Source organism: Ambystoma mexicanum, chromosome 6q (assembly GCF_040938575.1).
Source record: "Ambystoma mexicanum isolate Mex_15411 chromosome 6q, UKY_AmexF1_1, whole genome shotgun sequence".
Lineage (NCBI taxonomy): Eukaryota > Metazoa > Chordata > Amphibia > Caudata > Ambystomatidae > Ambystoma > Ambystoma mexicanum.
Window position 1 is genome coordinate 343,273,647 of NC_090937.1, and position 144,179 is coordinate 343,417,825.

Consider the following 144,179-nt stretch of genomic DNA (forward strand, 5'->3'; position numbering starts at 1 on the left):
TTAAGAGGGTGCAACCACAGGTCTTGCCACTGCAAGAGCATGAGAAGGCTTCTATGGCAAGTGTAGCCATCCGATAGGTCATGTCCTGGTAGGAATGTTCCACATGGCTACAGAGACTTAGAGGATTGACCAGCTTCTGGACAATCTACCAAGGGCAAGTAAAGAGGTGCGCTGGGGGCACTTAAAACTGAGACTGTGAGAGTACTTAGTAATCAAACAAAGTTTAGGTCGGGTTAAGATTATGATCCTTTTAAGGGTTACAATGATTCGTTTTTGTGTAAAGGAATTGTTTACTCAGTTTATGGGGCCCACTAGAAATCATTAATGCAGGGGACCTCAGGTGTTACTCCTGCATCAACACTTATAACCAAATATACCTCTAATAGATATGACGCCTTGACCTCCTCAGAGGATGCTAAATGACATCCATTTCGGAGTGCTATCGTTATAGAACAGCTCATAGGACTTAACTATTGGACTGACCCCCGGCTAGCTTACGTGAGGTAGGTGATTCTAACATTGTTACTGCACATACTGAGTCATGTCTTGAAATACTATAGGTATGAGAAATAAACTAGAGAAAACAGATCTTGCTCTTTTCCTCCAAGGATTTAATATGATCTGACTTCCCATGCTGAATGGCTACTCAACCCACTTCAAACGGACCCCTTAAGAGCAAGAGAGGTAGGAACTGGTTAGGTTATATGTGTGAGTGCATATTAGATTTTAGGATTAATGTTGTTGAGACGGTTTCCCCATATGCTTAGGTGGTGAGATTATGCAGTTAAAAAAATGCTATTTCTTATCGTCAACTTTCATAAATTACCTTTGAAGCATACTGCGATCTTACCTATTCACAAATTATAACATGTCATTTCAATTGTTAAAGCACAAGTTCAACACAGACATAGATGAAAGGATGTCATTTGGAGGAGCCTTCAACTTTAAGCCGAGTAGTAGACCTCCAGAGAACCTTCACGATCTTAAACAGGATGACCTTTGGGGTCTTCCAATGTGAATATGCTAGACCCTTTTTGTGACACCAATAGTTTAAAATTGAATATATCCCTTTTGGAATGGTGTGCAAGAGCAATCAATGGTAGGACCCCACTGGATAATTCTTGTATTCTAACACTTTAACAAACCCTGCTTACCCCATCCATTGACTACTTCCTCATCAGCTTGAGGGATTGCCCATTGGCAGGGAATTTGTCTGTGAGAGGTAGGGCCGAAAGTATATATCTTTGTCTTTAACTATGGCCTACACTGTTAACCCATGTCCATTCTGAGATTTTTTATGGTGTGCCAGTCCAACATGGTAAACATTTGTAATGGGCCTCTTTGATTCCTGATGTATTTTTTAATGTTGTAAGGGACATTAAAGCAAAGACAGCTGTTTGTCTTAGTGACATGAGTTCCTTTCTTAATGCTGCAATGGCCATTTGTACTTTGACAGATACAATTAAGCCAATCCTTAATGATTACTGTAGAGAGGTCAAATGTAGTCCTCCCAGTGCTGCAGAAAATCAGATTGTATTGAGCCTACAAGAGATTGTCTGAACCTAAAGGCTGCTGTCCAAGCTAAAGACAGTGGAAACCTTTGGCCTCTGATCAGGAAAGAGTACAAGGCTCATTTGTCAGGAAGACAGGCGGACAACACCTAGAGGCCTTTTTTGTTTGGGAGTGGTATTTCAGTGTCTGCAATCAATGATCAATCAATCAGTCCTATTCCGTCTTCTGTATGAATGGACCATTTTGTGAAACTATAATAATGAATGTGTGCTGGAATATTTCTACCTCTGAATAGTTATTCATTTGCACTTGATGCACTAAACAATGAGACACTTTCACACAAAAAATCCCTGGTCTTGCCCTATGAAAACATAATGTTGGTTCTAAGGCACCTCTTATAGAAAACAATTTAATGAATCTGTGTGTTTGATTTCCTTCTCATTGACCTTTGGTCTGGCTAGTGGGACCATCAGACTCTTTCATCTGGCAGGGGTTCCATATGTTGTATTGTCTGCCACATGGCGTTGCACAATGGACAGTGGCCAGTTGACTGTCACATTACCCTCCCATGGCCCATCATCTGCTATCTTGAGGAAGTACCTGGATCCTCTGGTCACACCTTGGTCACTCCTTCTTGGGGTTTCCAATGTCCAGCAGGGGACCTCGTTATACCCTTTTAAATAAAGGTGTCAGGAATTCTCTAAGGTCGATCAGCGATTTCAGTATTGGCTGCCCACTCCAAATTGTTTGACAATCTTAGATATTGAAGGTGAACCCTAGGGGCCCTTTTACTCAAGGTAACATGTCGTACTATGGATGGGAAAGAGAATAACTTCTCAAACTATGCAAAAAGACATACTCAGGAAGTTAGCAAATAACTCTGTTTTATTAAAAATGATCTAAAACAGGGGGTAAAACCGGCATCAACTGACATTGCAAAACATAGTCTCAACAAATCTCATTAAAAATCACACTTTTATATCAAAACTCATCATTCGTGATGTCATACTATGTGGAAACTAAGAAAACCTACTGGAGATTGTGGTTGGTTCAAGGGGAACATCTATCTATATTTTCTATAAGGGCAGGGATTGTGATTGGATCTCTATAGTCAGGTGGGCCACTCATGCCCTCCCTTCATGCAGGTCATCTTCGACAGTATTTAGAAACACAACACTTTATTGGCTCTCAAACTATAAGGCCCTTTGCTATACGACCCTCTACAATTGGTTGGCACACTAATGCCCTTCTGGAACATTGGATGCTCTAGCAGCATGTAAACTGGTACCCCAGGTGCTGCTGGGTGGATTTGACCTTATCTTCTCACCCAATTATCCCACCATCTCTCATCAGTCATGTTGTCTGCCATTCACATTGTCTTTGAACTCAGCCTTGTAGTAGCTTCTCACCTCTGGGAACATAAAGGAGTGTGAGCACTCGCTATCTTCATTCTGGTGCACCATGCTCTTCATCTATTTTCATCCTCAGCCCATGTGATCAGAAACTTTGAATTTGCTTGTATTATAGCATTTATTCATCTTTAGTAAAGAAACTTGGCGATCATGGTGTTCTCCCTGTACAACTTTAACAAGAGATGCCTTGGCTTCTCGCGTGTACTGTTCTTCGCACGCTCATAACCAATTTTTGGCTGCTTCCAGTCTTTGGCATCAAGGCAGATAGTCTTTTCGGTCCTGTTGCGAGCTCAAGCCTATTCTTCCCTGCAACACAGACACAGCTATCAATCCTCCTTTCTCCATGGGTCGAGCTTACTAAAATCGTGCCATCGAATGTCCAGAACTCTACATACATATATGTTGGTGGCACCGCCTACAGTCTATATACTACGTATAGCCAGCCTCACGAATATTTAGTCTACTTGCGTTACAGCATCTGTACAGTTATTGAATGACTTGCATTTTCTTCAGTGCCCGTAACACATGCAATCTTCATTCCACACATAAAAATCTTTTCAATTCTTTACTTCGCAATCAGATTCTATATCACCTATGCATTTTCTTCTCTGATCATCCTTCGCAGTGCATCATTCTCATCTTTCATGAGGTCACCAGCTGCTCCTTTTCACATCTTTATGCTTCTTCAGGCATTTTTCTCAGGAAATCATCAGCCTTTCAAGGATAGTTCACATAGGGCTTTCTTAATGGATACCTCATCTCAAATGCTCTTCGCGGCATAGGTACCGTTACTGGTGTTGCACATGTTGCAATTTCCGGTTTCCAACATACAGACAGAATAGGGGCAGGACTTCCTTTAGAGGCATTCAGCTGCTCCTCTACACTCCCCCCTCTGGTCGAGTCATCGACCACTCCTTCATCAACTTCCATATTTCAACATCCTTTCTTGAAAAAATGCTTCTTTGGAGTCCAAATTTTCATTATTCCTTTCAGTGATCCTGCTAATTTTACACGTTCATTGACACTCCACGTTATATGGCTACATCGGCCATTTGGGTTGCAGTAAATCCATCGTGTCACATGCTTCCTCTGGTTTCTTGGATGCAGGAACTTCGTTCCCTCTGGTGCTAAGTACTGGCTTTTATGTAGTTTCTGATTTCTTCTTCAATTAATTCCTTGGATTTGAGCCCTGATTCAACATCAATCATGATCTTGATTCCTACTGCTTTCATTTTCTCTCTCCTTGCACTGTGTAAATATGATCCTGATTACGCAGAATCCTAACATCATCATCACAAGTATAGTTCCCAGGAGCTTGAAAATATTCGCCATCCATTGTGGAACCCATCAGAAGAAAGTCACGAACCAGCTGTCATCTGCAATATATTCTGTCTCGTCTTCCAATGTGTTATGCAGGTTTGTCAGCAGCGTTATGGCCTCCGTCAAAGTCCCATTCTCGTCATCATGAGAAGATATGAATGTGCAAGATGATGGCCCGATTGTGGTGCAAACATTGCCATCCATCGCTGTAATCATATCAAGGACATCTCTGTTCTTGAGAGTCATCTTATGGATCTCATTCGTCCTTGATCGCATTGAATCCCTTTATAGTGGTGTTGATCATCTTCAGAAGTTTCCATCTGGTAATTTGTAGTCATTTAGCATTGGCCATCATCTGGTTCCCAGGCATAAAGATAGTCATGAATATCGAGGCAGTCTTGCTGAACAACCTGTGCTCATACGGAATAGCATCGAAAGCTTCTATTTATTTTGCTGAAAATAATTCTCTCTCCTTGCTCGATTGAGGAACTCAAGTGATCTTCTTTTGCTCAAATGGGCATCTGCCTTTGGAAATTCTCCAAGGTTCAATTTGCTTTTCGGAATCATCAATGCTGGAACATGTATGAGTACAAGGGAACACGTCCCTCCCCCAAACCTTGGGCAGCTTCATGTAAGCTCTGGATCCACAAGCCCAATATCGTTCCATAAGGACGGCTGTTCCTGCTCCCATTCTTATGACGTGGATTGTAGTCTTACAGCCTTTATTTCTTACACATAATTCTTCCGCTTTCTTTGGAAACACAATGTTGCATTTATCAATGGAACCACTGTCATTGGGAGTGATTCATCTTCTACCCATGTCAACAGTCTGGTGTGATTGCCCCAAGACTTTAAACAAGCATCATTCACTCTCTGTACTTCTGGAAAATATTCAGACTTCCTTCCCATCCTTTTGTGGATTTCACTTGTCCATAAACTAAAACTTGTGTTCGTTCCCAACATCCAGGCCATCCTGCTACCTCTGCTTTATCAGGGCACTTTCGGCTTTTCATCTCCGCAACTACCACCTCTTCATGTTCTTTCTCAGGATATGTAAGCATCTTGCTTTTCCACGCAGGTTCCTTTCCCATCTGTGTAGTCTTGATATAATCATCCTGGAACGGAAATTACCATTTCGACCTCCATCGTAAGGAGGATCAGCTTCCTTGAAATTGCCTTCTTGTCATGCATGCTGCAAGCTGAACGAAACATCTTGCATTGTATTCCGGAATTTCTACAGAAATTAAAGTTTGTGTTTCATCCATGGCATAGGGTATGAGTGCGCAAACATAGCAACTCTCCTTAGAAGCTTTTTCACCCATCTTTTTCATGTACTGATACCATATGTTATTACCCAATTGTGCTGTACTGTCTAGATGTGTGTTAATGCCATCATTATCTTCCTCTGCATTCCTCTTCTCACTAACATCAAACCAGTGCTTAAATAATAGTCATAAAGTATACCATAAAGAGTTTTCTCTCTGGGACGTACCATAGGAGTCTCTACCTTAATGGAAGTGAATACATCAAGAGCAGTACTTGTAGATGGAGAAATCACAGTAGTCCCTATCTCAATGGGAGCGTTAGTAAAATAGGGAATATTAAACAGAAGAAGCAGAAAGACAATGGGTATGGTGGCACATACGTATATCATAAACCAACATATCAATCTCCACCATTTCCAACATTCTGGATTTAGTTGAGCTTGCTCATTCTCTGAAATTGTACAATTTTCAAGATTCCTAATTATGCCTGTATACTTCCTTAAGGTAGGAAAAATCCTTTTTAATCAGTCAGTTCGGGTAAATCAGGTAACTGCTGGATCTGTTCAATTATTGCCGTAAGCAGCCTCCTTATCACAGGACCATATTTAGGATCATGCAGAAAAGTAGGTACGTTGACACTATGCCCAACAAGAGCAGGATAAGCTGGAAGAATATATATGAAAACAGCAGGACGATCCTATGGGCATTGTTGTTTGTCAGAACCATGGATTCAACCAAAAACTTGCGTTATACGCAAAGAATCAGTGTACTGCACATGCTTCCAATTTTTTATGAAATGTTGCTGCTCAATCATATCCACAATATGTCAACAATTTTCTAAAGTTTATTTTCACAAGAACTCTGTGGCTCAAGAAATAGATTTTTCAGGCAATCCGTTGGTTTATCGTCCTTCTTCCTCCTCATCAATCGAGTCTGCACATGCTGAAATTCTTCTTCTTGTCTGGCTTCAGAATTGATCATTGGGGGTGCAACAGCCTCTCCAATGTAAATTTTAACGTCGTTGAGATAAGTCCAGGCTCTTCTGCCTTGAACTTTTACTGCAGAGGGAGTAACGTCTTCTACTATAAATGGTCCACAAAACCTAGGCTTGTGCCACTTTCTAGTAAAGTTCTGAATCAGTATTTTATCACCAATAAACAATCTAGGCACTGATAATAGTTTTGAAATTCTGGCTGCTGAGTGGTCTTCATCTGTGTTCTGAGACCGACCACCCTGACACTTGAGTTGATCTGAAATTACAGAGATACTAGCGATCATACATGTCAAATATTCATTAATTTCATTTCCTAACAGTTTTGCAGAACTCTGGGCATCACTTCTACTCCTTGATGGAGGAGTCAAAGGCATTCTCATTCATCTTCCTGTTACTAGTTAGTGGGGTGAGAGGTAATGGTCCGAACCAGGCTGATTCCTTAGGGCATATAAAGCTAAGGGCAGGCAATATAGCCATTCCTTTTTCAGTGTCAATTTAAGCTTGACGACTCTCTCCTTTAGAAGGCTGTTGAGTCCCTCACATATTCCGTTCACTTGCAGGTGATAAGCAGAAGAAAACGTGTGTTTAATATTCAATAAAACCCTATTTGTTCAAATACTTCATTAACAAAATGTGGCCCTTTATTGGATCTCAGCAATATACACACTCCCCATCTTGGAAAGACGTCACGTACTAAATACTTCACTGTGCAAGTGGCGTTAAAGTGTGTACAAGGACCTGCTTTGATCGACCTGGAGAAGGTACACACCACCACTACATACTTGCAGCATGTCAACATAATCAATATGTAAATGCTGAAACGGACCACTCGGTCGAGGAATCACTCCTCTAATTGTTCACAGTGTATGCCCAGCAGTGAGCTTTTGAAGAAAGTTTGCAATTTACTACATAAAATGCAACGTGTTCTAACAGGTTTGGTACAAACCAGTCTTCTGCAATAGCTGCAATGAGACTCTCCTTAGTTACATGTGCTGGGTAGTGCAGCTGTTCAAGCGCTATCTTTAATAATGCTACTGGCATCACCAGCTTTCCGGCACTGTCCTGTTGCCACAATGCTTCTGTGGGGGATAGAGAGCACCCCTTCGCTTCCATAGTTCTTACTCTTCCTGTGGTGCACTGCCTTGAATTTCCATCAACCGAGCTCTCGATAAATGATTAAACCCTTTGTTTACCACCATCATTTTAACCACTTTTTCCTTAACATTTGGAGCATCAAAACTTGAAATATCTGGTGCGTACGCAAGCTTTTTCGCTTCTGTGTCTTTGGGTTAGTTTCCGCAAGAAATAAAGTCAGTTTGCTTAGTATGTGCACGCATTTAACTATCGACATGGCAACTGGGAGTTGTGGTGCCTTAATAAGCATATCCAGTAACGATGTGTGCTACAGCGGAGTGCCATCGGCTCAGAGGTAGCCCCTCCTTTTCCAACGTGCTAACCCTGCGTGCACAGTCGATGTCTCATAGGCAGAGCCACTGTATTTTGTCACTTCCTATCCTTTGTGTTTTTCAAGTGCAGCAATGAGCGCTACCAATTCTGCCGCTTGTGCTGAAAAGCGAGACAGTAGTCTTGCACTTGCCACAACCTCAAACTCGCCATTTGCTCTATGCCTTACTACAGCAGCGCCAGAATGCCTTTCTCCATTTGCCTGATCAATTTTCCAAGAATCATCAATAAAGAGAATCTCCCCTCCTGACAGTGCGTTTTCTTTGACGCGTGGTATGTTACAATAAAATTCCTTATAGTTTGTGCAATCATGCACATGCTCGCCCTTTGCCACTGGCTCAGCTACAAATGTGGTAGGGTTCACTATTTTACATCTGACAATTTTAATCACCAGATTGGATATAATAACTTCATACACAGAAGCCCTCTGAGATATCAATGTACCCTTAGGTTTCTCCAAAATAGCAAATAAAGCATGCTCTACAAAAAGTGTCATAGGAAACCCCATTACAATGTTTGCAGACTTCTCAATTACGAACACGGCTGCTGCCAATGACTGTTTGCACGGAAAATGCCCCTTCATAACATGGTCTACAATCCCACTGTTTATATGCCAATGGTTTGTACCCTGACTTAGTTCTCTGTGTTAGCACTGCTGTCATAAATGTCCATTCAGTGTCTGAAAATAAGAAAAAATCTTCAGCATAATTGGGTTTCCTAAAGTGGGAGCAGTACAAATTGCTTTTTTAGCTCTTCAAATCCTTCCTCTCCTTCCTCAGTCCATTCTATTTCCTCCTAATTTACCTGTGCTTTCTTCAAAGCTTGCAAAAGGGATTGTGTAAATGAGCTATAGTCAAATACCCATTCTCTTACATAGTTACATATTCCCAAGAATTGTTGCATCTGCTTTATCGTTTGCAGTTTTGCAGTTTTGCAGTTTTCATGATCGCTTCAGCCCTTTCAGGTGTCACCTTTTTTCCCTCATGTGAGATCAACTGGCCTACGTACAACACTTATTCTTGACAATACTGAAACTTCTCTTTGTCTGCCTTGTATCCCTTGTCTGCGAGGATAGTCATTCAATGAATTGAGTCTTGTCTACACTCATCTTCTGCCATTCTTCAAATCAGAATGTCATCTACAGACTGTATCATGGTACTTTTCAAATCAATATTGCCGAGGTCCATCTGCAGGACTCTATAAAAGATTGACGGGGACTCACAGTACCCTATGATTCAGTCGAATTTGGCAAAATGTAAAGAAAGTTAAATCTTGTGAGTCCTTGTGCAACAGAATTGAGACACATGCATTTTTCAAATCAATCACCGTAAAATATTGCATTTTTACTGGGATACTACATAGTATCGTCACAGGATTTGAAACTAAAGGAAGCTCAGCCTCTGCGATCTGGTTAATCGGTCTCATGTCTTGTATAAATCTCCACAACCCTCTCTTTAATTTCTTCACAGGGTACACCGCAGTATTACACAATGACTCTGACGGTACCAAAATACCTTGCTTCATCAATGCTGAGATAGTCTCGAACATGCCCTCATCTGCCTCTCGAGAAATTGCCTCAGTCGAGGTGAGAGTCCTCGTCAAAAAATGCTGGATGCTGTTGCATTATTGCCATGCACTGTGGGATCTCCCTTTTATCTATTCAGATTCAATACGTAATGCTCATGAAGAACACCACTTCATCGTCTGATGGATCATCTCTAAATATGTCATCGTCAGTGACGTCAGTCAATCTGCACCCTTCCCTGATAGCAATAACTGTTGTCCATGTTCTACCCTCGTTATCTATTCCTTCAAGCATTGTCGTTTCCCCTAGTACTATGACTGCATCTAATTCTAAGGGGACTTTCTGTCCCCTCTCTTTGTCCATAGGTGCCTGTGGTCTAAACAAAGATTTGTCAAGTATTATCATAGTTTTTCCCACTAAGCCAGGTCACCATGTTAACAGAATGCTCACCCCATAAAGGAAAACATCTGACTCTATTGGCACACCTCGCAGAGCCGTTTGCCCTGTAAATGCCAACATGAATTCACCCACATTCATAGAGTGTAACCCAGGAGTGGAGCACACTATACCTTCATCAGTAAAATAAATCATCATATTAAGTTTTGTCATTAAGTCTCTTCCCAAAATATTAACTGGTGTCTGCCATGCATATAATAATGGAGCAGACATATCAAATTCTCCTATGGAGACTGGTAATTAGTCAGTAAAAAGAACTCAGCTTGCAGCTCCAGAGAATCCCTGAGCATTCATGGCATTTCCCGACATTGGATATTTTCCCTCTCGTATTCATGAACATAAACAATTTGCCTCCCATTGTCACATCAACCCTTGGTTCTTCTTGAGGGTCTGGTGTCACGGATAGTACTGAACACATCAAGCTGCACTGTGAGCTGTCCTATTGTGGATACATACATACTTCTGTGAAAGGAGTAACTCCCACTACGATGACCCCCCCTAATCTGGGTGTCAATACCTGTCCTGTATTTTTATTTTTTTGCATCTGCATGGGCCTTGTGGTAGATTCAATGGTGTCTGCTGTGATTGCTGTGGCTGCTGTACCTGTTGCACTTGTGGCGCTTGTGCCTGATACACTATCTGATCCGGGATGAATCCTTCTCCAGCTTGTTAGCTATATGCTGGGGGGTAAGCTGTCCCCCTCTTGAGTACTGACCATTTCGTATATACCCTTGGCTCCCACATGTGCGCACAATGTGCACTGTCATTCCACACGTCCAACATATAGGAGGGTTTTGTCTAACTAGCCCTTCTTGGGTAAATCCTCCTTGCATATTCTGAGTCTCATTCTGCCCATTTGAAACCAACTTTGAGGATTTTGAAATCCACCCCTTCCTCTGTAACCCATGCCTCTACCTCGTGGTATAAACCCACTTCCTCCTTGATTCATCAGGTGCTGGTTATTCACCTGCAATGTATTCACTGCTTGCAGTAATTCTAGCCCTTCTCCGCTTGTCAATACCACTCCTTCTATGGCACATTTTGACAATTTCTTCTGGACTAACTTGGCTTCCTCAATTCTTCTAGCATCATCCTTCTTTTTATTCTCCTGTAACAGCCGACAGTGATGCACTATAGTCAACTGTACCTCAGGCAACGGTTTTGCTTGTATTCCCACTAACTTATTAAGTTGTCTTTGTACTGGCTCAGGCAGTCCCTGACACAAAATGTGGTAAAATACTGCCACTGTTTTACTCCATGGCTCGCACGTTTTAATAGACCAGCGTTCTTGAAGGTCCTGAATATAAGCAAGCAGATCTTCATCTTCTATCATCTTTTATGTCATAATCACACCCATATCTGACATGTTAGGATATTGTACTCTAAGGGCTCTCCAAACATCTGCCCTACAGTTATTAAATGGTGCTCCATGCTGCGCCATGTTTTGTGCTGTAACACTCCAATATTCTTCTCTCGTCCAAATGTTATCTGCACTTACCACAAGAAAAGCTTCTAGGAGATCCTTAGTGTCCCCTATTCCTAAGGTATTTCCTCCAGGCATTTTCTCTAATTTATAAATCCATTTTTCCTGCAGCAGGGAAGTTTACACCTTAAATTATCCTTGTCCATCTGTGGCCATGGAATATACTATGGTGTCGCCCCTCCCTTTTGTAATAGGGGCAATTGCGTAAATCCTACTCCGCAATCCGCTCCCATCGTCTGTCTATCCATTGTAGAAACAATAGTTCCAGATCGCGTTCTTCCTCGCAGGGACCTGAATCGATTTACATATGGCTATTCTCCCCTTTTACTATACGATCACCCTTTAGGGTGCTCTGGACATGCTATAGGCTCTGGCGTCCTATCCTTAGGTTGTTCTAAATGAGACCATCTTACTCCTTTGACCACTTGTAAGCCTCCTTCGGGGGCCACATGCTCCTTCCCTCCGCACTGAAGGATTCTCTTTATTAGTCTGACATGTCTAGTCCCCAACTAGTATGACTTTCTTCTCTTTCACCCTTGTCTAAAGTTCGCCTGCTTAAAGACAGGGTTCTATGCTCTGGACCAAATTAACTTTTCTCTTCACCTCGTGATTGGTAGATTATAGATCAATCTCCTTTTTCTCGGCTTCCTGATTTACCTCCTTCTCTCAAATCCTGATAGGCTTTATCGATTCTATCTACAATGCTCCTCATATCGAAATCCTCAACTAGTGCAACCCTAGATGACCCTGGCTTTGCTCGCTCCCTGTAATGGGGGAAACTCCTCTATATCACTCCATTGCATCACTGGGTTTGGCTCCATTAATTCATTCTCAATGTGTTTAATCTTGTGTATTCGCTGCCTCCTTTTTTGTCCTAATTCTTCATCTACTTCTCTTCGCTTTCTAGATTCCCATCTCTTTCCTCTTTCTTCTTCATTTCTTTCCTCCGTTCTTCTCTCTTCCTCTTCCTTTCATCTCTGTATGCTTTTATCTCTTAATTTCTGTGCTTCTTCTTCTTCCTTCTTTCTGTCAGTCTATCCTGTACTTCTACTGCCCTCTGTCTATTATCGTACTTCCTTTGTTCTTCTGCCCTTTCTTCCTTCCTTTGTTGCTCCTCCTGATACAGCTGTTCTCGCTGCTGTCAGCTTTTCCTTTTCTGCTCATCTTCTTTCAATCTTTTTTCTCATTCCCTGTCTTTCATGTCTTGCTTATCTCGATCTTCCCTTTGCCTAACTTCCTCGATGCTTTTCCCATCTAGTCTAAGCAATATCTGTCCTCCCATCTATTCACTCTGTAGAGCGTTACCTCGTCAGCTTTATCCTTTTCGCCCCTCAGCCTCTTAATTTCCTGTTCTATCTCTACATTTGATTGCACACTTTTCTCTTCCCTATTGTTTAAGACCTTAAAAGTCTCCTCTTTTCTTGTAGTCTCTTCTGGACTATCATCACTGTTATAAGCAGGCGGTTTGTATATTGGATTACTATACCCCATTGCAGCTTTCAATTCTTTCAATGGATACAATCCTGCGCTTTCTGCACTAACGCTTTTTACATCAGGCGAGGCAAGGGGAGCAGAAGGCTCAACACCTTCCTCCTTACACTGGTTAATTTATTTAATTTATTTTTTACATTTATATAGCACACCAAACCCTGAGGGATCTGGGCACTTAAGCATCCAATCCTCATGTGGTCATGTGTTGCGACACTGCTTTCTGCAAAGATCCCCCTTGTGTCCACGGCATGAACAATTTATCTGCCGTGCCTTTCACCCATTCCGCACTATACTGTTTGAGCTTGGGCATGTGTTTTTGTAAGGGTTTACACAGATGCATAAAAGTAGTAACATCTTCTATTGTGACAAGTCTCGACTGACTGTCAATACTTACCGGTGCTTTATAAAAAATATGTTTATGAAAACAACAAATATGAGCGCGTGCCAACAATTCGCAGCTCAAACCCTCTAAATTCCCAATAATCTCAGCCTAGCTTTAAGTCGATACCGACAACTTCTCTAGCTAGACTATAACTCCTTGACTTTTTTCAACTTCTTTTACACAATCGTCGCTCTTCGACACCTCAGTTTAGAACAGACATATAGACAGACAGACAGACTAGTCGACTCTTCACTTTAATCCTCACTGCTCTATTCCTTATCTCTGCCCCTAAATATACCTTGATAGGGGTTTAAGTCATTATTTTACAGGGATCTTTCCTCTGCATTGCCTAGTTTACTTTGACTAAAGTGTATAATGGCTTCTTCTGAAATTCCCTTGAACCAGGACTCTTGGGTTTATCTCCTCATCTCCTATCTATATACACAAAAAACACCACTCATCACTGTTTCTTCACTATTTTCTAAACCCCCCATTGCTTTTAAAACTTTACCACAATCCAATTCCCTCAATTTGCCATTACCCTTAGTCTACTCACCATTCGCTCTTTCAGCTTGAGGCCTTTGTATCGACTCCCCTCTCCAAACGACCACTTTCACCTTTCATCCGCAAAGCGCCTGTCGAAATCAGGAGGGATTTCGTGAAAGAGTGAGCCGTCCAACCTGTATCGATTTTCTTGCAAGAATTCTATATTTGCCGCTCTCCACAGGAAACCTCGCAATCTTCCGGCTAGATGGTAAAGGGCACTCGATCGTCCGAAACACTACAGTTGACTGGGTTGATGGGTCTTTTGTCAAACCATCTGACATGCTACATGTGAATGCTAGAGGCCCTTTTACTTAAGGTAACATGTCGTACTATGGATAGGACAGAGAATATCTTCTCAAACTATGCAAAAAGACTGACTCAGGAAGTTGGCAAATTACTCTGTTTAATTAGCAATTATCTAAACTAGGGAGTACAATGGGCATCAACAGACGTCGCAAAGCACAGTCTCAACAAATCTCATTAAGAATCACACTTTTAAAGCAAAAACTCATAATTCGTTACGTAATACCATGTGGCAAACTAAGAACATCTACAGGAGATTGTGGTTGGCTCAAGGGGAACATCTAAGTATATTTTCAATAAGGGCTGGGATTGTGATTGGATCTCTATAGTCAGGTGGTTTACTCATGCAAGTCATCTTCGACAGTAATTAGAAACACAACAATTTATTGGCTCTCAAACTATAAGGCTCTTGGTTATGCAACCTTCTACAATTGTTTGGCATACTTCTACCCTTCTGCAGCATTCTATGCTCTAGCAGCATGTAAGCTGGTACCCCAGGCGCTGGTGGGTGGACTTGACCTTATCTTCTCACCCAATCAGCCCATCATCTCTCATCACTCATGCTGTCTGCCATTCACATTGTCTTTGAACTCAGCCTTGTAGTAGCTTCTCGCCTCTGGGAATACAAGGGAGTGTGAGCACTCACTATCTTCAGTCTTGTGCACCATGCTCTTCATCTATTTTCATACTCAGCTCACATGATCAGAGACCATGTATTTGGTCATATTATAGCATTTATTTGTCTTTAATAAAGAAACTTGGCACTCATTGTGTTCTCTCTTTGCAACTTTAACAAGGGATGGCTTCGCTTCTCACATGTACTGTTCTTCACACGCTGATAACCAATTCCTGGCTGCTTCCAGTCTTTGACATGAAGCCAGATAGCCTTTTTGGTCTTGCTTCGAGCTCAAGCCTATTCTTTGCTGCGACTCACACAGAGCTATCAATCCTCCTTTCTCCATGGGCCACCTTACGAAAATTGTACCATCGAATGCCCAAAACTCTATATACATATATGTTGGCGTCACCGCCTGCAGTCTATTTACTATGTATAGCCAGCCTCATGAATATTCAGTCTACTTATGTTACAGCATCTGTACAGTTATTGAACAGCTTGCATTTTCTTCAGTGTTCTTTACACATGCAATCTTCGTCCCACACATGAAAGTCTTCTCAATTCTTTACTTCGCCAGCAGATTCTGCATCACCTATGGATTTTCTTCTCTGGTCATCCTTCTCAGTTTTTCATTCTCATCTTTCATAACGTCACCAGCTTCTCTTTTTCACATCTTTATACTTCTTCAGGCGCTTTTCTCAGGAGACCATCATCCTTTCGAGGATTCTTTACTTAGGGCTTTCTTAATGGATACCTCATCTCAAAGACTCTTCGCGGTATTGGTACCATTCCTGTCATTGCACATGTTGCAATTTCTGGTTTCGAACATATAGACAGAATAGGGGCGGGACTTCCTGTAGAGGGATTCGGCTGCTCCTCTACAAAGGCTATGTAAAAAGGTTGAAGCTAATAATATTCTTGCTATGACTCAAAGAGGTTTTAGGGAAGTACGAGTTACGTGGAAAGAGTGGTTAATCTCTGTGTACTAACTGAGAAACATTACTCTTATACATTTCTGATATATCTTTTTTTTATTTTTGAATGTTTTTTTATTTAAATGGTATGTTTTTATTTTACTATGTAATGCTCATTACTTTGGCATTTCATTTTTCTATAGAGTGGCAAGTTTACATTTGACTAAATCACTCAGAATAAAAAATACAAAATTACATATGTGAGTTCATTTGAATCAAACAAAGCACAACATATTCTGACACTAGGGCATAAATCCATTACAAAAATAGCTCATTGGGTTAACAAACGATGGAGATATAATTGACAACCAGAGGACCAAGAGTTCTCAGAGTTGTTTGAAATAGCTTGAAATAGCTTTAGATGCTTGGAATATGTCATCTCGAATGCCAGGGGACCACTCAGGTGGTGATAGTGCATGGTACATTAACATTAACATTAACATTAACATTAACATCTCTCATTGTCAACTAAAGTATTCAAGTTTCGGCTAAACAGCAGCAATTTTTTGGTGGCCCAGGCTTCATCAGGACTGTGGGCCTCATTACGAGTTTGGCGGCAGCCGTGCTGGTAAAACCAACACGTGCCAGTATTCATTAATTCAATGCCGGGTGCCGGTATTCTTTACTCCTCATTCCCATTACGGGCTCCATGGAAATGGGGAGGTTGGATGCACCGGGGCCATTCATGAATGGTGCCAGTGCATCTGACAAGTTGTACTTGCGGGTGCCGCTCTGCCCGCCATGTCAGACTGGCGGGCAGAAAGGCACCCGCGAGCACAACTCGTAGTTTGCCGGTCCGGTAGTAACGATGCCGGTAGCCTTAGCAAATGTTCTAACTTTATTCGCCCAATATCCATCACTCCCTTTCTGGGCAAGCTCCTGGAGAAACTGGCCATCTCCCATCTTAATCTCCACACCAAATCTGTTGGTTGTCTTCATGACCATGAGTCTGGCTTCAGGGCTGCCAGAAGCACGGAAACTGCTCTCCTGAACATCTGTGAAGACCTTCTCTCCAACCTTGACTCCAACACCCCGTGTGTCCTTATCTTGGTTGATCTCTCTTCTGCCTTTGACACTGTCAACCACGCCATCCTGCTCAACCGCCTCCGTGATAACCTGGGTATCACTGGACAGGCTCTGGCGTGGCTGACTTCTTTCCTCTCCGACCGACCCTCCCAGGTCCAACTTGGGTCCTTCCTCTCCAATATCTTTTTCTCTACCTGTGGCATCCCCCAGGGTTCTAACCTCTCTCCTTGGCTTTTCAACCAATACCTGGCACTCCTTGCCTACCGCATCACTGCTCTCTGCCCCGATTTTCAGTGCTATGTGGATGATACCCAGCTCTTTTTCAGGTTACCCTCAGCCTCTTCCTCTCCTTCAATCATCTCTGACTGTCTGTCTGCTATCGAGGAGTGGTGTGCCGCCAACGACCTCTGCCTTAATGCCAGTAAGACCCAGATTCTACTCATCGGCACACCCTCTCCCTCCGTCCCTTCAGCTCTCTGGCTGGCCTCTCTTGGCCCTCTTCTTGCTCCCACCTGCAAGGCTAAAAACCTTGGGGTCATCTTCGACTCCACACTCTCCTTCTCTCCTCACATCTCTGACGTCTCTAAGAAGTCACACTACCAGCTGCACCTCCTCAGAGGTATTCTTCCTCTCCTCTCCTTCCCCCAGAAGCTCACCGTCTCCAGAGCCCTGGTTCTCTCTAAGCTGGACTATTGCAACAGCCTCTATCTAAATCTGCCTGTCTCTACTCTCCGCCCTCTGCAACTTATCCAAAACAGCACTGCGAGACTTGTCCTTGGCCTCAAGCCCAGGGATTGTATCTCTCCAGGATTGAAATCTGTGCACTGGCTCCCAGTGCTGAAAGGATTAAGTTCAAAACCCTCTGCAATATCCACAAGTCCTTCTGGGGCCTGGGACCGCATTACCTTCAACTCTCTTTCTTCCTAAATACCTTCCTTCTCGGGCTCTTCACTCATCTGCCTCCAACTCCCTCAGGGTTAGCCGCTTCTCCAAGCAATGAGTTGGTGGTCGATCTCTCTCCTCGGCTGGGGCCTCCCTCTGGAACAGCCTTCCTGCCTCCCTGAAACTCGAGGAGAACCATCTCCGGTTCTGGAAACACCTTGAAACCTTCCTCTTTGCTTCTGCTTTCTCTGCCTCTCTCCCCTGCTGGAATTCCCTGCAGATTCTGCACTGGTTACCTGGCCACCCTTTCTGATCTTGGGGCCAGGTCCCGCCTTTTGCTCACCTGCCTTGCCTCCCTGACAACTCCCTGCACTTGGGGACTGGTTCTGTATCCCTTCAGTCCCCTTACCAGCACTTATGTCTGCTCTTAACTTGCACTTGCCACCATCAGGCCGTTTTATTTATCATATTTATTCTTCTTTCCCGTGTACTGCACTGCACTTTCCCCTTTCCCTTCCCCTGGCACTCTTCGATTTCCCCCTACCCTCGCATTTGCGCGATCTGAATGACACTGGCCTAGTAGGATCGTTGTCTGTCTTCCACTGTTTTCCCTTCCCTTGCCTCGTTGCGCCTTGAAACACTTGTGTATAGGCGCGTTATAAATGCCATATCATATCATATCATATTTGATTCATGTGCATTCACTTTACAAAATTACAAAACTATATTTACTTGCCGGTCAAGTGGCACAGCAAGTAGAGCACTCGCTTTGACATCTGTGCAGTGGTCCCGGCAGGGCCAAACTCATCCCTTCCTCCTTCCGAGGTTGATAAATGAGCACCACACACTGTGGGTAATAATAAGCAGCGCTTAGATACCTGAGGGTTCGTAGCGCTATATAAATGCCAAATTATTACCGTTTCAGTGGGGGCTCCAGAAGGAGGCTAAAGTACAATAGATGTATTAATTGGATGCTCTTAATAGAGGCCAGGCTGATAATATTTCTGACCTTACATCGGCCTTCGAGATGGTCAACAGAGCGAAATTGTGGACTGTTTTGAGGGATCTGAAAATTCCCTCCTCCCTGCTCAGTATCATTCAATTATTTCACCTGTGCATGATTTGAGCAAGGGGGGGAATATACAAAAGCATTCATGTTACGAGAGGAGTTCACCATGGCTGTGTGCTGGCACTGCTCCTATTCAACCAAAATATTAACACACTTCATGAATTACTTGTTAGTGGTTACCGTTAATGGTGGACTGGAATTTCCAGCTATAGAGACGTGGGGGGCACTACAACAATTATTGAGCTACACCGATGACACTGTATTGTTAGTTAGCACACCACTTTCCCTTCACTGTTTAATTAATCACTATGATATTTTGGGGACCAAAGGACCTGCCCATTAAAAATCATGATAGTAGGGATTAAGAAGAGCTTTAGAGATTGTATTGTGTTAAGTGGTACGTATCGCAAAAGAGTTAAATCCTTTATCTAACTAGGAGCTACCAATACTGAACGCTGTAGGGGCATTGGGCATATTGACAAACAAGCGATGTTGGTGTCTCAGGCTACAAGAGCCCTCTCACATTTTCCAAATCAACTAGGGAGTGTCATGTCCCCACTGCAGCGCTGGTCTTGGTGGCACGTGAGGCGGCGATTGTATAGGGTGTCTCTGGCCCTTTCCAAGAGGGCGCTCAGAACTGAAGGCGACCTTCTAGTCTCCGGCTCTGCACGGACCAGCATGTTGGATCCGACCCTTCCAATGCCAGAAGGATATCTGTTGCCGGCGACCGATGAACTTCCTGTCACTACTCTCCGTAGGGACGCTCCGTAAGTGGACCGACCGTTAGTTTACGCCTCTCTGCTGATTCTTAGCCCTATTCTTAATTCTGTTTCTTGCATTCCAGTTGCTTCTTACTCGGCGGCTCCCTTGAACCTCAAGCGGCTGCATTCCCTCTTTCGGCAGTTTCGCCCTCCCTGACAAACAGAATCGCTGCCCTCCGGAATGCTACCTCCGCTAACCCAAACATCCACTCCAGCCCCTCGGCATGGTAGGCTTGGCAAACATTCTATTTACCAATCTTGCATTCACGATTCATTCTCTTACGGCACGCGGAGTGAAACACCTCATCCTTTTCCTCTCTATGCTCTAGCCAGGTGAGTGTCTACCCTGTCTCCATATTCTCTAGTCTATCTCTGGGGTCACGCTGATCTCCCCTTCTAATCATCCTCGCAGTGACGACCGTCACTCATGGTAGCTAGAAGCCCAGGCTCACACCTGAGCTCCATACAGTTACGAGTCGATTCTTATGGACCTTCCCTTCCGGAAGACTCAGCTCTAACCCTGTCTCTGCTCATTTCCCTCAGGGCCATCCTCTAAAGCCACGAGTCATCTTCCCTATGTCAACTACATGATTCAAAACCAGACCTGCTCTCCAACCTCATCCAGATCTCGTGCATCAGGGTTCTGTTCCTCCCTGTCCTAATTGGGTCCGGGTGTGGGAGAGTCTAGGCATTCAGGAGAGTCTCTCGCTTACATCTGTTGCTGAAGCTGATTCAGGTTAGTGATCTCATTACTCAATCATTCCTGTGTCTGTACAACATAATCCATGACAGCGCGACAATCTAGCATAGCATATTTGCAAAGTAAGCTTTGCAAGAATGCTAGGCTACACCCAGGGCCATTGCCCTGTATGTTCGGAATAGTGGGTAGGTGAATGCCCCAAGCATATTTAAGTATCTGTAGATGTTTTAACAAAATTATTAATCTCATCAAGCTCCACTGCAAATTCCTCTGTGAACACCTAACTAAAACAAGATTTTCTTACTCCTAAACTAAGAATTAGATCTGTGCAAATGTGGTTGTTGACCTGTAGCAATCCCTTAGCTTTTCTTTTCTGAAAGCTTTTAAATAATCTCTGGGTAGCGACTATTAGAAAAACACCTAGGTTGAAATATATTAATGACACACTTTCCCTTATTAATTGCTCACAAAGGCTTACTCATCTGGAACAGATAGTAATGAAAGGTAGGTTTGTGAAAAAGAGGCTATTAACTACACACTTTAAGGAAGTTAGGGAATTTTCTGAAGTAGTTTAAAAGAGTATCAGAATCCTTTTGTATCTTACGGCATTATCGAACAATACTTGCTATGAGGAAATGGTTAGTACTGTAGCTTTGTGGACGAATTCCCTTGATGGCACTCTTTTATGGCACTTTTATGGCTACTCTGGACTACTTCTTTGGCAATAATGAATGCCAAGAAGTGGTCTCTGATGTAAGAGTGACCCTGAACCACCACAGTGATCATGCTATTTTGTCTCTGACAATACAAAGACCGGCTAGGGAAGTTACCTCAAGATCCTCTGCAGGCAAACAGACCAACTGTGCAGTGAATCATATCTGCTGGACTACCGGGCACGTCCAAAAGGTCAACAGCTTACTTGGGGAAACACTGGTGGACCACGCAGGCCTAGTGCATAAACTCAGTGCCGACCAGATAGAATAATGGCTGCATAGTCTAGCGGCAAAAACAGGGATTTTCCCTATCTGGAAATTGTTTGCAGTGGACAAGCAGGTTCAAAGGTACAACCCCAAAATACGGGATGTGAAAAAAGAAATGAGAAAGAGGCTGAGAGCCATACGGAGAGCCGGATGTGACCATAGTGAGCAGATCCATTGAGTAAGGATAACCATCTGTAATTATAAATGCTGGTTAAAGGCACTGGAGACTGTCAATTAAAAACAGACAGTGGCAGGATATGATTGGACTGCTCAAAAGGAGGGACCCTAGAAAAATCTGGTTGGCACTAGCAGGGGCCAAAGGGGATGTAAAGAAACAGACTCTAAACCCAATTAAGGAACAGGTGTGGTTAGACCACTTGACAGAAAAGGAGGGGAACAATGGCAACGGGTTGCCCTGCAATACTGCCCAGGGGGCTTGCCATTAAATATCACACAGGCTGCTATAGAGGCAAAGATTAAGAAAGTAAGTAGCTCCAGGTCACCAGGCCCAACTGGTTTACCCAGAATAGTACTGAAGTACGACCCAAGTCGGTGGGCTGAGATCTTGGAGGCCCTGTTTGGAAAAGTATTCCAGTCACAGACAATCCCGTCCTCGTGGCAGCAAACTATCCTGCTCCCCATTTCTAAAAAAGGTGACCGTATGCTCCCCGAAAACTATAGGTTGTTGTCCCTGTTGGATGTGATGGCAAGTTATTCTCGTCTTTTGTACTGAGCATACTTCAAAGATGGATTGATGAAAGGAAGATATTGCAATTTGTCCAGATGGGGTTCCAACTGGGTAGCTCGACCACTTACAACCTAAAGATCCTGGATGCGCTCATAACTAGGGCAGCACACCAAGGTGGGACTGCATTGTACATAGTATTTGTTCACTTTCGGGCTGCATTTGATGGTATAGATTGAATCAAACCCTGCAGTAAAATGGAAGTGGGGGGTTGTCCCACATGGTTGGTATTGATATTAAAGGGATTGCATTATGACACAGGGTCAGAGTGAGACTGGACGATACAGGAAATGTATCAGCAAGGGTCATGATCAGCAGGGGGGGCAAACAGGGTTGCATTGTGGCCCCCGTGCTGTATAACCTGTACATGGCGGACCTCCCCCAAAAACCTTTAACAACTGTTGGATGCTGCCCTAGAATAGGAGGGGTACCCATACACTGCATGTTATATGCCGATGATCTGGTGTTATTCAGTCACACATACAGTGGAGTGAAGCAGATGTTTGAGAATTTGGTGAAATATTCGGCTCATGAGTTGGTCATTAATATGGATAAACAAAGGCCATGGCTATAACACTGAAAAATGTAAACCGACTGACGTTCTCTACAAGTTTGGGCAATATGGCCTATGTGGACAAATATCCTTATTTAGAGCTATTGATGAGTGCAAAACAAGAGTCCGAACATATTATCGAAGGTAGGCAAAATAAGGCATATAGCTAAATGCATCTTATAGCCAAATTTGCGAACCAGTAGGCTGGGTATACCTTTGAGGGTATACTTATGCTTTATAAGCAAAGCTATTGCCCTGCTTCCCTATATGGCCTGGAAGCCCTTGCCTGGAGAGATGTGAGTTGGTTAGACAAGCTGGAGAGGCAGTTTCGGAGAAAGTTCCTAAGATGCTCTCCTTTGACCTCCGTAGAATATTTCAGACTTTAGCTGCGGTTACTATCATTGAAGGCGCAGTTATGGAAGAGACAGGGTGTCTTGCATCTGAAAGCAAACTCAAATCCAAAATGCGCATTATTGAAGATTGGTGCTGGAGACTGGTGTCGAGACATCGACATCCGCAGCAAGAGATTCCATCAGGAGCTAGATAAATTATATGACAAAATAAATTGGTGCCCAAACTTTGAGAGGGGCACAAACTTTGTTACTTTAAAAGCCATTTTTATCAAAAACCTTGATCGGTGGGACTGGGCCAATAATTACACTCGGTTATTGTCAGTGAGAGCTTATGAATACATTGGAAAAGTGCCACATAGGTAATTGGACACACAGTTCCATTTAAAACATCGCCCAGAATCCGGCTGTGCGCAGTCTAAGATTTAGGTTACGCACAAACCAGCTTCCTCTGATGGTCTTTAAGAGGGCACATACTAAAATTCCCCTGCAATAAAGGACATGCTTGGTCTGTGGGGTTACTGGGAAAATTGAGACTCCCAGACACGGTTTAACAGAATGCAAAGTCTTGGGCCCAACCTACATGACTTTATTGGGAAAATATGTTCACAATTATGACACAATTAAGAGTGAGTCATTTTTGGTCATATTACCTGAATAGCGACTCAGAACAGCTGCACACTAACTTATACTGGATCTGGCAGCAGTTTGTGAAAACCTTAAAGCAATTAGGTGTAGCCTGTGATTTAAAATAACCTGGTATGTGTAAACACTTCCATATTAGTTATGGCTACCTAGCTTTTGCTATTGCCAAATTGGCCTAAAAGCCAGTGAGCCTCCCTAATTGTAACAATCCATCAGCATATATTTCGAATGAATGATGTTTTTTTATACAAGTATGATTTACAGTGTTTTTAACAGCATACTGGCAATGGTTTTAATAGGACTGTGGAACAATTGGTCGAAAGAATGAAATAATGAAAGTAAGAAATCATGCTACAATGGAATTGTGATTGGTTTTAAACATAGACTGGAAATAGTAGAGGACTGTATATCCAGTGTTTTATTATAATGTATTTTAGATTGGTTTAGATTGGTTTAAGTTGTAAACTAAAAGTTGTATATATTTTAAAATCGTAAAATTGTAAACATTTTAAATTTGTAATGATTCTTTAAGAATCAAACAAATAAATAAAATAAAAAATTATGCCCATTTTGTCTTCGGTTTGAGGAGACTCTGATGCACTTTTTTCTAATTTGCACAAATATCATCACAGTTTTTGCACTACAATTTTGTTTATTTTGAGAGCAAAGGCTGTATGCTGAATTTTGTTATTGCATATTTTAGGTAATATTTGCAAAATGTATATTTTGTGTTCTGAAGGAAGTTTCTTCCGAAATAAACAATTTTTGACTGACTGAATGTTAATCAGTCTTTTATACCATACAATTGTACATTTGCTTCTTGTTATTATGTATGAGATTGTTTTTATTTTTTTATTGATGGACTTCATTTATGCTTATTAACCAATATCAACAATTTGATGACCATTAAATAATTGACTTTTTTTTATAACGTCAAACATTTTGAAAACATGGAGGTATGCACTGTGATGAATTAATATACACAATGTTTTTTTCAATGGGATCAGAATGAGTTGCACAACCCTTTTTCTCCAACCTTTCTTCCTATGGTGTATAAATCTGAACTCACAAATTCATCCTTGGTGTGCAAGTGCAAAATGGCAGCCATAGCAGCGAGAAGAAAGGTGCACAAGTTCAAATTATAGTTCATTAGCAACATCAAAGCAAAACTGGTTAAACCAGTTTAGCGTCTATCAAGATTGTCGTGGTTTTGAAAAATGTGAATAATCCACTTATATACTGCATACAATCAACCAACATTTTAAAGATCCAGGCAATCATTGCATGATTGCATGATTGCATCATTGCATCATGTAAATGGATAGTGCAACATTTGTATTGTATTTAATCCCTTGTTAATATTGTTTAATATACAGTGCTCAAAACAAATTCTATAATGACAATGCTCTAAATTACAAAAGGCAACACTCATGATATACACATGATAGATGAAGAAGTATCCCAGTCGTAAAAAGTTACTGACACAGTGACCCTTCTTTGTTCTAGCATGAAGGTTAAGCAGATACTAGCTTACAACGCTAATATAGAATGTATATAAAATATTTATATCTTGTCTTTGCTCATTTTGTACACTAGAAAAGAGTAGATAGAAACAAATACAAACACTTTTTTTCAGATCAAAATGTATGAAGCATTTTAGCACAATGCAATAACATTAGCTAACATATTGGGCATCCTCATTTGTAGAAACTGATATATGCAACAATCCTTGTTTACACAGTATAATATACCTGGGGGTTTCCAAATCAATTTGGATTCATTTGTTTCCAAATAGTGGACTATATTTATATTTCTTGGATGCATTTTTACTTGCTTGTTGCAAGAGACTGTCGACCACTGCACCCTCCTCACCGACAGCATGGAATTCTTTGATACTGTCCTGAATTGGTTTACCTCCTGCCTCTCGGGCACACACCAGGCAAGCCAGATGAACATGTTGCATTTAACTGACTCCCCATCTCCTGCAGATTCTCCCAAGGCTCCATCCTCTCACTGATCCTTTTTAACCTTTATATGGAGCCTCTCGGCACACTCCTCAAAGATCCCAATATAGCCATCCAACAAATATGCAGACGATAGCCAGTTGTACATGAGAGTAGAAATCCCACAGGGCATAAGTTGTTTCTCCTATTACCTAGACATCATCCAGTCTTGGATGTCAACTACATACCTCAAGCCTAACCCATCCAAGACAGAATGTGTCCTGATCAGTCCCCCGGCTAAACAACAAGTTGTCCAACAATGGCTCAATAATATGTGCCTAGAAGGATTTGATCCATACCTCCCAGATTCAGCTAAATTCCTAGGCTTCCTAATTGACAACAGCCTTCCAGAAGCACATAGCTAAAAAGGGCCAGAGGGCCTGTCTCCAAATCTGCACCCTATGCAAAATCACACCATGTTCAAGGCTGCATGTATCATTTACCTACGAGTCACAAGTAGCAGGCTAAGTTCCACATATCTGGTGGAACAAGCTCCTTGAACAGCAAATCGTCCATCCCGCTTTGATCACAACTCATCCACAAAGAGAAGACCCGCAAACAATCCTTCTCTTGCCACACACCCACTCTTGTAACGCTCAACTGGTATCCACAGGGACGCCACCCGATCTGGCTGGACTGCTTCGGGCCTGGACGCACTCCCTCACGTTCTTGTTCTGCCGAGGACCTAGTCTGGAATACAGGATTACTGATTTTAGCTTATAGTCTCTTTTCCCTTGAGCCCACCTCCCTTGTGGACCCAACAACCCCCTTAGTGTTTTCCTCACCTTGATTTTCAATATGGTGCACTTTCTGTCCTGCTGTTCGGTACAGGGGTGCGTTGGAATGGGCGTGCCGCAACCGAGTTGCTTCACTGGTGCGGGCCCTGTGAGTCCAGTCTTGTTGCAATGCATTTTCTCAGGTAAGTCTGTTGATTTGACAGCTTGTCTTAAATTGCAATTGCCCCTGTTAATGTCTTTCCTTCTCTTCCAGGTGCGGAAGGAGTTCTGAGGAAGCCGTGCTGGCTGGAGCTGTGCTTGAGATGGTAATTGAAAGCGTGGAGCACAGTGCTATGTGCTTTTTTTGCTGTGTGCTGACTTGTGTTTTCCCTTTCTTGCAGGCAGTCGTGATGTTCCGGATGATGGCTGCTGAAGAAACGGAGCGGCAACAAGATGTTGATCGAGTTGCCTCAGGGGTATTTATGCATGTTATTCTGTCTTGCCTTTTCTCTTGCTGGTAGACGGAAGACAGAAATGGCCTTGAACCAGAAGCAAGTTCACCTCAGGTAAGTGTGAGACTGCCGATGGTAAATGTGAAGAATAAACACTTACTAATGCTGCTTTTCTATTTTCCCAGGTTGTGGCTTCCAAAGAAGGGAGCGAGCGTTCACCGAGAAGTGGGATGTCTGGATACTAGAGCGGATGACAGGAGCTGGCTCGCTAACAGGTAAGAGTACTAATGATGTTCTCCCTCTTCTTCTTGCTGGTGTCAACCCAGAATGCTGAAGAAGATCCGACAGGTCGTGGTGAACGTCACGCTGCGAGAGCAGAGCAACGTGAAGCATGTTCTCCAGCTTGGGCGTGGCTTATATAGCCTGCAGGTATCCCAGGTTCCTTCAAGCCAGACCACACCCTAAATGCTAGACCTTATGGTTCAGTTCTGGAACTGAACCATGTAGGGGCATCCATGTTGTGGCATTGCCATTGAGAGCTCCAGCTCCCCTTTCTGCCATATGAGCCTGACGCCAATGGCGCCAGGACTGCCTCCAAGAGAGTCTTGGGGGCCATGACTGGGCCCTTGGGGCCATGATGAGACACTGTGGTGCGGTCCAGGGGGCCTGACTGCCCCCCCCAAGGCCCCTCTCAGGATAGTTTTATCCGGTTCTGGCTTGGTGGGATAATCACGATGGAAACTTTGTATCAAACGTGGTGCATGGATGTAATCACAGGGTTCCCATGTCCGGTCCTGTGGGCCATATCCCTTCCAGTCCACTAGTTAGTATAGTTTTGTTCTGACGTACTTTGAGTCCAGGATGTTTTTTACCTCAAATTCCAGTTCTCAATTGACCAATACTGGTTCGGGTGGTGTAGTTATCCGTGTTCCAGGCTGAACTGGTTTTAAGAGAGATACATGGAACACAGGGTGAATATGCATGTTGGTCAGCAGGGTCAGTTTCACTGCAGCTGGGTTTATAATAGATCCAACGATGAAAGGTCCTAGGTATCCTTTTCGAAACGTCTGGGTCCCTTTTATAGGTACATGCCTTGATGCTAACCAAACTTGATCTCCCACCTAGTAGTTGTGACCCTTTTCACCAGGCTGGTCCGCTTATTTCTTTTGACGGTCTTTGGCTTGACGTAAATGTTCAACGGCCTTTGTAAAGGCCTGAGAAATTATGGTGTGTAAGGTTTTGATGGCCAGCATTTCCAGAGTCGTGGGGACATCCAGTTCGGATGTGCGTGGGTGTCTGCCGTATATTGTACAAAATGGGGTTTGTTCAGTACTGCTGTGCCGGGAATTATTATAAGCATACTCGGCAATCCACAACAAGTCCTTCCAATTCCCTTCTTCTTGATGGAGCATACCACGCAAGTATTGTTCGAGTGTTTGGTTCGTTCTTTCTGTTTGACCATCCGTTTGAAGGTGGTGGCTAGTGGATAGTCTGATTTCGATTTGAGCCATTGAACAATTTTCTCCAGAAGTTGGACAGTAGGTCGATGATAAAATAAAGTGATAATGTATGCCAGGGAGCTGCCGGAATCTCCAAAGGTCTGAGGAGTCCAGCTGATTGTTGCTTAGATGACTTATTCTGTGCGTAAATACCGCAAGAGACAATGAATTGAATGACGTCTTTATGCCACGTGGGCCACCAGTAGTGTTGTTTCACCTGGCTAGAATCTTAGCAATTCCAGGGTGGCCCTCAACGAGTGAATCAGGATATCCTGAGATGACCTGTTCCTGAAGCTCTTTCTTGGTATGAATAGACGATTCCTGAAGTACGGGAGTTGGTCTTGAACTGTATAGTGTTCTCCCCGCAAATGCCATTCTTGCAATGACTCAGGAGTCATTACATGTCAGACTCCTTGCAGTAATTCATCTTGAGTAAATGTGGTTGTAATGCCCAGGAGTTTGTCACACGGGATGATGGCCACGGGGTCAGGTGTTGTGTATACCAGTTCATCAGTACACATGCGCGAAAGGGCATCGGCTTTTCCATTTTTAACCCCGGGCTGGGAATGTGATCACATAATCATACTCCGCAAAGTAGAGGGCCCAGCATAGTTGTCGTGAGGATTGAGCCTTTGCGGTTTTTAAGTACTGTAGATTTCGATGGTCAGTTATCACGGTGATAGTGTGCCTGGGACCTAGCAGATAATGCCGCCAGGCCTTGAAGGCTGATTTTATGGCCAGGAGTTCTTTGTCCGTGATGGCATAATTGAGTTCTGGTGGTGAAAACCTACTTGACCAGAAGGCTACTGGGTGTAGCTGTCCGGTTTGTGGGTCCCTTTGTGATAAAACAGCACCCATCGCCATGCTGGAGGCGTCCGTTTCCACCACATACGGAAGATCTGGGCGAGGGTGCCGTAAGATCGGGGCGGAAGTGAATCTCACCTTCAGCTCTCGAAAGGCCTTTTCTGCCTCTTCTGTCCACTGGAACTTCTTGTTGGACTTCCTCAATAAAGACGTGATTGGATGTAGTATTTGGGAAAATCCTGGGATGAATCGGCGGAAGAAGTTGGCAAAGCCCAGCATGCTCTGGATCCCTTTGAATGAACTTGGGGCTGGCCAGTTTAGAATGGCGTCGACTTTGTGTACATCCATCCTAATTCCCTTTGGAGTGAGGATGAACCCAAGAAATTCTACCTCGGTGACGTGAAATGAACATTTTTTGAGTTTCGCATAGAGGTGATGTTGGTGGAGCTTGGTAAGGACGGAACAAACATGCTTGACATGATCCTGTTTTGAAGCTGAGTATAGTAGGATATCGTCTATATAGACCAGGGCACAGACGTCGATCAGTTCTCTTAAGACATCGTTCATGAAATACTGAAATGTGTCGGGGGCATTGCAATATGATATTCAAATAAGCCATATTTGGACGAAACGCGGTCTACCATTCTCCCCCTGTTTTATTCAGACCAGATTGTATGCCCATCTAAGGTCCAATTTTGTGTAGATTTGGGCGTCTTTTACTTGGTCTAAAAATTCCGGAATAAGGGGTAAGATAAGGGGCAAGGGGTAACGATTTTTGACAGTGATTTGGTTCAGTGCGCGATAATCAATGCAAGTCCTCAAATCTCCTTCCTTCTTCGGCACGAAGAATAAGGGAGATGCTGCAGGTGACTTTTAGGGGCAGATAAAACCGTTAGACAGATATTGTTCCAGATAGGACTTCTAATGTTGATTCTCCGGTTCTGTCAGCGCATAGATCCGGCCACAATGGATTTGTGCACCAGGTATCAGATCGATCTGGCAATCGTAGTGTCTGTGTGGTGGCAAGGTGTTAGCTTGTTCCTTTTGAAACACATATTGAGAGTCTTGGTATTCGCATGGAAGGGTACCGATCACACCCAGGGTGATTACTGCTTTTTCCTGAGCTGACAAGCTTGTGTTTGTTGACTTCCTTCCATTATAATAGCAAGTGCACATACAACCTTTGGAAAAGAACATTTTCCTTGCACGCCAGTCGATGTGCGGATTGTGTGCGACCAACCATGGCATTCCTAGGATTAACTGGAACTGTGGTGCCTTGATGATTTCAAAAACGATAGATTCTCGGTAGCCATCCTGACACAGGAGGGTTAGAACTGTTGTGCATTGCCATAAAGGGCCAGAAGCGATTTCTGTACCGTCTACAGTGGTCACTGTCTCGGTGGTTGGCTTAGGGCATAGAGAGAGCCCCATCATTGCTGCAAGATCCTGGTTCATGTAACTTCCAACGGCTCCACTATCTATGTATGCTTCCATCGTATGTATCCTAGACGGCTGTTGGTGTTTGATTAGGATCACTGGCAATGCAAAATGGGAGATCTGTAGTTGACTTTCTTCGCTCGACAAATGGACCCCTACATTTGCTGGGCTTGGCAGTTTTCCGACTCCCCGCTCTGGTTTTCCTTATCAGTGGCTCCTACGGTCCTCCTAGGTGGCTTTACTGGACACTCTTTAAGGAAATTACCTGCTTTTCTGCAGTATAGGCATAGCTGCTGTTCTCTCCTTTTGTCCCTTTCAGCTTTGGTTAAAGGAGGTCCTACCCCTCCTAGTTGCAATGGTTCCACGGAACTGTCTGCCCCTCTTGGAACATGGTCCTTCAAGTGCATGGACATAGGATGAGTGTCTGGTCTGCTCCGATCTCCTCTTCGGTCTTGCAACCTGTGATCAAGTTGAACCACAAGGTTGATAAACTCTGCACAGTATCTTGGAGGATCCACTATTTGGGCAAGAACATCCTTTATCTCCCCCCTTAGGCCCCGGTGAAATAGCGTGGTACTCTTTTCCTCCGGCCACCCTGCTTTGACCACAAGCCTGTTGAAGGTTGCTATATATATATCAATAGATCTTGGTTTCTTTGACAGAGAGACAAGAGTTCGATGTCTAGTGCCTGTCTGTGGGTACGACGGGCGAAGAGCTTTTCCATCTCCTGTTGAAACCCCCCAAAGTCATGTAGCAGTGGATCATCCCAACTGACGAAAGGTACGGACCAGTCCGCCGCACTGCCACTTAAATAAGACAACACGAAGGCCACCCGAGACTGATAATTAGGAAAGGCCCCAGGCCTGCAAAGAAAATGGAGGCGACACTGGTTCATGAAAGTCGCATACGTACGAGGATCCCCCGTGAAACGCTCCGGTGGGGATAAAGGAACTGCTCCTGGGAGGGTAATCTGCACCAGATTGGTCAGTGGTGCTGATATTGATGGAACAGTCCCAGGCAATGGGGCTTGTCCGGCCTGTGATCTTTGGTCACTATTAATTCTCTCCGCAAGGCGTTGGTCTCCTGTCTGGCTGAATGCACCTCAGCGCGTAACTGCCCCAGTACCTGAGCTAACTGATCGGTTTCCAAGGTTTGCATGCTTGCGCCCGGGTGGATAGTAGTTGTGAGGCTTCGCGTTGTGTAACGCTCACCTGGTATCCACAGGGATGCCACCCTATTTGGTTGGACTGCTTCCGGCCTAGACCCACTCCCTCAGGTTCTTGTTCTGCCGAGGACCTAGTCTGGAATACAGGAGTACTGATTTTAGCTTATAGTCTCTTTTCCCTTGAGCCCACCTCCCTTGTGGACCCAATGACCCCCTTAGTGTTTTCCTCACCTTGGTTTTCGATATGGTGCGCTCTCCATCCTGCTGTTCTGTGCAGGGGTGCATCGGAATGGGCGCGCCGCAACCGAGTTGCTTCACTGGTGCGGGCCCTGTGAGTCCAGTCTTGCTGAGACTCATTTTCTCAGGTTAGTCTGTTGATTTGACAGCTTGTCTTTAATTGCAATTGCCCCTGTTAATGTCTTTCCTTCTCTTTCAGGTGCAGAAGGAGTTCTGAGGAAGCCGTGCTGGCTGGGGCTGTGCTTGAGATGGTAAGTGAAAGCGTGGAGCGCAGCACTATGTGATTTTCTTGCCGTGTGCTGACCTGTGTTGTCCCTTTCTTGCAGGCCGCCATGATGTTCCGGATGATGGCTGCTGAAGATGCGGAGCGGTGAGTAGATGTTGTTCGAATTGCCTCGGGGGTATTTATGCGTGTTAATCAGTCTTGCCTTTTCTCTTGCAGGTAGACGGAAGACCGAAATGGCCTTGAACCAGAAGCAAGTTCAACTCAGGTAAGCGTGAGACTGCCGATGGTAAATGTGAAGAATAAATGCTTACTAATGCTGCTTTTCTATTTTCCCAGGTTGCGGCTTCCAAGGAAGACTGGACACTGGAGCGGATGATAGGAGCTGGCTCGCTAACAGGTAAGAGTACTAATGATGTTCTCCTTCTTCTTCGTGCAGGTGTCAGCCCGGAATGCTGAAAAAGATCCGACAGGTCGTGGTGAACGTCACGCTGCGAGAGCAGAGCAACACGAAGCGTGTTCTCCAGCTTGGATGTGGCTTATATAGCCTGCAGGTTTCCCAGGTGCCTTCAGGCCAGATCGCACCCTAAATGCTAGACCGCATGGTTCAGTTCTGGAACTGAACCATGTGGGGGCATCCATGTTGTGGCATTGCCATTGAGAGCTCCAGCTCCCCTTTCTGCCATATGAGCCTGGCGCCAAAGGCGCCAGGACTGACTCCAAGAGAGTCTTGGGGGACATGAAGGCCGGGGGAACTAAGGGGCACCCCACACCTGGCCAACCATTCTGTGTGCTGCTTAACAAAGTGGAAAAGTATGCATGGGGTTGGTGCCAACCCAATCACAATGGACCAAGTAGTCTAGGGTCCTATAGTTAGTAGAACCAATAGGACATCATACTTTTAGTGATGTCTGCAGTAGCCATTTTGAAGGAAGGGCTTAGATGCCCCACCTGACAGTGTTTACCCAATCCCCTCACTCTGTCACCTTATACAGATATAGTACCTATATTAAAGTTACCTTTCCTGAACCAATAGAATTGCATGCCAACTTTTAAGCGTTACACGTCAATGATGACAAGTTTTCAGTATAAATGTTAAGTTTTTTAAGAAGTTTGTTGGAGTTGTGAAGCGAGAGGGAAGATCACGCATCCGCTGATATCCATGACACTCCCCGTTTTTTGTACTTGTCATTAAACGGACTCCCTTTGCCAAACCGTCGAGTTGTCATTATTGATTTGGTGTTGGAGTATTAATCTGCACCCCCATCCATCTCATGGGTGCTGCTATCTTGTCTTAAAGTGCTTCTGGGCAAACCCCGACTCTATGGGCCGGTTGGGGTCTCAGAACACACAGTCATCACAACTATTTGTGATGTGTGGACCTGTTCGTAAAGGCAAAGCCCTAGCAAAGTCTTTAATTTCCAGATGGCTATCTGGGTGCATCACACATTGCTGTCAACTGGCCAACAGACCACGCCAGTTAGACTAAGAGCACACACGACCAGAGCCGTGGCTTCTACTCCAGCCTTCCTTTCTGGTGTCTTCCTCCTCAACATCTGCATGGCAGCCACATGGAGGTCGTTCCATACTGTGAGGGGGTCAGAAATGAAAGCCTGACACAAAGTTGTCATGTTTATGATTATAGACTTTTATTCAACTTAAATGGGTTGGGAAAATGCCTCTCTGACCCTAATCTAAAGAGGAGTTTCCCTACCTAAATATCAAAAACTAAGGGTCTGTCTTTGTCAGGATGTCATAAATAAAAGGCTGTCCTTGGGTCCAAACGTTCTATCTTGACCCTCACACACTAAAACAAAACAAAATAGTAAATTTGATGCTATGATGCACTGAATTAAGGTAATTCAAGAAAGATGTCAATTCATCTGCAGTGCCACACCAGATGCCAAAGACATCATCTATAAAACGTTTCCAAATCAACCCTTTAGAGAATTAAGGTAATTCAAGATCGTCTATCGTTATATCGTCTTAAAACGATTTGAAAATCAACCCTACATTTTTTGGATGTCAGCCTAGAAATTAAAGAGGATAACATTGTAACTACTGTTTATCACAAGCCCACCAATGCTAATAATCTTCTACATTTCACAGGTTTTCACCCAAAATCGATGCTGAGAAGTTTACCATATAGCCAGATCTTAAAATTGAAGAGAATCATTTCGGACCCAGATCTATTCCATCAAATGCCTCTGTCTGAAGATATATGTGGGATCAACAACAAGACCCGTCAAAGTCAGATGGACGGAGCATAAATCTAATATCAGGTGCAAGAGTGTAAAATCACTGCTTGTAAGGCATTTTATGGAATATCACCACAAAATAGCTCAACTTAAGTTTCAAGTCATAGAGTTGGTGAAACGTCCACACAGAGGGGGCGATTACCAGTCCCTCCTAGCATGAAGAGAAAAGTACTGGATTCACTACCTTGACACACTGCACCCTAGGGGATCAATGATGAGTTTTCGCTCATGTTTTATTTGAGGACTGTGTTGAAATATGATTCACTTTATGTAGTACGGATGGAATTGAGTGACAATGTTATGGTACTATTGGCTCTGCCATGATGTAATGGTGATAGCGTAATCACGTCTACAATCAGGACTATCATTTGTGTGGGTAAAATGAATTGAAGACACCCGTAATTAGTACATTTTCTGCACTTTAAACACTTTTGAGAAAGCAATGTAGCACAATGAAGTGTACCGTCATGTAAGGAATAACGCCTTCGATGCCTCATTTGATTGTTGGTACAACGCAAGTCTGTTTCACAACAAATATGTCTACATGGCAGCTAAGCATATGTCACAGTATATCTGTATTTAAGGTAATAGAGCTATTTTTACTTTTGCGACCTTGGCGCAAATTTCGTTTATCCACCTTTGAAGCCACCAGTACGCTTCGTAGTGGCTAGCCCATGAATGTACACATATGAGTATTTTCAAATGAAATTAACAAATGTATCTCGTTATACATGTTAACTGTCCATGTTAACTGTCTATGGGATGTAGTTTGAGGGATGTGTATCTACGTCTTTCGTAATTCACTGGAAACATTTTTATGGTCTCTCTCGAAATAACTGATGCACAATTGACCTGCATTCTAATAAGATCTACCCCACCGGGCTCTATATTTCAAATTATTGCAAGAATAGACCTACCTGACACATTGTTTTTGTGTTTTACTAGATCCATTCCAAGATGGCCGCTAAGTAACACAGCGGGGAATACAGTCCTTCGTTGCTGACAGTTATTGTCAGTTTGTCTATATGTATAGTCAAGAGGGCGCGCTCTCGATTTTAGAGTTTGCGGCCATCAACGTGGCAAACAACGCTGGCATCGGAACGCAGTTGAGAGGATTCGGCAGTCAACTGCTATCAGGTAGGATTGGTTCAACAGGGTTAGTGCACACTAAGCGGAATACATATCCATATTGATGAGTTATTGAAGGCAATGTTATGTCATATTCATTTTTAGCCTGATCGCACGCCTTACCGCACATATTCACAAATGCTACGAACACATAGATTCTTCTTGAACTGCTGTCTGTGCAAAGAAAAAATAGTGTAACCCGTTGCGGATTGCATTACCAATGCTGGTGAGTGATTATTGTACTTGGTTATTACAAGCAACGTACTTATTGATTTGCCACTGTAATCTAAGATCAAGTCTTGACAGAACACAGTTATATTACAGTGACCAGAGGCAATTGCCTAAATAGAGCAGCGACCAGAAAAGCACGCTCAGAGAGCTATTATCCCAGGACCTTTAGCAGAACATTAGAAGAAATACCAGCAAGGCACACTAGAGTGATTAGAGAACCGTGGATGCGGTGAGTACAGTCATTAATTAACAAGTTATATATTTCTGCTCAAATGTTGGGATTTTCATTTACAAGAGAGGGGCAATAGATGACAGATTGGCATCTTTTTCATTTGCTTTTGTAGGAGACGTGACATACCTTACCGCCTTTTGTATCATTTTTTCTATTATCCATGGATTAAGGAGCACCCCGAACTGCAGGAGAGGTACATATCTAGAGAATATGGGATATCTTAGGGGACCTATTTGATCAATACTTCCCAAAATAGAATGTGATAACGTAAATTGACCAAAATGAGAACAAGATCGGTGGGTGGTTGTAGTGATGTGAATTTCAGACTCGCATTAGATTTTGTAGTCTCACTTCAGTGAGCCATGTATCGTTATAGGATACCCGCTATACCAGACTTTATGAGGGGTGGATCCACATCCCCCGGTGGGCACTTACTTGTATATGGTGGAAATCAATTGGGTGTATATCTCTTCTCTAACCCATGTTACACGTTATTGTCAGATGTGTTATGTACACCAACATTGGCAAGCATACTCATAGTATCCTTTTAAGTATTACCTGTTTACAGTCCAATTAGGCTAAAGAAGAAGAGAAAATTGTCCTGAAATGCGTCAGCCATAGATATTGGACACCTGTACAACATTGTATATTGATTAAATATTTTTGTTTTTAATCAAAAAACTGTTTCTAAGAGCATTGTGTATGTAAACATTCAATTCAATTGTTGATTTATATCTTTATATTTTGAATTGAATCTTTAACTGTCTGTTGACGGTAGATAATAGTGTGCAGGGGACGGGAGGGTTCCAATCTTGGATCCTCTTTTCTGCTATTTTTGTATTTCTTTGTTCCCGATTTGAATAGCTCTTGGGCGTACATACCCTTGGGCAATGGTTATGTGCTTTATGCAGTCTGGTTCCTCTCCCCCTAGCAACAATTGGATGTGGTGGAAGTTCAGCCCCGGGCTGCCTTGTCACTATGAGGGCATTCGTATTGCCAAGGGCAGATTTCAAAGGATGACACTTAGGTTGAGACCCCTCATCAACAGAATAGGAAGTGCCTGCTGTCTCGCCCATCTGGCCTCCTCCTCCGCACCCCTCGCCTCTCCTGGGCCTCTATTAAATCCAATAACATTTTTTTTTATTACTCCAGGTTCGGCGAGCACTCGCAGACAAGAACAACACACAATTAATTCAGCCTCTTTGTGTATTGGAGGGAGAGAGGTCTGGCTATTATGAGTGATGAGCTTGGGAGACCTGAGGGGGGTTAAGCGAAGGAAGGAGCAGGACCCCAAGAGTGATGATGGCATACTTTCACTCCAGGTACTCCCACTTGGGCTTGGTGAAGGTCTGTCTGCGGTTACTCCGTCAAACTCATGTCGGATTCCATGGCCATTTCGTTCGATGCCGATACATGGGGAGCAAAAAGTACAGAGGCTGGCAGAGAATGGACAGAGATGGAATCTGCTGGGAGCAAGAAGCAGGGACCAGACATGAGCTCACAGAGGAAGAGCTGGAAGTGAGGCAGGCAGGCAGGCAACCGCAGAGGAAGTCAAATTGAAAGCAGGGGGATCACAGACCCCCTTAATTCCGATGCTGTGATGAGTAGTCATGGACAGAATATGCCAGTTCCCTACGGCAGCTTGGCCTCCTCTGTTCATGCTAGGGAGGCCTCCCTCATTCCTCCGGATGTCCGTTAACTCCCCTTTAACCGGGATGCCAGGCACCTCGTCCACATGGTGGGCTCTTGGTGGGATTACTTTCTCACCCGACATTGCTGCAGTAAGCCCCAGAAATTGGATGATCACACGTGAAGGAGGATTGGTCACCCCCCAGAAAACAAAGTAGCTGCTTGGTTTCTCGCTGTGTCCCCCAGGTGTAGAGCCACTAACAATATTAGAAGTCTGGGCACTGTCCGGTCACAATGTCACTAGCATGGCCCCTGCTGGGACGCATTAAGCGCTCTCTCCCCATTTTCCTTGCTGCCAGAATTGTACGTTCTGATATGGGCACAGGGTCCGAAAATGTCTGCAGGGTGGATAGGAACGCGGATTTGTATAGAAACAGGGGAGGTAAAGGGGACGGTGGCAGTAGCTCTACCAGTTTCATCTTCAGATTAGCGTGCAACCAATATCGACAGTGACACCCAGAGTTTTGTTCTCCCCCCCCGTCCCCTCTGCAGGAGAACAATGAGCTGTAGAGGTCCCCCCACCCTTTGCTGCTTAGTATGGCTCTTCCGTGTGCTCACCTTGATGTAAATTACTTTACTGGAGAGGAGAGGGGTGAGCCAGCCCGACCCCCTACTGGACTGCTAACACCACTGTGGGACGCCAACACCCCATGCCCTTGTCCCGCGGGCTTCTCCCTGACAGGCGTGTGCTGCGGCTGAAGAAGGAGAGGAGGCGTGGCCAAAATCCGATCCAGCATAGAGGCCCTCCTGTGCCAAAGCAGTAGAGGGAGGAGCGGGACACCAACACCCCACGCCCTTGTCCCACGGGCTTCACCCTGATGGGCCGTTACTGCGGCTGAAGAAGGAGAGGGGGCATGGCCAAAATCCATTCCAGCATGGAGGCCCTCTTGAGCCAAAGCAGTAGAGGAAAGAGCGGGATGCCAACATCCCACGCCCTCATCCCGCGGGCTTCACCCTGATGGGCCAGTGCTGTGGCTGAAGAAGGAGAGGTGGCGTGCCCAAAATCCGATCCAGCATGGAGGCCCTCCTTGGCCAAAGCAGTAGAGGGAGGAGCAGGATGCCAACACCCTGCACCATTGTGGCACAGGCTTTACCATGACAGGCCTGTGCTGTGGCAGGAGAAGGAGAGGGGGCATGGCCAAAATCCCATCCAGCATGGAGGCGTATCTGGGCCAAAGCAGTAGAGGGAGTAGTGGGACGCCAACACCCTGTGCCCTTGTCCCGTCGGCTTCACCCTAATGGGCTGGTGCTGCAGCTGAAGAAGGAGAGGGGCATGGCCAAAATCCATCCCAGCATGGAGGCCCTCCTGGGCCAAAGCAGTAGAGGGAGGAGCTGTACTCCAACACCCTGCACTCTTGTCCCGTGGGCTTCACCCTGATGGGCTGGTACTCTGGCTGAAGAAGGAGAGGGGGCATGACCAAAATCGGATCCAACATGGAGGCCCTTCTGGGCCAAAGCAGTAGAAGTAGGAGCAGGACGCCAACACCCTACACCGTTGTTGCACGGGCTTTACCCTGACGGGCCTGTGCTGCGGCTGAAGAAGGAGAGGGGGCATGGCCAAAATCTGATCCAGCATGGAGGCGTACCTGGGCCAAAGCAGTAGAGGGAGGAGCGGGACGCCAACACCCTGTGCCCTTGTCCCGCCAGCGTCACCCTAATGGGCCAGTGCTGTGGCTGAAGAAGGAGAGGTGGCGTGGCCAAAATCTGATCCAGCATGGAGGCCCTCCTGGGCCAAATCAGTAGAGGGAGGAGCAGGACACCAACACCCTGCACCGTTGTTGTACAGGCTTTACCCTGACGGGCCTGTGCTGTGGCTGAAGAAGGAGAGGGGGCATGGCCAAAATCCAATCCAGCATGGAGGTGCATCTGGGCCAAAGCAGTAGAGGGAGGAGGGGGATGCCAACACCCCACGCCCTCATCCCGCGGGCTTCACCCTGATGGGCCAGTACTGTGGCTGAAGAAGGAGAGGTGGCGTGCCCAAAATCCGATCCAGCATGGAGGCCCTCCTTGGCCAAAGCAGTAGAGGGAGGAGCAGGATGCCAACACCCTGCACCATTGTGGCACAGGCTTTACCATGACAGGCCTGTGCTGTGGCTGGAGAAGGAGAGGGGCATGGCCAAAATCCCATCCAGCATGGAGGTGTATCTGGGCCAAAGCAGTAGAGGGAGTAGTGGGACGCCAACACCCTGTGCCCTTGTCCCGCCGGCTTCACCCTAATGGGCTGGTGCTGCAGCTGAAGAAGGAGAGGGGGCATGGCCAAAATCCATCCCAGCATGGAGGCCCTCCTGGGCCAAAGCAGTAGAGGGAGGAGCTGTACTCCAACACCCTGCACTCTTGTCCCGTGGGCTTCACCCTGATGGGCTGGTACTCTGGCTGAAGAAGGAGAGGGGGCATGACCAAAATCGGATCCAACATGGAGGCCCTTCTGGGCCAAAGCAGTAGAAGTAGGAGCAGGACGCCAACACCCTACACCGTTGTTGCACGGGCTTTACCCTGACGGGCCTGTGCTGCAGCTGAAGAAGGAGAGGGGGCATGGCCAAAATCTGATCCAGCATGGAGGCGTACCTGGGCCAAAGCAGTAGAGGGAGGAGCGGGACGCCAACACCCTGTGCCCTTGTCCCGCCAGCATCACCCTAATGGGCCAGTGCTGTGGCTGAAGAAGGAGAGGTGGCGTGGCCAAAATCTGATCCAGCATGGAGGCCCTCCTGGGCCAAATCAGTAGAGGGAGGAGCGGGATGCCAACACCCCATGCCCTCATCCCGCGGGCTTCACCCTGATGGGCCAGTCCTGTGGCTGAAGAAGGAGAAGTGGCATGGCCAAAATCTAATCCAGCATGGAGGCCCTCCTGGGCCAAAGCAGTAGAGGGAGGAGCAGGACGCCAACACCCTGCACCGTTGTTGCACTGGCTTTACCCTGACGGGCCTGTGCTGTGGCTGAAGAAGGAGAGGGGGCATGGCCAAAATCCAATCCAACATGGAGGCGTATCTGGGCCAAAGCAGTAGAGGGAGGAGCGGGACAACAGCACCCTGTGCCTTTGTCCTTCCGGATTCACCCTAATGGGCCGCTGCTGTGGCTGAAGAAGGAGAGGGGGCATGGCCAAAATCCATTCCAGCATGGAGGCCCACCTGGGCCAAAACAGTAGAGGGAGGAGCTGGACGCTAACAGCCTGCATCCTTGTCCCGTGGGCTTCACCCTGATGGGCCAGTACTGTGGCTGAAGAAGGAGAGGAGGCATGCCCAAAATCGGATCCAGCACGGAGGCCCTTCTGGGCCAAAGCAGTAGAGGTAGGAGCATGACGCCAACACCCTGCACAGTTGTTGCACGGGCTTTACCCTGACGGGCCTGTGCTGCGGCTGAAGAAGGAGAGGGGGCATGGCCAAAATCTGATCCAGCATGGAGGCGTACCTGGGCCAAAGCAGTAGAGGGAGGAGCTGTACTCCAACACCCTGCACTCTTGTCCCGTGGGCTTCACCCTGATGGGCTGGTACTCTGGCTGAAGAAGGAGAGGGGGCATGACCAAAATCGGATCCAACATGGAGGCCCTTCTGGGCCAAAGCAGTAGAAGTAGGAGCAGGACGCCAACACCCTACACCGTTGTTGCACGGGCTTTACCCTGACGGGCCTGTGCTGCGGCTGAAGAAGGAGAGGGGGCATGGCCAAAATCTGATCCAGCATGGAGGCGTACCTGGGCCAAAGCAGTAGAGGGAGGAGCGGGACGCCAACACCCTGTGCCCTTGTCCCGCCAGCATCACCCTAATGGGCCAGTGCTGTGGCTGAAGAAGGAGAGGTGGCGTGGCCAAAATCTGATCCAGCATGGAGGCCCTCCTGGGCCAAATCAGTAGAGGGAGGAGCAGGACACCAACACCCTGCACCGTTGTTGTACAGGCTTTACCCTGACGGGCCTGTGCTGTGGCTGAAGAAGGAGAGGGGGCATGGCCAAAATCCAATCCAGCATGGAGGTGCATCTGGGCCAAAGCAGTAGAGGGAGGAGCGGGATGCCAACGCCCCATGCCCTCATCCCGCGGGCTTCACCCTGATGGGCCAGTCCTGTGGCTGAAGAAGGAGAAGTGGCATGGCCAAAATCTGATCCAGCATGGAGGCCCTCCTGGGCCAAAGCAGTAAAGGGAGGAGCAGGACGCCAACACCCTGCACCGTTGTTGCACTGGCTTTACCCTGACGGGCCTGTGCTGTGGCTGAAGAAGGAGAGGGGGCATGGCCAAAATCCAATCCAACATGGAGGCGTATCTGGGCCAAAGCAGTAGAGGGAGGAGCGGGACAACAGCATCCTGTGCCTTTGTCCTTCCGGCTTCACCCTAATGGGCCGCTGCTGTGGCTGAAGAAGGAGAGGGGGCATGGCCAAAATCCATTCCAGCATGGAGGCCCACCTGGGCCAAAACAGTAGAGGGAGGAGCTGGACGCTAACAGCCTGCATCCTTGTCCCGTGGGCTTCACCCTGATGGGCCAGTACTGTGGCTGAAGAAGGAGAGGAGGCATGCCCAAAATCGGATCCAGCACGGAGGCCCTTCTGGGCCAAAGCAGTAGAGGTAGGAGCATGACGCCAACACCCTGCACAGTTGTTGCACGGGCTTTACCCTGACGGGCCTGTGCTGCAGCTAAAGAAGGTAAGGGGGCATGGCCAAAATCTGATCCAGCATGGAGGCGTACCTGGGCCAAAGCAGTAGAGGGAGGAGCGGGGCGCCAACACCCTGTGCACTTGTCGCGCCAGCTTCACCCTAATGGGCCAGTGCTGTGGCTGAAGAAGGAGAGGTGGCATGGCCAAAATCCGATCCAGCATGGAGGCCCTCCTGGGCCAAAGCAGTAGAGGGAGGAGCAGGACACCAACACCCTGCACCATTGCTGCACGGGCTTTACCCTGATGGGCCTGTGCTGTGGCTGAAGAAGGAGAGGGGGCATGGCCAAAATCCAATCCAGCATGGAGGCGCATCTGGGCCAAAGCAGTAGAGGGAGGAGTGGGATGTCAGCACCCTGTGCCCTTGTCCCGCCAGCGTCACCCTAATGGGCCAGTGCTGTGGCTGAAGAAGGAGAGGTGGCGTGGCCAAAATCTGATCCAGCATGGAGGCCCTCCTGGGCCAAATCAGTAGAGGGAGGAGCAGGACACCAACACCCTGCACCGTTGTTGTACAGGCTTTACCCTGACGGGCCTGTGCTGTGGCTGAAGAAGGAGAGGGGGCATGGCCAAAATCCAATCCAGCATGGAGGCGCATCTGGGCCAAACCAGTAGAGGGAGGATCGGGATGCCAACACCCCATGCCCTCATCCTGCGGGCTTCACCCTGATGGGCCAGTCCTGTGGCTGAAGAAGGAGAAGTGGCGTAGCCAAAATCCGATCCAGCATGGAGGCCCTCCTGGGCCAAAGCAGTAGAGGGAGGAGCAGGACGCCAACACCCTGCACCGTTGTTGCACTGGCTTTACCCTGACGGGCCTGTGCTGTGGCTGAAGAGGAGAGGGGGCATGGCCAAAATCCGATCCAGCATGGAGGCGTATCTGGGCCAAAGCAGCAGAGGGAGGAGCGGGACAACAGCACCCTGTGCCCTTGTCCTGCCGGCTTCATCCTTATGGGCCGGTGCTGTGGCTGAAGAAGGAGAGGGGGCATGGCCAAAATCCATTCCAGCATGGAGGCCCTCCTGGGCCAAATCAGTAGAGGGAGGAGTTGGATGCTAACAGCCTGCACCCTTGTCTCGTGGGCTTCACCCTGATAGGCCAGTACTGCGGCTGAAGAAGGAGAGGGGGCATGCCCAAAATCGGATCCAGCACGGAGGCCCTTCTGGGCCAAAGCAGTAGAGGGAGCAGTGGGACACCAACACCCCATGCCCTTGTTTCTGTGATTCAGGTGGAACTGGGTATTGACCAGGGACGTTTTGGTTAGATATGTATTGATGCAGCCTGAGCTTGCTACCTTTCAATTTTGTAAGGGGGAAAACCAAACTGAGACTCTGAAACAAGGCAAAATATCAATTTATTTGTAAATATGTTTAAATGTACTTAATTTAGGGTGAAAAGGAGACCATCTGGCACTGTTGCTTGGCTGACTGGACAACTTCAACTGTCATAGCTGTAACTGGATTTCTGAACTCCTTGCAATTGGAGACAATCATCATAGATAATGCACTTTAAGAAATGTACAGTTTTTTTATCTCTTCTTTTACAATATTTTGATACATTTTTGAAAGATTTTTTTCTTCTTACCTTGATGAAATGTAGATATTGTATAGGTTTTATGTGTTTTTGTCTTTTAACGATTGGAAATATAATTGGTTATTATTTCTAATGTTAAAGGTTACTGTATAACCATGTAACATAAATAGCAAATAAAATATATATATTTAATTTTATTATCATTCGTAATGCTCGAAATACATATACAGCATTAACTACACACTGCCACTAAATAGATACAAACGGTTCAGGCTCAGAGGACCTTTAAAATAAGACAAATAAATAAATCAGTGGGTGTCTTCTTGCACCCTGACCCCTGCCCACTCAAAGGAGAAGTACACGCTTATTTTAGAGGATGGGCCTTAAACGGACTGTTCCCAAAAATGCACAGTATTACATTTGTACCTCTTAAACAGAGGAACACATGAAAATAAAGTACTCTGCGCATGAACACTGCTGCAATGCCTCCTGTTGCACCCGAGCATGCCCCTGGGCCGACAAATCTCACAGGTTTGTGGGTTCTGTGCATACAAGAGTGCATTACTTTGTGACAAGCGGCTGTGCTCTTGCTTTGATGGCTATTCCTTTGTACCTTCTGCTTGTGCTTAAATGTGCATTCACACAAACATTGGTGGATCTGTGTGTGCACACAACTAGATGCATTCACACAGATGCTGTTTTGTGAATTTGACATGAGCAAATCACATGTTTTTACTTGTGCTTGTCAAAGGTAGAGTATGTAATAAAAACATGATGTGAATCGGGCGGTATGATATAATTTGAGCACTAAATGCCTGAAAGTTACCAAGTACGGCAAAGACGTCACCGAGGCTATCTCCGTAGACCGACATACTAAGAAGTGTAAATGAAAAAGTACTACTCTTCAACTATACCTGACCTATGAAGAACAATACACAATACAGGAAAAGGTGGATGCAAAGAGTCCTACTGATAAGGAAAAAGGATCATTCTTTGTCACTGAATGTCCAGAATGGGTGAACAACTTGATGGGACTTGCATCTCCTGAGAGTGCTACATCCAACAAATTGAAGCGAAATCGAAGTAATAAAGGAGATTATATTATATATTTAATTCAGAAAGAATACAAAAAAAATCTCCAAAATGATAAGAAAATCGCATAGAATTGTAATACTCAAAAACAATGGAACATCAACCATCAATATTGTAATACATTTGATTAAATCACAGAAAATAACCTGCTAGTACAAATAATCTAAAAATGTTACGAAGAAACATAGGCATTTAGCACAATAATGTCCAAATAATCAAATCATACATTTTAAGCTGAAAAATGTTGAACACAGGAACTGAAATGGCAAATATTAGTACAAAGAAAAAACACAGGAAGGCATTTGTTTGCAATACTACAAACCAAACTAAAGATTAGTTACTGCTAATTTACGAAGGCATTCAGAAATGAATCCTAGCTTGTCTAAAATATTGTAATATAAAATACAGAAACTAAAAGAAAAATGCAGTTCTAGAACATACATTCTCACGATAAAACAGAAACTAGAAAAGATAATTTAATCGTTAAAAGGGAGAATACAAATTAGAAAGAAAATACATTCAGTGCAGCATTGAAGACATATTGTTTGCTGGATTTTAAAACTACCAAATCCAGCAACTTCATTGTGCGTGTCAATGTGAAACACACAGGAAAATGCTCTGTTTTACGTTTTTCATAAATAGGCAATATTTTCTGAAGCCTAACTAAAAATTCAATTGACTTCCAATTCACTTTACCAATCCCTGATTTGTAAGCTTTTAGAAAAGATCAGCACATAATATAGTCAAAACAATATCAGACCACCCCAGTCCACTCACTCACTCAAGCTAAGCTCCTTCTCTTTCCACTCAGGGATGTGGAATACTACACATTGTCAATTTTCAGTGTAAACTAAGATTGATTTAGGAAAATAGTCATTTTAACAGTAGGTAGAGAAATAGTTTCAGGACTGCTCCCCTGGCATTGCTTTCTCCCGAACATCTGCTTATTATGGAGGGTGCTCTTCCCCGGTGGGGCACGCCCTTTAGTGGGGACAGTGTTGCACCGTTTTGGCTCTCAGTTGTTCCTTCTGTGGTCCTGCTGGGGGATCTGCTCAATGGAGTGTGTAGATGCCACTTGGGTTATAGCATATATTAATTAGTTCTGAATCAACATCTATATCGGTATTGTATGGTGTGCTCCACACAGTGGTATCCCTGTGCATTAGGTGCCTAGAAAGGCGGACTTTACAACCTGATCAAAGCAAGGGTATTAAGGAGGCCTTGGGATTACAACCGTTGTGGGAATTAAGGATATTAGCACCCATGGGGGCATGGCCTACCTTAAAATAGGGGATCATTTTGATGCAGAGCGTATGATCTCCACTCCTCAGTGTGGCCATGGCAACATGGCTGCACTGTGAGACACTATGTTGGCTTAGAGTGGCTTGTGTTGGCTTCAGTATGGCAATGGAGCCCGCATGCCTGGACTATCTAAGAAAGAATCATGTGGCACAGAGTGGGGAGATGTGTGCAGCAGGGAAGTAGAGAAGGTGAGGTGTGGCTGGGGTCCACACACGGATATCCTTCTACTTAGCTCGGCTGGGTAGGAAGCTGCATTTTTGAGGAAACGTCCAGTAATAGTGCCCAGAGCTTCTCACAAATCTGATGTCCTGATTGGCACAGCCAATCAGAACTTTCTAAACAAGATGCAAAGAATTACTAGGCCAAAATAAATCATTGAAACACAAGTCAATGCTTCAGGCCACTGTTATTGAAACGGTACAAGTTATTTTTTTCAGATATGTAACTCTTTTTCTTTCTTGGACTTGAAGGCAAATTCCTAAATGCAAGTAAACCGGCAGGGATATAAATAGGAAGAACATTCTGTGTCTCATGCCATAGCTTGTAAATGCGCTTAATAGCTGTCATATAAACCTCCTAAAATCTGCATGTTTCTGCTGGCATGGAGTAAATTGACAGCAGTGGTGTCCTTCAAAAAAGGTGCTGCAATACTTAAATATTCAGCAAATCAAATATGAATGCCTTCAATACGCTCCTCTTGACTTTCACAATATATGAAGCCTAGATTCTGGTTTGATCAGTCCTTGGCATGAGAAAAAGGCTTTCGTTAATCTCAGAACAACTAGAATTCACTAACATTGTACTAAAACATCTACTTTTCCTGAGGAGTGATGCTGTCTCAGTGTTTGGAACTTTTTCAGCTGCCATCCAACTCTCCAAAATGCATGACGTTTACACGGTTACCTCCACCCATGTCTTTCATGGTGATTTCTGCTTTTTTCACTAATGTCAAATTAGGAAAAAAATGAAACCTTTCTGTGTTTTATTTTATCCAAATTTACAACAGTCTTAGCGGCGTTATAATGCCCTAAAGCCCATAAGGGGCCTGTTTATTATCTTCTTTGAAAGCTCTCCTGCAACATCTATAACATTAGTACCCGGCATGCGTGGCTGAACAGGAATACTGTGTGGTGATTGGCTCATTTGCGAGCCATACCACACGCTATTCCCGTCCACGCCGTGCGTGCCGGCTACTCTGTTCCCGGCGAGGGGCATGGCAGCCCCTCAGCCAATGAGGAGGCTCAAAACGGGGCAATCCCCGCTCCGAGACTCCCCATGGCTGGAGTCTTCCATCGTCCCCCGCCGGAGACCGCGGTATGTTTTTTTTTTTTCTTCTTCCTCCCCACCCCCTCCCTTCCGTCCTCCCGACCCCACTGACCTTCTTTTTTCTTCTGGTCTCGGAAGCAAACGCGCTGGGAACACTTCTGTTCCCAGCGCGTCCGCTCCCGATGGCCGCCATGGAAAGCGGCGACCATTTTTTTAGCCGTTTTTATTTAATTTTTTTTTCTGTTCCAAAACGTGTTTCGGAACAAAAAAAAAGCAATTAGTACCCCGGTCTAACGGGCCGGGGTACTAATGGCAATAAGCCACTCGGTGGCGGGCCAATACCGCCCTGAGGTAATGCCCCCGGGGCACCGTTTAGGCCCTCGCAGCGCTCGGGCCTATAACTCACCCCGGGGGCATTACCTGGGCTGGTATTGGCACGCCACCTCGTGGCTTATTGCCACATTAATTCTGTATGTGGTGGAGACTAGAGACTTGTTAAATATGCTCCTCAGGTGTTTTTTTTTTTTTAAACTGTGTTTGGTGTCAATAGTGGTATTATTGAATTTGCTTATGATTTGAAAATGAATTCGCGCATTCCTGGGTAGAACTGGAATATTTCATTTTCATTCATGGACAGCAGATTCACAGTGGACACGTAGGGTGATTCAGAAATGAAGGGCTGAAGAAAGGAAACATTTTGCGTGCACATCAGAAATGTGCTGGCTTCCAAGAATGTGAATATTAATATAGGTTTACATCAGTTTAAGCAGAAAGCCAGTATGATACTGCATGAGGCAAGCGGGCACAGAAGTAGCCCTATTAATACCATTCGATTTGGGGAATTTTTGAGAGCTAAACCGAATGTAGTGGTATATCAAAATAAAGTCAATACTATTTAGAATACAGTAGGTTTGGGGTAAGAACTGGAATAAAACAGGCGCTGGGTCAGAGATGTTGCTAATATCCGTATGTTCAATTGAACTTAAGAATAAATGGGAAGTCTTGTCACTTTGTATATTTAGGGGGATTTAATTAAACATATAAACCGACACGTGTTTCAACCTGACAAGAGTCTTTTTCAAGGTTGTGGTGATTGTACAGGGTGTGGTATGCATTGATGTTTGTGAACAGCTGTCTGTGTAGTGGGAACCCCAGTGAGTTGTGAACAACGTTCCAATGTGAGGAACGGTGGTTATGTGACATTTGAATGTTGGTACACCGATGTGAAAGCATGAAACGGTTGTATTTTAAAGCATAGCATACATGATAATAGTGCTGACGCTATTGGGTAAACAAGGATGTTCATTGATTAAGGTTCAGTGAGTGACATTTAGACATTTCAGAATGATTCAATCATGTATGTTTAGTGACATGGTTGGAAGCATAGTAGAAACACATTAAAAGCAAACCATGCCATTTGAATAGTCGCACCAATGAATAGAGAAAGGAAGAAAAGGATTGTTAGATATAGGGGGCGAGGATGCCAGGCTGTGTGGAGACAATGGGGTATAGTAAGGTGTAGGTATAGTTCCTTACCTTGTGTTTAGAGAAAAGAAAATTGTGTGTTGATAATGAGCTCTGGCATAGAGGCTCTGGTGATTAGCAACCTCTGGAGTAAACATGCAAGGTGGATGGTAGGGTACCCGTGTGACCCAGTGAGAAATGGGATGGGTACATTTGTGTGAACATTACTCCAAACTGCCTTCTTAGTTGAATGTAGGGCCGGTCGTTAGCATGCTGGAGCATTATGTGCCTGGTATGTTGGATCAAGAATGGTCTGTATGGGGGTGGACTGGGAGGCGTGTGTGTGTGCCGCTTGGGTGATGTTAGGAGAGTAAAAACCGTATGCGGTCCAAACTGGTGTAAAAAGTGTAAAAAGAAGGGTCTGGCAGGGTGAGAAAATCCATAGGACCGGGGCAAGCCGGTAAGTGAAGCAAGCAGATGCAGGGTCCCTGAGAGGGGATCAATATCTGGTGGGCCAGGTGGGAGCGCCAACTGGTAAAAGGTCTGTATGGGGGTGGCCTGGGAGGCATGTGTGTGCGCCCGCTTGAGTGATGTTACAAATAATAAAAACCGTGTGGAGTCCAAACTGGTCACCATCTTTAGTTGCATTATAAATAATAAGTGTGGTCTCTCGTGATTGGGCAATTGAGGGCTCACTGTTGATTGGTTGAGAGTGTACCATGTTGGATGGTACAGCTGGCTGTAGCGTTAAAGTCTTTTAATGTAAGAGTAGCTGAGCTGCATGATGGGGCTGGAATGCTGGTTAAAAGGGTAATAAAGTTACGCCTGTGTCATGATGTGGGCAGAGGCTCTAGATATGGTGCAAGTAGAGTTGTATGTAAATGTAGCCATGGGGGATGGTGGTATAAAACAGACATGGAGGGCCTGGCCCTGACTGCAAGTCCAAACATTCTAAACTCTGATGGCACTGTTCAATTAGTGGATAATAGTAAGTCGCCTGGCAATAATTGAGGGATGGGCAAACCCAGAGCTGTAACTCTGGTCGGCTTGTTAGAAGGCTGGTAAAGCGTGACCTGATTAGGTAGTGGACTGCCCATTAATCCTGGATGTGTGCCAGACAAGCATGTGGGCTGGTGTGCCAATGGACGATGGGGGATACAGTGTATTGTGGAGTTAATTAAGTCCCTGTGTGTATAATAGATACCACGGTATGGTCTGTGTAAGGTGGTACCTGGCTAGGTAGTGAAATGTCAAGCTGGCCTGGATCTGGGTATGGAATACATTGGTCTGACAAGAGGTGCAAGAAATATAAACTGATATGGCACTGTTTATAAAGTGCATGGTTGGTTGCGGCTTGGCAACCATCATGCGATGGGTGAGTCCAGGGCTGTATACTTAGTCGGATTGCTTCAATGCTAGTAGGGCATGACCTGATTAGGTAGTGCAATGGTGAATCAGCATGGATGTGGGCCAGACAAGGATGTGTGCCGGTGGGCTAGTGGGTGAAGGGGGGTCCTGTGCGTGGTGGAGTTGAGTTTGTCCCTGTGTGCATCCAGGTTACCAAGGCATGGCCTGTGTAGAGCAAGACCTGGTTAGGTGGTGAATTGGCATGTTGGCCTAGACCCTATCGCCCTGCTCATTTAGACCCAGCATGGTAGGGCCAGCATGGTAAAGACTGGTAACTGAGCGCCTGCCTTCACACCTTTAAACATTGTTCCAGGAGTCCCGGGCTCACAAGGCAGTAGCAGCAGGGCCACCATACCTTACATTGAAGAGCCACAACCATGGCTTTCCCCCTCCCCCCATCAAGGGGTAGATTTGTGCTATGGAGGGAGTTGTTTCCAGTCATCTGCCAGCAAAATCAAGTGAGAAAAATACAAGTACCAGAATCCTCAGGGCTAATTAATTTGTCACACCTGAAACAGAAATGCAGACCCGCCTGAAAAAACAAAGAAACTCAGCCTCCCTGAAGATTGATGAAGTCATGAAAACGTGCGTTAGAAGGAGAAGCTAAAGACTGGTAACTGAGTGCCTGCCTTCACACCTTTAAACATTGTTCCAGGAGTCCCCGCCTCACAAGGCAGCAGCAGCAGGGCCACCATACCTTACATTGGAGAGCCACAACCATGGCTTTCCCCCCCCCCCCATCAAGGGGTAGATTTGTGCTATGGAGGGAGTTGTTTCCAGTCACCTGCCAGCAAAATCAAGTGAGAAAAATACAAGTACCAGAATCCTCAGAGCTAATTAATTTGTCACACCTGAAACAGAAATGCAGACCCGCCTGAAAAAACAAAGAAACTGAGCCTCCCTGAAGATTGATGAAGTCATGAAAACGTGCGTTAGGAGGAGAAGCTAAAGACTGGTAACTGAGACCCTGCCTTCACACCTTTAAACAAAGTATTCAATTTGCACGAATCGTGTATCAATACCTATTTCCTATTCTGATTAGAAACATCTATACACAAAATCCGATACATGTTTGAAATTCCAGTTTTCATATGTTCTTTCCATGGAGATGTCCTCTTCTGAAATACAACACGGATAGTATCACACAACATAAAGTTATGCCTTTATCACTAGTTATGTTATGTTAAAGAAAATGTATACAGAGCACTATGTGAGGGAGGCATGGTATCACAAGTAGACACTGACACAAGAGCTGCACGTTTTAAAACCTTTATTAATGGTTTTAGAAGGGTTGGAAAACCCCTGGCATGCCCTTTAACTAAGATGGGAGTAATCTCGACCGTCAAACAAAAAGAAAATACAATCCTAGTCAGTCTTTAGTCAAAGTAAAATGGCCTACAGTACACTAATAAACCTTATGCCTGCCCTCTTTCTAATACAATCAATGTGTAAAGGGGAATGTGTTATGCAAAAAGTAAAAATCAGTGTTCAAAAGAAATGTCAGTATGGCTAAGTAAATTCCCTTCTCCACGTTTTGTAGCACAGGGTAAGGTGGCACACTTGGACCTTGCAACACACTTTGGCTTCGGACACAAGGATGCAGTTTGTTTCCTGGACCACGGCCCTCCTTGGCCTTCCACGAAAACGGTTAGTAGTTTGTCTGCTGAACCTTTCAGTCTTCTCTCACAAAAAAAGAAAATGTCCTTCTGATTACAATGTAGGTTTCCCTCCGCCTGCTCAAACCTTGCAATCACAATTCATGGGGCTTCCTTCCCCAACATTCACTCACACTTTCATAGGCTTCCTTCATTCGGGCTCAAGCCTCCTTCAAAAGTTCAGTTCCTTCCACTGTCAAAGACTTTTGAAATTGTGAGGCTTTTGCTTCACCTCAGCATGACCACTTCAACCTCCTTTTTCAATTTGTGGGGTTCCCTTCCCCAACTGCAAACACATTTTCATAGGCTTCCCTCAGTCGGGCTCAAGCCAATTTGGGGTTGATTTACCGAAGTGGAAATGTTTGAGGGTGAAAAGACTGAAGATTGTTTTTTTGAAAATAATCTTTGGTCTTTTCTCCCCTGAACATTACCGAGTTACACAAACCCCTACCCACACCCCTACTGACATCCCCAACAATCCCCCACCCCCAACCCCCTAGTTTCCCTGCATTCCGTCTCGCTCTGTCCCTGCAACGCCTTTTCCCTTTCACATCCGTGATCAGGAACGTGACTGGGGGGACATCACTTTCTGCACTCTCCATAGGTGTCCATCTGCCGGGCCCGAGCCTTGTTTCTCAGTCCTTTTTCACTTCAGCGTCTCTGTGCTTCTCACAATTATTCACAAATTGTTATCTCGCCCACGTTTCTCTTTTCACATGGCCTTTCACTTTACATTGTGCTTTCATTCACTACACTGAGTCTTTTGAAAATGCGAGCGCACCTTGCAGGACCACTCAGTTGATACAGTATCTTCACTTCAAACAGTCTTTAACAAATGTTTGTTTTCACTACTTCAGACTTCTAAGCAATCGTGCAACCTTCAACGTGTGTGATGCACGGCCCGGCTTTTCTCATCACTCACCGGTGTGTAGTGGAAGTCTTCCCTGTAGTGACACCTCCTCCTCTCTTGCAAAGGCCACCACCTGTGGACTCTGAGATCCTCCCTCACTTGGGTCTCACCTTGGGAAGGGGAGCGTGCTGCTTCCCGCAGCACCTGGCAGGAGCCACCCTCTTCTCTCGTTCACTGACTGCTTGACCGCTCAGCGGTCACGGGGCAATGCAAGCATCCAGCTGATCTCGTTACAACTCAGCATTCCAGGCGATCAGCACTCTCAATCTCCTGCTTATGATGGCCCCGCTTCAGAGGCTCCAGAGGAATTACTCTGCCTGGTCCCCAGCTTTGCTCAGGAAGAAATGCTCCTTCTTGTGCCTCGACTTGCTCAGATTGTGTCTCAGTGTTCCACCTTTTAACCATGTTGGGAGAGATAATAGGTACCAGGTGCTTGTAATTAAGATCAAGTGCCTGACCTTGCCTGATCTTATTAGTGGGACATGTCCAATGTATTCAATGGGTAGTACTCCTTTCAGCTTCAGATCTCCTCTTCCTCGTCTCAGTGTTTGTGTAAAAAATGGGGGGGGACTGGGAAGTTGGAATAGCCAATAAAATAGGATTGGACAGGGGTATTTTAGAAGGGGGGGGACCATGTCGCACCATCAGATGCTCCTCCACCACTCCACGAGGACCCCCTGACCCAGGTGATCCTCCTGCACTTGTCCACCCCCAGAGTCTGGATCCAAAGGCTATGGCGGTGCCCTGGCCAACCGAACAAGGAATCCACGGGGTCTGGGCAGTGAAACACCCTCTAGTTTTTCACAACATACACCTAAATGTTGCTTGTCACTATCGTATAAATCATAAAGAGTTTAGGGGGTAGAACAAAGGAAGTTCATGGGATGGCAGAGATGAAGAGGTGGACTTTAATGTGGTGGTGAAAAGAGGCAGGATGGACTGAAGATTCCAAGTGCAGAGGAAGAAGGTTCCATTCATGAGTGGCAAGAAATAAAAGTGAGTGTCCACCAATGTGGGAATGACAACAGGAAGCAGGAGAAGAAAGTGTAGTGAAGTTTTTTGTGAATGAGGAGGTGAGTATTTGACAAGACGTTTGTTCAGAAAACCAGGGTCGAGGTTATAAAAACAGCAATGCACAAGACAACGTGATCTGAACATAATTCTGAAACAAATAGGAAGCCCATATAGCGAAAATGGAGAGAGGTGGCATGACAACATTTGGAAGAGTTTATGATAAAATGAGCAGCAGTGTTTGAGATGAGTTGAAGATGGTGCAAATCACAGGGGAGAAGACCAAGGTGGAGACCAAGATAGAGAGCAATACAGTAGTCAAGACATATTGAATATGAGCAGCATCAGCCGCGAGGTGAGCAAAAGGAGAAATAAAGTGAAGGATGTGCTGAAGAATACAGAGTTGATAAACATGGGAGGAAGCTACTTGATTAGTCTGTGCAATAATAGAAAGAAAGTGATCTAGTTTTAAGCCCAGGTTTCTTTAACAAGGGAGACAGTAGAAGGAGAAGCAGAAAGTGAGTTAGGCAACATATGGTGGTGCCATAGGGAAGGATGGCCAACAACTAAAATCACCTAATGTTTATCTGAGTTTACCTTCAAGGAGTTATTATTGATAATCATATAGGATATGGCCAGCATGCAACTTTGGAATTGTACAGAAAGGTGCATAGAAAGATAATTAAGGTGAACCAGACATTGAGTTTCATCAGCATAATACAAAAAGAAAAAAAAAACATTAGTGAATAAGAAGAGCAGGAGATTAAACATAGAGAATGAAGTGAATAGGAGAAAGACAGGATGCTTTGAGCCTGCCTCAATTAATTTAAAAAAAGATAAAGATGAGATATAAGAATGAAGTGATCAATGATATGGAAGTCTGTGGGTAAGCCCAAAAGGACCATAGCCAGAGGCTTCATCTAATCAGAAGCATTGCAGAGTTCATCAAGAGGTGCACACTGGTGCAACAAGAACAGACTATGTGCTGTGTGTTGGTCAAAAATTGGTTTGGAGAAGGCCATGAAGCAAACAGTATTGCAAGAAAACTTGGAACTGACAAGAAACTGAAGCTTCCAAGATTTTAGCAGGATAGATTGGATGAAAATTGGCAGGGTTATAAGGTTGAAGATAGCTCAGGAATAACTACCCAAATTCATGTGGTACGTGGTCTTGTCAAACTGTACTCTGACACAGATTTGTCCAGAAAAGTTTAAGGTTCACCCAGGGATAACAATGTGGGCTGTTTGAGGGAGGGCAGGCTCATTCTATGCCCCCACAGCACCCTATAGCATGCCCTACTGTCCTACAATGACGAGACTGCCCCCCACAGGACACGGGGGCATGCTCTAATATTGTAACTTTTCTGGGCACTGTGTGGAAGGGGGAGAGACATATGATACTTTGGGAGGTGTCTTGAGTATCCCTCCAAATGTATCCCCTGAATATTGGCTGGTCACAAAACTTGTGTTTCAGTGACCAGAGAATATTTTTGAGTCACTCTTTGGGGCAAGAGGGCATGTCACCTTGGCTTTTTTTAAACATATATGTCTGTTGATTAAGAGCACTAGTGGGGCATAGACTGTTGTTCCCAAAATTCGTATGTGATGCTTGCTAATAGTATTCCTGCAAATTGATCTGGAATTCAAAATACTGCATTATTAATTTGCCTAACATTTCGATACCAACCCCTTTCCATTTATTTTTTTGTCAGTCCATTGGAAATTCTCTTAGGAATTGCCATAGTATTCAAGGTTTTGATTTGTTGGAGAATTGTATCGATAACCAATTTTTCATATTGAAATACGTAACAGGAAATACTATAATGCTTATAACTTCACTTCTTTTATTGTCTTTCTATTAATAGGCACAATATCACCCACTCTATGGGTATCATGTCCCAACATTCCACCAAAACCATCAAGGACCACATCGACTCCCTGGCTCCTGCCCTGGCCGACATCTGCAACCACTCCTTCGCCACTGGAGTCTTCCCATCCCCCCTGAAGTGCCTGAAGCACTCCCTTGTGAACCCTCTTCTTAAGAAACCTCCTGCCCAGCCAACTATCGCCCAATCTCCATCACTCCCTTCCTGGGCAAACTCCTAGAAAAGCTGGCCATCTCCCAGCTTAATCTCCACACTGAATCTGTTGGTTCACTTCATGACCATCAGTCTGGCTTCAGAGTTGCCAGAAGCATGGTAACTGCTCTCCTGAACATCCGCGAAGACAAACCTTGATTCTAACTCCACCTGTGTCCTCATCTTGCTTGATATCTCTTCTGCCTTTGGCAAGGTCAACCATGCCATCCTGCTCAAATGTCTCCGTGATAACTTGGGTATCACCGGTCAGGCCTTGGCTTGGCTGACCTCTTTCCTCTCTGACCGACCCTCCCAGGTCCAACTTGGGTCCTTCCTCTCCGCTACCTTTTTCTCTACCTGTGGTGTCCCCCAGGGGTCAAACCTCTCTCCATGGCTGTTCAACCAATACCTGGCACTTCTTGCCCACCACATTACTGCTTTCTGCCCCAACTTTCGTTGTTATGCGGAAGACACTCAGCTCATTTTCAGGCTAACTTCAGCCACCTCTGCACCATCCGTCATCACTCACTGTCTGTCTGCTATCCAGGTGCTGCCAATGACCTCTGCCTTAATGCCAGAAAGACTGAGATTCTCATCGGCACACGCGCTCCCTCCTTTCCTGTCGCTCTCTGGCCGGCCTCTCTTGGCCCTCCTGCTCCCACCTGTGAGGCCAAAAACCTTGGTGTCATCTTCGACTCCACACTCTACTTCTCTCCTCACATCTCTGATGTCTCTAAGAAGTCACACTACCCGCTGCACCTCCTCAGAGGTATTCTTACTTTCCTTTCTTTTCCACAGAAGCTCACTGTCTCCAGAGCTCTGGTTCTCTCTAGGCTGGACAATTGCAACAGCCTCTTTCTAAATCTGCCTGCCTCTACTCTCCGCCCTCTGCAACTCATCAAAAACAGGACTGCAAGCCTTGTCCTTGGCCTCAAGCCCAGCGATCGTATCTCCACAGGACTGAAATCTGTGAACTGGCTGCAAGGATTAAGTTCAAAACCCTTTGTATTGTCCACAAGGCCTTCTGGGGCCTGGGGCCTCAATAACTTCAACTCTCTCTTCCTAAATATCTTCCTTCTTGAGCTCTTCGCTCATCCGCCTCCATCACACTCAGTGTCCGTTGCTTCTCCAAGCAACGAGTTGGTGGTAGATCTCTTTCTTTGGCTGGGGCCTCCCTCTGGAACAGCCTCCCTGCCTCCCTGAAACTTGAGGAGAACCATCTCCAGTTCCGAAGCACCTCGAAACGTTCTCTTTGCTTCTGCTTTTTCTCCTCCTCTCCCCTGCTGACCTCCTGGTTGAAAGTGAAACTGCACTGGTTACCTGGCCACCCTCTGATCTCGGTCCCTGGTCCCTTCCCCACCCGCACTGCCTGTCTGGCAACCCACGCACTCGGAGACTGTTTCTGTATCCCTACAGTCCCACTACCAGCACTTGTCACCTGATGTCTGCACTTACCTTCCACTTGTGACCTGCTGGCTGTTACTTTTACTTATTGTTATTATTCTATTCCCATGTACTGCACTGTCCCTTCCCCCGCACTTTTCCCCTTCCCCCATCCTATGCACTTGTGCGATCTGAATGACACCTGGCCTAGTAGGATCGTTGTCTGCCCTCCCTTTGTTCCCCCTCCCTTGCCTCGTCGCGCCTTGATACACTTGTGTATAGGCGTGTTATAAATGCCATGTCATATCATATCATAACATTTCTATATGCAGAGTAACATCATTGTGAACATGCCAGAATGCCTTCGGGTGCTTAGTGGTAGCTATCCAATTATGCCATCTATTATCTGGAAGGTTAAGGTATCCTTTCCTAATTTCCTGGGTTATCAACCATTGGCTGGGCTATTTATTAGACCCCAAAAATCTGCTAATCATATTCCTAACATACATGACCTGTGTCTGGATTAGTGCACTAAATATATTTACATATTTTGGAAGGATCAGCATTTTAACAATGTTGACTTGTTCCAAAATAGAACGAGGGATTCCTGTCCAACGAGGGATATATTTTTTGAATTCCTGAAAATTCAATGTTTAGCACAAAAATAAAGTGCTTGGTATACTACTTAAATATTATCATCCAAAATATTACTGAAAGGGCCCAACACTACATAAAAAGGAGAGGTGAGGCTTAGCCTTTACTATCCTAGGCTCGGTACAGAAAACTTCAAGCAGTTAATTAAAAAAAACTACTATTTAGTGGAGCTTCTTTCTCCTTCTAGTTACAAGTGTTAAATGTGAATAAGAACCATTATATTAAGGTAAGCAAAAGATAAATAGATAAGAATGCTGCAGTACGAAAAGAATGGAGAGTGCGATGGAGGATTCCATCTTTAGAGTAGGAGGCTGTTGGGAATGAGGAATCGCTGTATTTGACAAGAGAAGAGGTTGAGTGGAGAAGAGAGGATGGAGGGCTGAAAGCTGGGGCTGCCCCTAATGCTTTAATGGAAATAAAGCACATTGAACTGCTCTCCATGCAGAGTCTGCATCTTAATACTGGCGATGGGGATTTGGGGACACCAGCAGCAGCCCTGGCACATCGGAAGAGGCACCTCCCACCACTCTGTGCGCTCTGCACTGTTGTTCGTCCTGGCTCTCTTGGGGGATTGTAGGTGGTGGTTCACGTAGGTAAGTTGTGAGTCTTTGGTCTGCTGCACCGCTTCTAAAGGTTAAGGGAGGTCTCAAAGTCTTTGTGGATCTGTGCAACCTCCCATGGGACCAATGCGGGTGCTGCGGCTATGCTTACATTGTGGCTGATATTGAGTTGGAAACAAGGCACAATCACCACACACGAACTGATACGCCAGTCACGAGGTTGTATTCCCAAAATATAGGATTTATTGCAAAGCAAATAGTCTCAGTTGGCCAACTGGTCCCGCGCCCCGCGATGTGTGTCTACCAGACCTCGGGGGATGCAAGAGAGAGAAATTCGTACAACAGTTACATATATACAAAACAAGCATCTAGTAATCAGTAGTGTCACAATTTACACCACCCCTACTGCATTTCCTTTGAACTAGGCACGATGATTGGCAATGGTGACGAGTATGACACCTTCAAACATTCATTTAGTAACAGTTTGCAATTTTGTAAGCTCACAGACATAAGTCTTTGTTTTAAAGAACACAATGCTTCTGTTTCTAAAAGCAAGCTGTGCGTAGGGAGAGACACATTCCATGCCTTGCTATCTCCTCGTTTCTATTCGTGTACTGGGAGTCAACTTGCTCTCCAGGGCTCTACCGGGCTCAGGAAAGGGGGGGCCGCTAAGAAGAGCATAATTCAAGTAATTTAATGTTCGCTCTAGCATTTCTACTGTGCTTACCCAGACTAGCTGGCACCTGCTGTACTGATTAGAATGCCTTGCTGCTCACTCTCCAAGGATATGCGAGGGAGAGGACCGGGCATTTCTGTCCGGGTTACTGTGTTATGTTTCAACATGCCACTCGCGGCCTTGCATTGTGCACCAGTGAAGCAGAATAATTTTTCAGCAAAGCCGTTTTACATGAGGCAAAAAGGCAATGTTGAGAAAACAAGAAGGAACCAAAATGGCGATTTAAGTCACCTTAAAATGGCCGCACCATGGTTAAGCTTTTGCTACACCTTTCTGTTACTAAACACATGAGGCGGTCGGTCTTCGGCCAACAAAGTGTAGTGCCTTACGATCGCGGGGGTGTCTATTGTTTCTGGACTGACAAAGCCCTCCTTTTGGCTCTATGCCAAACGCCTCATCCATACATTGCATCCTCCTCCGACCGAGTATCTGAATCAGATTCTGAATCTTGCACACTACTGGTCTCATCTTCATTATCATCAATATCAATTTACATGAATTCTTTTACTGTTCTTGATTCATCATTACCATGCGTATTTGATTTAATTGTGCTCTCTTTTTCTATCATATGTACACACTCTTCACTTATTTCAGTGCATATTACAGGTAGGCAGTATATGCAGCAACAACATGTCATGAATATTCCTAGTACTGCTACTAGGATCGCAAATAGTTTCCATCCCCACGAAGATAATAACTCCCAGAACCAGGAGCCTATATCCCATCCCCCTTCTTGGGTATGGAGTTCAGAGCTGAAGACATGTAGCTTTCTTATCGCTTCAAAAATTGTGGGAGAGGAGTCGTTTACGAATACACAGCATGCTGATCCCACGATTTTGCAAACACCGCCACGATCAACCAGGATTACATCAAGCGCCATTTTATTTTGTAGTATCATTAACCTAATCCCTTTCTCCTCTAATGTCATGTTGTATAATATATCTGTTGTTCCATTTATTGTTTTTTCTAAGATTCTGGATAGTTGTCGTATATTATAGGAGTTTATTGCCTGGGCCAAAAATGGTATAAATGATTTTGCTACGTCCTCTACAATCAATCCGTCTTCATTACTCCTCGGTGGCCTAGATCTAGATAGTTTGGCTATGTCTGTTGTTTTTAAAAGAAACACTCCTGGGAACAAAAGTCCCAAATAACAAGTACCTCCCCAGTTTATAGGCAACCAGGGATACTCTTTTTTCCCCACATATAAAATATACAGGGTCATCTACATACACTGGTTCTACTTCCCTATTAAGAATCGCTGTATTCATACATCTAGTGAATGTCCCTACTGAATAGGAGCCCTTCTTCTTTAAGCAAAAGGGAACAGAATGTGGGCTGTAGTTTACCATATAGGAGGGAGGCACTGCATCTTTATTTCCTTCTGATCTCATACGAAATATGATTACAGATGATTTTTCCGGCACGAACAATCTATCGTGCGGCATTAGTTTAGGCGTAGCTTTTGGCATTATCATTCGTGCTCTATGAAATATGGAGCAACCTATAGGTCTCATAATTATCTCCTCAAATTCATTCATGTTTGTGCTATCTAATTGACCCGTATCACTTTTATTCCATTTCTCATAATATAATGTACTCAGGGATGCACTGCATGGAGAACTTAATGTTAGTGGCTGCACGTACCAACCTATTCCTTTGCCACCATGTGGCAAATGAGCACACACCCAACAGTTATTCTTTTTCAAAATTGAATGTGTCATATTCATTATTTGTAGTAATGTGTTGTTTCCATAACCTTCCCTATGTTTTTCTTCCGTTGGGGACAGAGTGTAAGTAATTACATGAACAGGGCTTTCAGTGGTGGAGATATTTCTCATGGGCAAGACAATTTCTAATGGGTGCATTTCTTCCAAATACCATAATACCAATACTGTCATTATTGGGGCCAATATACTCTTTATACACATTATTATCGTTAAGCTCAGCATACAATTTTTTCGACCATTGTCACGATTGTCGGTTATGTCTTCTTCTTCTGATGAGATGACAAGTTCTCCCCCTTCCCCCAACTCCTCACCTTCCTCTTTCTGCTTAATCCTTCCGTCCTTATGTCGTGGAGGCTTCTCTTTTTTCTTATGAAGATAAGGACGCCCTCGATAGGATGCCACCGTGCCACTAAGATAGGGGCAACGGGGGTTATCCTACCGAGAACGCCTCACAGGGGGAAAAAAGCCGGAAGGCACAAAAAACCCCTGAACGTAGTATTGCAAGTGGAGGATCCCAGAAGATGAATTAGCTGAAGAGAGTGCAATCCGAAGAGCTGGCACCAAATCCGGAAAGAGGTAGATCCAACGGACTCAGGGGAAAAATCACAGGCAGTCCAGTAGGCAGGCAAAAGGTCTGGCAACAGGTGAGTTCAATGGGATACCAAGGATAATCACAGGCAGTCCAGTAGGCAGGCAAAAGGTCTGGCAACAGTTGAGTTCAATGGGATACCAAGGATAATCACAGGCAGTCCAGTAGGCAGGCAAAAGGTCTGGCAACAGTTGAGTTCAATGGGATACTAAGGATAATTAGCAAGGAGAAAAGGAAGGAAACGAAAATAAGGAGAAAACAAAGGCTAGACAAGGACGAGATCAAGCACTGGGCAGGGTGGAAAAACAGCTGAAAGGGAAACAGAGAAACTGAAGGCAGAAAGTCAAGAATATCACCGGGAGATGGAGCGGCAGCAACACAGGAGGAAACCCGGAAACGTTGCAACGCGTATGTGACCCGGAAGCGAGGATATTTATACTTCCGGGTCACGGACGCGTACAACGACTAGAGCGGTAAACGGAAGACGAGGAGCGGAATGCTACGGCGGACAGAACCGCCAGCGATTCCACTTCCGCCAACCCTGCCGCGGCATGACAGTATGCCCCCTCCTATGGAGACCTCCCCCCGGTTTCCCCGGATGAGAGCGAAAGAACTTGCGGACCAACAGTGGGGCATGTACCTGAGAGGCTGGTTCCCAAGAGTTTTCCGACCAGTGATACCCCTTCCACCGTATAAGGAATTCCAACCTTCCCCGGCGATACCGGGAGTCACAGATTTGGGCTACCTCAAATTCCTCCTGGGTCGAAGTAGCCGGCAAGGGTTTTTTTTTCTTTTTGCGAGACCAGATGTCTGCAAGAAAAGGTTTGAGTTGTGAGGCATGAAACACCGGGTGGACTCTTTGAAGGCTTTTGGGTAATTTTAGCCGAAAGGCCACCGGGTTGATGACTTGTGTGACTTCGTATGGGCCCAGAAATTTAGGGGAGAGTTTGGAAGGGTGTGCCCATCGTGGTAGATACCTTGTGGACAACATGACCTGAGATCCTACCCCCCAGTCAGGCACCGCTTTTCGATGTTTGTCGGCCTGGTCCTTGTATCTCGTTTGAGCCTTGCTAAGATTGTGTTTAGCCTGTAGTTGTACGTCTCTCAACAAGGCGAGAGTGGAGTCCACTGTGGGTAAAGAGGTAGAGACATTAGAGACCGGTAGTATAGCCCGGGGATGGTAGCCATAGTTACAGAAAAAAGGGGTGAAACCGAGAGTAGAGTGAAAAGAGTTATTGTAGGAGAACTCTGCCAGGGGTAGTAGAGAAACCCAGTTGTCCTGTTGAAGGTTCACATAACATCGTAAGTACTGTTCTAGTGTGGCATTTAAATGTTCCGTCTGTCCGTTTGACTGAGGGTGGTAACCTGATGTTAGAGCTCTCTCTATACACAAACGGTTGCAGAGATGTTTCCAGAAACGAGAAGTGTACTGGCTACCTCGATCTGAGATGATCTTCTTAGGTATTCCATGGAGACGAAAGACATCTTTGATGAGTGTCTCGGCCATGGCTGCTGCTGTTGGTACCCCTGGTAATGGGGAGAAGTGAGCCATCTTTGTGAAGTAATCGATCACCACCATGATGCATGTGTTCCCTTCAGAAGGGGGTAAATCCACGATGAAATCAGTAGATAACACTTCCCAAGGACCGTCGGAAACAGGATTAGGCCTCAAAAGGCCCATAGGTCTTAAACGAGAACTCTTGCTGTGAAGACAGGTCACACAGGATTGTACGTAACTGGCCACGTCATGGCGCATCACTGGCCAATAAAAGTGCCTCTGTAGTAATTCCAATGTGCCCTTAACACCTCGATGACCCGCCAACTTGGAGTCGTGACACCATTTTAACGCCAATCTCCGAAATTCAGAAGTGGGTAAATACAGTTTTCCTTTCACAAAGTAGAGTCCTTCCTTGATTTCATAGACGGGGTCTTGTGGATGACACTCCGACTCAAAACCCCCTTTTGAAGCTTCTTTCACTTGTCTCAAGAAAGCGGACAGAACACCTATTCTCCTCGTCAAGGGGAACATAAGATCCGGCGTCCTGTCGGATTCGGTCACATAGTCTCCTCTGCGAGACAAAGCATCCGCGACTATATTCTGTGGCCCTGGGATGTAGGTAATGTTGAAATCGAACTGGGCAAAGAAGTGAGCCCAGCGGGCCTGTCTTGTGTTGTAGCACTCGAACTGTCGCAGGACTTGTAGATTTCTGTGATCGGTTCTGATGGAGAATGGGTGTTTACCTCCTTGTAGGAGATGACGCCACTCTAAACAGGCTGACTTCATGGCCAACAATTCACGCTCTATGACTGAGTAGTTCCTTTGGCTGTCATTTAGTGTCTTGGAAAAATAGGAGACTGGATGTTCCTCACCTAGGTGTTCCTGCAAAAGGACTGCCCCCATAGCTGATGAAGAAGCATCCGTTTCGACGATGAATGGCCGGTCTTGATCTGGCTGCTGAAGGATGGGGGCGGTACAGAAGGCTTCCTTGAGACTGTGGAAGCAATCCTCAGCTTCGCTGGACCAAAAGAATGGTTTGGAGCTCTTCTTAAGTAGCGTGGTGATGGGTACCATTCGGTGGGAAAAGTTGGATATAAATTTCCGGTAAAAGTTTGCCAGACCTAAAAACCTTTGTACCTCCTTGATGGATCTAGGTGAAGGCCATTCCAAAATGGCAGAAACTTTGCGGGGATCCATGGCGACACCCTGACTTGATAATATGAAACCCAAATATGGGATAGATGTTGCAGAAAAAACACACTTGTCTATCTTGACTGAAAGGTGATTTTCTCTTAGTCTCTGGAAGACCTCTTTGACATGGACAACATGTTCCTCCGGCGTTCTTGAATAAACCAGTATGTCATCGAGATAGACAATCGTGGTCTGACACAGCAGGTCCGAAAAAAGCCGGTCCATAAAGCGCTGGAACACAGATGGGGCATTCACCAGGCCAAAGGGCATCACTTGGTATTCGTACAACACATAAGGGGTCCTAAACGCGGTTTTCCATTCATCCCCTTGGTGGATCCGGAGGAGATGGTATGCATTCCGAAGGTCCAATTTTGTGAAGATTGTGGCTCCATGAACAGCTTGAATAATTTCGGTGATGAGAGGCATGGGATATCTGTCCTTTATTGTCACCTTGTTTAGACCCCTGTAGTCGATACAGGGTCTCAGTTCTTGTGTGTCCTTCTTCGGGATGAAAAACAGTGATGCTCCAGCTGGTGACTTTGAAGGTCTTATAAGTCCGTTGGCCAGGTTGTTATCCAAATATTCCCAGAGGAATTGTTTTTCTCTGAGGGATAAAGGATACATCCTACCAAACGGTACCAGAGCATCAGGAACAAGATCAAGACAACAGTCTTCTGGTCTGTGTGGAGGAAGATCACTAGGCGTCTTTTCTGTTACTACCTCTGTATATTCTTGTAGATGGCGTGGAAGACAATGGATGAGTCTGGAGTCGTAAACATTGGTAGTTTGTACTGTCTCAAACTTTGGTTCAGGCAGACATTCGGATCTACAAAAAGTGGACTGAAAACAGAGTACGTTCTTTGCCCAATCAATGTGAGGGTTGTGCTTTCGTAGCCAGCTTATCCCTAGTATGATAGGGAAGTGGGCTGCTCGGATTATGTCAAACGAGATCCTTTCGGTATGTTGCTGGATACATAGTTGTAATTCCTCAGTGGTATGCGTGATCATGCCGGAAATCAAAGGTTCCCCATCCACTCCTTCGACTTTCTGATCCTCCTGTTTGGCCAGACGAGTTATACCTTTTTGCTTAGCCCACAAGGTATCTATGAAGTTGCCGGCAGCACCACAGTCTAGTAAAGCCTGAGTAGGGACTTCGGTCCTGCCTACAGTAAGGGTGACTGACAGAACCATTAACCTTGAATCCTCTAGTAAACCAGAAGAGGCTATTGATAAAGTTGCATTAGGACTAGGAATGACCCCTCGGGAGTGCGTCCCCATACTCACCGAGGGCGCTCGTTTCCCGAACGCCTCGGAGGAGCGTAAGGACAGTTCCGTAACAGATGGTCAGAGGCTCCACAATACATGCACATGTTGCCTTCCCGTCGTCTCTTCCGTTCTTCCGGGGTGAGTGGTGCACGAGCAGTACCGATCTGCATCGGTTCTTCTTTGCCTTGGCGTGAAGGTGGTTGAGAAGATGGTATCTGGGCTTCTAAGGGAGGGAGACTGTAGAGTTTGTTCTTCTTTCTTTCTGACCGTCGTTCCGAGAGTCGGAAATCGATCCAAAGAGCGGCCGTGATGAGATCTGAAAAGGAGGATGGACGGTCGATACGAGCTAGTTCGTCCTTGAGTTCCTCTCTCAACCCTCGACGGAAGATGGTATATTGGGCTTGTTCCTGCCAGCCAGCTTCGGCGGCTATCTGTTTGAACGTAGTGATATAGGAGAGAAGATCGGTGTTTCCTTGCCGGATATCCAAGAGGTCCTCCGAGGCCATAAAAGCACTTTCAGTGCGTAGAAATGTTTGCTGCAGCAGGGTCTTGAAATCATTGTAGTTCTGTAGCACAGGATCTGACTGATTAACCAAAGGGGTGGCCCACGCCAGGGCATTACCTGTCATATGGGTAATCATGAATCCTACTTTGGTATGATCTGATGTGAAAGTCTGCGGACGGAAGGAAAAGTGAAGATTGCAGGCATCTAAGAACTCCTTGACTCGTTTCGGTGATCCATCAAACTTGCCTGAAACCAAAGGGTATGAAGGTAGGTGTGCAGAGGGTCGCTCCCGTTCGTTCATTCTTAGTTGTAATGCTGCGTTGGTTGTCTTAAGATTCTGGACCTCCATATTAAGGTTTTGGACTGCGGCTACTAGTTCCTGAACTTGTTGGGGGGTAGCCATCTCAGTTTCTTGTTGGCGTTGCAAACTGTCACGATTGTCGGTTATGTCTTCTTCTTCTGATGAGATGACAAGTTCTCCCCCTTCCCCCAACTCCTCACCTTCCTCTTTCTGCTTAATCCTTCCGTCCTTATGTCGTGGAGGCTTCTCTTTTTTCTTATGAAGATAAGGACGCCCTAGATAGGATGCCACCGTGCCACTAAGATAGGGGCAACGGGGGTTATCCTACCGAGAACGCCTCACCGGGGGAAAAAAGCCGGAAGGCACAAAAAACCCCTGAACGTAGTATTGCAAGTGGAGGATCCCAGAAGATGAATTAGCTGAAGAGAGTGCAATCCGAAGAGCTGGCACCAAATCCGGAAAGAGGTAGATCCAACGGACTCAGGGGAAAAATCACAGGCAGTCCAGTAGGCAGGCAAAAGGTCTGGCAACAGGTGAGTTCAATGGGATACCAAGGATAATCACAGGCAGTCCAGTAGGCAGGCAAAAGGTCTGGCAACAGTTGAGTTCAATGGGATACCAAGGATAATCACAGGCAGTCCAGTAGGCAGGCAAAAGGTCTGGCAACAGTTGAGTTCAATGGGATACTAAGGATAATTAGCAAGGAGAAAAGGAAGGAAACGAAAATAAGGAGTAAACAAAGGCTAGACAAGGACGAGATCAAGCACTGGGCAGGGTGGAAAAACAGCTGAAAGGGAAACAGAGAAACTGAAGGCAGAAAGTCAAGAATATCACCGGGAGATGGAGCGGCAGCAACACAGGAGGAAACCCGGAAACGTTGCAACGCGTATGCGACCCGGAAGCGAGGATATTTATACTTCCGGGTCACGGACGCGTACAACGACTAGAGCGGTAAACGGAAGACGAGGAGCGGAATGCTACGGCGGACAGAACCGCCAGCGATTCCACTTCCGCCAACCCTGCCGCGGCATGACAACCATTTCCTTTCTGTGACCTTCTATGCGCTTTGTTTAATTCATTATCAGCAGTGGTGCAGGAGGTGGCAAAAGCTGGTTCTGGCAATTTTCTCTCACTGTCCTTCTTCTTCTGCAGAGTTGGTCGTGAATGTCTCTCGTCGTTGCACTCGTTGGAATGTCAATAAGTTTAATAAATGTCAACAGTCTGTTCTGCCAGTTCTTAGCAGCCTGGATTGCTACACGCTGGGCAAGATCTCTGTGCGTCTGCACATTGCTCAAAGAACTCCTGAGCAGTTATCAATTGCCTTCATACCATGTGCGCCCCGTTCGTTCGCACGGGTTCAGAACACATGGATTTTATGTTAGCACCGAGGAGCCTCGTTTATTGGGCTGTCCGATTTGCACAACCCTCACACCGCTCTCCTCTAGGCCTCCGGTTCCTACTTCATCCGAGAATAGGAAACAGAGGCAACAAAAAGATCAACAGAAATGCAGGTTTGATTACTCCTTCTTCCTGGGCCGCAAATTGTATCGCCTTGCTCCTGGTATCGTGTGATCAATGAATAGTGCGGATGCACTTCCAGACTCCAGCTCGGAGTCAGCCTGTGGCGCAATAGCAGATGATGATGGGCGCCACAGTGATGATGCAGCTTTCGTTTCAGGCTGAAATAGGGTGGCCGCCAAAGTGGTACACGTTTTACGTTGGGGCACTCCTTGCCCTTCCTCTTTTACAGCAATCTTTTCAGGTTTTGTTTCAGGATCAGGCAGATTTTGTGGCAAAGAACTGGCAATAGTTTCTTTCGTTTCTGGGACCGCTGTCTCTTTCTGGTCGTCTCGATCAATCAGTTTTTCAGACAGTGATGGGACCTTCTTGTCATGTGTCGCATGTATCCACGCCTTCCTCCCATCCACCCGAATTGCCATCTGCGTAGTTAGGAGGATCAGATAGGGTCCACGCCATCTGGGTGCTAACGATGACTTTCGCTCAAAATTCTTGATTAGCACCCAGTTTCCTGGCTCCAGTGCGTGTCCCGGGCCAGTGTATCTTATTGGGAATGCCTCCTGCACCTGCTGATGAATCAAACGCAATTTTTGAATGAAAAGATTACAATAAATGCTGAGCACAGGGTATTCGAGTTCCCTCAGCCTTTTTGGCTGAGGTGCACACCAAACATTCGCCGGTCTCCCCATAACGATTATGTACGGGGAGAGCCCAGTTCTTGCCTGCACAGATGTGCGCATGCACAGTAACGCTAGCGGTAATGCATCTACCCAGCTTAACTTGTTCCCTGTGCATATCTTGCTTATATTAGATTTCAAGATACCATTGTGGCGTTCAATAAGACTGGCAGACATGGGGTGTCTAGAACAATGGAATCGCTTATCGATCTGGAGACCTGCACAAATCTGTAATATTACTGCGCCCACAAAATGTGGACCGTTGTCTGACCATATGACACGGGGCAGGCCAAAACGGGAGAAGTATTCCTTTAACATTACTTTCACCGTGCTCATGGCAGTGCAGTCTTTCAATGGACATGCTTCCACCCATTTGCTAAATGCACATATGACCACCAGAACATACTTCAAGTTTTGGCATCCTTCCATCTCTATGAAATCAAAACGTATTACCTCAAAAGGCATAGAGGGAGGGCCAAAACTGCCTGTTGGAGTCTCTGTTCCCTTCCCCACATTGTGCTGTAGACACGTGATACAATTCTAGACCAACTTCTCTGCATTTTTCTTTATGTGGGCATTCTCCCATACTGTGGCTAAATGTTGGACTATCTTTTTGGCACAAATATGAGTAGGGCTGTGGGCCATCGTGACCATTGCAGTTACATAGGAATTGGGCAGCATCCAGTTCCTACTCTTCTTGTCTACCCAGCAACCCTCCAGATCTAATTCAGCAGAGCCCTCAGCCCACCCTTTTATTTCATCTGCAGTGGCTTCTGCCTGCATCTCTTTGACAGTGGCAATTCCATTCTCTATCATGCAGGGCACTTCCTCTGACTGTACTGTTAACATTTTGGTATTCAGGTCAGTGGCAGTTTGTTTCACAATTCTGTCTGCAAATGCGTTTCCCTCTCCCACTTTGCATGTTACTTTTTTAATGCGCCTCGCATTTTACTATTGCCAGGTGCTTTGGACACGTAAGTGCAGCCAACAATCGTACAATCAAAGGGCCATGTTGTATTCTAGCCCCATGTGATGTTAGGAAACCTCTCTCAGCCCAGAGTCTGCCAAAGTTATGAACCACGCCAAAGGTGTATTGGCTGTCAGTATAGATATTTACACTCCGATTTTCAGAAATGTCACAAGCTCTGGTCAAGGCTATTATCTACGCCACTTGTGCAGAGTTGTAGGGCATTATTTTACTCTCCACAATACTTTTTAACGTGGTGATAGCGTAAGCAGCAGTTGATGTGCCATCCGGCAATTTAAAACAAGAGCCGTCACAAAACAGCTCTCCATCTGGCTCTTTTTGTGGGGTATCTGTTATATAAATTCTCCCCTTCATTTCTTCCTCAGTAACCATTAAGCAATCATGGGGAGGTGATTCATTCCCATCAAGTTTTCCCATGGGTAGTGGCATTAATTCAGCAGGATTCAAAGCGCTACACCTCATCATTTGGATGTGTGGCGCAAAGAGGACAATTTCATATCTAGTCAATCTAGCAGAGGTGAGGTGTTGCGTCTGCGTTCTATTGAGTAGAACGTCTATGGCATGTGGCACCATCAAAATTAAGGTGTGCCCCAATACCATCCCTTCCGTTTGTTTCACTGACGCAGGAGCCGCTGCAACAGCTCACAAACATTGTGGTAGTGCGTGTGCTACAGGGTCCAGCGCAGAAGAAAAATAGCCGCATGGCCTATTTCTTCCACCTTGTTCCTGTGTCAAAACAGCCAACGCGCAGCCTTCACTCTCGTGTACAAACAATCTGAAATTCTTTTCATACTTTGGTGTGCCCAAAACTGGAGCAGAACACAACGCAGTTTTGAGCACCTCAAATGCTCTCTGACATTCTTCATTCCACTGCAAGGGCATCACAACATCCTTCTTTGTCAACTACACCATTGGCTTCACAATTAGGGCAAAATTCACAATCCACTGCCGACAATAGGAAGACATGCCTATTATAGCTCTGACTCCTTTCTGCGTTTTTGGAATAGGCATACCAGAAATGCTCTCTATTCTCTCTGGCATCAGTCTTCTCACTTTTTTTGAAAGTAGGTAACCCAAATAAGTCACCTCCTTTCGAGAATATTGGAACTTCTTTAAACTCGCTTTGTGGCCATGTGCTGCCAAGTGTGTTAATAGTAAAACAGTACTCTCTTTACAAATTTCTTCTGTATCTGCAGCGATCAACAAATCATCTATATATTGTAACAATACACAACCTGCTGGTAACTCTAGCATATCTAGTTGTTCTTTCAATGCTCTGCTGTAAATACTCAGACTTTCTGTGTAGCCTTGTGGAATGCGCGTGAATGTAAACGATCGTCCTCCTAACATGAAGGCGAACAGATATCTGCTTTCCTTGTGCACTGGAATGCTAAAGAATGCATTCTTCAAGTCAATAACACTAAAATACTCAGCTGAGGCAGGAATCATGGTCAAAATCATGGTAACATCTGGGACTAACAGAAATTGAGGATCTACCACCTTGTTTAATGCGCACAGATCAATAATGAAACGGTACGGTACCTCATTACCTCCTTTCTTATACACCGGGAGAATGGGACTGTTACACGTGCTGCCTGTAATCTCTTCAATCACCCCCAATTTTACCAAAGCAGAAACAATACTTTTCAATCCTTTCTCTCCTTCTACTGAGAATTTATATTGCGGAATACACAGTAACGTTACTCCTTCTTTCAAAGCAATTTTTACTGGTTCTATCTTCAAACATCCAACATCATTGTCATTTATAGCCCAAATACAATTTGGCACCTCACTCAATTCGCCTGGCAAAGGTTTAGACACAAATTCGGATACCGGTACATTCTGTGGTGAAATGGCCAAAAATAATCCATCTGGTGTACAGTGGATTACTGCGCTCAATTTCTTCAATAAATTTAATCCCAAAATATTCTCCCCACAGTTATCTGTTAAAAGGAATGGACAGTATTCAGTGAATGGGCCTAATGTCACTGCTACTGGTTGGGACACTGGATTTATCACTGGGGTGCCTGCGAACCCTACTGAAATATTTGTTTGCCCTGACAGTGGTATTTCTGGAACCAAGTGATGGTCTATCGAAGACACTTTTGTGCCCCCGTATCCACGAGGAATCTGTGCTCACTATTCCCGACTTTCATTTCTACGTAGGGTCCTTTCTGATTCACGGGAATAGACATTGGCTCCAACCCCTGTCTTGGGCTGTCCTATTGAGGAAACAACACATCATCCGATGTGTAATCGCTGCTGTTATTATAGTACGCATTCGCATGAGTATCGAAAATGTTCCCGTCCCTTCCTCCATTCCCATTTTGCATGTTCTGCTGGCTCTGATTCTGATTAGAGGTTTGATTCTGAGCATGGTTCTGATTTTGGGCACCATTCCCTTGACTATTTTGGTGCTGCTGCATGTGATTTCTGTTATGCCCATTTGCTCCTGGATGTCCCCTATGATGTCTTCTCTGGCCGTACCCATTTCTATTTTGCAAGTGTGGACATTGCGCTCGCCAGTGACCTTCCTCTCTGCAAAACATGCATTGATTTAGTCCCAGGGGCCCTCCATGCATGATCAAATTACCTCTGCTCTGGGCGTTTCCTCTACCTCTATTGTGTCCCGCTACCTGGTGGAGTAGCACCTCAACTATTGTTCGTAATGCTTCTATTCTCATTGCCAAGTGGTATTCATTACATATCTCATGTATCTCCATTGTGGGAATACTAGGATCTGAAATCCATTTCAACGCCTCTCGTATACACACTTTTAGTCGGTCGCCTGGCTGTCTTGACGATGACAAATATCGCAGCTGTATATAGGGCTCTACCGCTTCAGTTCTATCTCTCCTAATATCTCTACTCCTATACCCAGGTGTGGCAAACATTTCAGCATATTCATTATCAAGTTCATTCTTGAGTTCAAAAGTCGGTCTACATGTTCCCTCATCTCTTTATCCCTCCATCTACAACGTGCCAATGCATTCAAATCCAGCAGTCGTTGCGGAGGCAGCTTCCCAATTAACTGTTTCCATCTCGCCACTGAATATTCCCCCATGCATTCCAACACTACCTGTATTTCATTGCTCCTCCTGAAGTCGAATATTGAAGCCATCGCTGACGTTTCATCATTCCCATCTATATACATTTTGGCCTGTTCTTGCAACTCTCGCTTCCTCTCCTTGCTAATCACACGACGAGTTACTCTCGTACATCCCCTTTGTTCAGCCCCTTCTTCTGTTTCAACAAGTTCAAGTTCAATCACGGAAAGGGCAGATGGGACAAAACCGATCTCTTGAGATGGAGGTGCGGATGGGACAGCAGGACCGGGAAGTGACTGTTGCAGCGCTGACTTGCTAATGGGAGACACTGTTTGTGCAGTGTGTGGCTGGGCTTGGATTTGGTCATTTGGGAGGGGCTGAGCAACAGGAGGGGGCTGAGCAGTTGCTACTGACATGATCGTTTTAGTCTCTCTTCTTGGACCTTGCTTTGTATCTGTCAATATTTTATCTATTAATTCGTCTGATGAATGCAACTCCCGTTGTGGGTATATCTTTTCTATGCTCGATTGCTTGCGTCTATTTGACTTTCTCAAACTATCATTCCACTCCTCCTCTTCCTTTTCCTTCGCTCTCTCTGCTTTCGACTTATGCCTGTGCGCAAGTTTCTCTCTACTTTTCCAGCGAACCACTGCTTCCCTTCTCCAGTCCTTAAGGATATCAAATGCTGCAGGACGTGCTTTCTTTTTCATCAACACCTTCTCCAAATTATCTACTCTCGTAATTTCAAAACTCCCATGATTTGGCCATTGAAGATCTTCCTGCTTTCTGGTTTGCTTATGCCAAATCTCACAAAACATTATCGCTCCCACACCATACTTCACATACATCTCATACGCCGGCGACTCCTCGGGTGGCGCGACTTGGCCAGTTTCCAAAGATTGTCCGCTGCAGTGGAAAAATCCTGCTAGAGTGGACAATAGCCCAGGCATGTTTTAACCTTACCCTTGGCTAATCAAACTTACACTGGGTGTTTGATTTTGCAAAATCAACTCTCAACCAATATCAGGATCACTCTTGAATTGGGGCACGACTCATAAATCAAGTTGTCTTTTCAAGACACAATTCGTCCGTATACTGACGCAACCAATGACGTCGTGTCTGCGTATCTTGGCTCACTCTGCCTCGTTTGGGGACCCTCGCCCCCTTGTTCTCTGGCCGGGCACATCTATCAGGGATCAGTTGTGTGCAGATCTGCAAAGGAATCTCTCATCTTGATCCCGGTTTGATCGTCCCGTCCTCGCCGTTCTCTCCGCCTTCCTTATTTTACAACGTACATGGTGGAAAAAGTGGGGGAGGGTCCCTATTCGGGCACCATCTTGAAGGGGCCCCTGAGGGACCCTTGTGTATGGAAACAAGGCACAATCACCACACACGAACTGATACGCCAGACACAAGGTTGTATTCCCAAAATCTAGGGTTTATTGCAAAGCAAATAGTCTCAGTTGGCCAACTGGTCCCACGCCCAGCGACGTGTGTCTACCAGACCTCGGGGGACGCAAGAGAGAGAAATTCGTACAACAGTTACATATATACAAAACAAGCATCTAGTAATCAGTAGTGTCACAACTTATACCGCCCCTACTGCATTTCCTTTGAACTAGGCACGATGATTGACAATGGTGACAAGTATGACACCTTCAAACATTCATTTAGTAACAGTTTGCAATTTTGTAAGCTCACAGACATAAGTCTTTGTTTTAAAGAACACAATGCTTCTGTTTCTACAAGCAAGCTGTGCGTAGGGAGAGACACATTCCAGGCCTTGCTTTCTCCTCATTTTTATTCGTGTACTGGAGTCAATTTGCCCTTCAGGAAAGGGGGGCCGCAAAGAAGAACATAATTCAAGTCATTTTATATTCGCTCTAGCATTTCTACTGTGCTTACCCAGACTCACTCTCCAAGGATATGCGAGGGAGGGGACCTGGCATTTCTGTCCGGGTTGCTGTGTTATGTTTCAACATGCCACTCGTGGCCTTGCATTGTGCACCAGTGAAGCAGAATAATATTTCAGCAAAGCAGTTTTACATGAGGCAAAAGGCAATGTTAGAGAAACCAAGAAGAAAACAAAATGGCGATTTCAGTCACCTTAAAATGGCCGCACCATGGTTAAGCTTTTGCTACACCTTTCTAAACACATGAGGCGGTTGGTCTTCGGCCAACAAAGTATAGTGCCTTACGATCGAGGGGGTGTCTATTCTTTCTGGACTGACAAAAATAGAATGAGGGATTCCTGTCCAACGAGGGATATATTTTTTTGAATTCCTAAAAATTCAATGTTTAGCACAAAAAGAAAGTGCTTGGTATACTACTTAAATATTATCATCCAAAATATTACTGAAAGTGCCCAACACTACATAAAAAAGGAGAGGTGATGCTTAGCCTTTACTATCCTAGGCTCGATACAGAAAACGTCAAGCAGTTAATTATAAAAACTACTTTTTAGTGGAGCATCTTTCTCCTTCTAGTTACAAGTGTTAAATGTGAATAAGAACCATTATATTAAGGTAAGCAAAAGATAAATAGATAAGAATGCTGCAGCACGAAAAGAATGGAGAGTGAGATGGAGGATTCCATCTTTAGAGTAGGAGGCTGTTGGGAATGAGGAATCTCTGTATTTGACAGGAGAAGAGGTTGAGTGGAGAAGAGAGGATGGAGGGCTGAAAGCTGGGGCTGCCCCTAATGCTGTAACGGAAATAAAGCACATTGAACTGCTCTCCATGCAGCGTCTGCATCTTAATACTGGCGATGGGGATTTGGGGATACCAGTAGCAGCCCTGGCACCTCGGAAGAGGCACCTCCCACCACTCTGTGCGCTCTGCACTGTTGTTCGTCCTGGCTCTCTTGGGGGATTGTAGGTGGTGGTTCACCTAGGTAAGTTGTGAGTCTTTGGTCTGCTGCACCGCTTCTAAAGGTTAAGGGAGGCCTCAAAGTCTTTGTGGATCTGTGCAGCCTCCCATGGGACCAATGCGGGTGCTGCGGCTATGCTTACATTGTGGCTGATATTGAGTTGCATGCGTCACAACTGGCACTTTCCCATTACCTGACAATGGATCAGCTGTGCTCGAGGTGCACACACAGACATGCCGGACAGCCTTCTAGGCTGGCATTCTGGTATTATTTGGCACAGATCAGCTGTGCTGGGGAGCACATCGAGGATGCTCTGTCTCCGCGGAAGGGGAAGTGCTTAATACGCGAGGGATGTAACTCGCTGGAAACTACACAAGGTGTCCTATGTAAAGGGAATGTGTCAACAACCGCCAGAGTATTTAAAGGATATATTGTGCACACTGAGGCCTCTGGGCGTGTTGCACCTTATTAAAATTATCTAACAATAACAATAACACGTGCAAGGGTGTTGGAGGACACAAGTGGGAGGATTGGAAAGAAGCAGTCTTTCATTACATTCATCATCTATATGGGGCGACCTTTGCAGCAGACAGCAAGGATTTACTGCTATACCACTGTCTGGCCATGACAGACAGACTGTACACAAACAACTGCCAGAATTGCCTCAGGCTGAGTGTGCAGATTTGAATGCATTCAAGATAAGGCTGAAGAAGCTGGATAAGCACTGTATAGTGTGAAAAAATACAATTCTGGCACTATACCATTTTGCCATCAGGGCAAAAAAGGTGTGCGAGCCCATAGATGATTTTGTCACTGTACTAAGGGGGGGCAATAAACTGCTGGTTTGAGCATTGTAGAGAGGAGCACCTGAGAGATCAGTTAATGATCAAATGCGACAACCTAAACATTTGTGAAGCATTTTGGAGAGAGGGTGATACAACCCTGTAGAGGGTGAATGAGGTGGCAAAAATAATGGAACACATGGAAACGTGCACAAAGGAGTTGAACGGTGATCGTCGGAGTTCGACTAAGGATAATATGAACATGTTGGGGAACGCTGAAAAGTTGAAAAGAGTGAAGGAGGCTTCCAAATTGACAGCTAGGAAGAAGATTGGACAGAAGCCAAAGCAGGAGGGGAAGCATGGCTTCACTAGGAGGTGCTATCACTGTGGAAGCACTGAATACTTGGCCATTGTGAAGGAGTGTTTTGCATTCCATGTGGTATGTCAAGATTGTGGAAAGAAAGGACACAATGCCAAATGTTGCAAGCACTGGTCAAGTAACTCTCTTTCTGTTCATGAGATGTCATCATTGAGTGGATTGGCAGCTTTCTCGAGAGACAAAGAGAAAGAGGTCAATGCAGTTTATACAGAGGCGAGGCGTATCAAACCACATTCTGGGATCAGTGTGAATGGTGTTGGAATTAAGATGTTGATCGACAGTGGGGTTGACCATACGCTTATGAGCTTTGACACTTGGAAAGAGAAAATGAACTGCTGTGTTTTGCAGGAAGGTAATGGGGCTGCACATGCACATGGAGAAACACCTATAGAGATTTTGAGAACATTTGAGAATAAAACAGCAAAGGGTTGTGTCCAAGTTACCAGAAGAGGTGGAATTTGTTGTCATGGGATGAGCGGCTGACTTGGATTGAATTGGTCCTGGAGCATCGTAACACGTTTTTACTGTGGAGTGTGAAACAAACAAAGCGTTTGTGCATAGAATCTGGCTGAGCAGTGATGCTGTGCCTGTGAGAGCAAATATAAGAGTGGTACCAGTGGCCTTGAGAGCCTAGATAATGCAGACCAAAAGGTTGGAGAGGAAAGGTATAATTTGGTTGTAGTGATGAGGAAGAGTAGTGGTGTAGTGAGGCTGTGTGTAGATTTGAGAGCATTGAAGAAGAACATAATTCTGGATAGGTTTCCCTTCCCTAAGATCAATTATTTAATTGCAGGAGTGTCGGGTAGGGCGTGTTCTATACCAGACTTGACATTGGTCTATCACGCTGTCAAGTTGCATGCTTAGTCAGTGGATCTAGCTAACAAAGTTCATTACACCCTTTCATTGTTACAAGGATGATATTCTAGTGTGGGGCAGGAGTGTTAAGGAACATGACAAGAGGATGAAGGAAGGCCAGTGAAAATGCATTTTAATGGAGCCAGATGGAGATGAAAGTAATAAGGTAGCATTTGCTTTACGGGCCTTGAGAGAGGCAGGGAAGAGGTATTCTGCATTGGAGAGGGAGGCATTAGCCTGTGTGTGGGGAATTGAAAAGTTCAGGTAGTCATTTGGGGGTGGTAATTTATAATAGTGACTGATCATAAGCCGCTTGTTGCAATATTTAGCAAGAGGGGTCCTGATCGGTTTTCTAGAAGGATTGTGCGGTAGGTAACGGGCATGCAAGGTTTAAGTTTCAAGATTGAGCTCCTAAATGACAAGACGAATGCGGGAGCTGATGCTCTGTCTAGGAACATAGTGAGGAAGAGTGGCAGTGATGGGGAGGAGCGAGAGTGTGCAATTAAGGATGAGGATGGGGAGGTTTTTGTTAATACCGTAGTAAGTCAAGAAGGAACCTGGGCAGTGTGCTGTGCACCGGATGAGAACTATGAGAAGGTTGTTGAGTCTGTGAGGAGCAGATGACTGAGGGATGAGATAAGTGAAAACCTTCTACACAGTAAAGAATTAATTAGGTATGGAAGGAAAGCTTGAGATAAGAGGACACAGGGTAGTGCTGCCTGAGGGTATGAAGAGCAGGATTATGGAAATAGCTCATGAAATACATTTGGGTGTGAACAAGACCAAAGGCCTCATTACGAGATTTGCGGTAATGGAAAAACGATGCTGATAAGGGAATACCGGCACCGCATACCGCTCCGGCCTATTACGAGTCAACAACCCGGTATCAGCGCCACCGCTGAGACCGTGCACGCCCGTACCGGCATGCACGCAGGCACGCGGCCCTTTGGGCTGGCAATACCGGGATGGCGCTAACAGGAGGACATCACAAGTCATGCAAAGATGCAAATACCGGCATCATGAAGGCAGTAATAAGGGATACCGGGATGTCGGCATCGCGAATCACCCACTAACAGCAATGTGCAGTGTTCCCAACTGCCACAGGTGCACACAATCAGCACAGGTGGAGGCATTGGAGTCTGGCCCAGCACAAAAGGAGCACACCTACACCCCTTTCCCACACCAAAATGATTCCACTTGCAGTTGCAATATTGGGGCTGGAGGACATGCTTGCATTGCTACACCAGCAACAACAACAACAGGCACCACAGAGGAGACGCAGGAAGAGAAGGAGGGTGAGACAGGCCCAGCAAGCCCCACCAGTGCAGCCAGTGGTACCACACAGGCAGCCCCCAATCCCTCGCATCAGAGCAAGTCCATTCAACCTAACGCCTGAGCAGATCCACACCCTGTACCGCCTGGACCAGGACACTATCACCACCATTGTGGACATGATACACAACATTGTCAGCCTGATTGAAATCTGCACCGCCATCCCCCCTCTACTGAAGGTAGTGTCTGTGCTCCACTTCCTGGCCACAGGCACCAGCACACAGTGGGGCAGAGGCATGGTATATCATAACCCTTATTTTCACGCATGCCGAACCTAGTGCTGGATACCCTCCTGAAGCACTCAAGCGACTACATATCCCTACCACGGACTACCCAGGAGATCTTTGACACCAAAGTTGACTTCCATGCACTGGCAGGCATGTCAAATTGTATTGGTGCTCTTGACTGAACCCATGTGGAATTGATGGTCCTGCATGCCACAGAGGTGGTGTACCGCAATCGTAAGATATATCACTCCATCAATGTACAGATGATATGTGACTTCAGCAAGATCATCACACATTGTTGTGCCCGATTTCCCGGATCAACTCATGACTCAATGGTCCTGCGGAACTCCACGCTACCACGCTACATGGAGCGACATGCAGGATGACGTGCCTGGCTGCTTGGTAAATTGCATGACAGGCACATGGCAGTGTAAAGGGGGGGAGAGATGCACACACCACCCTGGTGTCATTGTTGTGGTGACTGCACAATGTCCATACTGCAAAACACTGTGCCCCAAAGCATCCCAAACTGAACATGACAACCAAACCCCATAGTAATGACGGAAGCTGCACACCAATGACAATATGCCTGACTTTCAACCAGCCCACATCCCACAACACGTCCACTGCACATCATCAGACCTCACCCTCTGTAACACAATCCAGCAACATGCTGTGAGTATGCACAATGTAAATATCCGCAGCAAAACACAACACAGGACAAGCATCCATGAGTGTGTACAAATCAATCCCACCAAGGGAATACACTGCTTGTCATTGGGCCACCACCACAGTAGCGTTGCATGTCACCATGGGAATAATAAGCGCTGAATAAGAAATCATGCTGAGACTTGTGCCAATGCTGCTAGTTCTAAAATCATACTAATCACTACACATCACATTATGATACCAAACACAGCGGTATGCATCCACAGTGCATGAACACCAGCAAGGGAATGGACACCCTGTGTCATCTGGACGACGCAACCCACACCATTACACCATGGGACAGCACACATTGTGGCAAGGTAAAATGTGTGCATACATCCAGGGATATGTGCATGTGAACAACAAATATCTGCAGGCAGGTGTGATAAGTGCAGGTGTCTTTCTGGAATTGACTTACACATACCTTATTTTGCACCCATGTGGGTGATAGTGGCTATCCCTTGAAGCCGTGGCTCCTCAACCCTGTATGGAACCCGCAGAACAGGTACAAAGAGGACTACAGTCGTGCCCATACCCGTACCCGTGTGGCGATCGAGCAGACCTTTGGCCTGTTGAAGGCACGTTTTCAGGTCGGGTGGGGCACTCCTGTACAGGCATGAGAAGGTGGCCAAGATCATCATGGCATGTGCCATGCTGCACAACATGTGCATCCGACGGAACATCTCTCAGCCCCCTGACATTGAACAGCAACCACCAGGTGAGGATGAAGAAGATGAAGAAGATGGGGTTGTACATCATGCAGGTGGCGATGCACAGGAGGGACGTGCTGTGCGCCAGACTGTGATAGGCCAATATTTCTAAGACACATGGATGCAGAGGGTGCCATGAATGTGGGACTGAGGGCACTGGGTGTGGGGGTACATGGACACTATGCACTGTAAACCAATAAAGCACACATACACAATAAGGAATGTCCAGTCATGTGATTTTTAGGTACACAACGGGTGTATTTAACAGGAAATAAGTAAAAAGTGCTCAGACCCTCCACCTCACACACCCCCCACACGCCTCCTCCCCTCTCACTCTCCCCTCACAACTCCCCCACACACCCCTCCCCCTCCCCCACAACTCCCCCACACACACACCCCCTGTCCCTACAACACCCCCACACATGGCGTGCAATGTTATGCTACTCGAGTCTGCATAAGTTTGCACATGCAGGCTGACCCTGCTACTTATGTCCTGGGTCGGACTCCGGGGGCGGCATGTTGGGGCGCCGCATGGTGCGCACAGACCTGGGCAGGGGGTTTGTCTGTGTGGAGCTTGACGATGACCCTGTGGGCGCATGCTCTACTGTCGGGGCAAGCCGCTGAGCCTCAAAGGCATCCATAATCCTGGCAAGGACCGGCCTTGCTGCCGACAGCTCCTCACAGATCTTTAAGGTGCTCGACTCTATGGCTCCTTTCATGGCCACATTGTTCTCTCGGGCCTCCTTTTCATCACGTCACCATCAGAGACATATTGTTTTACAAGCACGGCCAGCTCCTGCTGCCGCGCCTCCATTTCGGCCATCCTGAACTCACTGTGCACGACTCGTGTGGAGGTGGCTGGTACGTGTGGCAAGGGGCCCAATTCAGGTGGGTCCTCTGTGGGGCTCCAGGCCTCTGGGTCTGCCTCTCCTCCAGACTGGACATGCAAGGTGCCATCGGGTGTGCTGATTGGGGTATACTGGGGTGTTTGGGCGGGGCTGGGTGTGCCACCAACTTCCAGTGAGTGGTTGTCCTCCTCAGGGACACATACCTTGCCTTGGGATAGTTCTTCATCGCCACTCTGTGGCGCTGTGGCAGCTGCCTCCCCTACCGAGCTGTTAGCTGCAGACAGGGTCCCATCTGCCACTGGCTCTACTGCAGTGGATTCCACAGGTGTTGGAACTGTTGGTGTAGTGGCTGTCCTTTGACGCCTCTGTTCCCTGCCATCCTGTGTTGCCTTTGCCCTCGTGGTGATGTGCCTTTAGATGTGGAAGGCCTGTTAGTGTCTTCCCTGGACCTGGCCCTCTTCGATGGAGTGGTGGCCTGTGCTTCAGAGTCCTGTGCATCACTGTCAGTGTCCTGGCCTGTGGAGGACCGAAAGAGGGATGGCATCAGTGATGGTTGTACATGCATCATGCATACAATGGTATTAGTGCAGTTGTACACCTTTGATGACTTGCTGTATTACAGTTTTGGCATACAGGTTGCTTGCCATATGGTGGGGTTATTCAGGAATACGTTAGGTTCACACATGTGTGAGGTGGTGTATGCTGTGTGACATGCCTTTGTGTTGTGGACTGCGTGCAGTGTGACACATGCCGTTTCCCTGTTTTTAGTGTGTGTCTCAAGAATGGCATTGGCATGCTGCATGCATGTGAATGTGACGGTGCTGGGGACGGCATCTAGGCAGGGATGTGTCCATGTATGTGTGGTGGCCCTGCATTGCCTCATGGCACAGTCACATTGGTGGACCATCATCATACTTTGCATTACAGTGTTTTCTTTGGACACTCACCTCCATCTGCCGATGACGATGCTCCACATTCCATATTTCTCACTCCTTCTATGGACTACATTCCGATGGTGCTGGCGCAGGTTTCTTCCCAGCGGGTGAGTTTAATGGGTAAGTTGGTCCCACCGCCAGTAGCCAGACCCTGGCTCCGATTAGCAGACAAAATGTTTCGCACTCAGAGGCGCAGGTCGTCCGAGCATTTTTTAACGTCCTTTACAGTGCGGGGGTGGTGCCAACCGCACTGACTTTCTGGGCCATTAGCTCCCCTACCTCTTTCTTTTGAGCTGTGCAGCTCTCTTAAGGTCTGGGGCGAAGACCACGTCTGCATTTTCTGCCAGAGTGTTGGCCAACATGTTGAGTTAATCCTCAGAGAACCGCCCCTTCCGCTGCTGGGATGCCCCTTTCTTTATGGCCTTTGGCATAGTGCTGGTGGTGTAGATGCTGATGTGACTGGTGGTGTGAGGCTCCCAGTCCTGTACCTGGAGGATGGCAATGGATTGTGTTTTTCAAGATGGCCGCCGTGCCATTTCCCATTCCGGCGCGATGACGTTACTTCCGGTTCCGGTATTAGCAGGCCTGGTAATGCCGGATCCGTTATTTAGGGGTGGACGGAGGCGGAAGAGGTGCCAGCGCTTTCCATGGTGCCGCTAAGGGATGTTTTGTGGTCTTTTGCGGCATGCGGGTAATGTCAATACCGCCATGCCGCTACACACGTGCATGCATACTCGTAATCGGCCGCTGTTAGCAGCGTCAGTGCTTCCCGGACCCCGTATTGCCTCCATGCCGGTAAAAACAGATTTTTACCACAATTCTCGTAATGAGGACCCAAGTCATTGATTAGAGAGGATTACTGGAGCCATGGTATGGATTAGGACATAGAGAAGACATTGAGGGGCTCTGGAAAGTGTAGTGGGATATGATGTTGAGCACTAGGACTCCCCCGATGAGTATGCCACCCATGCCGGATATGGTTTGGGATGAAGTGGCAGTGGATATTCTGGGGTCGCTGGCCATGGAAGGAGCTCAAGGTAATTATTTGGTTGTATTTGTGAATGTTTTGTCAAGGTGACTTGTGGTGTGCGTGGTGAGGGAGATTAGTGCAAGGAAGATTATATAGTTCTTGGAAGCAGTTTTCTGTTGTGAGGGTTTTCGAAAGAAGATTATTTCCGTTAATGTGTCACTGTTTGCAGTTCTTGAAGATAACGTGATTCAGCATGTAACTACCACCTTCTTTCATCCAAAAGGGAATGCTGTAGTAGAATGGTTCAATAGAACCATAATGGATGCAGTTAGAATAGCAACTGTCACAGGAGGAGTTTGGGTACCTGCAGCGATGGAAAGGTATTTCAAAATAGATTGGCACCACATGATACAACTGGGATGTCACTGTTTGAAATTTTGAGAAGAAGGAAACCGAACACGAAACTGTGTCCTGGATGGTTGAACAGCTCAAGGATGATAAAGAAATGAAGAGGATACTGGAAAGGAAAGCAGAAGCAACGAAGGAGAAGCATGATAAATTGAATTGTTTGAGGGGTGTTCCCATGGTTGAGGGGACCATGGCCAAAGTGAAGCTGAGACAAAATACACAAAAAAGGATGCAGAGGTTTTCCAGGAACTTGGTAGTCGAGGAGGATCTGGGGAAAGAAGTGCAGATGGTGAATGGGAAGATGTGGATTAAAATAAAAGAGTAGCAAAGGGTCCAAGAGTGCCGGTCAAGAGAATGTTATATATTTTGTTGTTGCAATTAATAAAAATAATAAAGAGAAACATTATATTACGACAGCTGAAAGATAATTATATAAGAATGCTGCATATGCTGTGTGTATTTGAAAGGAGAAGAGGTTAAGTGGAGAAGATAGAATGGAGGGCTGAGGGCTAGGGCTGCTACTAATGCTGTCATTGAAATAAAGAACATTGAACTGCTTACCGTGCAGGCTCTGCATCGTAATAACAAGCCACCAATAACAGGGCAAGATGCTTGGTCTTAAATTCAAAGTATCTACATTCAGCATACAATCGCCTTGCCTAATTTGAAGTGCCTCCAAAAGTAGGGCGAGATATCAAGATGAGTAATGTATGATAAACTAGCATATATACTGGACCAATTTTCCAGTGATCCTCTACAACCTAGTAGAATGTTTGTGTGCCAGGTCCGTGACCCTGCAACCCCACAGGAGGTGTCCTTTGCTAATACATGAACCTTCAGGCACATTGTCTCCCATCTTTTAAGAATCGTATCCCATTGTAATTGGTAGCTGGAAAAGAACATACTGTAATATTTATAAATATATCCTTACCTACATGGTGTTGCTAAAAAATGCATGACTAATCAGAGAATGTGCAATGACAACTTGTTTTGAATAGGTAATCCAAATCTGCAAACGTAACGTTTATACTGAGTATATCATATTTCTGAAAAAAAGATGTACAAATGATTCGCTTCAAGACCATTCACTGGCCTATTCTGTTTTTAAGGGTTTTTTGCCCAACTGGATGCTACCTGGTCTGTTCAATGTGTCTTTCAATGCTTAGAGTGCTTCTGAATGTCATGCCATGTCCTAAAATTATTTCACTTTAGAGAGCCCTTTCTAAGCTACTGACGGTCATTGAATTTGGCCCCATTACTTTTTGGGTATACAGATGTACATGTATACAGATGGAAAAAAAGGCCAATGTCAGGTTATAAAACGCTATTGGTTTTAGCCTTGATCGACTTTGACTTGGGATCTTATTACTGCATAAAAAGAAAATGGGCCTCATTACGAGTTTGGCAGTAACCCGCCAGTCCTACCGGCGGGTTGCGGCCAAACTCGTAACACTGTTCTGCCGCCTGATATCCCAGTGCCACTGTCAGGCGGCGGAAACTGTAAGTCCCCATTCCAGTGGAATCTGATTGGACTCCACTGGAATGGGGACACGGAAGCACTGGCACCGTTGCTAACGATGCTGGTGCTTCTGTGAAAACCATGCCTCTAGGGGCCGGTGCCCCCAAAAGGTCAGACCTGCCGGGAGCAACGGCCCCTGCAGGCATACTTGTAGTCTGGCGGTCTGGAAATGGTGCCAGTACGCTGCTACCGGTACCCTTATTTCCGGGCCACCGGGCTTGTAATGAGGACTAATGTCATAGAGTTAACACATTTTACATAATGATTATTCAAGTGGCTTGAGAGATTACAAAAACCTGTGCAACCCTATAATTAAAATCAATGTAATCAGTCTGTTTGCTTATATGGTTGAAAGGTACATGTTTTCCTGGATTTGTTTAACAAGGAAAGAAATATTGCCTTCTTGCAACAGAAGTACCATTTCAATTCCACTCCCATGTAAACTATATTGTCTACTGTGGGTCTTGGTATTCAGGAGCACCAAATCATAGTTTTTCTTCAGCTAGTATTAAGGCATATCCTGACACTTTTCCAAATTCCACTGTACTTTTAAACAGTATCAGAATAGAATGGTTCATGTCAAAACATCATCAGCGTATGAAGCCACTTAACTGCCTATGTCAGAATAAAACTGAGGATTTCCGTGTGGGCACGGAGGCAAACCTGCCCATTTTTAGATGGCGGCTGCTCTATGCCATAATGACTTTCCCAGGATGGCCGCTGGACACATCTGGCTCTGTATGCATGACACCTGCCTGGGCGCAGTGGCATGACACAGCATCTGGAAAACTTAGCTTTTCCCAGTTGCCACGATGCCCGTTTCCTTCTTTTTCTTGTCTCAGCTTCTTGCCTATTCTGCTATTCCCATTCCTTGCTCTTCCAACACTCCAGTTCTACACTTCTATTCTGCCTTGTGTCCTGCCTTGATCCCACATTCCTTGTGCTACACAGTCTCCTCCACAGCTTACACAAATAAGCTCATCAATGCCTGCAAAGCCTTCCTCTCGCCTTCCAGCTGCATTACACTAGCCAGAGTGCTAGTGCTCTCAAAAATCGACTACTGCAATACGCTCCTCCTTGGCACTTCAGAGCGCAACCTGAACAAACTGCAGGTGCTGCAGAACAATGCCCTTAGAGCGGTCCTGAGTATCCTGCGGCACTCTCACATCTCCAGCTTTAGACAAGATGCACACTGGCACCCTGTATGAGAAAGAATCACCCTCAGATCACTCGTCATCATCCACAATTGCCTCTCTAATGATGCCCCCAAATACTTGGCAGACAAGTTCAACAAACACATATCAGCCAGACCAACCAGAGCAATGTATTCCCACTGCCTATCCATCCCCAAATTCTCCCTAAAAAAAGCAGGTGGCTCCAGCTTCCCGGTCCTAGCTGCCAAACTATGGAACGTCTTACCTTTGAATCTCAGAGCAGAGCCTTCCTTCTGGTCCTTCAGAGCAACTAAGTCTTGGTTCGTCAACAAGAACTCTCCCATTGTCTGACCTACTAAGCAATTCCTCACCACTGTATTCTTCCTGTCTGCCACTCGACCACCATGTAACCGGGTCATTTGCACTTACTGTTATTATCTTGTATGTCCATAATATGTTGTAACCTGCTTTAAGTCTCTGGTGCCCAGTTACCTCAGGGTTCAGCGCGCGGTATATATAAAGAAACTAAACTAAATTAAATCATTGATACCACTCTGCTGGGCCTTGTTGTTATCTTCCAACTACATCCATCAGTAATCTTTTTGGGAAGTTCCGGCTATGATTGACTGCTGGTTTGTTCATCGACAATTCTCAGGCTACCATTGCAGGAATACCGCGCCTAGCAAAAAACGTGGGCACTTCCAGTAGAAGGAGTAGATGGTCGGCCCTTGGAAAGCGGTCTGATAACTGAAAACACCTGAGCTTTGGTGGTGCAGATTGCTCAACACTGTGAAACTATTTCCTTTGCTCTCATCAAGGCAGCACACTACCCTGTAATCTTGGGTATTCCATGGCATCCCTATATCAACTGCATCCTGTCAGAATGTCCTAAGGTCAGACCCAGTAAGCCAGATCCTGAACATGAAAGAAATATTCTCCACGTGTGTGTCATACCTGTGAAATACCTACCATACCAAGAGGTCTTTCAAAAAGAAACCATGAAGACACTACAGCCTCATTGATGTGGTATCAAGCTCTTTCTTGATACTACACCCACTTTTAGCAAAACGTTAATTCTTTCTCCTTCAGAAAAAACACCCTAAAGGCCAATATTGAGCAAAACCTTGCAAATGATCTAATCAGGGAGTCCACTTCTCCTTGAGGGGCTTCTTTTGTTTTTTGTGGCCAAAAAGAATACCACTGAACTTTGACCTTGAATTGATTATTGTGGACTGAATAACATCACACACAAAGACAAATATCCTTTGCCATTAATACCAGATATTCTGAAAGCTGTTTGTGGTGCTTGCATCTTCACAAAATGAGACCTCAGTCGAGCCTACCATTTGATTTTTGTGACAAATGGGGATGAATGGAGTCTTTGAAACACCCTTTGTGTATTATGAATACTGAATGATGCCCTTTGGCCTCGCCATCCTCAATGATATTTTGGTATATTTTCGAACCCCAGATGAACATGAGAAACACGTAGAAAAAGTTCTACGCCGTTTGAAATAAAACCATCTACGTGCCAAACCCGAGAAATGTTTGTTTGATGTTTCAACAGTATCATACTTGGGCTACATATTCTCTTCGAGTGACATTGCCATGGATCCATGTAAAACACACTCCATTTTGAAATGGAAGACTCGTACTACCTTAAAGGAGGAATAACAATTTCTTGGCTTGGCCAACTTCTATCGGAAATGCATACCTGCCTTCTCCAAAAAGGTTTTGCCTTTGACGACATTGCTGAAAAAAGTTGTGTCTTCCTCTGGGATACAAACACAGAAAAAGCATTCCAAACATTAAAACATGCCTTTACGGAGGTGCCGGTCCTGTCTTAACCTAATATGCAGAAACTATTTATTCTAGAGATCGATTCTTCAAACAAAGCTGTTGGCGTGGTCCTTAAGCAAAGCCAAGAGGACCAAGATGAACACGCAGTTATCTTTTTCTTCAAAATTCTCATTGACTCTGAAAATAACTATTCTGTCTTAGAAAAAGAATTACTCGCTATCAAGTTAGCATGCACAGAATGGAGCGACCTGTTACTAGGAGCACCTGAAATGATTGAGATATACATGGATTATAGGAATCTCCAAATGTTACTAAATGTTGATAGTCGAAATAGCAGACAGGCTCGGTGGGCCTTTTTCTTTTCCCACTTTTGCTTTCTGCTGACCTATATATATGGAGCCAAGAATTTAGTGGCAGACATGTTTTCCCATTGAGGACAGGAAAAAAGCACCCATTTCCTCACGACGAGAAGATCTTACCTGCTCTGACTTTTATCATGTCCATCGACACGTCCTTGCAGCAGATAAGCAGAGACCTTGTTAAACATTCCCCGTCCTACACTTTCTGCGATAGATGAGATCTCAAATACAAGGAGGGCTTATTGTTCAGAAACAAATGCCTGTTCATCCCTTTGCAAACTTTTCGTTTGGCCCTTCTTTCTCTGTTCCACAACACTCCTATCGCTCGTCATAGAATTGTGAGAACCACTTTTGAAAACATGTCACAATAGTTCTGGTGGCCTGGGATCACTTTGCTACCACGTGTTCAGTTTGCACCCAGATAAAAACACCAAGACAAAAACCTGTAGGCAACCTGTTTCAAGCCGAAGCCTCTACCAGTCCCTGGCAATACATTTCCACTGACTTTATCATTGACATCCCTGTCTCTGAAAGACATACTGTTATCATGGTAACCATAGACCCCTTTAATAAAATGGCTCATTTTGCACCATTGAGCAAGTTACTGTCTGTCTCACAGATGTCAAGTATCTTCCTCAAGGAGAGATTCCATTTACATGGTCTACCTCAATGGATATTATCAGATAGAGGGCCACAATATACGTCAACATTCTGCACTATCCTCTGCAAACAATTGGGTGTTCATAGGAACCTGACTTACCGATTGTATCCTGAATCCAATGGGCAGACTGAACGTGTTAACCAAACCTTAGAGTCATAACTACAGTGTTTTGTCACTACTGCGCAAGACAACTTGTTTGCCCTACTGTCAAGTACTGAGTTTTCCTACAACAACTCTTTGGACACCTCAATAGGAATGATCCCATTTCAATGTGCCTATGGGTACCATTCTAAATGGATACCTGGGAAAATGCCTACCGATGCCATTGTTCCATCTCTGGATGACTTTCTAAAAACCATTCATTCGACGCAGTGGTTGGCTGCAGACAATCTTGCTAAAGCCAGACGAGATATAAAAAAATATGCATCTGATGTAACCAAGTGGCAGAAACTCACAATCTTATGGATGGGGAGGCTAAAAGCAATTAAGATGGTGTGTCTCCCAAGGTTTCTATATCCATTCCAGATGCTTCCAATCAAAATGCCAAAATCGTTTTTTGGGCAGGTAGGGAAGGCTGTTTTGCGATTTCTATGGCAAGGGAAAAAAATCAAGAATTGCATATGATGTATTGACACTGCCCAAGGAAAAAGGGGGGGTGGGTTTGCCAGACCTCAAAAGTAGTATATAGCGGCACAACTAAGGATCTTAATACCACACTTGAGAAACCAAACACACTTACAATGGGTAAGCCTTGACAATCATAGTTTCAACCCGGCCACGCTATCGGAATGGCTTTGGGTACCGAAGGACAAACTGACCCGCAGAATCTGAAAATCTGGAGGGAGGGCGCAGACATGCGAGACATCAAAATGTGGCCATCCCCTTTGAGCCACATCTGGGCACCGGGGATTCTGGAAGAGATCCCAGACCATGGCAGGTTTCAACTGTGGTTTGAGGAGGGTCTCGAGAGGGTAGGACAACTTCGGAAGGGAGGTGATTTCATTGCGATCACCGACCTTGAAAGCGCACTAGGCATAGGAACAGTATCAGTTTTTCACTTTCTTTAACTCAAGGGTACACTCATGAGGGAACCAAGGAAAGAGAAAATACAAAGAGACCTTAACCACTTTGAATCACTCCTCGATAATCGCAATGAAACTAAAGGGCTGATCTCAATCATGTACAGAACTCTGATAGATAACGGGAAGCGGTCCACGACCAAACTCAAGAATAGATGGGAGCAGTGCTCCAGATAAGATTTTGAGGTGGTAAGTATTTTACTCCATATTTTTTAACTTTGAGATTAAATGTGATTTCAAGAGAGTAAAAATGACTTTTCTACTTTGCAAGAGAGTAAAATATGTGTGACATCCAGCCAACGTGTGCAAAAACTGTATGGAAATCGTTACAATGTGGCAGCTTAACCAATTAAATAGTAAAGCAAACCTGAATTGTATTGTGAGTTGTGAGGTTCGATAACAGAACTGTCTTTTGATGTTTAATGAAAGTCCTCATTTCCTGGCACTATTGCTACCTAATGGTATGCCAATGTTATGATACAACAGTGCAGAGAGGCAAGGACTCCATGCTAAATTCTATATCTAATCTAATGGTTATTTATATAGCGCTTTTATCAAAGCGCTGTACATAGAACTTACTTATCACAATTATCAACAAACCAAAGTCGGTACTCCTTTATTGCCCTCAAAAGGATGAAAGGCTGAGTTGGCCTTGCCGGTATTTCGAACCTGCAACCTACTGATCATGCAAAGATTGCAGCAACATGTGCTCAACTGGCTGAGCTATGTTATTGGCTAACATCCTTCAGAGGTCAGTTAACAGAGTATCGACTGATATATAATAATAACAGTACCTAGATGTTGGACAAACCATTCATGAAGCGCTACATAAAGTTAAATACCTTTCTAGATTATCACAGGGACAGGTTTTGCTGAGTTTCTATTTCAATTACCAAGGCATCTTTCATGTGTTTTTAAACAGCGCTTGCACTTCCTGGAGAGTCAGGTTTGGATGTTTTAATTGTAGTCTTGAAGATTTGAGAGGGTATCACACCTGTGATTGGTGTATTGACAATCACTCACCCTTGAGCAACCGCTGCTGGCACTGACCATTTTCAGTTAATGCACCCCATATTTTTTTTATAATTAGAGTGTACATTAAATTACAAGTGTAAAAACGACCTGCCTCCACATGATTATACACACAGCACAGGAACTCTGAAAAATACAATTGTGCAATATTGCTTTGCTTTCACTTGAGCAAAAAAAGCATTTTTGTTACAAAATATGAATTCTCAATTGCAACTTAGTTTTCCATCTTTTTAATTATACATTTCTAAAATGCTAGGAAAATAAATATGCACAGTGCTTCTGTTTGGTCCATGATCATCTACACACAACACAGAAGCTGAATGGAGAGAAACCATTTCTTTTATCATAGTGTGCAGTTACATTCTGTTTCAGAGGGGTTTATCCATGGCTTGCAATTACATCCATGTAGATAAAAATCAAAAGAAGTGTTCTGGTTTCTGTCAAGTAACCTGACTTTTGCACTGCCTTCTGCTCTAAACGTGTGTGTAAATGTACACAGGAAAATAATAAAGCTGTCGTATTTACAAGATTTTCATGCGTAAAAAGGCCTGGTACGCACCTTAACTGGAGCCCTGGATGGGAGAAAGATATGAACCTGGAAATCGATTTGGAATTATGGTCCATGATGTGTAAGGGACCCTCTATGGTATCGATTTTCTCCCAGTATAAACTACATGCTAGTAAACTTCTTCATAGGTGGCAATACGACCCCCATAGGTTGTCCAAGATGTTTCAAACCGTGAATTCCCTAGGCTAGCGACAATGTGGTGAAAGTGCAAATTACTGGCACATGTGGTGGGGATGCCCCTGGGTAAGAGTGTACTGGGACGAAGTCCTCCGCTGGATCAGGGATATAGAAGGGATCCATCGCGATCACACACCTCTTCTTGTGTTATTTGGGTTGGAGAGAAACGATGATGAATTTGTGAGGGCTACAGGGTTGATCGTCCCCCCTACTACTGGCGGCACAAGCAGGTATAGCCATTAAATGGAAAGCAGTCACAGCCCCAAGTAAGAAGGAGTGGGAAAGTGTCGCCACCAGCATTTGTTTGATGGAGAGGATTACAGCGGATCCACACAATATGAGACATTCTGGAAAGACTTCATTGACAAATATGTTACCGGCCCCTAAACCAAAATGTGAATCGGAATTCCAACATAGGAATGTGATATTGCATCTGATTGGGGGATGGGGGTAAAGTACTGTGAGATGAAGGGCACACTTGGTGCATATGTGAAAACACCCTGGAGAGCACCTTTGTTTGCTGCTCATTAACCTATAGTATTGTAAGATACCTAAATCTGGACATGAGTGATAGTCTAAGGACAAAGACCTATTGGTGGACTCAGTTTGAACGTAACACTGTTCCAGGGAGGGTGGCAGGAGGATGAGGGGGAAATTTGTTCTGAGATGGGGTGTAACGTTCCTGGGAGGGAGGCTACAAAGGTTCCCCTCTCTCTGTTTGATAACTATGTAGTAAATAGTATCTGTAATATGTTTAATCTGTTATGTTGAAAACTCAATAAAACCAAATTAAAAAAAATAAATAAAAAACATGCAGATTAAAACAGAAGCCTACCATTGGTTACGAACCTGGAGAGCATGTATGGTTGTCTGCTCGTACATTGCCAGCTCATGTTATGTCAGGAAAGTTTGCAGCCAGTTATTTTGGTCCATTCACCATTGAGAAAGTCGTGATCCCTGTGGCCTTCTTCCTTAGGTTACCCCCTTCATGGAAATGCATCCACCCAATTTTTCAATATTCACAATTGTAACCGTTTCACATGAGAATATGAAGTCCAGCACATTTGTGATTCAAAAGTGCACATGGGACAATTGAAATACCTGATTGATTGGAAAGGTTATGCCCCTTGTGGGCACACATTGGAAGAAGCGTCTGATGTCCATACCCACTTTTGGTGCACTGTTTTAATGTTTGCAATCTTGGAAAGCCTGGTCGCACAAGATTTGAATGGGGAATGATGTCAGAATTCACCCGAGAATTTCCGTGTGGGCACGGTTACGAACCATAATGATGTTCCCAAGATGGCTGCTGAACGCTTCCGCTTCCGTATGGGTGACACCTGGGCACAGTGGCACTACACAGCATCCGGACTACAAAAGACCTGCTTGCTGGTGAGACAGCGTGTCTCAACCCAGCTTTTCCAAGTTGCCACAATGCTCATTTCCTTCTTTCTCTTGCCTCCGCTTCTGGCCTTTTCTGCTATTCCTGTCTCGCTTGGTCCTTGAACCCTCCCGTTCTACTCTTCTGTTCTGGATTGGGTCCTTGTGCCTTCCTATGTCCTGCCTTGCTCCTACATTCTTTGTGCTACGCCATTGATACCACTCTGCTGGCCTTGTTGTTATCCTCCAACTTCCTTCATCCTTGATCTTGTTCCATGTGTTTTTTTCCTCACAAGGGTTTTTCCCCTACTTTAGGGTCCAGTCCTTAGGTGAAGCCCCCTTGTTTCCCTTTGCCTCGAGGGTGCAAGGTGGCTTCCCAAAAGGACAGACCTTACCTCTTGTTTGAGCGAAGCCGTCTAACACCGCAGGTAAGGCACGCATTGCAGAGCCGGCCTAGTCTTTCTTTTTATTTGCACTATCATTTTAGTTTTCTGAATGACCTGGGTAAGCAGCTCAATATACAGAGCATATAGCAGTTGTCAGAGGGAGCCCCCGTACCCTTTTCCCCAATTAGTATTGAACTGCTGGAATGTTCCTCCTATTGAGAGCACTGAATGCAGCTTTACATAGCGTCCTTGTTCGTCTATTGTTGACCAAAGGAACTCCCATCTTACTAGGTCAACATCTTTTCTTCGTGTCCATGAAGTTGCAAGTGAGCAGACTCCCAAATAGTATGGTCTTTGGGGTACGTTTCCTGGGAATACAGCCTTGCTGATCATCATGTATAATTGTTTCACTAACCTTTGCCAGCCTGTTCCCCAAACCTTAAGCAAATATTTTCTTCATCTACATTAAGCAGCGAGATTGGATTATATGATTAAATGATGTGTGATGACAATACTTGTTTTTTGATGTTTTGCATGTTGTCATGACTATGGTATTGCTCCTGTTGATTCAATTTTTGATGAAAAATTACTGAGTACCAGGAACCAAAATTCCATAAATCTTTAAAGGAATATTGCCCATGCCCCACGTCTTGACCCTTAGAAGTGTCTTAATGCTCTTTTACGTTTGTTGCCTAATTTAGGATTTTCTAAACATGCAATGCCAACAATCTAAAAAGGAATATTGTCCATACTTGACCCTAAGAAGTGCTCATTTAAGTTTGTTGTCCAATGTAGGATCTACTGAACATGGAATACTGATCTTGAAGAGCTTAGGCAGTGGACGCCAGGTCTGACCTGGTGGGCTGAGCGAGACCCACGAGCACAACTCGTAGAATGGTGATCTGAATGCAACGGCACCGGCAGCCTTACCAGTGGCGTTGTATCCGGGCCGCCAGGGTCGTAATGAGGCCCTCTTCTGTCTCCTTAAACACTGCTTACCTGGCTATCCATGCCTGGATGGCCACTCACCACCTTTGTCTCACTACAAAACCGATCAATGCATCCAGACCTTTTTCATGTCCGGACAACTTTCTTACAATTGCTCGAGCTATCATCGAATCAAGGCTCGACTATTGCAACACACCTTTTGCAGGCACCTCTGAGCAAAACATCCAGAAGATGCATGTTATCCAGAATAACGTGGTTTGAGTAGCTCTTAACATCTCCAAAGAAGAGCATATGACCTCAGAAGAAAGGCCCACTGGCTCCCCATTCAAAAATGGATTTTATTTAAAACCCTGTCAATCACGCACAGATGTGTCTCCAACATCTCCCCGCCTGCACCTGTCACATAAAATCATGAAGGCAAACTCATCCAGACCCACTAGAGCAGTTTATGCTCACTGTCTCATCTGACCCAAATCTAAATGGACAAAAGCAGGAGGATCAAGCTTCCTGGCTATTGCAGCCAAACAATGCAACTTAGTCCAAGTCGGCCTTGCGAGTTGAGCAATCGTACTGGACCTTCCGGAGATCACTAAAAACATTGCTGTTTGCATAAAAGTTGAACCTTTAACTGCTTGATATATTGACTCTGTACATGCACTGTGAGTAACTCATTATGTAAGAGCGCCTTGATGCTCTTGGGTTTAGTGTGCTTCATAAATGGAAAAATAAATATGGAAGATACATATAAAGAGCGTTCATGTAATATCCATTTTGTGGATCTTACATTATTGTTCAAAAAGTAATTTAGAAACTGCATATCACAGAATGCTACAGCAGAAAAAGTTTGCGGTTCAATTGTCAACATTTCCATTCCCTTGAGGTATCAGCTCAGGGCACCTACAGACTCATGTAGGCAGGATCTGAATTTGAGATTCTGTGATAGTCTCACTGCACAGTATCTACTCAGTCTTACCCTACTAAAGCCTGATCTATTCTAGCATATCACCCATGAGGGTTCGAGAAGTAGGAGTATTTTAGTTCTGTACTATGATATACTGGGAATGATAGCACAGGCGTAAAATGAAGGGGTACAATGAAGAACCAAATATAATTGCTGTTGCATTGAAAGTAATATAAACAGTAAAAATCACATTTTAAATGAGGGAAGTAAACCTTATTAAATGTATTATGCAATTTGCTTTCGAAAAAAGCAAATTATGTGCAAATGTATGTAATGTTTTAAATATTGTGCTTTTGAGAATGTATATGCGCACCATGCCTGCAGGAAAAGTCTGTAGAAGAGCCAAGGTCAGAGTTCAAGGGAGAGTCAAACAGAATCAAAACGAAGGGACATCTGGGACGAATTATATAAGCAGGCTGAGGTCAGCATCCAAGGAATGAACAGGAACATCAGAGAACTGCAGTAAGGAACCAAGTGCAATTAACTAGCTCCATTGTGGAGCAAGGAACACATTACATTCCCTTGTAAATTCCGTCCTCAGTGCAAGACGAGTGTCCCAGAAATCACATGGGAGAGCAGGCATAATGTAAGCCAACTCATGCACAGTAAAGCTTACCATAAACACATATGATTTTTATAGGAGATATTTCCATCAAGCTAGTGACATTATGATTTAAAATGTGAAATGTTGTTGGAGAAATAAAGCAGAGAAAATGATTATGAATGATGTCAGGAAGCACATTGAAAGGACCAAGATATCGGCTATCCAGAAGTATTCTGTCATTGCCATTTTAATAAAGACTTAGGCATCGCCCAGAAGACACTCTTACTGGGAAAAGACATGTATGATTACCTGAGCAGTATTGTAAACTACGGACCTATGAGGTCCGTGATGCTTGAGGCCACTGGTAGTATTAAGAGGGTGAGGGTACCCGGGTCTCAGGGGATCTGCATAGATTGCTATTAATGATGGTCTTCAGTAATACCTCTTAAGCTGCTCTACTTGTAGAAGCAATGTTAACCTAAACCTGGCAGCCCACTCTTCCCTTAGGCGTCTGGAGGTATTTTGTTATTATTAGAGGCACTGGAAAATGTTGACCAAAATCCTAGACTGGAGATTGAATAATGTGTTTCCATATTTGATGACTAGAAATGAAACCGGATTTATTAAGGAAATGATCTCTGAGGCCAGTGCCAGTTTTGTTTGTAATGTTTTCGCCGTGGCAGCATCATCCCCTTTCATGAGGGCTGATATGTCATATGCCCATGTCAAAACATGCACTTTTATCAATGGCACTTTCTGTTATTCTTGCAGCTGAAAAGAGACTCATCTCAGGGCTGTCTTTGTTCATGTTTGTGCTTAGTCCTTGTGCTATCACTTCAAACCCTCCTGGAATATATGAGATCTAACTGTGGCATCCTTTTAGTCAACTATGAACTTGTACTCTAAGATGTCCGACTATGAAATGAATACCAGTGTGTGGTCATGAGGCTCAATAAGTACTGGACCAGGACAGTTGTTGAGGAATTGGGCTTGGCTTGGCAGTCCCATAAAATCAGAAGTTTAGATAGAAACACATTTTCAAAATAATCACAGACACAGGCGTACCCAATTCTGATGACAGCATCAGTGAAATAAGGGATTTTGTAATGAGGTGGTCGCTGTTGCTGTCTTGATGCGGGTGTTTGGTATCAATATGGTTATCCCCGCTTGCATGATAATCAGGACAATCTCTTATCACTGCAACCACTTCCTTTTTTACAAATACTGATAATGTATTATTAAAAAAAGTTTAAGGGCCTAAATGCGGCAGTAACAGTGTTACAAACATGCTGAGAAAATGCCAATTTTCGGCGCAATTACTGCATGGTAATACCGCCAGCGGTAATTGCCCTGAAAATTCCCCATTCCCAATGGTGAACGGGGACTTACAGTTAGCTAATAAAGTTGGCCGGTTTCCCAGCCAGGAGGCCGCCCAACTCGTGATCAGGCCCTAAGAGTGAAAGCTCCTAAAAGTACAGATACGGATACGCAGAGTCGGACGCAGAGTCTTTCGGTATCAGAGAAAGAAGCTGCTGCGTCCTGCCTCCTGGATTCACTTTGAACTTTTTGCCCTCTTTCTACTGTGATTGTCTCACTAACTCAAATAGCCCAGAAGCCGTGGAGCGGGCTGCGGAGTCGGTCGCAGAGTCTTTCGGCATCAGAGAAAGAAGCTACTGTGTCCTGCCTCCTGGATTCACTTTGAACTTTGTGTCCTCTTTCTACTGTGATTGCCTCACTAACTCAAATACCCCAGAAGCCATGCTCCCCGACTTACCCACAATAAGTAACTAGCCGAGCGCCTTCGCATTAACCCCCGACAACCGGACCGCTCACCAGCGCTCACTCGCTCAACCCCCACAGCCAGAAGTAAGCAAACACCAGTAACCTTGGCATCGACTATGCACACACTGTGAGCCAAGAGCCTAATGATCACCCCGTAGACTCACACTTTCGGCTACGTGAGCTATGATCTGTGATCTCAATCACGTGCCACAAAAGTAACTATTCACACAATTCGGAGACAGAGTGTGCATATTCTACCTAAAAGAACATACGCTGAGTAAAGTGCTGCACCCTCCATAATTTGCAGCAGCGGGAATCACCAAGTAGAAACAGCAAGAAACCAACAGCTTCCCCGGCTGCGGATACTGCGGGGCCTCGCCTGCCAGACCCTGTTACCCCTTTCTATTGTAAGACTTGACAACGGAGGCACAATTCACCTTCGTGTTGGCTAGATCATATTAAATAGCAAGAGAAAACCATAACCCGGGACCAGAGAGCGCTTGCCGCTCGCCCTCTCCGGACTTTGTCTTCCAGCCAGCGCGACTTAGCCACCGAGGGAATGCTCAGAAAAGAAGACCTGTCTGGGAGTGCATTCAGATGCCTGATAATCCTGCTCTTTATTCCTAGCAACTAATGCAACAAACCAACAAGAACGTACCCCTCGAAAGCCAGAAGGACCAACCTGGGAAACTGCAGGGAATCCTCCCTTTGATCCCACCCACCGAAATACAGATGAATAGGCTACGGGAGACTGTGGGGGGCCTACCCCTTTGATCCGGTACCCCTCACTACACAGATCAAAAACCCTCCTATCGTAACACACGGCGACAGAGCCAAAACCCACCCTCCTTGTGATGATGCTACAAGAACAATAGCCAGAACACCATAGACCGGGCCTGGGAGTACCCACCACCCGCTGCCCCCAGCTCTCGTGCACCCTGGCTTCACCAGCGACCAAATCCCTAAAACGAAGAGTCACTTGAGAGCCTGCACAGCTGCTCGACACCCCGCTCTTCATTAACAGTAACCACCATCACGAAACAATGAGGATTAAGCACCCGAATACCACAAGGATGCGACCGGGAAACTGTGGGGCATCCGCCCCTTGATCCCGTCAACTAAACCCCGGAGAGCCAGCATACGGGAGACTGCAGGGGATCCGCCCCCTTTGATCCCGTACCCGATACACAGAGACAATAAAGTGACGTGAACCTAATCCACCAGTGCTCCGACTTCCTGAGATAAAGCACGAAGAATGGCCTAGTTTAACCAGACTAAATCAAACCAGACGGCCGGTCCTAACACAAGACAGCGGGGCAAACTGGGCTTAAACAGTGACTCAACTCAATTGACAATGGAACAAGCCATTAAAAAATGAGAAACAAGAAAAGGCAACTATGATAACCATGATCACTCAACACAGCTCGAATTAGCCGATACAAAACATGACACCCAGCATCAACGATCGACTCATGCTTATAAGGACAATCCTATTCAGACTGAAGACAATGTTATGGAAAAAGTTACATGTTCAAGTCTGACTCTGATGACACCCAACTTAGCAGAAGCCGCTAACGAAGACGCTGCCAAAGACCACACAGTCTCAAGCGACAGGAATCTGGCAGAGTTCCAAGACAACACTCGCTCTGTGGAAATAACTGCAATTGATACCCCCAAACGTGTGTTCACTGATCCAAATTGGCCTATCAACCGCATGTATACGTTACACTCTCCTTCCCAGAACTAGAGAGTGACCAGAAAAATCAGCCAACGATGGATCGTACAGCTGCAACTGGAGAACCTGCTGGAAACATAATTAATACAACAAATCCAAACCAAATGGCACGTCCTCCCCCAGCTGGGATAACAAAGAAAGAAAAAGCCAAACTTGCGAAATTACAATGGCATCATTCTCACACAGCCCAAAAACTTGCCAAAGAATCTGCACAACAACTGACGAACAGCACAACAACCAAAGTTGAGCGATTATCATTGGACATCACTGAAATAGAATCCATCCTGAATAGCACAGAAAGAAGGAAGGAAATATTTGGAGAACCTGTGCAGCCAAGACAGCCAAACTCTACTTCAACCCCTTTGATCAAAAGCAGCATAACAATAAAGACTCATAAACTCCACATAAAACCTGAATCAATAAACCCAACATACCCCAAAGAACCAATTGCAACCCACTTCACTTATGAACCCGAGGAATCATTCCACACTCCTTCTCAAACAAACGAGAGTCAACACCCAGACATACCAACTAAACCTTCAACATACGACAATGAATATTGTACAAACCAGCAAACAGGTGAGCAAACCAACCACAGGATACCAACCACAATGTTAGATCAGCAAAACATGCTTGTTACAGTCATCTCTCAATCGATGATACCTTTCCTCAAACTCCACGAAACCATCAAAGACAATATCTGAGACCCAACAACATTACTCGCAATGATTCATTCCAAGCAAATTTACACAGAAAACTTTAAATCCACCATAGAAAAACGGCTAGACCTGGAAGCCGAACAAATCACGCATCTGGCAACAAAGATTTTTCAAAGTCACGAGAGGAGACTGTAAGGAAAAAACACAGCTAACCACTGAATTAATGGCCTGGCTTAAAGCCCAACAGCAAAAACTGGCGACCATCCATCCGACCTATCCAACCTAACCACACTCGGAAAAAACTCCAAACAACCGGCGGAATGTCTGGTTCCAGAACGGTTAAACTTAGATCAAACCAGAGCAAACTAGTCCACAAAAGACCCCCATAGAGCGATCCAGATCGCAAAAGACCAGATTGCAAATCTCCCAACTCTAAAAGCATTAATCCGCAACCCTCCAACGAATACGCAAGAAGTTATCTTGAAAGACACTTTTCAGATCTTCTCTCATGGAAAGAAAACCCCTGTCTCGCGCCCGAAAAAGTCAAACAAACGCCCAACTAAACAAACTGGATCATGAGCGTTTTTGCACCATCTGAACGCACCACTAATGATAAGGGAAAAAGACAAGAGGAAACCTCCATCATCAAATAAAGCTGCCCGTGCCCACATACCAGAAAAGATAAAATCTCCCATAGTTTTCCTTACAAAATCCAATGAAGAAGCCACTCCTACAATTGAAGATTTACTCAACCTAACAACCCACATAGACTCATATGCCCCAGAGGCGATAGACACAAACAAACAATCAACCGATTCCACTTTGATACTCATCGACGAATACAATCTGAGTCATGGCCACATCTACGATCTCTCATGCAAAGAAATCTCAGACATCTCCTTGGTGTACTCAAGCAAAATAACTAATTACAACGAAACTTACGAAGAAATCTCAACGACCTCCATGGTTCATGTAACAACTACTAACTGTGGAACTGCAACCACACCAAACCAACCAATTAAAAAACAGTCCAATATTACATCTTTCACAGACCCACGCAAACAAAATATCAACACAGATGAGGATCTGTATCAGCCCACATTTGTCAATCCATTTCATCAAACACAAACCTACAGCCTGCGGATAGAAAACATCACCAACAGAACTACACCTCTAGTACTAAAAAGGACCAACGTGTTACTACTTCTTCAAGCAATCCCACAACTAAACAAAATAAGAACTAGAGACATTGAACTGGCTATCTTTGATATGATATGATATGATATGATATGATATGATATGATGTGATATGGCATTTGTAACGCGCCTATACACAAGTGTTTCAAGGCGCGACGAGGCAGGAAGGGGGGAACAAGGGGAAGACAGACAACGATCCTACTAGGCCAGGTGTCATTCAGATCGCGCAAGTGCAGGGGTAGGGGGAAGGGAAAAAGGGGAAGGGGAAGGGGAGGGGGGAAGTGCAGTACAAGGTAAGTAGAATAAAATAAAATAAATAAGTAAGGGGGCCAGCTGGTGGCAAGTGCAAGGTAATGCAGACAAGTGCTGGGTAGGGGGGGCTGTAGGGATACAGAGACAGTCCCGCAGTGCAGGGGTTGCCAGGGAGGCAGTGCAAGTGGAGAGTGGCTGGGCCCAGGACCGGGGTCGGTGAGAGTGGCCCAGTTGTAGATTCAGTGCAGTTTCAGCGAAGAATTAGCAGGGGAGAGGGAAAGAGAAAGCAGAAGCAAAGAGGAAGGTTTTGAGGTGCTTCCGGAACCGGAGATGGTTCTCCTCAAGTTTCAGGGAGGCAGGAAGGCTGTTCCAGAGGGAGGCCCCTGCCGCGGAGAGAGATCTACCCCCAGCTCGTTGCTTCGAGAAGCGTCTGACCCTGAGGGAGTTGGAGACGGATGAGCGAAGGGCTCGGGAAGGAAGATATTTAGGAAGAGAGAGTTGAAGGTAGGATGATTTGAGGATGATCTATGCCTTGACAAAATACGTATGAAAATCAGAGAAAAGAAGGTCATGGAAATTATACTAATGATGGAAAAAGAAATGTACACACTAGGATTCAAGTGCACAAGAATACCAGGCAACAACAATGCAAATATCTCCAAATATCTCCAAATCAAATCCAAAAAGCCATGACTATGTACAAGAAATCCACAGCAAAGTCCTATCTACACGTAGAAACAAGACTCAACTAACCCAAGACTCATTGTTGACTCAGGAAAATAATCAGAACAAGTACTGCCCAGAGAACAAAAGCTGGCCGATTAGATGAGAATATGACACATATTATAGACACTCTGAGGATACTTACAACAATTTAAGTAACATTACATAACCATTAACCCCTAATACAAACAACTGGTCTCTATGTTCATGGAACACAGGAGGAAATGCACACCTATTCAACTGTCCATCGCCTGAACTTGAATCACATCACATTATCTGCCTATAAGAAACATGGATTACAGAACCACCCAGCTGAAATGGATTTTTAGCCTTTCTCAATCCGACACCAGAAAGAACTCAGGGGAGACCATCATCAGGCTAACTCACGCTGATCATGATTGACCCCGCGCGGAGTGTACTATACTCAGAGAACATTAATCCCTGGACACAGAATACTGTAATAAAAATCCAAACCTTCAAGACCAGCTACCACACCCAGTTTCTTCACCAGATGCAGGAAAGAGTAAGCTCAATCATGAATTTGTACTGGAACCCGACAGCTATAAATAATGACAACTTCCTTGACGGAGTATTCCTATCAATTGACAAGCTGATCAACAAACACAAAGCGATTGAATTTATCATCTGTGGAGATCTAAATATCCTTTTGTACGCATCCAACGGACAACTCTTCGACCCAAAAGACCTGACAATGCGCGCAAGGAGATGGACCAAAGAAACACACATTTGCGATCTCAAATTCACAGCTCATCCAACGGACGAGAGGAATAATATCATTCCAACTTGGACACGTGGGAAATCAACAGCCGTAATCGATTTAATTTACATGTCGACAGAATTAAGAGCATCCATAAAGTATGCACCATCCCAACAACAAAAAGGGACCACAATCAGCTGATCATACACGGTCGAGACATGGGACAACTTGCGGAAAGCCAACCGAAAATTAATTTAGAACTCGCTTCAACAAGCAGAAGATGGCGCATAAACCAACAACAAAACACTTTGCTGCTGAACCGATTCCAACAAACAACAATGGACGACGCAGACAAACTTGATTACCAATGGTTACTTATTCCCTTCTACAAGGGGATGACATCGCAGGCCAGACACCTACACCCTCATGCGTACAACGCAGAACTAGCAGGAAAAAAAAGATCCTACAAAAAACACTGCAACAACTAAGAAACGTCAACAGAGACGACACTGCCGCAAAAATAAAAGTGTTCAAACAGGTTTACACTAATTGGAGAAAATCCCACCGTAAGATATTTGCAACAAAATGACGCAGAAGCTATACTAGCAACTTACAAAGCTCACAACCAGTGATCAACGATTTACCCAACAACCTGACAATCCTTCCAGATAACAAGATCAGATCAACATATATGACAATTCGAATTAACACAATACCAACACACTCTTACTTAGCCAACTTGAGATTAATTCCTCTCATGGAACAATGTTGCCGTTTTTGTAAAACGCACACAAAACCGGAAGCACTACACCATCTTTTCATGGAATGCGAAAAAACCTCGCCCCCAGAGAACTCGATTTGGGGCCCTGTTCAATATCTTCACCCAATGCATGGATACTGAAGCAAGATGGGCAATGATGCTCAACGGCAAATCGAACAAACTCATTTTCACAATTACCCAATTTATTCAAAACATACTGGAATTGAATAAAGACACCAAATTGAAGAAACCCGGACATAGTGACATATAGAATTAACTGGCATAGCCGTAGAAAGAAAAGCACCCAAAAATATTCTATAAATGAAAAGTTTACTATTAAACTGTACCATTTTAAATAAAAAATAAAAAAAAAGTACAGATATTTCTAATGCTATCGAGATGTTCTGCCTCATCAGGAGTTTGGCAGTAACCCTTAAATGCGACTGTAATGCTATTACCTCTGCATTTAAGGGTCCGACAAATCACGGGTTTGGCAGGATTTACCCCCAGCTCTGAGCTGGGGCTAAATCCGCCACAATTTTGCTGATTTTCTGTGCTATTACCATACACTAATACCACCGATGGTAGTAGCGCCGAAATTCCCCATTGGGCCCAATGGGTAATGGGTAATTCCAGAATGGGTCCGGTGGGGAATGGGGAATTACTGTTCCACCAAACCCGCGATCCAGCGCTAATAGCACCGGGGGTTTGGCGCTAAAGCTAATAGCCCCGGTGGTATCGTGGCGGTATTCCTGCCGGGATACCGCCCAACTCGTAACGACACCTGTTTTGTTTAACACTGGATTGGGTTGAGTTAGAAGCAGCTGCCATTTATCCTTGCTACTAAGGGTGCATTCCCACAAGTTACCCTACCTGGGTGGAGCCAGCGGTAGTCCCCTGCACACATAGGGTCAGCCAAGGGCCAAAAATGTCTCATGACTGGAAATGCTATACAGGTTGAAATGTGAAAAAGAAGACATGCTCAGAGAAGCGTTTGGATATGCAGCAGCCACTCCTGCTGCTGTCTGCGCCTACAAATTCTACCAACGCAATGGCATCTTATTTGCCAGATCAACTTTTGTCAGTCGTGCCAAGTGCAGAATGCAGGAGTTTTTCCGCATGTGTGCACACTTGGTGCCTCAAGCAGGAAATCCTTTTGGGGATTGGCCAGCTACTATTCCAGGATTTCGAATAAATCAGCTCACATCCTAATGCATCTGACTCTCACCCTCTAATGGAAAACGATTCCTGGACATGTATCCTGTGTACTTGATTAAAAAGGTAACGCGAGGTTTGGCGATGGAGAATTAGTTGAATTCTTTCTGCCGTATTATTCCGTAAATGCATGTGGAGGGGGTTAGGGTAATAACAAAGGTAGAGAGGACAGGGGAGGGTGCTGTGGGGGCTCCACTACAAAAATAAAAAAAACAATTCTCCCTCAATGAAATAAATTCGATGAAATCACATAGAACCGATCAATAACACAGGGCGGCCTCTCAGCATTCTTTTCTGGAACTTTATGAAGCCAATGGATGAACTTTGCAGTCCTTGAATTGAGTTTAATATGTCATTTCAATTTGTACTTTTATATGAGTTTCCCTATATAGCTGCCACTTCTGACTGAAGGGTAGCATAGCTATATCTTGATGGTGCCTTGTTTTGTGTAGACCATTTGATTTTGTGTCTTATAATTTCACAGCTTTCTTTCGTCTTTTTCTGTTTTGTGTTTCCTTGGGATTATCGTGGGTTTCCCAGACTTTTGTGTTTGGTGTAATATCATGCCTTTCCGTTTCCCTCACCCCCTTCTTTTTCCAGACCCACCTAATGACCACATGTGAGAAGTAATACTATCTCATCATGCAGATCAACGGCTACACCTTCTTTTTCTAGACAGGTGAGTGAGATAATGGAGCTCATTATGAGTTTGGTGGTATTGCCCACAGAAACACTTGCCGCTCGCTCTGGCATGACATCTGCCAGGTTGCAAGTGGTGGTAAAGCGGTGTACATCCTCATCCATGGGATGCACAGCAGTGACTGCAGGCAGTCACGCCGCCCGTGCTAAACCCTCCAATCGTTGGCAACAATGTGTAGGAAAAAGCTCTAGCAAAGTCGGAATTTGAAGTTGTGGTAAAAGGATCAGCAATTCTGTTACTTTGGGATGCACCACCAAACGTTTTCTAAGGCCCAATGCAGCCGAGCGTTGTTTATGTGGGTGTACCAATAGAATTACGTATCCAGAGAGCAGAAAAGAACTGGAAGCCCAGCGCTTCAATCATAGAAGAAAACGCAGCAGGTGAATGTATCCGGTAGTGGAGCCTCTGCTCAGGTCTCCAGCAATTCATCATACAGCACACTGAATGATACAATCACACATTGTTGCTACAATATGAACTTTGTGCAGCAGGATCAAAACGAACCCTAAGGACACAGGCACAGTGTGATTGTATCATTCGGTGTGCTGTACCAATAGAATTAGGCATTACTTCATGTTCATCATCTTTAGATTTTCAAATCTTAAGCATGACTTGGATTTATGTTTTGTATCATCATATCATATTATTACACCCATGTGTTCACTCGGCAAACCATTTACTGGTCCAATAGCCACTGCTTTGCTAAAAGCATTGGTAATGCCTCTGTAAGCCTGAATTAAATGTGTTGTATTGTAGCATGCCAATGAAAGGTTTTAAACCAAAAGAAAAATTAAGACCCCTCTGTTGGTCTGAATTGCAGCCCCTTTCTCAGCATCTAGTATCAGTATTAGTAATACAAACCAGTCAGTGTGTACCCACGAAAAAGCGAGGAACTATGTTTCCTGCCCTTGACTGTCCCAGAACACTAGGTCACTCATGTCTGCTGGAGAATATGGTATTTTCTTTTTTTACATGACTACTCGGAAGGGGGACAATGTGAAAGAGGGAGAAGAAAGCCCACGGATCCAGGGCTGCCACCATCGCTCTGTGCATTCAGAGGTAGTGGAGGCACTACGTTCCCTGCCACCAACTGTACCAGAACGCAAGGTCACTCATGTCTGATGGACAATATCGTATTCCTTTGGACATGGCTACTCGGAAGGGGTCAAGGGGAAAGAGGAAGAATAAAGTCAACAGATCCAGGTCTGCAACCATCACTCACTGCAAGTTCAGGCAGTGTGTGGAGTCTTATGTGTAGCTTGCTGTACATCACATCCAAGATACACACTAGCCAGGACCCCTGCATTTGGGTAGATCATGTTTATTGTCTGGATGCAAATGGTAACCCCTGGAAAGAATCCCGCAATAGTGATCTTCACGGAGGGCTGCCACGTGTGTGGTGAAGTTGCTTGATCATCATCCATGGAATGCAGATCCCAAGGAGAATTTCCAAAGACATGCCCAACACCTGGATGCAAAAGCAGTCTATTCCATGGGGATTCTTCCCAGCAAGAAGAATAAGGTTCTAGGAGTATAGAATGCAGTGGAAATGCAGCTCAGATTCCATTTAAGCTAGTGGCCGAACATTCCAAGGAATAGGACTCTAGGCTATCAGGATACGGTCCACAAATAACCGTCGCCGGGAGCAGGCGATTTGTATGGTTTTTCTGGTACTGGAATATAGGGGTATTTTGGGTACAGATTTAAATAGTTTGCATCTGGCATGGTGGGGTCCTAATAGAATCTGTGAACCAGGCCTATGGTCTTAAATAGTATCCCAAACTTGCTAGGCAACCAGAATAACCTCTACTAAGCAAACCTTTTGTGAATTTATTTGATCGGAGCTGCATGGCAACTGCCAGGAGCCCATTGGTTTCAAGTTTGCGAATAATCTTATGTTATTTTCTGTGCTTTTGTGTTATGATTAAAAGAATCAGATTTGAGCTTTCTTTCAACCTCATTCATAATTACCTGGCATGATGGTGGTGAAACAGAGCAAAACAGGTAAATAGGGCAACATCTTCAGAAGGAAAACGTTTTTTTTTTAACTTTGGTTTTATTAACATTTTCTTAATATAACAAACAGGTTCCTTGTGAGTGCAGATTTAACACCATCAACAATCCCTGAACCCAACCCCTTTCTCCCAAAAAACCCTGCCCCAACCCTGTCCCGCACCCCCCTAAATTGTTCAATCAAAACTGTAACCGCGAGAGCTTTCTTATGACCAGTCTTCTCGGTGCCTGTGAGCTACCATTGCTGTCCCCGGGGTCGTGGGTCTCACAGTTCACCTTGGATAACATTCATTCCGGTTCCCAGGGAAACGTTTTTTATTTCGCTCTGAATTGGTATCCCAAACCTGTCCAATCAAGGCTCATGGGGCATTCATTGATGCCCCATGCAGTCGTTCCAGATAAGTCTGTTTCTTGCAGACATGCGTCTGCTTTGACTATCTCAGAGTGCAGGCAAATCTAGGCAGACTGGCGCCGCTGGGCTGCATGACTTTAAACTTGGAATATTTGCAACCCAGTGGCTTTGCTCTGCAGACACTTGCTGAAACGCCAGATCTTAATCCTCAGATGGAAATCATTCTACTTATGAAGCCTAAATACAAACATGCATGGTGATTTTAGTAGCATTGGGATCTCTACAGCAGGTTTTTATAATGTAAATTAGGACGAACCCATGGTCGATCTTTGACCCGGGCACTGTGCAGATGCGAAAGTTATGGGGGCATTTTCTAGCAGTTGCAGGACTACTGCTTCCTGATACCTCTATTATGACATCCTTCATTTAAATCCTGTAATTCAATCCTGCAGGTCACTCCACGCAGGAAACAGCCAGACAGGATGAATAGTGCCGGGTTAGGCCCACATTTCTGAGAGCACACGAGCTGCAGCTGGTGGTGGTCGCACCACAACACATTTCCTACCACATCTTCAGCTAGGCCCATAGTCACAGGATCCTCTATCATGCGGAACAATCGACTTTTCAAGGTCGCTCAAATCACATTAGCTAGATAATCCATTCGATTTGTACCGAAACTTTCGGGGACATTAGAATGTGGGCAAATCCATTACATAATTATATACATTTCATAAAATTATTTCTTTGTTCGAGTATGAGCCTCAACTCATCCTAAATATTTAGGAGAAATGTATTATATATTTTACAACAAATCAAAAGGACGTATCAAGAAATATTGTGTAATGGTATAGATCTGTGTCATGCCTGTCACCTGACGTTAGAGCAGTCACTTACTTGGATGAAGTTTGTATCATTGGTGGCAGTTCCATCCTCAGTGTGGCTCAGGTGGTCTCAGGGCTCTGGTGGCGCTGATGGGGTGCAGCGTGGGAACTCTGGGGACAGGGCAGGGTACAGGCTCATGAGTGCCAACATGACATTCCCCTTCCCAGGTGTGGGCAACCAACATCCTACCCGCATGTGCTGTTTGCACCGCTCTAGCAACGCACTCCACGATAGAGAGCCTTGGTCTATTGACGGTGACTGATAACTATCACCCCATGGAAACGGTCTTTGCATCTTGATACTCCCCAATGCTTTGTTGCCTATGACCTTACTGCATCTGCCAGTACTATGCATTTCCTTTCTGTCTGCTTCCTTCCTGCTACATCTTCTCTCTGCCTTCCCTTGCTCCCTGTGTCAATTCTCTTCTGTCTCACCTTTCCTTCTCTCTCACGTTTCTCCTTGGCCTTCTTCAATTCTACTGGGTTCTTCTCCTGAGCCTGCCACGTTACCTCTGTGCTCTGCCCGGCCCCTCCAGTTCTTTGCCTGGTTGTCTGGCCTCCTGCTCGCCAAGTATTATGTTTGTACGGTTGTTGTGCCTCTTTCTTAGCTGGATCCACGTGTCTACTGACTCCATCCTCTATTGACTTTTATCCATGGGACTTTCTGCTCATACCTGCAGCTTAAAAGAGGCTCATTTTAGGGCTGTCCGTTATTGTGCATAGTACTTATGCAGTACTTGGGAAGGACAACTTCCCTTGCAGTGCATTGCACGGTCCCTGCTTCACCTTAAGCCAAGCGAAGCCATCTCGTGGTACGGGGAGCCGGCCGTCAGTTATACTCTCATGTAGTACCATGGAGAGTTGTTTGCGGCTTGTTTTGTGCACCACTCACCAACTTTCAACCTTGAGTATCGTGACAAGGCATTTCCTCCTGAATGTAGCTGAGGCTTTTCACCTGATGATTTCATGCAACAATCAGGTACCCAGTGCAGGCGAGATGCAGTCTTTGACAATCAGCAGTTATTTGTGTTTACATATAATTAGCAAACATACTAAGTACAAGAAGCACATAACATGTCAAATCCAATAGATGGACTGCGAGAGAGGCTACTGGATACAAATAGAAAATGACAAATACATATACAAATAGTCTGACAAAAATAGAGACAAACAATATTTTATATAAAAGATATTGCTGATTCAAAATGTCCTATTAGCAAATTGCTGGATTAAAATGTTCTATTAATGATTCAGAATTGTTCATATCAAATTGCTGGATCAAGATTATTAACACTGTGTGTCGTTTCGGAATAGCACTCATTGAAATCCCTTTCTCAAGATAGAGTCCATGCAACATATGAACTTTGGAAAAGCTTTCCAGTTTAACTATCACTTAGACATGTTTCAGTAAAGTATAATTAATACAACATTGACACACAAGACATTTCCAATGAATTCCACCCCAAAAGTACATAAAAACAAATAAAGTATGAAAACCAAATTAAGGACATTAAATATATTCACTGAAGTTGAAAGAAGAAGACATACACAAAGGACAAGAGAGCATCAAGATCCTATTATTCAAAATGTAATTGAAATGTTATTAACTTAAGTTAATTGTACTGATTAGGCCTCATACAATATTTGTATTCAGGCCAGTGTATGAATTGGTTTAATAGCCACTTAATAAGTCTAATTGGTGAAAAAGGATAGGAAATATTTATCTGAAGTACAAATCAAGTGTACCGATTTTTAAAGTGTATTTATCGGGAATTACCTACTTGAAATATTGGGCTGGCTCAGGCAGGCGTCCTTAACGTTTAACCAATTGAATTGTGTTATAGAGCAAAGCATATTATAATACTACTACAGTCGTCTAAAGAATACACTATATCTCAAAATCTAGAGAGAATGATAGCCTCAAGAGAACCGGCATCTGTGAAAATAAGCTGCGTATTGCCGGTACCATGTTGTTTGTGTTTGTCCTAATATAGCAGAGTGATGTAATCGCTTATTACGTCTAGTGGAGTAAACAAATGAATCGCAGACTGCCTTTTGTTAAAAGGTGTGTCATCTCTTCACAAGTTTGTTTTCTGAGATGTAGAAAGGGAGAAAAAAGAGCCTCTCATTTAATTTGATGGTTTTAAACTTCACTTGATTATTTAAATATTTAAGACGAGAGATATGGCCTTAATGTTCTTATGAGGTTTTTTATTAGAGATGCCTCAATGTAAAATATGGCATTTGTATTTTGTATTTGTGTTTATTGGTTTATAAAGCGCTTTACACCAAAGCGCTGTACAAGTGAACAACTTAATACATAAAACATAAACGCAAACAATATAACAGTAGAAGCAAAGTTACAATATGAATCAGTCAACAAAACAGCAAGAAGAGCAATTAAAGGGAGATACGGAGAATAGTGGAGTAGGACTGGGTGGGGTGGGGACGGGACGGGTGAAGGGGTAGGAGGAGGGAAGGGCAAGGGAGAGAAGGGAGAGAGTGGGGAGGTGGGGGAGGGGAGGGAAATGGTCAAGGGGAAAGATAAGGGAGGGAGGGGAGGCAGGAAGGGAAAGGGGTGTCAAGGAGGGGAGTGGAGAAGGAGAGATTTAAGGGAGGTGCGGAATGAGGAGAAGGTGGTGTTAGAGCGGATTGCCAGAGGTAGGGAGTTCCAGTGCAGGGGGGATAGGAGTTGGAAGGAGCGGAAACGGGAGGGGGCACAAGGGGACAGAGGTACAGTGAGAAGGAAATGGTCAGCAGACCGAAGGGAACGGGAGGGGGAGTAGAGAGAGATGAGGGAGGAGAGATAAGGGGGAGCAAGACCATGGAGTGATTTGAAGACAAGGCAGAGGAAGTGAAATTTGAGTTGAGAATGAAATGGAAGCCAGCCAAGAGAGGAGAGGGAAGTAGTGATGGAGTCGCGGGAGGTGAGGAGACAGAGAGTACGAACAGCAGAGTGGTAGATGGATTTGAGGGGGGCGAGATGAGAAGTAGGAAGTCCAAAGAATAAGGAAGAAAAGTAGAAGAGGCGGGAGAAGATAAGGGAGGAGATTAAAAGTTTGGTAGCATGGAAGGTGATAGAGGGAGGGACTTTGCGAATGTTGAATAGGTGGTAGCGACATGTGCGAGAAGTGAGCGAGATATGGTGGGAGAAAGAGAGAGAGGAGTCGAAGTGAATGCCTAAGTTACAAGCATGGAGAGAGATAGGGAGATTGGAGGGAGGAAAGTGAATGAAAGGCGGAGGAGAGGGAGAGGGTAGAGAGTTTGAGGGAAAGAATAAGACTTCAGTCTTGTCAGTGTTAAGGGAGAGAAAGCGAGAAGACATCCAGTTCTTTATGGCAGTAAGGCAGGAAGAAAGTTTTAGGTGGAGGTCAGTTGAGAAAGAGGAGAAAGAGAGGAAGAGTTGAGTGTCGTCAGCATAGAAGTGGTGGGAAATGCCAAACGAGGAGATAATAGGGGCTAGGAGGGAGGTGTAAAGGGAAAAGAGGAAAGGTCCAAGCACCAAACCTTGAGGTACGCCGTATTCAAGAGGTTGGGATGGAGAGGATCGGCCACCCCAAGAAACAGTAAAAGAGCGGGAAGAGGTAAGAAGATAGCCAATTGAGAACAGAGCCTTTGAACCCAAAGGAGGAAAGAGTGTGGAGAAGAAGGGGATGATCGACCGTGTCGAAGGCAGCAGAGAGGTCGAGGAGAATAAGAATAGAGGATTGCTTAGAGTGCCTAGCAGAGAGGAGGGAGTTAAGGATATAGGTGAGAGCAGTTTCAGGAGAGTGTTTAGGGCGGAAGCCTGATTGGGAGGGGGTAGGAGAGAGAGATTGGTGACAAAGGATGAGAGCTGAGAGTAGGCGACGCGCTTGAGAAGCTTGGAGAGGAATGGAAGAAGAGAGATAGGTCGGAAGTTAGAGGTGAGAAGGGGATCGGCAGATGGTTTTTTCAGAATAGGGATGATCGTGGAATGTTTGAAAGCAGAGGGAAAGGTAGCTGAGGAAAGACAGATGTTGAAGAAGGAAGTAAGGTAGGGGATAAGAAGAGAGTAGATCTTCGGGATGAGAAGGGATGGGAGAGGGTCAGTTGGGGCGGACGTGGGGTGGGCTTTGGAGAGGAGGGTGGAGACTTCAGAAGGGGAGATAGGTAAGAAGTAGGACATGCAGGATGAGCGGGGCTCGGGGGGAGGAGAAGAGGGGAAGTCAGAGGAGCAGTTGATTTTTTGTCGAAGGGTAAGAATCTTGGAGGAAAAGAAGTTAGCGAAGTCAGAGGGAGAAAGTGTGGAAGAGGAGTAGGGATCAGGAGTGGGAGGGGAGAGGAGTCGAGAGAGAGTTTGGAAGATACGGCGATGGTGGGAGGCTTGGGAGAGGAGAAGGTTAGAGTAGTAGGAGCGTTTAGCCGAGGCAAGACAAGAGTCGAAGAGAGCGTGGTAAGAGAAATAGGAGGTTTGGTTGGAGAGCGAGGAGGTTTTGAGCCAGAGTCTCTCTAGACGTCGGAGAAGGCGGCGCATTGAGAAGAGTTGAGGAGTGAGCCAAGGTTGAGAGGGTTTCCGGGTTGAGCGGAAGAGAGAAAGGGGGTAAAGTTGATCAAGGGAAGTGGAGATAGAACAGGAAAGAGAGGATAGAGCATCATTCGCTGACAATAAAGAGAAGTCATGGAGAGAGGGGAGAGAGGAAGAGCAAGTGTCAATAATGAGGGAAGGATCAAAGTTGCGAAGGTCACGCTGTGAGAAGATGGGAGGAGAAGGCCTAGTAGAGGAGGAGTGTGGGGTGGGAGAAAGAGAGAAGGAGAGAAAGGCATGATCGGAGAGATAGACAGGAAGAGTAGAGACTGGGGAAGAGGGGTAGGAAGAGTTGAAGATGAGGTCAAGAGTGGAGCCAGAGGAATGAGTGGGGGAAGAAGGAAGGGGGGAAAGGAGGTAGGAGTCAAGGATGTAGAAGAGGGGAGAGGAATGAGAGGGAGAGGGGAGGTGAAGATTAAAGTCACCAAGTACAGTTAGAGGAGAGGGGGAGGGAGAGATAAGCGAGAGGAGGTGATCAAGATCTTCATAGAAGAAAGAAAGAGGGCCAGGGGGACGATAGATGATTAGAAAGGAAATGGGGTGAGGAGAGGAGAAGGATTTGTAGAGAAATTCAAAGGAAGGGAAAGAAAGAAGAGATGGCGAGGAGGAGGAGGAAAGGTATTTGGGGTGGTAGAGGAGGCCAATGCCTCCACCACGGCCAGAAGCACGAGAGATATGAGAGAAGGAGGATGAGGAGGTGGTTAGGGAAGCAGGGACAGAAGTGTTATGGGGGAATCCAGGTTTCAGTCAGATATAGGAAATGAAGGCTGAGGCGAAAGAATATGTCGAGAACTGCTGCGGTCTTGTTGCAGATGGATCTGGCGTTCCATAGCGCCACGTTCATGAGGTTGGGATGATGAGCAGTGGGGGGTAATGAAGATTAGGACGGTGAGAGTGGGTGGGTGTGTGAGAGGAGGAGAGTAGGCGGGGATAGAAGAGGGGACTGGGCATGAGGAGGGAAAAGGAGAATAGGAGGGAGAGAAGAAGGTGGGGAGAGAGAGAGAGGGGGGGAGGGAAGAGAGGGTGGTGAAAAGGCGAATTGGCGGATCGCATAACAGAGAAATTAAAGATACTTCGAGCTATGATTGTCCATTGTTGTTGAGAGATGGCGAGAGCGGGGACCAGTGTAGCAGCTTCTAGTAGAGTCAGCACTCTAAGGACTCGCTTAGGTGGGGAAGGGGAAGAGGATTAGCGGCAGGGGTTGGGCAGTGGGAGGTAGGTAAGCGCAGAACTTGCTGGGTCTGGGTTGAGGGACTTGGAAGAGGAAGGGGAAGATGATTAGTAGCGGGGGAGAGGGTAGGACAGGGTGGTGGAGAGGGTAGACGGTCGTCCCAAGTAGTTAGGAGATTATGAAGAGGGTGGAGGGCAGCTGGGCAGGAGGAGGCTGTATGGTGTGTGGGAGGTGAGAGCTTGTAAGGAGAAGGGCCGGGGGTGTCACGTTCCAGGACTGGACGGTGGGGAGGGCCGCAAGTGAAAGCAGCTGAGGCGGGTGGGCTGAGGTACCAGGTGGGCACCGATGGAAGAGCGCAGGTGGTTGAGGTGAGCGGGCTGAGGCACCAGATCTTGGAGGCAACTGAAGGCACCAGTTCTTGGATAAGGGCACCTGTGGATGGGCCCAGGCAGCTGAGGCGGGCAGGCTAAGGCTCCAGTTGGGCACCAGTGGAAGGGCCCAGGCAGCTGAGCCGGTCAGGCTGGGTACCAGTTCTTGGAGGCACTAGAGGCACCAGTATAGGAGCACCGGTGGAAGATCCCAGGTAGCTGAGGCGGGCGGGCTGAGGTTCCAGTTGGTACCAGTTGAGGGGTTCTTGCAGCTGAGTCGGGCTGAGGCCGCAGCCCTGTGCAGCCACGCCTGGTCTTGAGGTCTTTAGGGGCACCGGCGGAGGATGCCTGGTGCCAATGTAGAAGGGCTAAAGTTGTGATCCTGGGCAGTCGCGCTTGTACTTGAGTGGGGAGGGCCGCAGGCGGAGGTACCAGGTCCAGGTAGAAGGCACCTGCAGAGAAGTCTCCGGCAGCCGAGGCGGGCGGGCTGAAGTCGTAGTCCAGGGCAGCCACGCCCGCTCTTAGGTGGGGAAGGACGCAGGCAGAGGGACCAGATCTAGAGTGGAGGCACTGGTGGAGGATCACAGGCAGCCGAGGCGGGCGGGCCTGTTTAAAGTGGGTAGAAGGTTCCTACAGGAAAATCTCAGGCAGTCGAGGCAGGGGGGCTGGAGCCACGGTCCTGGGCAGCCAAGCCCACAGTGGAGGGTCACAGGCCGCCGAGTGGAGGATCAAGGAGCCCGGTGGAGCAGGCAGCCGGAGCGGGCGGGCTGAAGCCGCGGTCCAGGGAAGCCGAGCCCGCAGGATGCAGAAGGCGGGGAGACGCTGGATGAGAAAGGCCCCGCTGGTGACGATCCTGGGCAGCCGAGCCCGCAGTGGAGGATCGTAGGTGGCCGGGTGGAGGATCAAGGAGCAAGCCAACAGGCAGCAGAAGCGGGTGGGCTGGAGCCGCAGTCTAGGGCAGCCAAGCCCGCAGGATGTAAAGGCGGGGATGCACTGGACCAGGAAGGCCCCGCTTGCGACGACCCTGGGCAGCCGAGCCCACAGTGGAGGATCACAGGCAGCAAAGTGGAGGATCAAGGAGCCCGGTGGAGGATCACAGGAATCCGAGGTATGCGGGCTGAAGCTGCAGTCCAGGGCAGCCTAGCCCGCGGATGCAGAAGGCGGGGAGGCACTGGATCAGGAGGCCCTGATGGCGACGAAGCAGGAGGAGGCCTCATAGAGGGACAGATCCAGAATCAGTTGAAGGCGGTTCCGATTCCTGGAGAAATCGCAGTCGGGGGGGGGGCCCGCGGAGTCAAGCAGCAGAAACGGAAAAGGGAAGGATCAAAATTGCTGATTTTATTGTTTCATTTGTTAAAGATTCAGCCTGATGATAGGAGGCGCCGGATCATGCAGCTGAGCTTCTGCGCCCCCTTCTGTATGTTAAGTCCTTTATGGTTCATCAGTGTTAATGCAAGCTTGGCCCACCCCACGCACCCCTCTGGCTAAGTATTTCACCACGGATTACGGAAACACGTTGCCTTGTTTCATTAGCAGTCAGGCACTCCGTATGAATGAAGTCAGAGACTTAATTTGATAAAAATGCCAGGGGTAGCAGAAGTGACATTACATGACTCTTGACCTCTGATGACATCACAGGAAGTGATGCCATTTGACCCCACTCCCAAGTTACATCAAGGGAAGTGATGGCACGACGTTTCACCCCTTAACAAAACAGGCAGTGGCATCACATGGCACTGTTCCTCTTCCTCAGTACACTAAGAAAAATATGGTTACGATATCACTGTAATATAATGTGGCGTTCATCCCCCTTTCAGGGGCTGGAATGGGGGATAACAGCCCAGCAGCCCAAGTTATCGGCTCGAGCATTCCAGAATATTCATATTGACATGATATTTTATTTATAGTGCACCCATACACAAGTATTTCAGGGCGCAACAAGGCAAGGGAGCGGTACAAGGGAGGACAAGACAACGATCTTACTAGGCCCTGTGACATTTAGAATGTGTAAGTGCAGGGGAGACGGAAGGGTGAAAGTGCAAGAGGCAGGGGAGGAGTGGAAGTGCTCAGACAAACCCCCCACCCCCCTCAATACAAAACAGGTAGTGCGGCTAGCAGATGGCAAGTGCAAGTATTAAGCACAGACAATGGGTGTCAATAAGTGCAGGTAAGGGGACTGTAGGGTTGCAGATACAGACCCAAGTGCAATGGTTGCCTGGAGGTGGTGCGGGTAAGCAGCTGGGTGGGCAGGGATCTGGGCCCAAATTCAGAGAGTATACAGGTGCCCAGCACAGTAAAGACAGAGATCAGCAGGGGAGAGGAAGAGAGAGGGCAGGAGCAAAGAGAAAGGTCTTGAGGTGCTCCATATCTCCTGGAATGCTGCCACTTCAAATTGACCCATCCAATCATTCCAGTCTTGATCCTACAATTTAATAACTGTAAGGATGGAATGTTCTTATAACAATAATTCCCCCCTCCGTGAGTTTTTACCAGGCATTAACATCCCTTGGCCCTCGTTATTAACTGTGGTGCAGAGCCATTTCCACCTGGTAAAAAGTGTGTATCTGCATGCGATCCACCACCAAAACTTTGACTGTATTTTGGCAGACAACTACTCTGATGTCATCTGTTTGTGAAAATGCTAGTGTTGAGCAACCTTTCATGGATTGAAGGAAATTAAAAAGGTCACAGTGAATGTGCAGCAGTGTGAGGTAGTCTTGATCCTCATTCGTTTTGCATCCCAACCACCATTATCTTTGATGTCTTGCAGTTTTAGAGTCTTGAAAAATGTAATGACATAATGGAAAGAAAGAAATGTCACATTATTGTTTCAGAAAATAAAAGTGGCCAGGTTTCTAACGTACACGTTGCTTAAGAGTAGATTTTATGGCAATGTGTGCATTCCCGAGGGTGGGGGCGGGCAGTTTCAAATTCCACAGTGTCAGGAGACGTGCAACGATGTGAGCCAAACAATTTAGATTCATAAAAATGGCTGGCTTAGCAATGGAAACCCCAGATGCTCACTTCACCATCCTTAGCATATTGGTTAGAAGTCTGTGTATTGTATCAAACCTCACTCAACTTGATCTGGTGCAGCTCTCAATGGGTCCTGCAGGGATGTTTTCTCATCAGGGGGATGAACAGCATTTGTCAGGTGTTCAGTGAGCAGTCGAGGCAGGAGCAAGGGCCAGAATCTATGGTTATTTCTCCCAGAAGTCTGCCCCAGTGCCCCCAAAGGGCCTGTTACCCCTCTCACTCAGTGCACACATCCAAAAGCCAAACATGGTGTTGAGTTGGCTCCATAACCTCAGCTTCAGAATGATGCTGAAACCCTTCAAGGGGTTCTTCACAGGAGGTTTGAAGAGATGAGTAACATTATAATCAGTGGAAAACCATTGTTAAAGGGACATTATCGTAAAGTTGCTGTTACCAAAAAAGGCTATGAAATATCAGCCAAAAATATATTATTTGGTCACTCTGCGGCACTGCTCATGACAGCACCCAGGACACCACAAATGATGTCATCCATGATAACAGTGATGGCATCACAAAGGATTTCATTAATGGCATCACTGATTACATCAAAAGTAACAACGACAATGGGTACCCCCTCTGCAACAAATAATTTTAGTGGGGTTTTGTATCTCATATATAGTCAGTCGATATTACTTTGGCAATCATTATATGATGTTTGATTTTGACATAAAATATGTTTTATTTGTTAAAAGAGCATACTATGCTGCAACCTTAACATTTAAATTTCTAATGTTTGTAGACTTACTTTTTGTTTTAACCTTAACTCTTTTGTAAATTAATTTTTCAAATAATTTCTATAGCTGTTAAAGGGTTATCTGTTATTTTGGTGTCATTGTACCTGCTTAATATTTTACATCATTTGAATTACTAAACAGTGTTTGTGTTATGTGTATGTATATTATGATTGTCTGGTATATCTGTGTACAAAGGAAATGTGGAAAGGAAAGTGTGTGTATTGTTCTGGGGTTTAAAAAACTATGATGTATTAAATGTGTACATTTTGTTGTGTTAATAATGACCTTTAAAATAAGTCTGATTCATAGAACCTCATTTAACATTTCCCAATATGCAGGTTTACTGTGAATCAATTTTAGAAAAACAACCAATAGCAAGTTACTTTCTTCTACATTTGAGAATATGAATACTTATATTTACTTGTTCAAAATTGCTCTTGTATCATGACAGAATTTGCCAGTTTTGAGCAAGCATGTAAAAGTATAGGACACATTTATAATTACCCGTAATAACCAAGCATGATTTAAGTTTAAACTGCTTTAGTGTTATCATATAAACATGTAAAATGTAGCTTTCTGTTGTTATAAATAAAATAATGTATGCATCTTTTAAATTCTATGCCAGGGTTTCTTTTATGGTAATGTGTTAAACATTGTATTCAAGCCATAATGAATTTTGTCTTACATATGTTATGTAATGTCCACAATTTGTGGTGTTTCAACAGTGATAAATAATATGTTCTGCTTAACAATTCGGAATGGGCTTAGTAATGTGTATTAATGAAAACATGTAGTTTTAAAATGCATGCTCTATAACATGATAATATAAGCAGAAGATAGTCTGGCTGATGTGTTTCTTGTATACTTTTTTATTGTATGTTTACATTGTGTATAAGTTTCTTCTGTTAGACTGTCAACAGATCTTTAAGTGGGTTATTTGAAACATTGCAAATCTGTAAAAGTAGAACATTTTAATTATTAACATGTTGGAGTTGACAAATTACAAGACATGCACTCTTTTCTATGTACATAATACATACCAGTTGTTTTGTAAACATATATTACTGCTGCAATTAATAACTGAAATATTGGCAATATTTAAGGAGGATCTTGCTGCTAATTGGTAGTGAAATACGTTTGCTGGAACCATTTATTTCTGTAAGTATTACAGTACAACAGTACATTTATTAAGAATTTTCATTAATATCTTTAATAATTGATTGTACAGATAAAACAAAAAGGTTTTAAGTTTTTATTTGTAATATTAAAAGTACTATCTTTATTAGCATGTGCAAAGTTACATTAATGTAACAATTAACTCTATTATCATTTATGAAACTGAAGGGCCATTTTTACAAGGGTGTGTATTGCTGTAGTTTTATTTGCGACCTTACCTTTAGTTTTCACTTTGTCACTACTTTCTTTTAATTTTCAGATGTTGAATTTAACTTTTGCAGAAGCTGTCTGTCTTAAGTTAAACAAAGGGGGGTCTGGGAGTCTCTCTACCAGCACAAACACAGCCCAATGACCTGTTCTTGGGTGAATAACCTCTGGGAGAGACTCTACCAAGTCTTTAGCTCACTGTCCCTTTCACAGAGAAGAAATTTCCCTGCGATCAGCCTTTGTCCTGCCTAGGGGCAGTCAAGTGCCGAAATGCTAGGTAATTCTCCTCTGCACAAGAGTACCAACAGCAACCCCATACACGTGTTTCAGCCTTGTTGAGCATCATCAGCAAAGTAAAACTGTGCCTCTCTAAGAACAGTGAGCAAGGAGTCCACGTCTGGATCACCCTGTTAACGTAGGATGAGACCCAAAGTTAATTTATGCAAAACATAAATGATGACATTAGGAGTTTAGCTCGTATTCTTTAATGCTATTCTTTCAAGTCTAGAAAGGTTCTGGAAGTCGGACCGATTTTGTTTTTCGTTTTCGTTAATGCTTTCTCAAAGGTGATGGACTCAGGTGTGATGCTATTTGGATAGAACCTGGACTTGGGATGTAGTACTATGGGATTGCCTGTCTGCATTACATTCTGTAGGAGATCAAAGTCGCCAAAATATTGTTTTAGTCTTATCTTGCGCAAGAGTTGGGCAATCTCGATTTGAGTGTTGAATGAGTCATACTGAACTGTTGGTATGAAACTAAGACCCTTCTGGAGAACTGCTGTTTCATCCTGTGTTAGAACATGGTCAGATAGATTTAGGACTAATAGTTCTGCTGTGGGAATTGTCCTTGTGGGTATTCTCAAATTTTATATGTATTTGCACCAAATAGAAGTTCAATAACTTGTCAGCTGCAACTTACACAATGCTAGTCAAACACACCTAGCATTGACACTGTTTCCTTGTTTATTTACAGGGTCAGACTGTTTGTCTCCACAAGCAAGTTCGAGGTGAGACTGTTTCACTATAACAAACCTAATGTTGGACAAAGAATATGAGAGCTCTACCTATGTTTAGATATAATGTAGACGAGTTACCTTGTAAGCATTTTATAAAGACAGTCCTGAAGAAGGTGGCATTAACAACCTAGGCCACTGAAACTGGTTGACATATGTGTGGAGACGGCAGTTCCTTTTCTGCTGCAAACCATGTCAGTACCAGAAGGAGACTAAGTATTTCTAGTATCCATCCCACTGGCATAGTCATCACTACAAGATAGTTTTAGTCTCATAGTTTGAGAATGTTTTTTTTCGCCGGGGTCCATTTACCTCCAGTATGGCCAATAAAGTGTTCCTTTTGCTCTAATACTATTAGGTAATGGACCTTACCCCATGTTTTATTCCTTCAGCAGCAAGGGTTTCTGACCAGTCCTTCTCACAATATTCACACCACAAATAGCTTTAAACACACTAATGCCTGGGCTACTAGCTAATAAAACATCAACAAATCAAAGTAAATATAAATTAATTGTTACCTTCTTATTCTATCCACTATTAGATAGGCGGCACACCAGCACCGACTAGGGATAGGCAGGGACAGTCAGAACCTTCTCTGTCCTTTTTGTCTTATTACAATACTATCTGTTGACAGGCCCAGGAATTCTCGTAGAACATATAGCAAATCAGCAGCACTTTAAGCATTTTTCTCAATCTCTCACCCTTTGAGATATACACAACCACACATGAACATCACAAGTGCTTGTTGAGGACAACTGTTTCTAGGGTTTGCCCCACCTCCTTTTTTCATTTTACCACACAGTGCTCAAAATTTGTCAAGCAACCCATACCCCTGTTTACTCCTATCAATGCAGTCTATCTAGTCTGTGCTGCCTGCTCAGTTGACATGAAAACAACACGTGGGATTGCACATTATTAATACTGGCTTTATAATGTGGACAACTACAAATATACAAGTATGCATACTTATGTGAACAAAAGAAAATTAGTTACTATGCAGGATGTAAAAGCCCTATTTTTGAATGTTTGGAGAATTAGCGTGTGACTGGAAATAGGTATATTAGGCTGGAACGCTTGCACAGTGCTCCGTGTCTCTCTCGGGGCACTGTCCCTGGCTGCAGGGCTCTTACCGAAAAAGTGGGCAGGAATGAGGGTTTAACACAAGGTGCTAATATTTCCCTTGACAGACTTCGATGAGGTCTAGCTAGGGAAATATTAGCACCTTGTGTTAAACCCTCATTCCTGCCCGCTTTTGTTTTCGTGCAATTGGTCTGTGCCTGGCCTAGTTTGAAAGGGCGCAGCTGTGCAGAATTGTCCAATTCTGGCTGAATTGGACAATGCTTAACCTCGCAGCACGTGTTCGCTAAGTTCAGATGCAATTATGCAAGAACTTTCTCCGGACACCAATTAGGCACATTTTTTATTATGTAGCTCCCACTGAACAAATTTGAGCAGCGTTACATTACAAGTCTTCAAAGAGGGGGTAAAGGAAGACCAGTAATCCTTTGTTTTTACTGGTAGTAAGTGTGGATGGTGCTGAGCTGTTTGCCCCTGGCTCAGAAAAACTCAAATACTGCAGTCACAAGTCACAAGTCCATACACTGAGGTCTGTGGAACATATATATCCTTATAACGCCAAGTTTAGTGCCTGTACAGCTCTACATCCTCTGTGTAGCACCCAAATTCGTTATCCTGTCATTTGCCATGTGATGACGTGACGTCAGTGTCTCTGTTGTGTTTTAACCCTGTTCCAAGTGCTGCGGAGGACTCTCTGGAAACTGACAAATACGACCTTCAAGTGCCCTCGGGCTACTGCTGTGAGCTACTTGGATGTGCTCAGGATAGAGATTTGCAGAGCCGTCCTCCCATTCCAGTACCACCAGGGTGCAGGCCTGTGCTTGCCTCAGACAGTGTGTTTTCATATGTTTATTTTTATTTTTTTGGTTCGGTTCCCCATAGTTGTAATAGGCCAGTAACACTGTTCCTTAATTGTAATGGAAGACCTTCGCCAACCAGAGGGACCTAGTGAAGTGGTACAAAGGCAGAGTCCATAGCAAAAGAAAAGTGGTTATATCTTGAATGCTTTCAATTAATTAACTGTAATTGCTCTGGGCAACTCCAGACCCTCCTTCAGCCTGCCAGTTCATTAATGCAAAGGTTAAGACCATATGTAAAATGAGCCTGGTCACACACCAAAAGTGGAAGTACAGCATTTGATGCTTGGTCACTTCCTTTATGCACAAGACCACAAGCAACCACATGTATTTCCAGACATGGATCCCTTACTTGCTGCGCCATAGGAAAGCCAACTAGGCTGAAACATGTCTGGGGATGCCTGTGTTTCCATGCAGAGAGGATATGGCCTAACGGTATGGGCATGCCATGGTGGCACTTTCAATTTTGAAAATGGCTGCTTTCGTTCTGCAATGCCACAGACTAGCAAAGCCTAAGTGGTATGGCTGGTTGTCCAGAGCTATTCCAGCGGGTAAGAATAATTCAAAACCCTACATCCAGCACGTTGCTTGTTAGAGCCATTAGCACGCCTTTTTAAAGCAACATAACCAAAAAGCCCTCAAACACCTTAAGGGCTGAGCAAGCTGGCATTCCTAGAAAAGCTGAACAGCACAAGCTAATACCTTTTGGTTTAAATAGCGCTTTTATCAATCAAGAATGAAGAACCAAACCAGTTATTCAAAAAAGCACTGAAAACCTGGCTTTTTGACCAATACTAATCACCTCCATCACCCAACCCTAGCCACTCCAGGGTCCTCGACCCATCTTGCTTACTGTAATAACGCGTAACCAATGCATATTCTGTATCAACCCTAAGACTGTACTTCCAAGCTGTCTGCAACAATGTATATTCTGTTTCGACCCTAAGATTGTGTTCCCAAGTTATCTGTAACTACGACGTGATACTTCCCGGTCTGGGCGTATAACAAATGTAATACATAAATAAATACATAGAACATGTTTATATAAAAGTATTACCCAGTCAAAATTGGTGCTCATTGTATTGCCCTCTGAAGGAGTGGCAGCGGAAACCTTGTCGGGATTTGAAACCTGAGACCTGCAGATCACTCAGAAATCACAACAGTGAGCACTTAACCCACTGAGCTAACTTACCAGAATAAATAAAGTCCTGAAAAGGCAGTGGGTCCTCAAAGCCCTTGCCCATATCACACTGGGATACTTAACTTTTAACTCACTACCAGGCCCTGTCTCTTTAGTCAATGGAAATAGAAGCTTGTGAACATCTTAAAATGGCTGAACAAAATGGGGCATTTTTAGTTGCCATTTTACTCTGGAATTGGTAAGACCCTCACATTTTGGAAAGCCAGATGGGGTTGGCTGTTTCAAAGCCTGTCAACACTGACCCACATAACATTAGGTGCTGCTTGCATCCTGGTAATCCACGGCATTCATTGGTAACACTGGTAACCTGTGTACACTTGGGCAAAAGCAGCAGATTTGGGAATTTGAACAAGTGTATCACATGTAGATGAGTAGAGTACCACTATAAAGAAATTATGGTCAGTCAGTGAGTGGGTAAATAACCAAGTAACACCTCCAAGCTGTCTGTCCCTGGCCTGCTCATATGCCATTTCTCCCTAGCTGTGCAGGTCAAGGTAACTTCAGAGAATTTGGGGGAAGGGCAAAATTACTTGTGGGGGGCATCTAAGCAGTTAATTCTCCCATTCACGACTGAAACCATTTTCATACTGCACTCAGTATATGTTGCCCTTTCTCAGACCAGTCTCTCTATTGCTCTTTACAGACCATCCAAAACACCTTTCGTGAACAAATCCAACCAGTCCAGGTTAATTGCGGAACCAAAAATATCGGACTTCAATCTTCTGGATAGTTAATTGCGGTGGCCATTCTCCAGAACAACAAGCCAGGTGCGCTACCACAAGTCTTATATAGGGTTGGGTGCTCAGCTTTAAAAATTAGAAAAGAAGCCCATGTTTGTAAGTGGTGGGGAAAATCAGATGAACATTACTTACTAAATAATGGTATTTATGGCTAGCTGAAAGGGTGGCATGCAAAAATGGAAAGTCATAAGATATATAATTCGAAAAAACCTGTTTATGGGTCAAAAAGTAGCAAAGTTATTGTCCATTTATAAACTGATTTTGCAAGGATAGAATTGGGATGTCTGTTGCCATGTACCTGATTATGATGGCCTGGTATCTTCCACTTGAAAGGTATGCAGTGATTTCAGTTTAATCTTACAGCTGAGAAATCACACAACCTTTGAAACCTCAGAATGCCTTCAGTTCTTTCTTTTCCCTAACTCTCAGTGTTTGGGATGAGTAGGGTAATGTAGTCAGAAAAATCAAAGTGCATTTCTCTCCGTTGTAAAAGAGTATTTTTTAGAACAGTATTAACAGAACAAACTTGCCTCATTTCTCTAATAAGCACACATGATCCAATACTGACTGGTGTCCCAGTTTCTAATATGCATGTATGTTAACACATGCAGATAAAATCTGCAATTAGACCCCACTGAGCTGTACTGGTCAATGATAAGTACAACTGAGTTAGGTATTCATTGCAGATGTTATCTGTGCTAAGTACCAACAAATTATACTTCTGTGTTATGAAAGAGCATACCTTTGAACAATTATTACATGATCCCATATAAATATGTACATCATATTTTGCTTATTAACAGGTGCAACTCTTGCTGAAAATGAATTTGGTGGATCAATTGCTCACAAAGCCATTTTCCGGTCTCACACACAGTGAAAAACTGGAGGTGAAACGACTAGGGCCTGATCGGCCAGATTTAAAAATGGAACAGTCCGTTAAAGACAGGGGAAAGGCCTACACATGCACATTCTCCATGGTTTGGTATGAAAAGAAGACATGGCTCACTGGTAGTGTTGCTAAGCGGTTCTTGTTCTGCTTGCCCTGCCTGCTGTTTGGAGGTGAAACTGCATTAACAAAAACAGTCACTGACTTAAAGCATTTGTCAGAAAACAGCAAGAGACATGACTCATGCAAATCTCATATCGAGAATAGATTACAGCTGTGCATGTTGGGAAGTGTAAACATTGCAACACAGTTGGACAATGCCTATCACCAGAGCGTCATGAAGCATAATGAGGATGTGGATAAAAACTGATACAGCTTGTCAAAGTTAATCGACTGTGTGCATTTTTGTAGTGCATTTGAATTGGCTTTATGTGGCCATGATGATACTGAAGATTCTTTGAATCTTGGTGTATTTAGAAGCCTGGTGGATTTTGTATGCAGTATAGACAGCGCAATGGAACTGCATATAAAGAATGCAACAGTATTTAAGGGCACTTCAAAAACAATTCAGAATGAGTTGCCGGACTGCATGCCCACAGTCACTACAGAGATCATTGTAGAGCAGTTAAAACACACAGATTATTTGGCTATTAAGGTAGATGATAAAACCGATGTTTGCACTAAGACTCAGTGGCCCTCATTACAAGGTGGGCGCAAAGGGATACCGGGCACCGGTAATGACACCGGTGCCGTTAATCCCTTTGCGCCCCACTCCAAGGTCCCTTTGCAGGTCCTTCCCTTAACGCCTGGTTTTACCAGGCATTAAGGACGGGACCCGCAAAGGGATACCGGGGTCAATAACGGTACTGCAATTTGCGGTACCGTTATTGACGCCTTACCATTGAGCCCTATGGGGGCTCAAATGGGAATGGGGAATAGCTTTTCAAATGGGGACTTACCGGTCCCGCCAAGGTCGGACTGGACCGGTAGCTAGGTCCTCATACCACCAAGGCGTTGGCGGTACCAGTATTGGTGCTAGTCATGGCGCTAATAGAGCCATGACTAGCACCAACCTCGGAATGAGGTTCAGTCTGTGTTAGTCTATATCTACATTGGTGAATGATACAGAATTGTTAAAAGTTTTTATAGATTTACTCTTCTGAAAGACTCTAGTGCGCAGACCATTGCTACTGCAATAATGGAAAAATTGGACAAAATATTCCCTGAAGAATGCCACAAAAAAAGTAATTGCGCAAACATATGATGGTGCGAGTGTAAAGAGGGGGGTGTCTGGTGGAGTAACCAGTACCAGTAACCAGTACCAGTATTGGTGCTAGTCGCTAGTCATGGCGCTAATAGCGCCATGACTAGCACCAACCTCGGAATGAGGTTCAGTCTGTGCTAGTCTATATATACATTGGTGAATGATACAGAATTGTTTAAAGTTTTTATAGATTTACTCTTCTGAAAGACTCTAGTGTGCAGACCATTGCTACTGCAATAATGGAAAAATTGGACAAAGTATTCCCTGAAGAATGCCACAAAAAAGTAATTGCGCAAACATATGATGGTGCGAGTGTAAAGAGGGGGGTGTCTGGTGGAGTAAAAAAAAAAAGTAGCTGAAGTGTATCCAAATGGCCATTGCTATGCATACCAGCTTAACCTCTTCTTGGAACAAGCTGTTTACAAAATATCAGAAGCTTATAGATGAGGTTTCAGATAAAAGACTCCCAAGACCATCTCGCACTCGCTGGAGCTACCATATTCGGGTGGTAGAAGCCATATATCAGCATAGGGACGCACTGCGTAGATGCATTGAGATCATTGAAAAACTGGATGATTTTTAGGGAGTTACTGTGCCTGAGGCCCAGGGATTCATTAGAACTCTGAAAGAGAAGGAGTTCCTTTTCTTCCTTTTTTGTTCAATGACATAATGCCCCTTGTTAACATTCTATCTAATCAGCTTTAGAAGCAAGATATTGACTCTCTGTATGTGCAGAAAGCTACTGCAACGTTTATCAATTGAATTGGCAGAGTACGTGAAAGCACTGACAATTTGGAAGCTAAACTTCCAGCAGAGGCAACTTTTGCAAGTCGCAATATAAATATCACCACTTTAAATCGTTTGACAAAAGAAGTATGTGATATCATAGTTGCACAAGCCCAAGAACGCTTTGCATTTACTAAACACTTGGATGGGGCCAAATTGTTGCAGACTGACCTATTTCAAACCCATGGACAGTCTTTTCCCAATGATGCACTGACTGCAACTGTCCAAGCGTACCCCATGTTAAACAAGCAAAGACTGTGCACTGAGCTTTCAATTGCTTATGAGAGACTGGAATTCTGTGGTGCAAGTGGGGCAATTTCTTTATTAAGACGGTTGATCGAAAACAATCTCGAAGAAGCATTTTGTGAGACAGTGCAGTTGTTAAAAATTCTGATTACTACACCCATGACAATAGCATAGTCTGAGCGCTGTTTCTTCACCCTGAAGTGAGTTAAAACATTCTTGAGAAACGCAGTGACTGAGGATCGTCTGAATGCTTTGGCCATGCTGTCCATGGAAAAATCACTCATTCAAGAGATCCCTGACTTCAAATCACAGACGTTCACAATTTGTGTACAAACTTCCAAAGTGATTGACAGGTGAATGTTGTTCTGTTACAAGCTATGTGCAGTTATTTTGTGGGTTGTACCTTTTGTGGGTTGTAATTATTTCAGTGCCCTTACATGTTAGGATTTTGTATAAGGTTGCAGTGATCTATTTGACAAAACAGTGAGATATGTGAAGTTTGTTTAATTGGTGATCAGATTATGTTGTTATGGTTGGTTGTGATAATAAAACAATGAAAATAATAAACTTAGTAAACTATTTCTGTTGCATTTTTCTCCATGCAATATGTATGTGCTATTTCTGTGACCTGTGCATTCCACGTGTTTCAACTCTGAGCAACTGAAGCAATGGCGGCTCAGTGAGGCAGGCAGCCATTGGAGGTAGGACAAATGTTGCATTAATCATGTGGTTAACAACTTATTTTAGCTTGGTTTCTCCCCTTTCAGAAAAAGCCTAAAATCCCACCTTAGTAAGAGGATGAACGCATATGAATGCTAGTAAAAGCATGTCAAAATTATATTTTTCCATCATTAATGAATTTCTTTATGCATACACCATAGTAGCAGCTATTCACAATACAAGCTGCTGTAAATTACACCATCACACTTGCACATGTAAGAATAATGCACTACCATTAGTATGTAAAACTAATGCTGTTTATGTCATATTTCAGTGGGTTTGGACAGTAAATTGCACATTTTGGAGGCCATTTTTCTAAAACATTTCCCGAGGGGAGAACCCCCCTGCACCCACTTGGGTGCTGTGAGCTTGCGTGCTGCATGGGCTTGCTTCCAAATTTACACCCAACCAGCTTTCAAACTCACAAGCTGCAACTGGGCCAGAGAAAACTTGTCCCTATGGTCTGTGTCACATGAGGGAGTTTGCAGTTTGCAGGTTCATAATTCATATGAGGAGACGCTGGCTAAGGCAGCATTTTAACCAGAATAAAATAAAAACCTGCACAGGGGCAATGGAGTTTTTTATGAATACTAATGATATAACATTTGTATCTGATGCAGCCAATCTTATTAAGGAAGCTTTTAAAGTGTCAAATATTTTATGGTAAAAGGAATCTAATTTTACACTGAATTTGTTCATAATTGTATGTATTGTTGTATCATTATGCTAATGGATGTATTGTCTGAATAAATTACATTGCTCTCTCTCTTTAAACATTCAAAGGCATCATATTGTTTTGTGAAAGCATATGGTATATTACTATTTACTGAATAAGTTTCTTCTGCAAAGTGATGTTCTGAAAGGGATGAAAGTATCCATTCTCTGAAAATATTCTCTTTAAATGGTTTAGCATTGTATTGGCCACCATTAGTAAGGGCAGTTTTACACCTATGGAAAATGATTGCCAATTCCTTTTGAACATGAACAGTGGGCCTCATTAGGACCCAGGCGGATTTCGCGGTGCTAAATGCACCGCGAAGCATGGCGGAAAGCCGCCGATAGCGCCATGGGGGTTGGCGGATTTACCGCCCCATTCCGACCTTGGCGGGGCGGTAAATCCCCAATCCCCATTCTGCCCTTCCCCATTCCCATTTTTGCCCCATAGGGTATAATGGGAGTGGGGAAGGAGTTAATTACGCCACCGTAAAATACGGTGGCGTAATTAACAACGAGGTCCCGTAGCGCCATGGTTTTCTCCGCCTGGTAAAACCAGGCGGAAAAGGCCGCCATGGCGCTACGGGAACTCGTAGTATGGCGGAGAGGTACGCCATGCACTACGCTGGCGTAAAACCCTCTCCGCCAGGGTCCTAATGAGGCCCAGTGTATTTAAATAACTTATTTTGAATAAAAAAGCTTTGTTAACAATATTTTGAATGTGATTTTTTGGCTATGTATCTATGTGTGCCTTTGCAAATGTTACATTGTTTAATTAATCTGGTGATAATCTTCTTTCTGTGCAGTTGAAAAGAAATGCTTATTTTTTTAAAGGCTAAGTACCTTTGCTGTGTTTTAGGCTTGTATTTTGCCTAGCATTCATATGGTTTGAATATGTATTATTATGTTTTGCATTTTTAGCCATATGTACAAGGTTTACAGTCACAGGGTTTTTCTTTTTCTTTTACATAATGTGTTTTTAAATTGTTTACTTGTGAGTTGTACATTTTCAGTGTTACATATTGCATGGTTTGTGTTTTGTAAAATGCATTGTTTTGTTTTTTTGGTGTTTTTGTTTTACATTTGCTTGCGATTCCTGTGTTTTGTTTACCCATTTTCACAGAGTTATTTTGGTCTAAAAACAAAAATCAGAATAGCAACATGTGTAAAAAAAAACACAGAATACTTTGTAAAACATTTTATATTATAAATTGTAAACAATAAATGCACTTTTATATTAATAATAATACTATTTGTACAGGAATTCTAGTAAGTTTTCTGTAATGTACGTACATGCGGTATTTGTAATATTTCAATATGAATGTGTTGTGGTATTTGTCTATATGTAAAGGGAATACATACTGCACAAAGTGTGCATTTGGGAATGTAATTTTAGCAGTTAAAGCAGGATGCCTAGTTTATACATAGGGTACATATATTAGGGTAAATGTAGGTTAATGCTACTTTACAGTATGCCTTCAATAGTTAATGTGCATACATAGTAATGTTGTATGTATGCATGCTACCTATTATTTATTCGCATACAATATAGGTATTGACATAAAACTGTTATCTAGAATCTGAATGTATATAAGCAGAAAATGTATATACATGTACAATACTATGTAATCCTTAAAATGTACTGGTAATACGGTCAGAACTGATGTTATAAAGGTTTGTTAAAGTATACAATGGACCATGTACAATAATCGGTACATTCTTGCTATATTTTGAGAAATGTATTACATCACAATGGCAATGAATATAAATGTTTATGATTTAAATGTTGTTTACAACCATAAACAGATGTATGTTAACATTTTTCCCCCTTAAAACACATAAATGCATGCATGGTCAGGTTAAACAGTATATACAATGTTTGGCATTTAATGAAGATAAACAATTTTATGTATGTTACTAAATATTTTAAAACAATAAAAGCTGTATTACACAATGTACTTCAAGTAAATAATCCCAATGCCTATATGCAAAGAGATTTTGTGATGAACTTGCTCTGGAGGTTCTTCACTGAGCCACAAGTGTCACAGAAAGAAGAACATTTAACATTTTGTAGTATTTAATTTATAATTTCATAATGTTGACCATTATGTGTAAAAAATGTGGATGTTTTTATGATACATTACTTAGTATTTGCTGAAAAGTATATTTCTACACAATTTTAAATGAAAATGAAAATGAAAGCATTTTGCTAACCATTTAACAATGTGACTAAATTATTGCAGAATGTTCAACTGTTAAGTGCAACTATTTTGTTTTAATGATTGGCTAGTTGTTTTTGATGCGTATACATGAAATCAGAGGTGATAGGTTATGTTTTTTTAAATACTACTTTTCTGATGGCATGTTAAATGAGTCACAAGATAACAGGCAGTTGTTATAGACATTTCACAGTGTATTAAGAGGTATGCCAACTTTAAATGATTTTATAAAAACAAAAACATTCACATTTTATCATAGTAAAAGTGCGCTGTTGTGGGATTTGTTATATATTTGTAAGTAGTATTCTGTTTCTATGCATACAGTGATGTTTTTAAAGCGATATATCTTGTTGATGGTAGAATGTTGTTTATAAATATGTTAGTGTTTCTTTTTAATTATTATCCTTCGATGAAGTGTTTCTAGGAAGCATAAATGTTTCAACTTTTGAAATATATGTTGCTATTTTTAAAATGTTTTATAAAGGCATGTTAATGCCATAGATTTACCAGTGATGAACACATGAAATCCTTAAAACATGCATACATGAAGCTCTGTAATGCAGAGTAGAACACACTGTTGTGTAGAGTGTATATTTTATATTAGGTATATTTTACAGTACAACATGTACATACCTGAAATATGTTTTTAACACATACATACATTTTTGATTATGTTATTTGGCAATTACCACAATTAATAAGCATGTGAACTATTTAGGCATTGTACACTAACCACACCTGCTGCTAGGAATTAAGAACCAGGTGTGTACGCTCTTCTATGTGTTATAGATGGTCTTTATTATGGGTAGCATCAGGTGCACGTCAGCGCACAAGGATCGTGAACATATGCAGATGGCAACTTGCAACTACACACATGTCCTGTATGATGGCACACCAACAATCCCAAATGCATGGTCACAAACACTATTTTGGAAACTTTCCTCAGTATCCAACATAATGTTTTTGTTATCTGATACCCCATTTGGTGGAACAAGCAGGAGCAACTTTTTTCTTAAATTGGGGTATTTTGCAGCTCGTCCTTGGTCCATGCACATCATCTTGTTCAGCAAACTAACTCCATTCTGATGTCACCTCTCATTGTTGTGCACATTGCTTTTCCTGTGTTGCGAATTGGATGTGGATGTGCCATGGCTTCCAGGGAAGAAGGACATTGTATTAAAGTGCACGAGGAGGGGGAGTAAAGACAAGAGGGAGACAAGCTGGAGGAGGAAGATGCACCCCCAGGCTTGTGCATCAACTTTGATGCCCTAATTTGCATGAGTGAGCATTGCAAATTGGCTTTTGATGCTTCTCTGACAGCACATCAGGACAAATCCCCTCTCACCTATTTTTCTTTCTTTATAATTTAATTAGCTGGACATTTTGTGTTCATCTGCCTTTCTGAGATCATCCACTTTGTTATATGTTCTCCTTTACTCCTTTGTTCCTATCCCAACAAGGAAAACAAACAAAAAACAAGCAACATTTCTTTTTAAAAGAGCTGCCTTTTCTGTTTAACAAAAAAGACGAAAATCTGCACACACACACACACATATACATTTATGTTGTTTACTTTGCTATTAATGGGGTTTAAAATATAATTAAATACATTTTTCACCACTAATTCTGACATAAATTATTTCTTGTGAGAATTGGTACTGAAAAGGAACCATATGTGAACAATGAGTTAATAACTATCCATGTGTGCAATGTTTGCTAACTTTCATAACAAGTACCATTATCTTGCCATAATATTGTACAATTGAAAAAGCATAACATTCCATTAGCAGATAAGAAGACCATTTCACTTGTGATAAAGAAATACCTCTCGGGAGGATAATTCAGGGGCAATGTGCTGGCCTCGGAACCGAGACGTCACGGAGCACCACAGATTCGATCCCTGGGTCCGCCCTTAGAAACCTGAGGCTCGCCTATTGTGAAGGTTTAATACAACGAAAGAGGCTATTGAGCCTGTATCATTACCAGCGTGCTAATATTGACTGTACAAGTGGCAAAGGGGGCTGTTGAGCCCACACATTGAACATTTATATATCTTCCACTGACTTTGGCAAGAGGGGCTGTTTGAGTCCGTATAACAGAAACTGCATAAATCTATTTATTGCCAAACAGACACCTCAGGAATAAAGTGAAGAACTTAAATTTGTGAACCATTGAATATCAGCTATGGGAAAATTATGGTTGTGCAACCTGTAATGGGTGGACTGTGTGGTCTGACAACTGTGTCTACATCAGTAGGTGTCATTGTGTCAACTTTGCTAACATCAAGACTCAAATCACAAGCAAGACTTATGGTTTCTGATTGGGTGACCTTTGATGGGTGGACTATATGGTCTGACAAATGCGCATAGACCAGAAGCCACTGAAAGTTTGACCAGCAGGAAGGGGGTGTGAAACATTGGTAAAACTAAATAAAGGAGGGGTCAGGCCTCTTGGGGAAGGGAACTCTGAGAGGTAAAGTTGGGGAATCTTTGTCTCGGGGAAAGGTATTCTAAGACTTCAGTGGTGGGTGAACTTTTTGTTGCATTTGAACTTGGGGAAAGGAGACCCCTAGATCTTTGTTCTGATGTGAACAGTGATACGTGTGAACCCACGAAAGGTACTGTCAGAACTTGTAAAGTTGCCACTTAAAAGGGATTATATTGGAACTGTGTTGAAACTGAACTAGAGAACGTTTATAAGAACTTGAATTAACACTTTTTTAACATTTGCTTTGGAACACTGATTTTGGTTGAGAACACCCCCCCCACTAGTTTTGTTATATGATCTTTGCTTTTGGACTTTTTGGCATATACTTTCCTTAGGTTCCTTTAGGCAGGGAAAACAGCCAAATCATAGGGTTAGTTAGACGTTATACCATGCTGATCATTTAATAAAACTTGGTTGAATTATGTCTTTGTTGTCTGTGTCATCTAGCTTGATACCATGTCTGTCTCACAATACCAACAATGCACAAGCAACCCATGATGATAATACAATTTTTAAGGAAATGCAGGTTTTGCACAGAGCACCCACATCAAATTCTCTTAAAGAAAAGCTAGAAGCCAAGATACCCACCATAAAATAGAAATGCCGTCCCTTTTCAATGCCATGGAATTTTTGCAAATAAGAATGCAGAAGAATGGACCAGCACAGGATGAGCATATCACTTATCTCAAACTGGGGAGCAGGGGGGGGGAGACAGGGCCATATGCACAGTTGGGGGGACTTTGAGAGTGAAGGGAGTGTTCATTTGTACATTCACACTTCCGCAAAGGTTTACCCTGTTTATATACCATTTCCATAGGCCTCTTACATGCGAACATCCCCTTGTTGGAAAGTTCTCCTGCCAATCAAGGGTATATTTGACTAATCCATGGAAATAAGTCTACATTATATTTTTTTGTATATATCTCTTGTAGTATATCACGCCATAGTATTATACAAAGAAACCTCTTTTTGCATTTTCTTCCATTTTAAAGTAAATTGTAATAATAGACAATCATTCTTAAATGTAAGTTAATATGGTCCTCCTATTAAATTAGTGTATTTAAACAGCCCTTTCTCTATTTTCTTCAGTCATCATTTTCAGAAACTGTTACTGAAGCTCCATCCCATGGTCCTCCTGAAATTCCCCTTGGCATAAAACAATAATTACAACTTAATTTAACGTAATTATTGTTGCTTTGCAGAGCATTTCATCAATATAATAATATACTGCTTTAGGAATGTAATCTTCTTCTCAGCTAATATCATCTAATTTTCTTCAATGCACTGCACACTATGGGCCTCATTACGACCCAGGCGGTAAGTTACCGCCTGGGCCGTGACTTTACCACCATGGCGTAAACTACGTTTACGCCATGGTGGTTGGCGGACTTACCGCCCCATTCCGACCTTGGCGGGGCGGTAAGTCCCCAATCCCCATTTACCCTTCCCCATTCCCATTTTTGCCCCATAGGGCATAATGGGAGTGGGGAAGGCGTTAATTACGCCACCGTAAATTACGGTGGCGTAATTAACTCCATGGTCCCTTAGCGCCATGGATTTTAACACCTGCTAAAAGCAGGTGTTAAAAGCACCATGGCGCTAGGGGACCTCGTAATTGGCGGTAAGGGGTCGGCGCAGCTAACGCTGGCGTTAACCCCTTACCGCCAGGGTCGTAATGAGGCCCTATATATTTTAATAATATTCAATTTGATATTATTTTACTGTATTTTTACACTTTAAAAAAAAATCATAACATTAATTTATTTAACGATCTTTTATCATTGTCATGGTAGAAATAAAGACTCTCTTCCTCGTGTGTGTGTGTGCACACAGATTTCATTTCCAGTTCTTAGGTAAAGGAAGGCTTTATTCAACCTGATCTTTTGGGGTTCAGCATTTTTCAATTTGTCTGTGAGTCTTGCGGTTATACTGGGAACATTGGGGATAAACTGGCGATAGTAGCCCATCAGTCCTAAAATAAATCCTTCTTTGTTCATGGTGTAGCGGTATCTAAGACTGCTTTAAATTTTGTCTTTTGGGGATGCACTGTGACATTCCCCACAACAAATCTACAATTTACATGTTTTAGGATTAGCTGTTAAGCCTGCTTTTCTCAAGAATCGCATGACAGTATGGAGGTCACAGACATGATCTTCTCAGGTCTTACTGTGCATTACAATATCGTCTATGTAAGCCCCACAGACATAATAATAGGGTTGTAAGATCTTATCCATCAACCGCTCGAATGTTGTGGGGCCCCATGTAGTTCAAATGGGAGGACTTTAAAATGGAACAGACCAAAGGCTGCAACAAAGGCAGTTTTCCCTTTGTCAGGTCCATATAATGGAATCTGCCAATAGCCTTTGGTAAGGTCTATGGTGGAGAGATAGACAGCGCTACCCAGCTGGTCAATGAGATCATAAATGCAGGGCATCGGGTATGCATCAAAGGCAGACATGGCATTGACTTTTCTGAAGTCGATACAAAATCTCCAGCTCCCATTGTGTTTTACCACCAATGCGATGGGGGAAGACCAGGGGCTAGTAGATGGTTCAATAATGTTAACCTCAAGCATCTGCTTTACTTCCTGGATGATGGTTGCTTTTCTGGCCTCAGGTAGTTTATTCAGATTTAAATATACCACGTTGCCTTCAGGAGTGTGGATATGGTAGTAGACACCCTTCACTCTCAATGGTTTCTCTCTGAATACATCAGTAAATTGGAGTATTAGGTCATAGAGATCTTGTTTCTGGTTATTACTAAGTTCAAATGGGATAAGGATCTTGCTATCACAGTGCCCAGTCAATAAGAAAGACAGAATGGTAGTAGTAGACTCTGTAGAGTTGTCCTCTAATTCCTTTTAAAGATTAATATGATACACCTGGGTCTTTAATCGGCGGGCAGGGTCAGAAATGTTGTAGTTACAGGGTCCTGTGTGTTCTAACACCTCATATTGGTCAATGCCACTTGGATATTAGTTTATTCTCTGAGGTTGGCAACAACACTAGTACCTTTTGGCCTACTGAAAAAGATCTTACGATAACCTTTCTATCACATGAGGTTTTCTGATGTTCTTGTGCCTTGGCCATATGGGTTTGAACTAAAGACCTAACTACCGTCATGTGTTCTTTAAGCTGATTGGCAGTTTGGTAGAGTGGAATTGGGGGTTCCTCCCTTTCTTCTCAGGTCTCTCTCATCATATCCAGGATGTTTCGAGGTTCCCATCCATACATTTATTCGAATGAGGAGAATCCTTTAGAAGCCTGGGGGGTCTTCCTAGCAGCAAATAAAGCCTAAGGTATCACTTGATCCGAATTTCTGCCATCCTGTTCTATTAATTTCCACACCATGGTCTTCACGGTCTTAGTCGATCTTTCTACAAGGCCATCTGTTTGTGGGTGATATACTGAGGTTCTTAAGGTGCTAATATGTATGATATGATATAATATATGATATGATATGGCATTTATAACGCACCTATACACAAGTGTTTCAAGGCACGGCAGTTGTTTCACTTCCACCATAGGTTTTGTCATGAATGTAGAGCTCTGATCCATCAACATTTCTTTAGGAAGCCCTACTCACAAAAAGAAGGGAAGTAGGTGTTTCAGGATCTGCAGGGTGGTGCTAGCTCTAAGCGGAAAGGCTTCTGGATATCAGGTGGCATAATCTACTATTAACAGTATATACTTGTTGTCTAATTTAAATGTTTCCAGGAAGCCTACAAAGTCCATGCCAATTTTCAAAAATGGGATTTCAATCATTGGAAGTGGCTGTAAGGGGATGGGTGGTATTATATGGGTACTGGTCTTTTGGCAGATGGGACAGGACTGAACAAATGTTTTAATGTCCGCATGAATTCTGGGCCAGTAAAATTTGTGGCTGAATCTTTGTCGGCCCTAGATGACCTCCTGTCAAATGGGAATTAGCTAATTCTAGGACAACCTGCTTTTCGGGATGACTGAGTTTTTACTATGTCCTCTGAAGTAGTGTCTCTCTGGTACATTAACCCATGCCTTCAAAAGAAAAAAGGTTCTCCTCTCTCACAGCCCTCTTGTTCAGGATCAATTTGCAAAAATGCTTCACCTAACAGTGGGTCGTTCCTTTGGGCAAAGGCTAGGTCAGGAAGAGTTTCTGTTTCTTCTTCCCTGACCTTTCTGGGTTCAGGTTCACATGGTGTATCAGATGTATCATCAGCCTCCTCGAAGTCTCGGGTACCTCGATCTGTTACTTCCGCCCTGGCCTCTTCCTTTACCCTAAGGAACATTATTCTCTCAAGCACCCCTTGTTCAATTTGATCCCCTGACAGATTTGGAAGCAGGCCTTTCCATGATTCTGTAATAACACTTTGATGTCACCCCTGAGGTCTGGATCTATATCCCCTGCTAACATATCAATTCTAGACCTGCATGCTAACCCTGAATTGGCAGCCAATCTAATGTAGGTATTTGGGGTTGGAATCAGAATCGGATCAGTTGGTATTAGTCTCCTTTCACCTGGGAGAATAATTTCTTCCATACTGCTGCAGATATCAAACTCAATAGAGCCTTCTGTGGCTACTATGGGGTCTGATGCTTTGGGACTTGACTTAACTTCTCAAACTATAGGGTTCCCCAACTTGTATTTGTTGAGCCACATCCCATACCAGACACCATTTGTGAAGGAATCGCGAAGCAGACACAGACAACAGATCAATGTTTGATCCACCAACTTATATTAACTAAAAATGTAGTATGGAATAAGGCCTAACTTGCCCTATCCTAAGGTGAGATTTCTCTACCTAAAGAAACAGTCTAACTGTGTACAATGTGTAGGGATGTCAGCATCAAAATAAGTAGTGCTCAAACAAAAGTTCAGAGCTTTTTCCAGCTTTCCTTTACTCAAGTTCAAGATGGTTCACAAGGCACCAGGGTTCCCTTCCCCAAGAGTTCTTTGCACTTCAAACACAAGTTTCTTTGTGCATGTTTTAAGTGGCTTTTCCAAATAGGTGTGCCCTCGGTCAAGGCACAGTTGTTGGACCACACGGTTCATCCATTACCGGTGATGCAACCGATACACCATAACTGCTGCTTTTCCATCAACACATGGCCACTGCTTCAGCTTGACAGTGTTGCTTAATTCATTCATATATATCACACCCTCTTGACATTGTATTGTGGCTTGGTTTGCCACCATGCACTTGTTGCACTTTATTATATTCTCCTATGCCAATGTTTGTTTTCCCACAGTATATAGTTCCTTGTATTCCCTTAGCTTTTGCCAATGCTTGTTTTCTCAAATGATACAGTTCCTTGTACTTTTTTGACTTTTGACAATGCCTGTTTTCTCATATAATACAGTTCCTTGGCTCATGAGGTTTCACAAACTTTCTTTCATCCTGATCAGTATTCCAAAGTGTTCAAAATTGCTTTCACTCCAATAATTATTCAAACGTGCTTAAACTTGTTTTCGCTGAAATTGATAGTCAAGAGAAATACTTGCTTTCATTCAAGTCAATATTCATTACTCGCTTTGAGTGTTCACCTGCCATCCCTGTGTTCTCCATGCTTGGTAGACTCATCAGTCAGATCTTTCGGCCTGCCTGCAAGGTCGCCTGCCACCACGGGCTCTCTATTTCTTGTGCAGTACCTCCCAGTGGCTCTCCATGGCTCTGCTCACCCAGCAATATTTCTCCTGCAACTCAGGACTCCTGCGACTGCTTCGCTGGGTCACACCGCTTTCTCTCTCGTGGTCCTCCACTGGCCTCCAGCGTCCTTCAGCTTCACTTCCCACTGTGTATGCTCTGCATCTTGCAAAGGGTCTTGAGTGTTCTGCTTGCCACGCCGCTTCTCCGAAGAGGTCTGCTTTCGCCCAGCAGTCTGTAGCCCTGCTTCCACAGCTGACACCATTTCTATAGGACTTCCTGCTATCATTATTGTTCCAAAAAGTACTAGACCGCTCACTGTTGAAACAGTAGTCCTGCATTACTCTTGTTGGCCTCCTCCTCATCCTATTACATAACAGATGTCTGTATGCTTGTGTGTCAATAAAGTGAGGGCGTGTTTCTCTAGTTGGTCTCTTCCTTGTCCCAGTACCAAACTGGTGTTTCTTGGGGAATGTTTTAAGGGAGAAACAGGGAAAGGGTTGACAATAGTCTATACAGTCTTGAGGGACAGAGGAATCATTATGAAAGGAAATGGGGGATACCATTTCTCACCTAAGAACGTCTCCTCCCCACTCCCCAAGTCTCTTCTACCCAGGTGATCCTCCCTCGCATCTCCACCTCCATGGTCAGGATCCAAAAGCGATGGCCTTTCCCTGGCCACCCGAGAGGAGGATACAGAAAGAAAAGAAGTGAGGACACCCTCAGGTTCCTCAAAACACCAATCATGTCTTCCATCAGGAAACTTACTACCAACAACAACATTCCATTGCCATACATTTTGATGGCATGGCCTATTAAACAGTACATGGATCAATTATTGAAAAAGAAAGTGCAATTCCATGAGTTTATCTGGCATACTTTGACCCCAGAGCTCCCCCTCCACATACAACACGCCCAATATGCAAATGGTCATTCAGTTGACCTTGAAACCTTCACTGAGAATCATTTAAATCCCTAGGACTATTTTTGAAACAGTCCAAAATCAAAACTCTGCAGAACATGGACTCTTGTCCTGTGTTTTGCCACACTGGTTTAAGTGTACATTTTTGTGCTCAGCCTTTCAGGAGCAGCTTGCAAAAATACCTCCAATCAGATAAAAAAAAAGCTTGCAACTACACAACCACTATGCACACACAAAATGTGCAGTGCTAAGAGTTCAGCTGTAGATCTGCTAAAATTAAACAACAGTTTGCTGACAGGCAAGCAGAAGAATTCATTAGATAACATCCAAACCACTTTGGGCCTGTCAAAGAAACAAAAAACACTAGTATTGCTCCTATTAGTGCACAGGTCTCTGTAACTTTGCACTATAAATAACAAACAGATATAGCAAGGTTTGAACGAACATCACCTAAAATACAAGACATGTGTTTTTGATGTCATTGAACCTTCTAGAAGAAAAGTACACCAATAGTGTATATCTCTTTTAAAATAGAAGACAACGTGCAGGGTGAGTGGTTTCAGTTGCGGTTGTACCTTGCAGCGGAGGTATGATCCAATTAACTTATTATTTTGCACTTATTGCTATAACAAACTTGATAATGAAGACATGCCTTCATGATCTGTGAGTAACAATTATATCGAGTGACAGAAGCTCTCCAACACTTTAATCTAAATGAGACTATCAAAATTCCAACAATGCATTCTCTCTAAGCCATTATATGGTGACAAGCCAACACTGAAAAACAACCTGCTTCTGAATTTCTCAGAGGGACCCATGGAAACGTACTATTTTTCCTCTTGACCTCAAAGAAAATGTAGACACTTTAGGAGTAAGTTGTCAATCTTTCATTGTGTTGGTTAATGGTATAGCAACCAAAGATAAAAGGATATAGCAACAACTAGTTGACCTCTGCCAAGTTAAGAACACTTTTCAACATTTAAAAGCGCACAATGAATATTATAAAGCTATAAATATAACCACATTACATATAAATATTCACATTAAAATAGCAACAAAGATATACGAAGAAAATCTGCAAAATGGTCGGCTTTAATGTGTAAAAAATGTACGCTAAAGATGACATACATGACCCTACACAATGCATCCACTGCACCACTGAGACGTCATTGGCGATGCTTTGGAAATGTAAAAGATTTGCTAAGCAAAACAGTGCCTTCATAGTGTACAGAAGCTTGTTTTCCACTTCTTATTCCCCACAGAAAAAGAGCTTTTGATGAGAAACCTCAGCATCAGGCGATCACTCGCTACGAATATACTCTGAAGATCATAGCTTCTGACAAAATGTCCATGTGTTGTTTGAATGTGAACTGGCAACCTTATGCTATGAGGTTGCTCATGCACTAACAACTGGAGAAAGCCCAATACAGGGACAGGACTATGGGCTACAAGTGGATTGAAACTGTGGGGGCGTCCTGCCTGTTATAATAGGTAGTTGCAAGTATTTAATGCAAATTAATTCAACTGTGTGTGATACATCAAAGGCAAGCATTACTTTTTGCCATATAGTAAACAGAAGTACATTATTCAAACATACACTCAACTTAAGGGGTGTTATTCAGCTTTTTATTTAGCTGTACCCTGTATTTTTTCTGAGTATTTTAAAAAAAAGTAGAACACTGTCAAAAAATGACCTACTATAAGGTCACCCTTTAGCCTAAGTGATGCACATTGTGGACTTCCTCTTTATTCTTTCATTTTTTGTTTTCCACCTCTGTTTAATACCACTTGGATTGTATACCCTTGCAGAGGGTAATAGCTACTCTACCCCCCTGCATAAAACAGTGTTCTACTTTTTAAAAAATACTCAGAAAAAATACAGGGTACAGCAAAATAAAAAGCTGAATAATACCACTTAAGTTGAGTATTGAATATAGAGGGAAAGAGAGAGGAAGACAGATTGAGAAAGAAAGACAGAGAGAGAGGGAGACAAAGAGAGTGAAAGAGAGAGACAGAGGAGAGGAGGGGGCAGCGAAGAGTAGGTTGGGAAGGAAAGGGCACAAGGGGATTTAAAGGAAGTGGGTGTACCTGCTAAGGGTCTCTGTAGCTACCCTGCCCCCACCTAAACATCCACCAAGGCAGTCAAAAAAATAGTCCCAGCCCTGGTTCTCTGTCCACTTATAAGGCTGTTGCTCCCCCCTGCTGAGCCTGCCCACAGGGTCCAAAGAGGAAGGGGACAGGTATTAACAGCATATGGGATGACATTTGCAGTCACAGGTCCCCCCTCTCACTTCCCCCCTCAAGAGTGGAGCAGAAGAGTTTTGCAGGTCACAATAGTTCCCATGGTCCAAGTGGCAGGAAAAGGGTGGCGATTTCCAGGGTGTTGGATGCACACTCCCTTAGTCCCTTCCTTCACAGCTGTCCCAGGAAGGTAGATGGAGGGACCAAGGAAGAAGGGGCAGGGACATGACAGGTGGGCAAACATTTCTTGATGGGCACAATGGTTCCCACACAACTGTTTCAGAGTGCAGAGGGACTGGTGACAGGAAAACAAGAGGCAGGTGAGCAAACATAGACAGGACCCCTTAGGAGTGGAGGAAGCAGATCCCAGGACTTGAAGGAAGCTTAGTACAGGAAGGGGTTAGGGACATCTCCCAGGCTGCAGATTCTAAATTGTATGTAAAACTGGCAGCTGTTAGCTGTGCCTGGGGTTGGAACAATGTCCATGTAATACATTGAAATGAAGCAATCCCCTTTGTCTGAGTCAGTGCTGCCACATACAGTGAAATATATTGTTGGAAATGAAAAAAAATCATGCAATACAATAAAATGCACCAAGTGACATGCAATACATTAAAATACATTAAAATGCAACATGTAACCTATATGAGAAACCCAGGTATCCACCTGTGGAGACTCATTTCCATAGGGGGTCCAGACAACCAACCATGTGAAGGGGGATTAAAGAGAGTCCATAAAACAATAAGTTGTGGGTTGTTTGGGTGAGGTCAGAGGAGGAGGCAGAATTGGCAGACCAAGAGACCACAGGAGGGAGGGTGGTGAGTGCAAGTAGTACTGCAGTCTGAGTTGACATGTG